Below are 144,179 nucleotides of genomic sequence, written 5' to 3' on the forward strand. Positions count from 1 at the left end.
AATATTGGAATTTGTATTCAAAGTACGACTAAAATTCAGCGGTTGGACCTAGATCTCTCAAGGCTAGGCCCACGATCCCAGCTCTCGTGCCTAGGTCCCTAGCGGCCGTGTCCAGATCCCTGACAAATATGCCCTGGTCCCTTGAGAAGTACTAGGGTCCGAAGAGGTCGAGCCTGGGTCCCCAACACCTTGACCCAATCTTCGATGCCCAAATATGACTTAGGGTTGTACTTTTTCTCCAACGTGTACTTGATATTTACTCGTAACAAAACAATTGGTATTAATATTATTTGCATAATATAATCGAACAAAGAAAAATATTTTTTTAAAAATATTTTTTTAAAGTATGTTCTTTTACAAATATTATTCAAAGAACTTCATTATTTTTCAAACGTGGATGTCATCATCATAATATGAGATTTTCTCACTACCCCATCATCCCTTATCCCCACTGCCTCTCTCTCGACCACACAAAGAAGCCCATCTCGCTCTCTCTCTCTCTAAATTTGTGGCTTCCAATAATATGCTTTAGTCTCTATTTTTATTCATGCTTCAACGAAAGCGAAAAAAGTCTTGCCAGAATTCGAAATATAATTCCAATCTCAACAAATTATGAAAATACCAAACGGGAATTTACGAACGGACATTTTTATATATTGTGAAAGTTCATATGTTTCGCGTTTTAAAAAATCAAAGTACATAAATTGAGTTATCTAAATTAAGCGAAAACTTGAAAATAATAGTCAATCCAAATACGTCAACAATATACGAAATGATTATATATTTTATGCGACACTCATCACATGGCGTATCGGTGCTAGTATCTTCAAACATTATTTCCATATTCGGGCTATTTTTACGGTCCCTTGAGGATTAATATCCCCATCATACCCGTCATAATCAAGATTTGTTTTGATGTAACTCTTACACAAAATATCATAAGACTCGAATACTTATAAACACCTGGCTTTGAAAATAACGAACATTTCCATGGGATCAAGATCTCCATCATACAAGTAACAATCAAGATTTGTTTTGATGTAAATTCTCGCATAAAATAATACTTACAAACACCTAGCTTTGAAAATAACGAACATTTTCATAGGATCGATATCCCCATCATACCCGTCATGAACAAGTTTTATTCTTTTCTTATCGTTTGTAAACTAAAATGACCTACTTAATCACGGGTTTAAGCTATTACATTATGCATTCGATCATACTAAATAGTATGCTTTATTGCCAAGATTCTTAGGCCTGGCTATAGTTCCAAGTTTCAATGCAACTCTCACATAAAATATCGTAACACTCAAGTACTTATAAACACCTTGCTTTGAAAATAATGAACGTTTACAGAGGAGTTGTGGCAAAATGAACTTTTATTGCAACGAGGTACGAATTTCACAAAGCATCTGTACATTAAGACATCGGGAGAATAATTTTTTTCTTTCGTCTTGTTTACGTTTTTAATCCTGCCGTGGCGGATGCGCTATTCAGTTTCAGTGTCTTTGTCTTTGCTTTGCCCTAAACCTCCCCAGACAAGTGGCATGTGATTCTCAGACACTTCGTTGATATTCCTTTTTTTATCTTTTTCCTTTTTTGATCCAATGATATTCCCCTTTTTTTTTTTTATCGAAAACCAATTTCACGTGTTAACGAGTGTATTAATTTAGGACACCAACTACATTTTATGCAAATTTTTTTACGAGAGGACAAATTACCAAAATAGTCTTAATTCTATTGCAATTGTGTTAATTCAGTTCTAAATCATAAATCTTTTGAATTTGTGTCAATTTAATCCATTTTTTTGCCATAAATTATTGACAATGACACTGACTATCGTATGTGGCGCGGCTGGTGTTGGCGTGAACATTTTTAAATAGCATTTTAATAATTTTTCGAGTTTTTTAATGTTTCTTTTCATTTTCTTTTTTTCTATTCTTTCTCTTTCTTTCTTTTTTTTTTGCCTTCTTCCTCTAGCCGATCGCCGGACCTCAGCGACTGGCCAAAAGTGAGCGCCAACAAGGGCGTGCCTCGCCTGCCCCTGGCAAGTTCAAGGCTTGCCCAATGACGACGAGACCAATCGTTGAGGTTCGGCAACCAGTTAGAGGAAGAAGGGAAGAAAAAAATCAAAATATTCAAAAAATATTAAAATATTATAAAAAATTATCCGCTTCAACACCAGCCGTGCCATGTAGGATGCCCGACGTCCATGCTAGTGATTTCCGGTCAAAATTGGTTGGATGGACTAAATTGGCACAAATGCAAAAGGTTTAGGATTCAATTGGTAAAAAAAGAGATTTATGACTGAATTTGCACAATTGCAATAGGCTTAGGGCTTTTTTGGTAATTTTTCCTTTTTCGAGAATATATACAATACGAAGAAGTAAATTTAATGTATCGATATACACACCAAGAATGTGATATAACTGTTCTTTTACTATATAAATTCGTAGTAGTTTGAGATTCCATGCACTCGACTTGAAATGAAACTAGCTCCGCAGTTTACCCTATGTACTTATTAATCTAATTATCAGGCTTTTTAGCTTTAAGCTCTCAGCTACGTTGAATTTTGTGTCTTAAATTCAAGGGTATTCTTGAGTTACATGTTGATTGTTGGTTCAACTACGCAAGAAATAATGACCCACGTTGAAAATTTCTGTTCATTAATTTTGACTAATCAACAACTCATATTGTTTCTTGTCAAATCATTATATGCTTTGAAAGATAATCACCTAGTAACGCGGTTACAGAAATATTTATGCTTTAAATAGTGAAAACACAAAAAATGGCGGCATTAATTTAATGTTACGCAAAAATTTAAAACCGCAGCACAATTAGGAGACAATAAAATAACTGCTGAAATAATATGTTATCATGAAAAAAGGTGGCTTTTGGTTGTGAAAAAGATAACTCTTGATTATGAAAAAAAAGTGATTCTTAATTATGAAAAGAAGTGATTGTTGACATGAAAAACGGTGAAGATTCATTGTGAAAAGGGGTGATGGTAAAGATAAAGTACCTCTTCATAATAGATGTGTTGATTGGTTATCTATAAATACCACCAAATCGTACATTATTCATCACAACTGTTCAAAATAACTTTTTCTTCGTAACACTCCATTCTTCTCTTTTCACACACACAACTTCGATAATAATTGGTTATCAAAAAAAAAAAACTTCGATAATAAGTTGAAGGAGAAATTCTAAGAGAGAAATTGAGTAATTGCTAAACTCGTTTCTCTGCGGCTTTGGTGTATATCCTGGAGGTATATTTGTTCTAAACCCGATGGTAACAATAGTTGGGGCAAATAATACATCAAGGACAGTGATTGTCATTACGCATCAAAACAATCAAATTTCCCCGACAATAACAAGTAATAAGCAAAATAGAATAAAAATAACTTATGCCGGATGGGCCCCGACAAGTCCCATTCTCGCGCTATGCTCTTCCTTGCGACGAGCCGGGCAAGGGCAATCGGGGCGGGGCAAAGGGAACCGGGTCTTCATGAGGCAGTGCAATATTGTCATCTCCATCCACTAATATTTGGAAAAAGTCCTTTTTCAAAATGGCACCTGTGCTTAGGTCCCCAGTGGCTGTGCCTAGTACCCTGGCGGACATGCCCCGGTCCCTCGAGAACATACTCGGGTCCCCCAAGACTGGGCTCAGTCCACGGCGCCCGGCTCAAGTCCTTGGTGCTTAAATTCAGGACTTGACATTGTACAAGAGACTTTACCTCAAATATGTGTTCTATAGTTTTCTTGTAACAAGCATAAAAAAATGACTTTCATATTATTTACAAAATACAACCAAACATAAGGACAATGAAACTCTCCTTGAAAATATGCTCTTATAAAAATATTTTCTAACAAAGTTCATTTTTTGCAAAACAAACCAGCCCAATGTAACGTGAAGGTCATTATCATAATACGTGAGACTTCCTCACTACCCCATTATCCCTCTATCCCCAATACACCTCTCTCAACCACACAAAGAAGCCCATCTCTCTCTCTCTCTCTCTCTAAATTTTTGGCCTCCCAATCCTTTTTATAATAGTTTCAGTAGACCTGTCAAATGGGTGGGTTGGATCGGGTTTGGATCGGGTCATAAATGGTTCGACCCAAATTGACCCATTAACCCATTTATGACCCATTTATGCGTAATGTAATTTTCTTGACCCATACCCGACCCGACCCATACCTGACCCATACCCAACCCATACCCGATCAGACTCATATTGCTAAAACACTGTCATATTTAATTAAATCTAGGAAAATTCATACCAAACTGAAATGAGAGTACGAAGTGAGTGAGTGCAAGATTGAGTGAGGGCGAGAGAGATGAGTTGAGTTTAAATCAGTTGTAAACTCATTTATGGCCCATTTACGACCCATTTAATACTAATATTAGACTTCTATCCATTTATGACCCATTTACTAAATATAACTAATCCATTTATTAATATATGGGTTAAGAAATGGGTTTATGACCCATTTTGACAGGTCTAAGTTTCAGTAACTATTCCTTATAATAGGGCGTGTTTGTTCACGCTTCGACGAAACTAAAAAAATCTTGCCAAAATATGATTTACAATTCGAATCTCAACAAATTATGAAAATAACACGTGTAAATTCATGTACCAACTCTTATATATTATGAAAGTTTAAACGTTCCGGATTTAAAACGTTAAACTACGTAAGTTGAAAGATCTAAATTAAGCAAAAAGTAAAAAATAAAAGTCAATCCAAATACGCCAATTGTAGTAACTGTATTTTTTGGGCACATGCATTATGTTGTATCAGTTCTAGTATTTTCAATTGTCATTTCCTTATTCGGTCTTCTTTATGGTCTCCTGATGATCATTTCATTATAACTCTTATACAAAAAGATCGGAACACTCAAATACTCACAAACACTCAACTTTGAAAATAATACACTTCATACAAGAGTTGTGACAGAATGAACTTTTATAATAGACACTTTGTTTACGTTTTTTAATCCTGGCATGGCGGATACGCTATTCAGTGTCTTGGCTTGGCTTGCCCTCAACCTCCCCAGACAAATGTCGTGTGATTCTTAGACTCGTCCTTGATATTCCTTTATTCCTCTCCTCGAAAACCACTCTCACGTGTTAACGAGGCTATTTAATTAAGGACGCAGACTAAATTCTGCACCATATGTTATGAAAATATACATAAATAAGTGCATTACATGTATTAATAGACACACCAAGAATGTTGAATAGCTGTTCTTTTACTATATGAATTCGTAGTAACATGAAATCAGTTCCTAAGTCTCATCCTTGACTTTCCGTTGCGCACTTCCTGATCAGTTCTTGGTTGTTCTCACGTGTCGACACATCATATTTAGGACATGCATATATCGAATCATTGTTTTCTTTCTAGTTAAAATTTTGCAAAATTCCCGTTTCGTTGGGTCATAGCGGAGCTTTGCTTTTTGCTTGCTTAGTGCATCCAGGTTCTTCAATCTTGGTCAAGTTATTTACTTATTGTTTTGATTATTGAGTGATACATAACTGTTTACACATTCACATAATCACCCCTCACATGTTAGTGATTTAAAATTAGACTCGTTTCTAATTTTAAACCACTAACATGTGAGGGATTATCATCTCTTTAATCACATGTTTATATTGAAATCTCAAGTTATGATTGATAAGGATTTAGGAGAGTCTGCACGACGCCGTTACCATCTCTTTAATGAGTATCCATTTGTGCCCGCCTAGTAATCCATTAACTTTCCCTTGGTGGTTCACCTTGAGGAAGGTCACGACATCACATGATATCAGTTGATCATTTTGCATGTGAGTGAGGAGGATAATTAATGTAACAATTAAATAAAAGTGTACCATAATAATTCTAGAAGCTTTTAAGGAGAAGTATCCAATCAATCATGAATTTATTATATGAATGCCAATTCAATACTAAACTTTTAAATTTTGTCAATTTAGTCTTAAACTTTATGCGAAATTCTAATATGGTCATTCCAGTCAATTAACGCAAGAAAACACTAACATGGTAACGTGCCATATAAGACGACCGATGATGATTGAAACGCCACGTCAACGATTTTCGGCGGAAATTGACTAGGACTGCTTTAAAATTTCGCGTAAAGATTTAAGACTAAATTGACAAATTTTAAAAGTTGACGACTGAATTGACATCCTTACGATAAGTTTAGGACTGACTGGGTAATTTTTCCAAATGCTTAAGTTTTCAATATTAGCAACACTCTGTGTAACACATTCCACATTTTTCTTTAGGAAGACAAAAAAAAAAATCTTGTACATCTTCTCTATATCGAAGCCAAAAATCCCTTTTACGTCTCATTTTTATGTTTCCCTTTTTACCGTCATATATGTTTATTTTCATATCATCAAAAATCCTAAACGGGTATACTTGTGACAAATTTACCCCAAACTAATTTTTTAATCACCAAAAACTCTAAACTGGTACATTTATGACAGATTTATTTTAAATTAATATTTTAACCACCAGAAACCCCAAACTGGTACATTTGTGACAAGTTTACCATCCATTAGTTTCCATTAAATTGGATTAATACCATAAAAAATCACAAACTGATACACCTATGATAAAAAGGAGGGTAAAACCCCAAACTAACACACCTGTCAACCGCCACGTATCATCTAGCTTAACAATTTGATGGTAAAATCTAGCGGAAACTAACAGAGGGTAATTTTGTCATAAGTGTACTAATTTGGGGTATGGCTGTTAAAAAAATAATTCGGGGTAAATTTGTCACAGGTGTACTAGTTTGAGATTTTTGGTAGTATTATTCCTTATTATAATGGTTAAGCTCTTATTGAAGTTGAAATTGGTGTTTAACTTCAACGGCATCCTTGAGTTACATTTTGATTATTGCTTCAGCATAATTACACGCAAGAAACGATGACCCACATTGAAAGTTTCTGTTCATTAGTTTTGACTGATCACAACTCATATTACGTATTGCAATGGTCATGTATTTGGATTTTGCTGAGGACCTAAAACGCGAATTATCACAATTATCTCAACTACTCATCCACTTTATAAAACTATTTATTCTTTTAACAATTACAGGTCTCATTTTTAATTTCCATATACTATCCACACTAAGCCAAATACACAATGTGGCCTCTACATTGAGCAAGTCGTCAGATTTTACTGGCGGTCACTTCATAGAATCAACTTTGATGAACAAAAAGTATTAATAATTTTTATTTATGAATAAAGATAATTATCGGGACCTCTTTGAGCACCCGATTAACGGGAAAAAAATTACTAAAGGATATTTGTGGAAGTCCATGGTGACATTTGATCAACAACAACCATTGACAAAAATTTTTATGTCATTAGTAGAAAGATGAATACTTAGGACCTTTTTGAACACCCAATTGACTTTTTAATTGGGCATGGTATACCTTTTTCTCCACCACGCATTGAATAATAACCAATCAAAATAGGTCCATACCACTCATTCACTTTTCCCTTTGTTTCTTCTGCCTATGTGCACCTTTTTTTTAAAAAATAAATCGGGAACGAAAGGAGACCAAGATCAAAAGTTCGTATCCAATGGTACAACTTGGGTGATCTTCTCATCCTCAATCCCAGTTCCAATTACTCTCCAAGATAGCGAACGCCGGTGTTGTCGAACTTGCATCGTCGAGATTAGGAATGTCGGGAAGAACTGGGCTAATGCCACCAGAGCCACAATAACGCTGGGAAACTTGCAAAGTGTTAGGCAATGATACCTACAAGTCTAATAATGCTGATGGAGGTCCACTGCAGTAGAAATTGTTACGGTGGAGCACTAAAAGTCGTTGGATTTAGGTTTGCTTCTTGGGTGGACCCATGAAACTAACGGGCGGCTCCTAATTTCAATTTTTTGGAATTGGTACTTAGTAGGCGATATCAATATTTCAAAACCGCTACCCGAACCATGCTCACACATGAATAGCATCGTGCTGATACAATCAAGTGAGCTGCGTCTTAAATTAAAGAGGACAGTTGTTTTAGGCGTGAACCACGAAGTTGCTCTTTTTTCTTGCTCCACTCGCTCGTGTTCATGAAAATTGAAATTAGCGCCGGCTCGGCCACGAACCCTTGCCGCTGTCGGGAGGCTACGAACGAAACCCCCCCACGCGCCGTCGCGGCGCGTGCCACGCACGGCCCAATCAGCGTGCGGGATTGACAGCATTACGTGGCACCTCCCGTCGTGGGAGAGGGGCCGTTGAGCTTTCCATAGCCGTTAACCTATTACAATTTTTTCAGAAATTTATCTTTTTTAAATAAAAGAGGAAGGAAAGAGAGGAGAAATCCAACTTTACAGCAAGAAGTGCTCACGCGCACACTCACGCACCCCCACTTTCCCACGAGCGCCACATTTCTTGCCACTCCTCCATCTTCATCAAATCCCTCCCTGCAATCTCTCTCTCTCTCTCTGACTTACGGAGAAGGAAAGCGTGTGCACAGTTCAGCCATGGAAGCTTCTTGGCTTCATTGAAGTCCCTTTCTTTTCTTTCTCTTTCTGTGGTTTCTTGCCTTTCCTTTCACACCCATCAAGGACTGGGAACCCCAGTGTGTGTTTATAACTGACCCACCAAGCAAAGAAGCGAGGCAAGAGTAACTGAGCCACCCAGAGAGAAAAAGAAGACATGGTCCAACGCCATTTGTGATTTTGCCACCACTCAGGGACAGGGTGAGGGAGGGAGAGAGAGAGAGAGTGAGGGGAGAGGGGAGTCGCACGCCGCGCCTGCCACCATGAACGTGCCGGGCTCCGAGCTCTGCCACAAGTTCAAGCGCCTGAGGCTCTTCGAGCCGTCGGTGGGAGTGCTGGGCTTCGTCCTCGTCGCCTTCTGCGTGGTCTGCGGCTTCTTTTACCTGGATTACAGGAGAGGGTACGGTAAGTTCTCCGGGAGATCAGAGAGGTTCGTGTGGTTGCAGTTGCACGGCGATAACGACGATCGGGGAGTCAAAAAGTTCGACTTTTTGGAGAGGAATGGCGATGATGGGTGCGATTTGTTCGAAGGGGATTGGGTTTGGGATGATAGCTATCCGTTGTACGAGTCCAGAGACTGCAGGTTTCTGGACCAGGGCTTCAGGTGCTCTGAGAATGGACGGCCCGATTCGTTCTACACCAAGTGGAGATGGCAACCCAGAAAGTGCAATTTGCCCAGGTTCTTGAAGATTTAGTTTTTTGATGTCTCTGTTTGCAGTTCTTGCTTGAGAAATTTTGGTTTTGGTCTGTTCTGTCGGAACGAACTTCTGAGGAATCAAACGGGGTTGTGTTTTTCAATTATGACGTGTTATGGTTATCAGGGGCTACTTGTCTGCCTTGTTTTTCTTTTGTGTAGTAATTAATCCGTGGGGCCTTTTGCCAAGGGGTCTTGATAAGATGTGGTTGAAATTGAATTTGAATTGAAGGCTCTTGCACGAAAGTGGCGAGTTTTGTTTGATTTTTTACGTACATTAATCGAAACATGCAATGGAATTTATTTCTTTTTGTCAGAATTTTTGTGCTAGCGTTGGTTGGTTGGTCAGAAAAGTCGATGAATTTTCGGTGGATATAACGAATTTACTTTTCACGTATTGTCACAGTATTTACACCTTGCATTTTGTTTGTTTCCTTCACGCTGATCTTGTTTGGAGGGTAGTTCCACATCACTAAGCCCCTCCCGTGACTTTTTTTTAAACTGACCTGAAGCTTTCAGGTGATCAAGACAAACTCTCTCTCTCTGCCCCAACCATCAATTTGTCCACTTTTTTTACCATGTTTGTTAGTTTACAGATTGACAGATTGGATTTTATCTAGAAACCATCGGGCTGAATGGTAGATTTCCTAGTTTAGTTTCATTTCTTTTCTTTATTTGTTCTTGTTTTATGCTAATGAAACATGGATGTGATGAAAATTACGGAAATTGAGTTACTCAGAACTTTAAATTGAACATACTTGGTCATAATGTGATCAGTCCACGGCACCAGAGAAGATACACTTGGATTCTGCATGTGATGTAGAAGCATGAAATGTTTGATGTAATGTTAGTTGGTGATGCAGTTCACGCTCTTGCTTTGATATTGACATTGCAAAACTTTGGCCTACGAACATTGATAATGTCTAGTAACACCAGATTTGATGCGAAATTGATGCTGGAGAAACTGCGAAACAAGCGGCTCGTTTTTGTGGGGGATTCTATCGGGAGAAACCAATGGGAGTCTCTCATGTGCATGCTCTCCTCTGCAGTTTCTGATCAGGACTCGATCTATGAAGTGAATGGTAGTCCGATCACAAAGCACAAAGGGTACTTGGTTTACAAATTTAAGGAGTTCAACTGTACTCTGGAGTACTATAGAGTTCCGTTTCTGGTGCTGCAAAGCCGGCCTCCACCGGGATCGCCTGATAAGATCAAAACGACCCTGAAATTAGATCAGATGGACTGGACCTGTTCCAAGTGGAGAGATGCAGATGTGCTGGTCTTTAACACTGGGCACTGGTGGAACTTCGAGAAAACCATAAGAGGGTAAATTTGATCTGCTCATGCAAATTCTCCCTTATTATCATCTATCTCTAATTTCAATACGATGAGTATATGTACACATGGATACATGCATAGTTCCTGTTGACATATCCATAAAACTACTGTTGCTAATTTTTGATTGGGAGCTTTTAGTTGGCCTTGATGAGACCTTATGTAATACCTGCTTGGTAGCAATCATTTACAGATATAAGCTGGTTGGAATAAGAATCACAGAGTTTCTTTCCTAGACTTAGACAAATGTGAGCATAAGGGTGGTTATAAATGACAAGTTTAATGCGCAAGTCGGGAACTCTTTCAAACTTTGGAATGGTCGATGAGGGTATGGTTTGCTACAGACTTAGCACCACCTGACTATGATGGAGGAGGGTTCTTGGAGGTTGGCTTCTAGAAATCTATTTTGCTGGGTTTGTGTAATATAGCTGCCCTTTATGTTATCTATCTCTTTCTTGATCAGCGAGACTGTAATGTTTTAGACAGTGCTGCAAAGCTCTTTGATTAGCTTATTAATGCACTCTCCAACTTGCTGTTGCAAACTCTGAACCAGTCTGGCCATCTAGTGAATTTTTTCATGGTTTGACTGACATGAACTTAATTTCGGGTTAGTATGGCGTCGGTTATTTTTGCGGTTTTGGCATGCAAGTTCTTTGAGTCATGGAAGAGCTAGTTGTTAGATAAAGCCTGCGGTAGATCATGATTTTGATCTTTCATGCCCCAGCAACTGTCTCATATTGAATTGCACTACCATCTGTCAGTGGTTGTTATTTCCAAGAAGGGTCGGAGGTGAAGCTGGAAATGGCAATAGAAGATGCGCATAAGCGAGCCATCGAGACTGTCCTGCAGTGGATCCGCAATGAGGTCAATACAAACAAGACACAGGTCGTTTTTCGCACTTTTGCACCGGTGCATTTCAGGTACATGCGCTTCCTTGATAAGTTACTATGCCTAGCTTATTCAGTTGCTCAAACTATGTGATCCAGACACCCAGAAAGCATCATTATATTAAAATATTAATAAATGGACCCCATTTTTATTTGCATCCAATTAAATGCATTTAGTTGACTTTCTACTTGGTGTAGTTCACAAGTTCTGACATGTCATTGTACTTTTTGTTCCTTCACCACACCGATCCTATAACCTTCTTGGGATGATATCATGTCTGTTTATTAAATCGACCGTGATCTAATGTCTAAGAGCAAATGCTATTCCTACGATACTTGTGCACCTGTTCAATGTTTAGCATTCTTTCCACGCCAGAGTTTAACTTGTGAAGCCATAGTCAGGGGACTGTTCCTAGGTTGCATTGGATCACTCTCTCTAAGTTCTTATACACGGGGGAACTAAATAGTACACGGCTCTCTTATATTAGAATTGGCTACTGCAATAAAAGGGCTTGATGTTTGGAGGAATAGAATACAGATTCTTTCTGCAAGAAATGACCAATTGGTGACAAATTTTACAGAGGGGGGGACTGGAGGAACGGAGGAAGCTGTCACTTGGAGACCCTGCCGGAGTTGGGCCCCTCATCAGCCACACCGGAAACATGGTCTCAATTCAAGGTTGTCTCTGACGTATTATCAGCTCACTCAAGTGCACCGATGGCAACCAATTTCGATGTGCTGAACATAACTCACATGACTTCTCGGAGGAAAGACGGCCATGCTTCTCTTTATTATCTGGGCTCTGATACTGGTCCTGCACCTGTTCATAGACAGGACTGTAGCCATTGGTGTCTGCCCGGAATCCCGGATTCGTGGAACGTGCTACTTTACACACTATTTCTTAAACATGAGGCTAATAAGGATCGATTATCGATGAAGTGAAGCGGCAATTTATGCACAGAACTTGACTTCAGTCAACCACAGGACCACTGCAATATATAACAGATGAAGTCACAGTGTCTAGTGAAGGAGATCGATATAAGGGATCGACAGACAGAAGTTGCATATCAAGCCAAGAGCAAACCAGATATTCTCTGTACATGTTGCACATACTGAATGATTGGCCAGCTGAATTGTGAAGACACTTCGGGACATTTGAGGAATAACCGAGTGTCTAGTTGTAGAGAAGCATTATAGTGATTGGCCAGATTCGCCATTGGATTAGGCGGAATTGATCTTTTCTCCTGCAGAATTTGTAAATCAGCAAAGCGGTTTTGGTTTATCCCGGTTTCGGCTTTACAGAAACCGAACCTTTTCAGTTCCGTTGTTGCTGGTGAAGAGCAAATACACATACCAGGGACGAGCATTTTACTCTTCTTTCTTGAATTCAATGCGTGTACTGTACATACTAATCAGTCGCTGATAACCAATACCTGTTAAGCATGTTATAGATTGTATATATATTTTTTGGTCGGAGCAGATTGGATATTCAAGAGCACAAGAATATCTAATATGAAATAACAAATAGGGATAAATGTAATGGAAGTTCTAAAACTTGTCAGAAAAGTGCAATTAAGTTGTAAAATTTTTAATTAAGTGCAATCAAGTCCTAAACTTGACTAGTTGGTGCAATCATGCCTCTTTGTTATCTCTGTCCAATTTAACAAACGGAAAATACTAACAGTTTTAGGACTTGATCGCACTAACTTGACAAATTTTAGGATTGAGTTACACTTTTTGAAAGTTTTAAGAATTAATTGCACTTTCTTGATAAGTTTTAGAATTTACAGTGCACTTATCTGTAATGTTAGAAACTTGATATTCGCCGATTCACATTCTCTCACGATAGATATCAAATCGTTTTTCTTTTATTTTCATCTTGCTGTTTTTTAATGCGACGCCTGTGTGAAGAAACTAATAAAAGAAACATGACTTAAACATTAATTGTACCATGAAAAAGTTACGTATATAAAGAAGGGAAAATACAACAAAAAATCTCAAACTATACCACTTATAATAAATTTACCCTGAACTTTTTTTTGTGATACGAAAAACCCCAAACTATGTCACTTGTGACAAATTTACCTTGAACTTTTCTTTGTGATACAAAAAATCCCAAACTATGCCACTTGTGACACATTTACCTTACAATACTTTGGCCCATGGGCATTTTTGTTTTTTCCTTTTTCTGTTTTTTTTTCCTTTTTTTTTCTTTTCCTCTTCGGCGAGGGCAGCCCTGGCCGGTGTTGGGCGAGGGCAACCCTCGCCGACGTCGGGTGAGGGCGACCCGGGCTGGCGTTGGGCGAGGGCTGCCCTCACCCGCCCAGGCGAGGGTCGCCCTTGCCCGATGCCGGCAAGGGTCGCCCTCGCCAGATCCGACATCGGGCGACTTCGCCCAGGGTTGCCCTCGCCCGCCCAAGCGAGGGCGACCCTCGCCGGCGTCGGGCGAGGGTTGCCTTCACCAGATTTGGCGAGGGCAACCTTCGCTGGCGTCGGGTGAGGCTGCCCTCACCCTCGCCCGACGCCGGCGAGGGACGCCCTCACCTGGGCCGACGAGGGTCGCCCTCGCCTGGTCGGGCGAGGGCAGCCCTCGCCGAAGAAGAAAAGAAAAAAAAAGGAAAAAAAAACATAAAAAAGAAAAAGACGAAAATGCTCATGAGTCAAAGTATTGTGGAGTAAATGTATCACAAGTGGCATAATTTGGAATTTTTCATGTCACAAAAAAAGGTTCAAGTAAATTTATCACAGGTAGCATAGTTTAAGGTTTTTCGTATCACAAATAAAAATTCAGGGTAAATTTGTCACAAGTGGCATAGTTTGGGATTTTTTGTGGTATTTTCTCTATAAAGAAGTAGAATTAATTAGAAAACCGGGGAAGATAGCTTTTATGATCGCAAAACATGCCAAAATCTTCCGGATTCTCATCTTTCATGTGAAGCAACATGATTGATGCATGTAAAGTTTATTGTGCTTATAAATGACTACTCGCTTGTAGATCAGGAAGATTTCAAAAACCATCCTTACTTTTAACTTTCATGTCAACATGCATCTTTTATTTTTAAAATCTGTCATTATGTCTTCAGAAAAATTCAAGTCATCTGCCCATGTTCCTCAGCCAAATCCAATCGGCTGCCGTCTCTGCAGCGACCACCATCGACCGACGAACCCACCACGCCGACCACCATCACCCTCCCCTGTTCTTTCTCACGCTTGAGCTCTAAACAGAGCTCGCCTGGGCTCCAGCTATGCACAGGCTGCTAGCTCCTCGTGGCCATGGCGAGCTCTATACCCCGCACAGGGCGTGAGGTCGTGGCGATGGCAAGCTCCAAGATGGCAAGCTCTATTTAGAGCTCACCATCACTGCAAGGTTGAGTCCCACACCCAAATCAAGGTCAGGCTGTCATGGAGGTCAGGACTGTCACCGACCTCCGGTCTGAGGTCAACGTGTCACAAGCCGACACTTGAGATCAGTGCCATACTTAGATTTCTTTTGACTCATTCACCCCTTACTAGAGTCGCCTAAGCTCAGCCTTCCTCTTGATCTATTGTTCGCTCTCTCACTTGGCCCACCTCGGATTGTAGAAAGAAACTCAAGAAAGAGGTGTGTTTTTGGGAGAGAATGCTCTATTGCTTGTGTTGATTTGTGGAATGTTACCATTGAGAAAAAGGGAGACAAATGTATGCATGAGCCCCTCAAATTGCAATGGTAGATCTCCCTATAATTTAATGATGGGATCCAATTTTTCCATCTGCAAGCTACCCTAATAATTACATGAATTCTCTCGAAAATGAGTATACAATTCTCACATATTGCCCTTAAATGGTATTTTAAAGAACTCATGAAATCCTTAGCCTCTTAGAAGCGCCCGGTAATTTTGGCCGCCCCTCAGCCTATTGTGCATTAAAAACCTCCAGTCTATTACATTTTCGCCCACCTACTTGAGCAACGCCTTGGGCGCTTTCAATTCGGAGTCCTACCCTTGCCAGATTGCATCCTTCCCATGGAATGGCTCACTCAGAGGTTAACAGGTTTTTCGTCTCTCATGTCATTTATTCTTTTCTTTCTTGACTCCACGGTGAGGATAATTGTCAAAAAAATCATAAATCTATTGTATGGAGGCCAATTCAGTCCTAAACCTTTTAATTGTGTCAATTTAGTTTTAAACTTTTTGAAAATTTACCAATTTAGTCTTAATACGTCCAGGCACGAAAAGAGTTAGATTCAACTACATATATTTCCAATTTTGTTAACATGATGCAAACAAGATGAATCTGACATAATAACATATTCGCAATCCAAAATCAAAATACGTCCAGGCATGAAAAGAGATAGAATCAACTAGAATTTTCATATTTGATATCAATTTACAGTATCAATTAATTCTGTAGCAATATTATGCAGAATAGGAGATTGCAATATAATCTGACTGACCAATTTGAATATGCTCGGAAACCAATGAAAAGTTCGACTGTAAGTTTAATACTTGATGTAATTATCCACAGTTTGTTACAAATAAGATGGTAAGGATGAAAATTAATAACAGAGAGAGAGAGAGTAGAATTGTAATATGAGAGATTAAGAAGAGAAGAAAAATGAGCAAAAGAAAATAGATAATACACATACATTTTATGAAAAACATAAAATCGAACTGAATATCGTCGCCCAAATAATGTTAGTAAAACCCAAATGGGTGAATGCTGCTAAAGTCTATTTGGTGGATGTTTTTTAGTAATCACCTTTTATCGTGAAAATAAGGACCATCTAAGCATGGAAGTGTATTTTTTTTTCTCAAGAGAGTCGTCATAGGTATGGTGTTCGCATCATAATGTTAACAAATCAATTATGTAACCAATGCATATAGAACTTTCTATTTTCACTAAAAGAATCTCTCTGTTCTAATGTGTATTGCATACGTATAAATGTAAATATGTGTGTTTGTGGAGTAGGAGTCCTCAACCTGCAACAGAAGGACTTATTCAATCACATAATTTGGATACAAGAATATGACGCCCTTTGGAATTTCTATTTAATTGTATCAATTAAGAGTGAGCGGTTTCAAGTTCGTACAAGTTCTACCTGAAACCTGTCCATGGGAACACATTCTTCATTTTTTGGAATGTAAAACCTACCCTACATACCTTGGAACCTGGAACTTACCATGTCACAGGTTCTAGGGTCTACCTAGATTCCATCCGTATTATTAATTGAACAATTGTAGTAAATCATCACCTTTAATGATTACCACTTGCTATTACGATTTATTGATTATAACTTATATTTAGAGACACAAAAAATATATAATATTAACAAGTCATAAAATGAAAGCTAAGACTAATGATTTCAGATTATACACTCATCACCTAACACCATGAAACATGACAGGATCATGTGAAAACATAGACCAAGAAAAAAATACGAAAAACTTATTTAAGGTTCCAGGTTCTAGGTGTAGAACCTGGAACTCACCCGTCAAAATAGATTTTCCCAATTTTTGGAAGCTGAAACTTGCAAGTTTCCACCAAGTACTAGGTTCTACCCTGAAATCATACTCACCTCTAGTATCAATAGCCCAATGAATTGAGATTTTTCTATTGGGTTAAGTCATTTCGGGGCAAGCAGATTATTTATGATGAAAAAGGGGAGCTTCAAGGGAATGAATCGGAGTTCTTGTAGAGTGAAACCATGTAGTACCAAACACGAAATAGATCTCCAAAGTACAAGACTTTTTTTGAATGAGATATGTTTGTAGTTACTAATTGCTCACGGCTCACACCTCACAGTGCCCCGATTAAAGCTGACTAATATCTCTAGGTTCATAACATAAACTCTAATACCAACTTTGTCATACTTAAATCTTTTCTAAGAATTTAGAGAATGATCGGCCAGCCTATAAAAGAAAAAACAAAGAAGGATGACTTCAGTCAAAACCGGCGATTTTGAAAAAAAAAAGTATTGACTAAGCGAAACCTTTTATTATATGATATTTATAACAAAATCCAATGAAGCAAGTTTTAACCAAAATTTGGAAATTCATTAACCACCTCCGAGTCTCTCTCGATGTGTATTTAGAGTAGAAGTTGAGGATTAATGCGATTTTTTAAAATTTGGTCCAGTCCATTGAATCAAGCTGAGTTGTGGAATGGTTTTCGAAACCGTTTCGGGGGTAAACATAAAGAAAAAGATTAACAAAAGGCCACCTTCTTCTAAAATGATTGACATTTGAGTAACAGCATATAAATTTGGAGAATTGATTGATATTGCATTTATCATGTGACTAGGAATTTCCAAAGTAGCGGCTACTTTTGCTGAGAAACCACATATAGTCCTTTTCTTGCAACGAGAAGAAGCCAATTCTAACAATCAACAATTCTAGGTGACAAGTAAGGAGGAAACAATTAGAGAAAATACTGTTATAATATATTAAAATAGGAATAAATAGGTATATCTTGAAAAATTAAATATAATGACCTTAAAGTAGCCACCCAAGGTGGTGACAGACTGCTGGGTAGGTGTTTACAAATGGATAGATAGCATCACAGTAGGCGATGTAGTGATGCTAGGTGTAAAACCTAAAGAAATTAATATCTTAAGGCAACAAGAGTTGCGGCTAAAGGCAGCCATATATTGTGTTTTTAATAATATTTTTGTACATCGTTAATGAAAGGTACATGTGCCTATTTATAGGCTTTAAAGGTTAACTATCTAAAGTAACAAATAACAAATATCAATTACAGCAAATCAAAATCAAGACAAAATCTCCTAAATATATATAGATCTCTAATACAGGAAATTAATCATGGAGGAAATCTCTGCTGAGCTGTAACCTTGCTGTCTAACATCCCCCCGCAAGCTAATGTGGCAGGAGTCACAGTAAGCTTGATCTGAAGAAGACGGAACCAAGGAGTGAAGAGGCCTTTAGTGAAGATGCCAGCTGGTTGATCATGAGTGGAGATGTACTGAACATGAAGCTGTCCTTTGGCCACACACTCGCGCACAAAGTGGTAGTCAATCTCTACATGTTTAGTGCGAGCATGGAAGATGGGATTGCCAGTAAGATAGATAGCAGAAAGATTATCACACCAAAGGACAGGAGGAGCAGGCAAACGAACATGAAGATTGCGTAGTAGAGCTTCTATCCAAATAAGTTCTGCAGTGGTATCAGCAAGACACTTAAACTCAGCTTCGATACTTGATCGGGCAACGGTCCGCTGTTTGCGGAAGCTCCATGAAATGAGATTTGAACCCAAGAAGATGCCAAACCCGCCAACAGAGCGATGAGTATCTGGAGCACTAGCCCATCCCCCATCGAAAAAAGCATGCAGCTGAAAAGAAGAGCCGGGAGTGAAGAGAATACCATGATGTTGAGTGCCTTTGATGAAATGAAGGATCCTTTTAACAAATTGCCAGTGGATCTCAGTGGGAGAGTGCATGAACTGACAAGCTGTGTTGACAGCATATGCGATATCTGGGCGAGTGAGCGTGAGATATTGTAGAGCCCCTACAATGCTGCGATATAGCGATGGATCGGAGAAGGGTGCACCAAGATGAGCAGACGGGGCACCAGCCGAAGTGGTACATGGCGTGGATCGGAGAAGGGTGCACCAAGATGAGCAGACGGGGCACCAGCCGAAGTGGTACATGGCGTGAAAACAGGACTAGCCTCGGTCATTTTGGCCCGCATAAGTAAATCTGCAACATATTTAGCCTAATGGAGAATAATGCCTCGGTCTGTCCGATCTATTTTAATGCCAAGAAAGTAATGAAGCTCTCCTAGATCTTTAATAGAAAATTCCTGCTGCAAAGATTTAATGAGAGCCGACAATGGTGCATTAGGTGACCCAGTGACAATAATGTCATCAACATAAACCAGGAGGAAAATACTATGCTGAGCTGTATGAAGAATAAAGAGTGATGAATCGGTAATTGAAGGAATGAAGCCCAGCTGAACCAGAAGAGCATTGAGGCGTTGATGCCAGGCTCAAGGAGCCTGTTTGAGACCATAAAGAGATCGATGTAATTTGCAGACATAGTGGGGATGAGCAGAATCAACAAAGCCAGGGGGCTGCTCCATGAAAATTTCTTCTGTTAGGTGACCATGAAGAAAGGCGTTCTTCACATCAAGCTGCCGGAGTTGCCACCCACGAGAAAAGACAACTGAGAGGATAGTGCGAACTGTCACATGCTTGACGACAGGGCTGAAAGTCTCATTGTAGTCGATGCCTTCTTGTTGATGGAATCCCTTTGCAACCAATCGGGCTTTATACCGCTCAAGAGAACCATCAGCACGGAGCTTAACCCGGAAGACCCATTTGCAGCCGATGGGTTTACAATTCGGAGGAGGGGACACTAATGTCATTTTTGATGAGGGTAGTGTATTCATCTGCCATAGCCGCACACCAATTTGCATCTTTCACAGCCTGACTAAAGTAAGAAGGTGTGACAAAATCTAACACAGAGGTGGCCAACGCATAAGTGTGATCACTACGAATGTGTCTGCGGGCTAAAGTGCCATCACGAAGGCGTGTCACCATAGGATGTGTCGGCTGAGCTAGTGAATTCGACGGAGAAGCTATTGTCAGGATTGGTGCAGCTGCGGACTGAGAGGGAGACCCATCAGTGGGTTCATGCAGTGAGATTTCGGACACACCTGAACTGCGCTGATTCTGCAGCAAGGAATTAGCAAACTACAAATCGCAATTAGAGGGAGAACAAGGCTCACGTGGTGGTTGCTGTGGCAGAGGAATTCTAGAAAACTCAGCAAAAATAAGCAGCTGAATGGTTGCGGCAGCCTCCGAAGATGATTGCGGAGTGTTTTGCGCATAAGGGAGATCTAATTCGTCAAACACGGCATCAGCAACAATGTAGAACCGTCGATGCTGAGGGGAATAACACCGGTATCCTTTGTATCCTGATGGGTAGCCCAAGAAAATGCACTGATGTGACCTTGGTTGCAGTTTATTCTTCGCATAGGGTTGAAGATTGGGATACACTGTGCAGCCAAAAACTCTTAGATGAGCAATAGATTGAACCATTTGAAATAAAATCTCCCATGGTAATTTATTCTGCAGAACCGATGTGGGCAGCCGATTGATAATGTGTACAGCTGCTTCAAAGGCAAAGTCCCAATAATGATAGGGGACAGAAGCATGATAGAGCATCACGAGTCCCATTTCAACTATGTGGCGATGTTTGCGCTCGACTGAGCCATTCTAAAGGGGTACGCATGGACAGGAGGTCCTATGAAAAATACCTTTTGCTTGCAATAATTGAACAAACGGTGCAGAGATAAACTCTCCCGCATGATCAGATTGAAAAGCTTTGACCTTAGTGTTAAGTTGATTTTCAACGAAGGTGAGGAAAACAGTGACAATGGATAAGAATTGGTCGCGAGAATGAAAAAGATAAAACCAAGAAAATTTAGAGTAATCATCCGTAAAGCAAACATAGTATTTATTATTTTGGGACGACGTGACAGGAGCAGGCCCCCATACATCAAAGTGAACTAGTTCTAGGGGAGCCTTGGACCTATTAGTGGTCGGTGGATGAGACTGTTTATGACTTTTGCTGGAAAGACAAGCTGAACAAACTGGAACAGGACTTAACGACTTATTGAAGATTCTTGAAATAGTAGGAAATGCGGCATGACCAAGACGACGATGCCAATGGGTGAGTGACTCCACTTGAGAAACGAAGCAGGTTGGAGACGTAGGTGACAATGATGAGAGTGCGTAAAGGCCTTGATTAATGTCCCCCCGGAGAAGGATCTTGCCCGTACGACGGCACTTCACAAAGAAACAGTTCGGTGAGAAAATAAAGTCACATGAATTTTCAGCAGAGAATTGACGAACAGAAATTAAGTTCTTAGTGATAGACGGAACGACCAGGATAGTAGACATGCGAAAATCACGGGTAATGAGGGTACCTATGTGAGTGATGGGAAGACTTGACCCATTACCTATGGTGACCTGTTGAGTGCCATGATATGGCTGAACTGAGGACAGCTGATGAGGATTGTTGGTAATATGATGTGTGGCACCCGAGTCGGGATACCAGGCATCGGGAGAAAGCACCGATGGTGGAGGAGGTATCTCAGCCAATTGAACTTGTGATGGAAGTGACTAATGCTGGTGCGTGTGGCCTCCAGAGAACCCAAATTGTTGGTTGAACCGATTGCGACAAGCAACGGCCTTATGTCCCGGGCGGTTGCAAATCTGGCATCTCACATTGCTACGTCTTTGATTTTTCTTGCCATTGAAATTTCGGTACTGAGAGTTGCCCGGATTATTGAAGCTGGGCTGCTATCCATGAGGATTAAGATTCCTCTGTTGCCCCGTATTTGAGTTGGGGCTATTGAAATTGGAAATAGGGCCACGCTGTGAATGGGAATTTTGGCCCAAGCTGGTGTTGTGCGCGACGAAGGCGGCTGGTTGGGTAGTTTGTGGTTCCTAGAGCTCCAATAGTGCTTCATGAGCCAAGAAAAGGCCATGAAAAGACTCCCTGGTCATTTGTTGATGCTGAGTGTGAACCGAAATTGCAACAGCCAAGCTTTGAAACTCAGCTCCTAGGCCTCGGAAGATATGCGTTCGGTACTCTTGTGGTGAGAAGATCTCACCAATGGAGGCCAATTGATCAGATATAAAAGTAGCATGTTGAAGAAATTCGGTCACTGTTTGATTACCTTTTCACATCGTCTGAAGTTGTAGCCGCAATTGGGTAGCTCGCGCACTATTTTGGGTAGCGAAAGATGCAGAGAAGAAATTCCACACAGCATGAGAGGTGCTCAGATTAGATAACTGACCCACAATTGAATCGGCTGTCTTGCTTAAGATCCACCCGAGAGCAATCTGGTCCCGTGTATACCAGTTATCGTATTCAAGATTGGGCACAATATTGGAAGAACCATCTGTATTGGTTTGAGTAATTTGTTGTGGAGGACATGGCAGCGTTCCATCGACGATCGAAATCAGTTTATTTGCTCGAAGGAAGGGGAGGATTCAAGCTTTCCACACCGCGTAGTTGTCCCCGGTGAATTTCACCCCAAGATTTGGACAACTAGATGACCCCATGAAATTTCCAAATGACGGAATGACGGGGCTAGTGAGAGACAAGATTGTTGAACTGGATGGCATTGAGATGCTAACAGCAGCGGATGTCGCGGGACTCGATTCTATTGAGGAACTTAGATCGGAACTCATGGCTATGATGCTTTCGCAATTGATAGCTATGATACCATGTAAAACCTCAAGAAATTAATATCTTAAGGCAACAAGAGTTGCAACTAAAGGCAGCCATATATTGTGTTTTTAATAATATTTTTGTACATCGCTAATGAAAGGTACATGTGCCTATTTATAGGCTTTAAAGGTTAACTATCTAAAGTAACAAATAACAAATATCAATTACAGCAAATCAAATCAAGACAAAATCTCCTAAATATATTTAGATCTCTAATACAGGAAAATAATCATGGAGGAAATCTCTGCTGAGCTGTAGCCTTGCTGTCTAACACTAGGAATGTAATTTGAGAATTCTGACAGATGTTAATATCGTTTGCCATTGGAGACGCAATTTCCTGCACAACTTGGTCCTATTTTCTCCTTCGCTTCTGGGCCTCGGAATCTGTCAGATGGAAAATAGGCTGCTAAATAAATATCTGTGTCACTTCAGCACCAGCACTTTCATTGCCCTTGCAAGCATGTTAGACGAGTAAAAACGCTAGAATCAAGTAATGTCTTGGACAAACCAATCGCGGACCTCCCACCCCACCTTCCACGTTGAAAATTAGGCTCGCATGCATTGATTAGAATTCCTATATTCAACAACTCTACTCGGTCAAAGAAGCTGAAAATTCAGTCTCATAAACTTGTTATACAGTTTTGAGATGTCTCTCGCCTTGGAACAATTGGAGTAATATCTACTGACACACACATACACACAGAGAACAAAAATGGCGGAAGCTGTCCTTGGGAGCATTGCTGGAGAGATCGTTGCTAATCTGGTTCCTAGAGCACTAGAAGACGTTCGAAATTTATGGGACGTCAAGCATGAACCGGAGGTGCTCAGGGACACTGTCTCCACGCTTCGGGCTGTGCTGGAGATGCAGAGGAGCAATACTACCGGAGTCGCCAAATCCAACTTTGGCTTGAGAAACTGAAGGACGCTTTCTATAATGCGCGGGACGTGCTTGAAGAATTCAATATAGAAGCCATGTGACGAGAACTGAGGGTCCACAATGAAATGAGCAAGGAGGTAAGGACATTTTTCTCAAGCTCTAATCAGCTTTCTTCTAAACTGAAGCTGTAGGGTTCCTCTAGTGCTAAAAACGTAGCGGAATCTATAAATCGAAACCCTAGATAGGATCTATGTGTATATTGAAATCTAAACAGAAGTTCGACTCGTACCTTTTGCAGATCGAAAGTAAATTGACAATCGATTGTGTTTGGATTAGCGCCCCAAGTGTTGCGCCTCTACCGGTATCCACACACACGAACGGAAGTCTCCAACGATCCAAGTGCTAGCTAAAGATCTTGGACTTCTTTTTCCTGATAGCCTTTGATCTTCGAGACTCTCTCAAAGATATCTGAATAGAGAACGATTCTCTTCGTATTCTCTTGGAGGCGTTTTTCTTTCTTAGGGTTTTTTTCACTCACACGCTATATATATCCTCATTATCTACGCGAATTAAAAGAAGTAGGGCCTGACGATTTGGGCCCGCTAAACTGTCCACTTTCAATCGTACGTTTAATCGTTATCTCATAATGTGCACGACCGCGTAGATAAGTTGAATAGAGAATAAATTAAAATCTACTTCTTATTGTAAGTACATCTCGGCGCACAGAAAATATTAACTCAGTTCGCTATTGTGTGCGACTCTGTAGGTTCACTAAACATTAGCAGTGTGCTCAAAACCCTTTTCGGCCCACAAGTCATAAGAGGTCTCTAGCAAGACATTATGACTACCTAAGTATAGTGAAGGTCGATTTTCCGACACAACCTAATCCACAACTAATATTAGAGTATCAACCTTGATTGATTCCTAGGGTAGATCACTAACAGAAGATGAGTTACAAAGTAAGAGCAGTGAGGGAGAGAATAGAAGCCATTAACTCTGGAATGAGATTCCACTTCGACGAGCGCCCTATGGGTTCGCAAATAGAGAGAGAGTGGAGGAAGAGAGAAGAGACGCGTTCGTTTATACGTGAGGGAGATATTACCGGAAGAGACGTCGATAAGAAGACGGTTTTGAAATTTTTATTGAATTCAAACTTGAACGAGCATGTTTCCATCCTTCCGATAGTTGGTATAGGTGGGCTTGGAAAAATGGCTCTTGCTCAATTTGTATATAATGATGAGATGGTCAGTAAACAATTTAACTTGAAAATGTGGGTTTGTGTCTCTAATTTGAAGTGAAAAAAATAGTGAAAAAGATCATAGCTTGTGCAAAGAAAAAAGAACCAACTGAAGTTGCGATGGAAGGGTTGCAAAGTGAACTAAGGGCATCAATTGATGGCTGAGCTTGAAAACTTTACTGGTCGGAGGTGCTAGAGGAAGCAAGATCCTTCTAACGACACGCCTTCCTTTGGCTGTGTAGACCACCGGCACTACACCGCCTCATCTTCTTAGCGGCTTATCTGAAAGTGCATCTCTTGATTTATTATTGCGAATGGCTTGTTGAAAAGAAGAGGAGATACAAGATCCTGACATGCTAGCTATTGACAAAGAGATAGTAAGAAAGTGCTCTAGGGTTCCATTAGTTGTTCGAACTGTTGGGAGTTTACTATTCTTTAAGAAAACTAAATCTGAAATGTTATATTTCAAAGATTATGAGCTCCCATAAGTGTCTCAAAGGGAAGACCGCATAGTATCTGTTCTTAGGCTAAGTTATGACCATCTTCCTTTACATTTGAAACACTGTTTCGTGTTGTGTTCATTGTTTCCCAAAGGTTATAGGATAAAGAAGCAGATTTTGGTCAATCTTTGGGTGGTAAAAGGATTTATCCAACCATCAAATAGAAGTCAATATTTAGAAGACATAGCTCATGGATATTTCAAGGATCCACTTTCGAGTAACTTCTTCCAAGATTACGAAAAAGACACATAAATTTGCAAAATGCATGATTTGATGCACAATCTAGCCTACTTAGTTGCAGGGATGGAATGTTGGGTGGCATGGGATGACACAAAATCCATACATGAAGAACTCGTCATATATCTCATGATTTAACTTTCAATTTGATGGGTGAACTTCCAATTTCATGCTTGAAAGCAAGTGCACAAAGAACATTTCTTTTTGTCGCACCTGAACCTACATATCGGGAATTGGATCAAAGAGAACCAGCAATTGAAGCAAATATATGCCAACTCATTCAAAGTTTCAAGAGGTTGCGCATCTTGAATCTGCATGCCACAAATGTCAAGAAGGTGCCAAGGTCCATTTGTGACTTGAAGCATCTCACGTATCTCGATCTCTCTCACAATAATGTACTCAAAAGGCTTCCAAACTCTATTACAAGATTGCAAAATTTGCAAACACGTCATCTCTACTGGTGTTCTGCCCTTGAAGAATTGCCAAGGGGTAAAAGGAAGTTGGTCAGCCTTCGAAATCTAGGCATAGATGATTGTAGGAAACTTAGTTGTGTGCCACGTGGACTAGGACAATTGAAGTATCTGCATCGGCTAACACGCTTCATTTTTCCCAAAAATAAAGCTCTTGCTTTGCAAACTTGGGGAGCTAAATGGGCTTGATAACATTCGGGGAAGCCTTAGCATTGAAAATTTGGGCCACGTAATAGAAGTAGCTGAATTCAAGGCTGCAAACTTGATAGGGAAGCATTCTCTGGAATCTTTGGAACTTCAATGGGGTTGTCTCGATACTGATGATGCAGTAATTGGGGACAAAGATGAAGCTCTAGTGGATGGACTGAGGCCCCCCTCAAATCTGCAAAGCTTGACGATCGATGGATATAAAGGTGAGAGCTTTCCACGGTGGACGATGGATAACCTTGTTTTTTCCTTGCCAAATTTAGTTGAGTTACGCCTAAAGGGATGTGGAAGATGTAAACATTTCCCTCAATTGGGCCTATTACCTCACCTTAAGTCTTTAGAGATTTGAGGCTTGACTGAATTGGAATACATCAATTCAGATCATTCATCCACTTTAACAACACCATTTTCTAGTCTATTGAGATTATGGATCGGTTATTGTGAAAACTTGAAACTCATGCCACTAGCTACACATCTTGAGGAGTTAACTCTGAGTAAGGTCAACCCAAAGTTGATAAATCAGATATTTGGCCTTAATAAGTTGAAGAGTCTATATATCTTGGAGATGGAGTTTCTAGAGTGTTTGCGAGAGGAGTGTTTGCAAAGTCTTACTTCACTTGAATTTCTTGGCAACTATCATTGTCCTCGGTTAGCTTGCCTCTCACTTAGTATGCAATATCTGTCGAACCTTGCGCATCTCTCTTTTCAGTACCGTGAGAAGCTCGATTTATCCAAAGACAAAAGTGACAACATCTTGGATTTACAAGGACTCGAGAGTCTCCTGTCAATGGACATCCTTGATGTTCCCAAACTAGCATCTCTCCCACAGTGGCTTCTACAGGTCAGGAATCTCGAGTGGCTTTCTATTAAAAAGTGTTTAAATTTGAAGGCTTTACCGGAGCAAATTGAGACCCTTCAATCACTCCAACCGCTTGAAATCATCCGGTGCCCCTCGTTGACATCATTACCAAAAGCAATGCGAAGGCTTACAATGCTTATTCACCTAAAGATCGCAGGTTGCCCAGATTTGGAGGAGAGGTGCAAGAAAGAAGCAGTCGAGGACTGGTACAAGATTGCTCATATTCCGCACATAACTCACAAGCTCGAATATTACTATGAACACTACTTATGACTCCAAATTCTCCGCTTTTCTCTCTGAAGGTATTTGCACCTTTTTTTTCTTAGAATTTACACGACTAAATAAAAAATGAAAGTAATTGAGTAATTTGAAATTTGTTAGGAAAGGATTGGTTTTTTTTTTGAACTTTTTGGTGTATTTTGTTACATGTATAAATAGAACACGACGAAAATAGACAGAGAGATTAAAAAAATTAAAAAATGGAATTGTTTGGCCAACTTTCCAATTGTATTTCGATACTTGATTCAATTGGGGGAGATGGACAGATCACCGAAAGGTCAGGACACATCCTGGTATGTAACATGAATGCAGGTATTTACAGGGTGTGGAAACATCGACATCGACGTTATTCCGTCCGAATGGCCCTCATGGGGATATCCCTCAACTAAGTGCTTGCTTTATTCCCAAAAAGTGCGAGAAAAAGAAGGAAAATTCATACTCCTCATCATCCAACTCCAACCTCATTAAAACTGGCTCGTGACTCATGGTGTAGATAGTGTAAAATCTACTTATTTGATTTCACAAGGATTAAAATGTCTGCACCGTTCGATGATCTTGGAAGCTAACTGTGGAAATTCTCATAGATGATGTGATTAAATGTTTCTTTGGAGAATGGCTTCTGGTTTGCTTCCCTTAAAAAAAAAGTATATCTCTCTTATCACGGCTTTAAGGAAATGAATGCTTGTTTGGTCGTTTGGCCGGCTTGAACTTGGTATAACTTCGACGAATACATTTGTTTTCTCATTGCCTTAGCTTCTCTTGGATTCTCTGTTTCCCTCCTTTTCACACCAACACAATTCCCCAGCAGATAATTACTATGTCAAGATATGCAGTAGAAAAAATCTACTCAGTGTAATATACCTACCCGAACGGGCATAAGCGACCGCGCAAAGCCTGTTGCCCCGTTGTCACTTATAAGCTTCCATTGGAAGTTGGCGACTGCTTTGTGAAGCTCGTCACTAGCTTTTCCGGGATGGCTAACCATGCGGTTATGAAAGCCTATCATTAGGAACAGCCGTCCTGTCCCTAGTAGTTTTTAGCGTATTCTGCTGCTGCGTACTGCCTTTTTTCGTGACCGTAATGACCGCCCCTGCAGCACAGCAATAGCGTCGGAGCTTGGCGGTCTTTAAAAGTGTGAATGAATTTGGGGCCAGCTTTGATCCATCTAAATTGGCCTTCCACTATGATTCCTCTATAATGGGCTGGGTATATTTTTTGTCCCATTCCAGATGTTGGTTAACAAATAAAAAAATTTCATGTATTATCCTGTGCACAAAAAGAATAATTTTAATTGGAAAAAATAACACAAATGATTCCCGAACTTTGGCCAAATGTGCAATGTGGTCCATAAACTTTTAATTTGTTCAATATGATTTTTAAACTTTATCCCAATGTGCAATGTGATCCCCATACTTTAGTTCCTAGATCATATAAAAATATAGTTAGATCTCATAGAGTTCAATTCCGGTTCTCAACTCATAACCAATATGAACTCGAAGTTTCCTTCGTAACTCCCGGAACTTCTTTGCAGTGGCTTCGTTCCATGCCTCATTTCATAGGGAACCTCAAAGTGGCTCTATGTCATTATATTCCATCCATATCACAATTCCTTTCATTGTTATTTCGAGATTTGACAATCATATCATCTACATAAACTTCCATCTCAAAGTAAACCATATCATGGAAGAGCAAGATCATGGCCCTTTGGTAGGTTGCCCCAGTAATCTTGAGTCCAAAGGGCATGACTCGATAGCAAAAGGTACCCAAGACTTGAATTAACTGAATGATAATATTAGATATTTTCATATAATCTAAGCACTAGAATTTGAACAAATTAATACATTTAGATAAAGTTCATGGACCAAATTGAACAAAATAAAAGTTTATGGATCACATTGCACATCGGGCCAAAATTCAGGGACTATCATGTAATTCTCTCTTTTAATTGGGATCAAGTCATAAAACACGGATTTTCAACATGAATCCATGTTCTACAGAATTCATTAGTATATTTTTTCTACAGACAATATGCAAATATAGTTAACCCGAGTAGGAGTATGATACGCACTGTCGAACTCCTATCTTGAGGTTTCAACTGCCTTCTATTACCAAAAAAGAACAATCCGATACCAAAACGTTTCTTGAAACATAGATTGCCTACAGACTAAAAGACTAGAGCTCGAACAGACTGCACTTCTAAGTAATCATTAAGGAAATCCAGTTCTTTTGGCCCGTCACTGCTAGAGTTAGCTAAACGTCATGCGATTGGACGCCGCAACTTTACCACTGATCCATCAAAACCATAAACACCAGTTCCCCCGACAAGATTCAGACATATCAAAAGATAGTTTACGTCGATGGCGTACCTGTTTTTTATAATTAAAGGTACGAGCATAGAGCTCGGCTATTTGGAGACTTGTGAAATACCATGAAATCCAATAAACTAGATAAATTCAGCCGTGGGTCTATCGAGTGGCGGAATAGTTGCATGCAATTAGTGCGATTTGAATAAGTAACAGGAGCTAATTTAAAATTTCCCTGACGTCGCAACCAATTGCCCAACTTGCCTTACCTTTTTCTCACTTGATTTTTCACAATGGTCTACCACTAATGGATGCGGCATCCCAAAGTTTGAGCGATGAAAAGAGAGTTCCTCTTGCTTGCGTCTTATTACGTGTAAAAAATAGAGCAATCAAGTTAAACCAACCAAAACAATTTACACAAGCATGACACAAAGAAAATCAAATATGTTCATCTTGCAACGGGGAAATTGTTAAATCAGTTTTAAACTTATTATACGGATACAAATTCAGTCATAAATTTTCAAAATTTGCCAATTTAGTCCTAAACTTTTATATAAAGTTCCGATATAGCCTTTCGGGCTAATTGTCTCAGAAATTGCTGATATAGCGATGTGCCACGTAGGATGGCCAACAATGAGATTTGCCAAGTCAGCTATTTTTGGAGAAAATATACCAGAATGACTACATTGGAATTTCACGTAAAGATTTAGGACTAAATTGACATAATTAAAAAGTTTGAGGCTACATTGACATCTTTATGATCGGTTTAGAACTAATCGGATAATTTTCTCATATCGCACAAGAATACCTAGGTACCTCGACCATTCTTGGTGGTTGTCTCTCATACTTTGGTTACTGTAAAATTGTACTTCATGCTTCTCTTCCCTTTGTTAATTCGCAACACGGATACATAAATTCATACCCTCTAATCTTTGGTGTTTATTTTTAACTAGTCGGTTCGTACAAATTGATACTCAAATCTGATAATTGCTCAAGTGTTTGAATGCCTTTGTGCAATTTGCTTGAGCAAACTTTCAGACGGTGAGCTGAGTCATATCGCGGCCCAACGAATGAGTCAGCTTATTTAGTGCAACAAACCTATCTCTTGTGTTGCGACTTCGTTCATGGGCCGTGAATTTCACTGCTAACAGTTCGTAAACTGTAAATCCTGTTGGTTGATATAGATGACCTACAAATTGCTCGCATGATACACTATTGGTAATTTACCAACAATGTAAGGAGTTTACCCGCGTCAAATCTAATAGTGAATCATGCGAAATTTACCAATATAAACAAAATCTCACTAGTGAAATTAGTAACTTACAAAGGGATTTAACAATTCGTAACCAGCTTATCAAGATTCATTTTGTGTTTACTGAGATTCGGTGGGAAAATTATTAAAAAAGTCTTAAACCTATTGCACTTTTGTCAATTCAGTCCTAAACTTTTTAATTTTGCCAATTCAGTCCTAAACATTTTCACTTCTTGCCAATTCAGTCCATCCGGCCAACGCTGACGTAGCAATTTTTTAATTTTTTTAATTTTTTTTTCCTTTCTTTTTTTTTTCTACCCTTCTTCCCTCTAGCGGTCTAGCGACCGGCCAGAGGCGCAGGCCAACGATGTCGACCTCACCCCCACTAGCCACTGGCAAGGGTAAGCCCCGCCTACCGCTGCTTGGGCAAGATCAAGGCTGAGGCGAGGCCAACCTCACCATCGCTGGGTTCCACCCCATCGTCGCTGGGTTTCACCTTGCCCAGCCATGGCAAGGCCAGCTAGCACCGTCTTCGGTCGGCCTCAGCTTGGTTGGGCGAAGCCAACCTCTGACGGTGTTGGGTTCCACCTCGCCCAATGACGGCAAGGTCGGCCTTGCCTTGGCTGGGTGAGGTCGGCCTTGATCTCACACAGGCAGCGGCGGGTGAGGCTCGCCCTCACCAGTGGCCCGCGCCTCTGGCCGGTCGCCGAACTGGCCAAAGGGAAGAAGGGCAGAAAAAAAAAGAAAGGAAAAAAAGGAAAAAAAATATTTAAAAATTGCTACGTCGGTGTTGGCCGGTAGCCACGTCAGCACCAACCGGCCAAATTTGGCCGAATGAATTGAATTGGCAAGAAGTGAAAAGGTTTAAGACAAAATTGATAAAATTAAAAGGTTTAGGTCTATATTGGCAAAAGTGCAATCGGTGTAGGACTTTTTTGACAATTTCCCCGAGATATGGCTATGATACCAAAATTGGCTTAGCTTTAAGGTAGTAAATTATCAACCAGGTTATAAATTAACCATTTAAAACAAAACTTTATTAGTCAAATTACTGACTGATCGAGGTTGGCTCTCATTTGCGGTGATAAGTTGCCAACAATGTAAGGAAATTACCAATGCAAAATGCAATAATAAGTTCTCAACCTATTTAGAAATTTGGCATTATACCAAAATCTTACATTGTTAACATCCTAAGAGATTTAGCAACTTGTATTCACTTACCAACATGCACTTCAAATTACTAAGGTTTGGCAAAGTAACCAATGTGGACCCGCTTTTAAGGTAGTTTGTTTGCATCGAGGAAAGGAATTTACCAAAGTTAAACTTTAAAGTAGATTATCAACTCATTCTCAGTACTTAAAACAAATTTTACCAATGAAGCTAATAAATTACTAACCATTGCCACTGTGTCTGCTGCCACCATGCGCCACCATCGCCTTGCCAGACACTTGCCCCTCTCTCTAGTGCGAGCTTGAGTGCAAGCTATTGCCCCTCGCTCGCACAGGTTCTAATACGAGAGCTGTCCAGAGCTCGGCCGTGCAAAATTGCAGCCAGGGCCTGGTCTGTACAAAACTTGAGGCTATGGCGAGCTCAAGCTCATTACAAAGCTTAACAGTGGGGAGCTCCACATCCGGATTGAGGTTGAGCCAACCTCGATTTGGATTGTCATGGAGGTTGTGTTAGGGCGAACACAATAAATCAGAAGGGCATGAAGAGGTTATTTTTTCAATTAATTTGAAGCTCTTTGCGGAATGCTTGCAAGAACACTTTAGTAGATGTAGAAACAGATAAACGAATAACAATGCTTCTACCAAACAATTCAATGAATGAGTTAAAGAGATAGAACACTTTGTATGTAGATGTATAGTGGTTTGGCTTATAACTAAGCCTACATTCATTCTCCTAGACTGACAGCCAAGAATTACCTTGGAATCCACTGGTAATCTCAGGAGGTTACGGATAGTAGCAGATGCTGCTTCTAAGTAAAGCTAGTAAATAACTCTACTAAAACGCAAGCACCACTTTCGCTCTTAACACTCTTTGATTATGTATTACAATACTCAAGAACCCTTTCAGAGAGAATTAATCAGAATACAAGCAGTAACACTTTTATGAGCACAAGAGGTTTCAAGACAATATAAAGTAGAAGCTTTCTCAATTCCGCCACTTTCCAAAGCAATCTTTGAATCCCTTTTATAGACGTCCAAGCCTTAAATTAGCCGTAGGAAATGTTGTGGCTAGTTATATAACTTAGAGGAGGGTGAATAAGTTATTTAACAAACTTGACAACTTTTTTGCGGAATTGAGTAGAAGCGAGTTTGTATGTGCAGTAACAAACCAAATATGAGCGGAAACTACGTGTGTGTTGCTTCTATCAAATAAATGAAATAACAAGTAGAATGAGATAGGAATAAATGCACGTAGATTTATAGTGGTTCACCTCGGAATAAGCCTACTTTGACTCTTCTAGACTAACACAGCCACCAACAAGGCTGGAATTTACTAGTAACTCTTGAGATGTTACGGATGTAGCTTACGCTACTTCTACCCAAAACTGGTAGATCATGCTACCACGAATACATGCACTACAACAGTACTTGTACACTTCTCAAAAGATTAATAGTCAGTGTATGACTCTCAATGAGCACAATCAATTGATCATAAAGTGTGTAATGTATTCTTGCAATTCTTGAAGTTCGTATGTCTTTATGTGTTATTACTTTGGCCTTTGTTGATCCTTTATATAGACGTCGGTCTTCAAGTTGACCGTTTGAATGATCCATGTAGTTGTTGTATATTCCAATAAAATCACCAGAGATTTGGTTGCCAATGCAATCAAATCTTCTAGCAATCTTGCCTCTTTCATGAATAGATTCTCCGAGTTAGGAAATGATCTTGTTCAAGGATTTATGAATAATAGATTGGATTTTCTTCAAAGCAAATAACTCCGTAATTTTATGCTTATGATTGGCAATCAGATTCCTTTGAATGCGCAATAACAATAGAAGGAAGTCTGGGTCTTCATAATGCCACTTGTCCGGAAGTGATCTTCTTGGTTTGATATAAGCCGTAGCTTCCATCAACTTTTCTTGCTTCTGCCCAGTGGTCTAGTTGAAAGTTGTTGTGTTTATCAAACACCATAGGTTATTCCTATGGCACGCATGTGAATTAGACTTCCTCATATTTGTTCACCTATTGGTTTCTCCAAGTCCTCACGAATTTCCCGTTCTCTTTGACTCGTTTACCCTTAAGGATCTTCCAGTCTTTCAAGTTCTTTTACTTAGCATTAAGGATAGTTTCAATGGTGTTGAGTCATCAATAGTTACTTGGAGGGAAACAATACTAGCATCTATCAAATTGCAAGAGAGAGTTCTGTCATTATTAAAATCCTCCAGAGTTTTCTCAACAGGAAGTCCTCTTCTTTGGTCAGAGATCCGTTGGTTACAACAGCTCCTACCGGCTGTAGGCTACACACTCAGTCCACTATCGTTGGGAAACAAGGAGGTCACCGAATTGGAGACTTCTACTGTCACGCCCCGAACCGCTAAATGTTCGCGACATCCCTCTTCGGTCGAATGATGCGATGTCCCAGGGTATCGCCGACCTCACTCATAATCATCAGATATTTAATTCAACAGCGGAAACCACAAATCACCCGGACAATTTGAAACTGGGGAAAAACAGGGAGAATATACATATTCATTTCCATTTACCAAAATTATATAATATTCATAATTTACAAACCATCATATACATGTGCACACCGTACTATAAAACCACCGATATTCAAAAAGGATCGATGACCTGGATATTCTATCGCCAAAATTGATACCCCTCAACAACCTTCTATTAACCCCTAAACCTAGCCCCTACGCCCCTTGCTTGGCGTCCACTCTGAGTCTGACTCCTTGTCCTCTGAATCCGAACTCTCTTGAACCGTCTGCTCCTCCGAGGACTCCGGCTCTGCCTCAATCTCGATCGGGTGGTTGATATCACCCGACTCAGCTGGAACTTCGTCCTGATCCTCCTCAGCCGGCTCCTCCAGAAAATCGTCCTCGGGCACGAAATTGGGATCCATCCACTGCTCATACGGAAGTATATACTCCGGTTCCTCCTCGGGCTCTGTGGACTCAGCAGGCTCATCCTCGGCTTCCGACTCAGGTTCCACCTCCTCTGGTTCTTCCTCGGGAATTGGCTCTAGATCTATATCCATTGGGTCGAACTCGGCTTGCGATCCTTCGGGCTCGGGTTCGTGCTCAGCCCCTGACGATCCTTGTGCCACATGCGCAAGATAGAGTCCAGACTGCGCTAAACTAGTTTCCGTACTAATCAATTCACCGTCGGGAGAGGCTACGGCAGTCGGGTTCCAGTCCCCAACTAAATCAAAAGGGACGTCAAAACCGCGGACGGGTCCAAACTCGTCTACCTCGTCCCTGAAGAACCAGGCGGTATACTTATGCTCTTCCCATAAGGGTACACCTACGTCTACAAAAACTGTAGTAGTTTGCTTAATCCAGGTCATATTATCAGCCATGGGAAACTCTAAGACTTCAAGTTAGGTATGCACCGGTACTCCAAAACGCTCAGGTGGTGGCGAGGGATTCATTGTTCCTGCCGGGGTTCTGAAATGTTGGGTTGAAACAACCGTGAGACTACATCTCAGTAAGTATACCCCTAAACCCCACATAGGCTATCACGTACCTCCAGACAACCATGCAAAACACAATCACACACATCCAATCATCACATAACAGGCACATCAATTGATCTTACCCGGGCCTATCATGCATGCTACCTGCACGTTAGTCATAATCACATCATAGCAAATCACATGCACGTTCATATCTCATTTTTCCCATTCGATCCGGTCTAAACATATCTTTTCCACCACTTTTGCCAGTGACCCGCGTTACGGTACACGCGTAAGGTCCACTGCGACCAACTTATCACAACATTCCAGGGCCAGCGTTACAGTACACGCCTCAGGCCATGTTTCTCGCCCGCGTTACAGTACACGCCTCAGGCTCAACATCTGCCACCTACTGCACAACCCGCTTTGAAGTACACGCCTCAGGTTGGCAGTCTTCCGGTAATACCGGGCATCATCCCGCGTTAAAGTACACGCCTCAGGACGGCAAAATTTTCACGATCGCACATGCCACACCACATTCACTCTCTTGCTCGTGCACATGCTCAACAGTTACTTGTCACTCAGTCGGCCAAGCACACGTGGTCCGTGCACGCATCAATTCACACACAATTCATGCTCGTTAAGCATTTGACATGGCCAATTAAACAATTAATTTAGTCTGGCCCAAGCGTGCACCCAATAGGCATATTTCAATCAATTAATTATACAACTACGCACCCAATTCTACCACCACGGTTCAATCACAGTATAAACTCATAACCAACACACAAATTGGCACTTTTCTATGCCCAAACCGCGCCAAATCAGTTCCGGCTCTTCACGACATTTTTACACCATTAACCGTCGGTTCTAAATATCCAATTTGCGCCCCGAACCAAACATCACAGCACCTAAATCAGCCAACTACAGCCCACTATTGAGCTCAAAATTTCCACCAAAATCTTCCAATTTAATTCCTAAGGCCCGCTAAATAATTCCGCCCTTAAATCATACAATTCCGCGCCTAAACAAACCCAATTTCACCCAAAAATTATCCGTCGATACCCGACGTCCTAGCCAAGGTTTAGGATATGACTTACCGAGCCATAGACTATCTCGGCTAGAGCGAAAAGCGGCGGCGAACGATGGTACGGCTTGGCGGTGACAGTACGGCATGCGACGGCGGCGCGGCTTGCTCAATCGAGACCCATGGCCTCACGGGCGGGAGAGAGAGAGAAGGAGAGGGACGGCGATGAGGGGGTGGTGGCGGTGGTACGGCGGCCGGCGTACGGACGGCAGCGTGGCGCAGCGGACGGCGCGGCGTGGCGCCGCGCGGCGCGGCGGCGCGGCGTGGCGCGGCGGCGCGGCACGGCGGGAGGGAGAGAGATGGCCGGAGAGGGTGGGTTCGGTGAGGGGGGTGTGCCGAATGGAAGGAGAGAGAGAGGAGAGAGAATGGGTCTTGGGGCCTTTAATAATCAAACCAATAATTCAATAGCCAAAATGATGATCTTGCCCTTTACTCACAAACCAAACCGACGGTCCAGATTCGATCTTATCTTGAAACCGACGGCCGAGATCGAATCTTACCCAAAATATCCAAGGACAATTTGGGAATTTCTCAAAAAGTCCAGGGTAAAATTGTCATTTTCCAAAACTAGGGCAAAATTACCAAAATACCCCTCCCTCATAAAACATGCCCTTCACAAATTCCCAAGGGCAAAATGGTCACTTTTCCATTTTCTTGCCGAAATTGAATTTTTCTAAAGGATTCTGGACATTCCAAATATTCACATTCAAGCTGCAACATCATCCTAATGCCCCGTTGTGACTTCCTAATTTTCCAGTGTCCGATTTGGGCTAAATTAAATAATTAAATTTTATTAAACGCAACTCGAACGTTTCTCAAACTAACGAGTGGCTGTTTGGGGAAATTCGCATATTCGACCCATGACTGATAATAAATCGAGTCACGTGCAAATTTATTCGGATCGTGACGACTTCGGTTGTCATTTAAATCGCGAGGATCGATCACTAGATCCGAGAGGTACGATCGTTCGGTATAGGTTCAGGATCATTCGTCAATTCATTTCGTGGTCCGTCGGTATCACCCGCGATCCACTACTATGACAGTGGCGAACTGATTCCTGACTATCCTTGGATCGGCCGACAGTGGCTCAAAATGTCACCTCGGCGATTTTATGGTCGAAAGTCAATTCACGATCGAATTTTCTCTTAGTCGTACGAATTTAATTCCCTGATTAGCCTTTCCCAAATGGTTAGTATCCCGGGAATGATCAGTTCCGGGCGAGAATTAACTGCGAGTACATTTATAAAACTCAGTATTTTACAAATCCCAAATGGACTAATTTTCAGGATGTCATAACTCTTCCCCCCTTACAAAAATTTCGTTCTCGAAATTTACAATTTCCACCACTATTACTCAAACAAATGGGGGTACTGACGTTGCATTATCTCTTCACTTTCCCATGTCGCGCCTTTTGTCCCGTGGTGCTCCCAAATAACCTTGACCATCGGGATCGTCTTGTTCCTGAGAACCCGTTCTTTCCGATCTTCGATCCTTACTGGTCTGTCGACATAAGACACCTTGTCATCAATTTCTATCTCCTCATAATTTAGCACATGAGTCGGGTCCGGTTCATATTTCCTCAACATCGATACATGGAACACATTATGCACTTGCGATAAATTCGGCGGAAGTGCAATTCGATACTCCAAATCCCCGATCCTTTCTAAAATTTCAAATGGTCCCACGTACCTCGAACTCAACTTGCCTTTCTTACCGAACCTAGATAGTCCTCTCATGGGCGATACCTTAAGGAATACGTGATCCCCTACTTGAAACTCCAAAGGTCTTCGCGCCTCCTGTCTGCATAATTCTTTTGACGGCTCTGCGCTGTCTTCAGCCTTTCTCGTATAATCTTAACCGCCTCAATCGATTGCTCAACTAGCTCTGGCCCGGTTATAGTCCTTTCTCTTACTTCGTCCCAACATACGGGCGTTATACAAACACGACCATATAGCGCTTCAAAGGGTGCCATTCCAATACTCTGCTGGAAACTATTATTATACGCGAATTCTACTAAGGGCAATTATTCTTCCCACTTACCCTGAAAGTCCAACATACAAGCCCGAAGCATATCCTCTAGGGTTTGAATCGTCCTCTCAGACTGGCCATCTGTCTGAGGATGGTAGGATGTATTAAACTGTAACTTGGATCCCAAAGCCGTCTGCAGACTTTTCCAAAAACTGGCAGTAAACCTAGGATTACGATCTGAAGTTATCGACACTGGTACCCCATGCAAATGAACTATTTGCTGCACATACAACTCTGCATACCGATCTAATGCGAAATCCTTTCGCATAGCCAAAAAGTGTGCCGACTTGGTCAATCTGTCGACAATCATCCAAATAGTATCATGACCTCTTTGGCTTCTCGGTAATCTCGACACGAAATCCATAGTTGTATGCTCCCAGTTCCATTCTGGGATTTCCAACGGTCGCAACAATCCTCCAGGCTTACAATGTTGTGCCTTCACCTGCTAGCACGTCAGACATTTGGCCACGTGCTTAGCGATATCTGTCTTCATACCGTTCCACCAGTAATATTGCTTCAAATTTCGATACATTTTTGTACTGCCTGGGTGAATACTATAACTGCTACGATGCGCTTCTGATAAAATTTCCTCCTTAAGTCCTGCATCGTCAGGTACGCATAATCGCCCACGGAATTTCAATATCCCGTCTTCGGATATCTGGAAGTCCGGTTTTCTCTTGGTCTCATCCATCTCCAAAATTCTTTGGATTTCCTGATCCGTAGACTGCAACATCTTAATTTTCGCCCGAATCTCCGGTTCAATCCTAAGCGTAGCCAGCAAGCTCGAGACTTGACTTACTTCAAATCTAAACTCCGAGTCTCACACTTTTTCCAACAATGTCCATTCCTTGACCATCAAATGAGCGATGCTCGACTTTCGACTCAAAGCATCTGCTACCCGGTTAGCCTTCCCAGGATGATATAGAATGTCACAGTCGTAATCTTTCAGCAACTCTATCCACCGACGCTGCCTCACATTTAATTCCTTTTGAGAAAATAAATATTTGAGGCTCTGATGGTCGGTATAGATCTTAAATTTCTCTCCGCATAAATAGTGTCGCCAAATTTTCAGGGCGAATACTATTGCGGCTAATTCTAGGTCATGCGTCGGATAATTCAACTCATGCGGCCTTAATTGTCTTGACGCATAGGCCACTACCTGTCCATGTTGCATGAGTACACATCCCAATCCTTTCAACGATGCATCGCTATAAATCTCGTACCCTCCGGGTCCTGATAGGATGGTCAACACCGGTGCCGTTGTCAATCTATGTTTTAACTCCTGAAAACTCCTTTCACATTTATCAGTCCATTCAAATTTCGTTTCCTTTTTCAACAAATGGGTCAACGGTGTTGCTATTGTCGAAAATCCTTCCACGAAACGACGATAATATCCCGCTAAACCCAGAAAACTTCGAACCTCTATTACCGTCGTTGGTCTTGGCCACTTCATTACTGCCTCAATCTTTGACGGATCTACTGATATTCCTTCTCCAGAGATCACATGCCCGAGAAATGCTACTCGATTGAGCCAGAATTCACACTTGCTAAACTTAGCATACAGTGCGTGTTCTCTTAATGTCTGCAACACCTTACTCAAATGAAATCCATGCTCCTCTAGGCTCTTTGAGTACACCAATATGTCATCAATAAAAACAATCACGAACTGATCTAAAAATTCCTTAAACGCCCGATTCATCAGATCCATAAAGGAAGCCGGGGTGTTCGTCAATCTAAACGGCATTACCGTAAATTCATAATGCCCATATCTCGTCCTAAATGCCGTCTTCGGTATATCTTCCTTTCTAATCCTCAACTGATGATATCCCGTTCTCAAATCAATTTTAGAGAACACCGAAGCCCCTTGTAACTGATCAAATAAATCATCAATCCTTGGTAAGGGATATTTATTTTTAATCATCACCTGATTCAATTGTCGATAGTCAATACACAATCTCAACGACCCATCTTTCTTCCTCACAAACAAAACCGGCGCTCCCCACGGGGACGCACTCAGACGAATAAATCCCTTGTCTAACAACTCTTGCATCTGCACCTTTAATTCTTTTAATTCCGACAGCGACATCCTATAGGGTGCCTTCGAGATTAGCTCAGTTCCAGGTGCCAACTCTATCACAAATTCTACTTCTCTTTCTGGTGGCAGTCCCGGCAATTCCTGAGGAAACACATCGGGATACTCGCACACTACAGCTATGTCCTCAAGCCTCGACTCCTCAGCCGTCGAATCAACTACAGCCGCTAGACTTCCTTGACACCCTTCACTCAACAGCCTCGTCATTTCTAACGACGAAATCCATGGAATCGAGGTCCTCCTCGACTTCCTACAAATATGAATTCCGGACGTCCAACAGGATTAAATTGGATCACCCTACTATTGCAATCCATCACGGCCCTCTGCTTAGACAGCCAGTCCATTCCTACTATCACATCGAAATCGTATATGTCTAGAACCGCTAAATTAATCTTTTCCTCCCTTTCCCCAATCACAATCTTACAGTCTGGACACCCCATTGATACTAACATCTTATCATTCAATGGAGTCATCACACATAATACAACATCAAGCAACTGCGGTTCTATTCCAATCAATTCAGCAAACTGTTTAGATATGAAAGAATGTGACGCCCCAGGGTCAAATAAAGCATACGCAGCATGGTTGCACAGAGAAATCGTACCTGTGACAACCCCTGGCGCGTTCTCAGCCTCTCTTCTGGCCATAGTATATACACGTCCTTACGCTTGAGGCCTATTCTGGTTTGTTGTCTGGGCCGCTCCAGTCTGATTCCCGTTCCGAGGTGGCGGCAACGCAGGCGATCTATTCTTCCTGGGATTAGGGCAAGTTCTTATGTGGTGATCAAATCCACCACACCCATAACATGCTCCACCCCTGGTTGGACAAGGTCCATTTCCATGCCGTCCTCCACATATCCTACATGGACCATTCTGATTTCGAGTCGGCTTCTCAATGTTCCTTCTAATAGGAGGAATAAAACGTCTATTATCCGTCATCGGCCTCTTCCCGAGATTACGATTATCCCTACCTGGGGTAAACCTCGACCCAGAAGCTGCGGTCCTACCCACTTGATCTCGCTTTAGAACTTGGGCCCTATCAAATATCTCCTCATACGTTCTCAGATTTACCAGTAATAACTGGCTGCGAATGTTAGCTTTCAATCCATCCCGAAACCTTCGCGCCTTGTCCTCGGGATGTTCCACCATTCTCGGCGCAAACTTAGACAGTCTCGCAAATTCCGCCTCATATTGATCTACCATCATCTGGCCTTGGCGGAGTCTCATAAACTCAGCTAGTTTTCTTTCTCTAGCACTGGCCGAGAAATACTTCTAATAAAAATTTTCAGTAAAAGTAGCCCAAGTTCGGGCAGTACCTTCCGGAAATATTCTATCCCTGGTGGCCTTCCATCAATCATTCGCGTTATCCTACAACTGGTATACCGCCAGAGTTACTTTCTCATTATCGGTACACTCTAGCACCTCAAAGGCTTTCTTAAGTTCTTCTACCCATCGAGGTGCGGCCTCAGGGTCACCTTTCCCAGAAAACTTAGGCGGTTTTAACTTCATAAACTGCTCTACCAGTTGGTGCATTGGCCTATTCACATTCATTTGCCCCTGCCCTTGGTTCTCATTATTATTATTAGCAGTGGCGGCCACAGCGGCCTCGGCAGCTCGGGCAATTGTAGCAGCTCGTTTCTGAGTCTGCTGTCCTATCAGATTTCCAATCTGTTCTAGAGTCCTCATAACTGCTTCCATTCTAGGGTCCTCAGCAGGTCTAGCATCAACTCTAGGGTCCACTGTAGCTTCAGCACCAACTCCAGGATTATCTATCGCTCTAACACCCATTCCGAGGTCCTCTACAGCTCTAGCTCGAGCACGACCTCCACCTCTTGTTCCTCTTCCTGCACCCCTTCTTGGAACTCTTCCTAAACCTCTTCCTTCACTGCTCATCTTCACAATTTTACCACTCTCCTACCTGCTGTAATTCCACTCAAGAATTAGTAACCTAAGTCAACTAGATCAATCTAGTCTTAGGTAGTGAATTAACGCATTAATTCACTCAGCAAGCAATCCATCACTACAACACAAAGCCACAATCAACAGGGTCTGAACACTTACGTTGGGTCCAGACGCACCTGCATTCAGTCATCGCAACAAACAACTCACTCAATCAATCACAACAAACAATCTGGAGGCACGTACAGCTTATTCTGCCCCATGGCTCACTAAAATCTCCCTGATTTTCTACCCCAAAATCTCTGCTCCTTGTCACTCCAAATTTCGACCAGTTTAGATCGAGCTGACCTTACTCTGATACCAATTCAAACAGAGAAGTCACGCTCCGAACTGCTAAATGTTCGCGACATCCCTCTTCGGTCGAATGATGCGATGTCCCAGGGTATCGCCGACCTCACTCATAATCATCGATATTTAATTCAACAATGAAACCACAAATCACCGGACAATTTGAAACCCAGGGAAAAACAGGAGAATATACATATTCATTTCCATTTACAAAAATTATATAATATTCATAATTTACAAACCATCATATACATGTGCACACCGTACTATAAAACCACCGATATTCAAAAAGGATCGATGACCTGGATATTCTATCGCCAAAATTGATACCCCTCAACAACCTTCTATTAACCCTTAAACCTAGCCCCTACGCCCCTTGCTCGGCGTCCACTCTGAGTCTGACTCCTCGTCCTCTGAATCCGAACTCTCTTGAACCGTCTACTCCTCCGAGGACTCTGGCTTTGCCTCAATCTCGATCGGGTGGTTGATATCACCCGACTCAGCTGGAACTTCGTCCTGATCCTCCTCAGCCGGCTCCTCCAGAAAATCGTCCTCGGGCACGAAATTGGGATCCATCCACTGCTCATACGGAAGTATATACTCCGGTTCCTCCTCAGGCTCTACGGACTCAGTAGACTCATCCTCGGGTTCCGCCTCAGGTTCTACCTCCTCTGGTTCTTCCTCGGGAATTGGCTCTAGATCTATATCCATTGGGTCGAACTCGGCTTGCGATCCTTCGGGCTCGGGTTCGTGCTCAGCCCCTGACGATCCTTGTGCCACATGCGCAAGATGCAGTCCAGACTGCGCTAAACTAGTTTTCGCACTAGTCAATTCACCGTCGGGAGGGGGTACGGCAGTCGGGTCCCAGTCCCCAACTAAATCAAAAGGGACGTCAAAACCGCGGACGGGTCCAAACTCGTCTACCCCGTCCCTGAAGAACCAGGCGGTATACTTATGCTCTTCCCATAAGGGTACACCTACGTCTACAAAAACTGTAGTAGTATGCTTAATCCAGGTCATATTATCAGCCATGGAAAACTCTAAGACTTCGAGTTCGGTGTGCACCGGTACTCCAAAACGCTCAGGTGGTGGCGGGGGATTCATTGTTCCTGCCGGGGGATTCATTGTTCCTGCCGGGGTTCTGAAATGTTGGGTTGAAACAACCGTGAGACTACATCTCAGTAAGTACACCCCTAAACCCCACCTAGGCTATCACGTACCTCCAGACAACCACGCAAAACACAATCACACACATCCAATCATCACATAGCAGGCACATCAATTGATCTTACCCGGGCCTATCATGCATGCTACCTGCACGTTAGTCACAATCACATCATAGCAAATCACAACGTTCATATCTCATTTTTCGCATTCGATCCGGTCTAAACATATCTTTTCCACCACTTTCGCCAGTGACCCGCGTTACGGTACACACCTCAGGTCCATTGCGACCAACTTATCACAACACTCCAGGGCCAGCGTTACAGTACACGCCTCAAGGCCATGTTTCTCGCCGCGTTACGGACACGCCTCGGGCTCAACATTCGCCACCTACTTGCACAACCCGCGTTGAAGTGCACGCCTCAGGTTGGCAGTCTTCCGGTAATACCGGGCATCGTCCCGCGTTGAAGTACACGCCTCAGGACGGCAAAATTTTCACGATCGCACATGCCACATCACATTCACTCTCTTGCTCGTGCACATGCTCAACAGTTACTTCTCACTCAGTCGGCCAAGCACACGTGGTCCGTGCACGCATCAATTCACACACAATTCATGCTCGTTAAGCATTTGACATGGCCAATTAAACAATTAATTTAGTCTGGCCCAAGCGTGCACTCAATAGGCATATTTCAATCAATTAATTATACAACCACGCACCCAATTCTACCACCACGGTTCAATCACAGTATAAATACATAACCAACACACAAATTGGCATTTTTCTATACCCAAACCGCGCCAAATCAGTTCCGGCTCTTCACGACATTTTTACACCATTAACCGTCGGTTCTAAATATCCAATTTGCGCCCCGAACCGAACATCACAGCACCTAAATCAGCCAACTACAGCCCACTATTGAGCTCAAAATTTCCACCAAAATCTTCCAATTTAATTCCTAAGGCCCGCTAAATAATTCCGCCCTTAAATCATACAATTCCGCGCCTAAACAAACCCGATTTCACCCAAAAATTATCCGTCGATACCCGACGTCCTAGCTAAGGTTTAGGATATGACTTACCGAGCCCTAGACTATCTCGGCTAGAGCGAAAAGCGGCGGCGGTTGACGGGGATGGCGGCGAACGATGGTACGGCTTGGCAGCGACAGTACGGCGTGCGACGGCGGCGCGGCTTGCTCAACCGAGACCCATGACCTCACGGGCAGGAGAGAGAGAGAAGGAGAGGGACGGCGATGAGGGGGTGGTGGCGGTGGTACGGCGGCCGGCGTACGGACGGCAGCGTGGCGCAGCGGACGGCGCGGCGTGGCGCGGCACGGCGGAAGGGAGAGAGATGGCCGGAGAGGGTGGGTTTGGTGAGGGGGTGTGCCGAATGGAAGGAGAGAGAGAGGAGAGAGAATGGGTCTTGGGGCCTTTAATAATCAAACCAATAATTCAATAGCCAAAATGACGATCTTGCCCTTTACTCACAAACCAAACCGACAGTCCAGATTCGATCTTATCTTGAAACCGACGGCCGAGATTGAATCTTACCCAAAATATCCAAGGGCAATTTGGGAATTTCTCAAAAAGTCCAAGGGTAAAATTATCATTTTCCAAAACTAGGGCAAAATTACCAAAATACCCCTCCCTCATAAAACATGCCCTTCACAAATTCCCAGGGGCAAAATGGTCACTTTTCCATTTTCTTGCCGAAATTGAATTTTTCTGAAGGATTCGGGACATTCCAAATATTCACGTTCAAGCTGCAACGTCGTCCTAACGCCCCGTTGTGACTTCCTAATTTTCCGGTGTCCGATTTGGGCTAAATTAAATAATTAAATTTTATTCAACGCAACTCGAACGCTTCTCAAACTAACGAGTGGCTGTTTGGGGAAATTCGCATATTCGACCCGTGACTGATAATAAATCGAGTCACATGCAAATTTATTCGGATCGTGACGACTTCGGTTGTCATTTAAATCGCGAGGATCGATCACTAGATCCAAGAGGTACGATCGTTCGGTATAGGTTCAGGATCATTCGTCAATTCATTTCGTGGTCCGTTGGTATCACCCGCGATCCACTACTATGACAGTGGCGAACTGATCCCTGACTATCCTTGGATCGGCCGATAGTGGCTCAAAATTTCACCTCGGCGATTTTATGGTCGAAAGTCAATTCACGATCGAATTTTCTCTTAGTCGTACGAATTTAATTCCCTGATTAGCCTTTCCCAAATGGTTAGTATCCCGGGAATGATCAGTTCCGGGCGAGAATTAACTGCGAGTACATTTATAAAACTCAGTATTTTACAAATCCCAAATTGACTAATTTTCAGGATGTCACATCTACTTTTGTTTAGAGTCTACCTCTTTGAATGCGTACATAGAAGGGGAAATACAGCTTTGATTTTTCTCTGATCTACTTTCTGTGGACTCCAGACCTTAAAACTGGTTACAACCTCTAATTTGAATTTTAAATCAATTCAAAAGAGATCCAGGTCTTTTTATCTAGGTAGTAGAAGCATGTCACACGTCTTCCATTTCATCGATAACGGGCTTCTACTAGCGGTCCTTCCAATTTTTTCACGCTTCTCACTGAAATATGATTGTTCACTAACTACCTCTGGTCCTTCTAGATATATTGACAATCCAGATTTTACTCAACTGTTCTCTTTTCCTTGGTCCGTCCAAGTCCTCACGAACTCTATGTTTTATGACTTGTTCACCTTCTAGTCCAGTCCATTCAACTTTCAGACACCATTTGCGACATGATCTGTCTATTATTTGTGCATCTATCAACAAGTTCTACATAAATAATATATGCATTAGTAGCCCTTGATCATTTTGTCATATTCAAAACATTATAGCGAGGTTTTCAATGGGGTGAAGATGGGGACGGTTGCATCAATCTCAAAGTGATGGGCTAAGTGCGTAGAGAGAGAGAGAGAGAGAGAGAGAGAGAGAGAGAGAGAGAGAGAGAGAGATGGGGGGGAAGGGGGTATTTTAGTATTGTAGCCGTTTTAGGTAGGTCGAGTAAGGACAGTTGAAAGGGCAATTTGTAAAGAAAATGAGAATCTGATAATTAAGTAGATAAGGTTATGATGGAAGATGCAACTCGGAATCTATTTACAAAGATTTCTGTGGATCTAAATTGGCCAAAAAAAAAATCTCTGTGAATCTAAAGATGCGGCCCCAACAACAAAGGAATGTGAGTGACTACCGACAATAGTCTCAGACTTATCGCAATACGGATTGTGAGAACAAATTTGAAATGATAAACATACATATCTTCGTGGGTCAAGATCAAGATGCTTTTCCGCGTTTAATTTTTCCTCTTGCAATTGGGACGGCACATTCTGCAGCAAGCTGTGGGTCATCTGGGGCTTAACAAAGCTTGAAGTACAGGTTGGTGATTTAACGTTTAAAGGATAAGTACATGCACCCGTGACCTTGCAAACCTCTCCTAGGGGCCACAAGTCCACTAGCTCCAATGGGTTTTAATCCTTTGATAGCTATATTATTAGGTTTAACTATAGTTGCCAAAAAGCTTTCCACAAGCACAATTGATTGTGCAATCCATGTGGAGTATAGATCTAGCTTTGATACTAATTGATGCAAAATAGATTTAATTATAATACCAATTGATGATGGCTCCGATACCAAATACGAGGCGGAAGTGTGTTGAAATTCTAATAGAATTTCTGAATTCCAATGTTTTCTGGCCCTTCAAACTCTTGGTGGGCTCAAAATCAGACACTTCATCTGGTCTGCTTGTCAAAATGCTCTCCCGACTAAGGAGAATCTATACAAAAGGAAAATGGTACCTGACCCTCTATGCCCAATCTGCCGAGTGCATGTGGAGACCCCGGAACACCTACTTCTGCTCTGTAAATGGGCGCGAGAAGTCTGGAAGGCACCGGTACTGAACATCCAGAACTCTAAATTCCAAATAACAAGAATAGATGAATGGCTGAGACACCATATCCACAGAAGCAACAGCTCACCTGGTGTAGAATTAATCTCGGTAGTCCTCTGGGAAATCTAGAAAGCTAGAAACAGCTTTGTCTTCAAAAGACACCTCCCAGACCCGGAGCTGCTGGTTGAAAGAGGACATAATTTGCTCAGGAATTTCTGCAGGTGGAATAATCTCGCCAACGAACGCCCAGCCCAGATCAGCGAAGACGACGAAGCCTGGATACCTCCAGCAAGGGGCGAAATGAAAATCAATATAGATGCAGCTCACCAACCTGGATCACTCGAAGGTTCAATCGCCTGTGTCTGCCGCGACGCAGATGGAACTCTGGTCGACGGATTTGCAAAGGACGTCCCTACCTCCTCAGCCGAGCAAGCCGAATGCCTAGCAATGGTGGAAACCCTCATATTTCTCTCCTCACGCGCGGATGAAAGACTGACTGTCCAGTCAGATTGTCTAAATCTGGTCAACGCATTGAAGACTACACAAGCTTTGCCGTGGGAACAGAGGGCAATTATTGCTGAAGCACGTGAACTGCTGACTTTATTTTCAAAGTTAGACCTGCAATACTGTAATAGAAACTCAAATAGTGTTGCGGACTGGGTAGCAAAGTCCCACCGGAACAAAACACTCACTGACGACTGGCTGATTTGTCCTCCGCAGGCCCTTAGAGACTTGCTCTGTTTTGAGACTCCCAAAAGGGGTTATGGTTCTACTAGATATCAATGAAAAATAGTTCAAAAAAAAAAAACTCTTGGTGGGCTCTATGTTATCTCAATCAGGATTTGGTAATTGTCACCGATAAATAAATGAATAAATAAATGGACCCACATCCAAGTGAGGCTAGCAAAGGATCCACTGTCCAGCAGATGAGTTTTGACTGACTTTTCAAATGCTTATAGACCCTGAATATATATATTGTACGAGAACCACTAGAATAGCCACCCGGCACGGTGCGTGAGATAAGGAGCCCTGGGACACTAGCTCTTTTCAGCCAATTATGGGTGGGACACTAGCTCTTTCAGCCAAGTATGTGTGTGGACTATGAATCATGAGCAAGTACTTCCTTCTGGTACTTTAATTGAAAATCTATATAAAAAATGAATGAAGAGAATATTTAATGCATTATATAGAAGGGATAATGTTATATATGACTACCTTATTTGATATGCCATGGCAACTCTATCCAATGAAACCTTATGACTATATTTAAAGCTATAGTGACTTCAAAGAGAGTCAATATATGCCTTGAAGACATATTAATACTCCTTTACATCAGATTCGACCTAAGCGTTAGACATCACAGTCTATCGAGTGGATTGAATCATGGCAACCTTGCCCTTGGCAATGTCCTAATATCATTGAACCGCGATGGGACTAATTGATATTCTCTTTGAAAACCTTTGCATGATGACGTTTGTCATTCTACCAAAATGCACCTATGGAATGAATAATTAACACATAAGTTGGGATGCACTCTTGATTATTATTTGCTTGAATGCTTTCCTCAAGCTCACTCCTCGAGTGTGCACGAGCATCGGGGTCTACGTATGCTTGTGTGTGCGGTTCAGAGAGAGAGAGAGAGATGCTAGCTCTCTCATCTCATCCATTCATGGATGACCCAGGCAGCATGAGAATTAGAGATTTGAATCTATCTTGGATGAGATATCTGGGAGTAGGATGTTTTTTTCCCACCTCAATCTCTCATATTTCCTCCTTTTCACTCTAATTGGATAATATCATTAACTTCACTAAGTGATTCTTGTGGGGCTGGGAATCTTGGGACAGATTGCCCAACTGTCACTCGTGACCCACCATCCCACAAGCCCATGGACTCAACTTCCTCACCCATTCCTTCCCTTTCCTATTTAAAAACACCCTTCAGATCCCACTCAACTGGAGAGGGAATGAAGAAAGGGCCAAGTGACTGAAAATTAGCAACACTTGTTCGGGTTTCATCCTCGTAGACAAACATAAGATAGAGAAGATGGCTATAGAGCCCAGAGAGTAGAGCCAGTGTGTCTTCAACGTCAAGCTTAGAGATTTCGGAAGAGAGATAAAAATGGAAGTAGCAACTCTGGATGTAGAAGATGATGTGTATTTTGCAGACTTGAGCAAGCAGATTTCTCTTCTGATCATGGATGAAGATGAACACTTGTCTGTTACTCAACAGCATTCTGCTCCTCTCCAGGTTCTTTTTTCAACTTCCCTTCACTGCTATATTGATGTTATCTGCCTCTTCCTAGCTCAAACAGCTATGTCAAATCACATTGAATAATTCAATGGGTCATTGCTCATAGTATTACCTTGGAACGTTTCTCATATTTAGATTTCATGTTAGTTCGATTCGCTATATCCTTCCCAGAAGAGTTTTGCTGCTAAAATTTGCAAAGTTTATTATGGAAGGAGGATTCATATGATTCGGCTGAATTGTTTTGTGCTGCATAGTTTTTTTTTTTTTTGGTAAGGTTTAAAAATAATTTTTTGGTAAGGGTTTTGTGCTGCATAGTTTCTTTTCAATTTTTGGTAGAATGTTTAAACCAACTCTTATGCAATCATTTTCAATACCCATCTGTGAACTTTGCTTGAACATTGCTCCACTTAATTTGCAAATTCTCCTTTAGTTGCTAAAGCTTAAAAATTTGGGGAACCTTGTGCCGTAGTAGTTGTATTGCTGATGATGCAAGTAATCTATCATTTTTCAGTGAAGTAATTGTAGCACAATAAATCAAGATGGTATTTGAAAATGTTGAAAAATCTCAATTCTGATTGATAATACTACGTGAAATACATGAATTTGTTAGATACTTCCTCCGAGCGGTTTAGAGCTCTGTCATTTACTATTTTCTCCATATATCTCAGGGTTTCTCAAGATTAGAAATCAACTCATCATCCACGCCATCTCCGTCATTGCACGAGCAGGTTTGCGCGAGGGAAAGCAAAGGGACTGGTGTCTTCATTCCCAAGTGTTCTCAACCGAGAAGAAGAAGCAGACATGGAAGATCTAGCTCCAGCTTCAACAACAGTGCAAGATCGTACAGGCAAATTGACAGCACAAAAAGGGTCTCTCAAGCTCCTCAGGCCAATTCTTTTAACCCCAAGACTAAATCCTAGGGCAATGGATTCATAGAAGATAATGGTAAAAACACGATAAAATCAAATGGTTGGTGCTGGGCAAATGGGTCCAGTTATTAGGGAAGAAGATGCTGATGTCATAATTCGGATATGCATGATGTTATGTACATGGTGGGTTCTCAATTTTTGGGTATCGTGAGGCCCATCAATCAAATGGTCTTGTGGGTCTCCTGATAAGATAATGGCACTTGTCTTCGATAGCTAGTTTTATTCATCGTTAGTAACCATATTGCATTTATTTATAAATTTATTTACTAATTTATTTCTACAGGCCTATTATATAATTTATAACGTGTAATCATGCATTAAAATGGACTTAAGCTTCGAAAGTAGAAGAATTACCGATAAGGTAGTGGCTTGGAGGGCAAACGACTTTGTTTTTCTTTTTGTGGTCTTGATTTCAAATTTTTGTGGGAATAGTTTAAAAGTAAAATCTTGAATGAACCAGGACAATATAGGGAAGCGTCTCATTAAGATTGCACGGTGAAATGCACTAGTTGAGTTGCGCAAAAATTGGCCTTGACACTACCTCACTGCTAAAACGGAAAAAAAATGCATAAAAGAATTACTCAAAGATATATTTATTTAGGCCAATGCCTAAAAAAATTACACAAACTTTTACCATTGTGAAAAATTTAACATGGCTTGTCAAGCGTACCAAAAAACTGTACACCTTTTTACAATCATGACAAACTTGACTCCTTTCTAATAAAAAATGCATAACATTCGGCCCATGTGACAAAGATAGCATTAGTTAGCGTTTCATCCATAACTGAAAGGTTTGAACCTTTTACTGAAAGGTCTTAGTCTGAAAAAAAAATTCAGTGCTTGTAAAAATTTTATCGGTGTTTGTTTAGAGCAGAATAATGTGATCTCAGTAACTATGAGAAATCATGAAATCGATATTAAGATGGAAGTGGACCGTAAACAATTTCAGTATTAACTTTATTTGTCTATATATTGCAATCACCTTACTATCATGATTATCTCCTCATATATTTTTTACCTAGAGATTAACCTTTTCACCCCCAAAAAAAGTAGTTGTCAATGCAACAATTAAAGCTCCAAACATCTGTCTAGCTAGTTGGTGATAATTGATGAACATGTCACTAGATTCACTTGGTGGGGGAATCAGTCGTGCCATAACTCATGTTACCCCCGAAATTTCTGCAACTTTATTTTTGGCATTGTCCCTACCAAGGGTTAAATAATTCTATGTACTTTGGATTGGATGGGTGACATAGAGAACAAAAGATTCCCCAGCTTGCAAAGCCAGCCTGAAAAGAAAAGGACTCTTTGATGATGTGAAAGATTGTTCTCTGCCATTATAGTTGGCTTCCATTAAGCGGCCAATTAATAAGCTCAAACTCAAAATATTAATAATGGAAATGATGATGATGATGATGATCACGATAATAACAATCTAAGTTATTATACTCTATTTGTTTTAAGAAAAATAAATAATTTAGAAAATATTTTTTAAAAATGATTATTAATATCATTTGAAATAATTAGTCAATGAAAAATATTTTCATTACCGATAACAATTTATGTTTAAATATTTTCATGAAAAATGAAAATATTTTTTGCTCATCTAATTTTTGTTAGTGATATTTATGAAAATATATTTTAAATTATTTATTTTTCGTAAAATAAACAAAGTCTTGATTGGGTCACTATTGAACCTTTCATAGAATCACGAGATTTGAGAATCTTACCAACAAGAAAGTTTGTCATTTATAGGCCGTCTTGATCACGGTCGAATGTCCATTCCACAATGTCACTGTCCAAACACTCGAAATGCTTGCAAGGGATGTCATATTTCAAGAGATGACTTCCAATAAGACAAAGATCAAATGATTACGGATGTAACCAAGTCAAGTAATTTGCAATATACACTCCAATTCGACTAATATCATTCAAAAGGTGAGTTTGAGTGGCTTCAACATTAAATTGAGCTGGATTTTGAGCTTACGATATAGACAAAAAATCAAACACTCCCGGTGCCAATAGTACACAATCTAGAAAAATAGATGGTTTTTTCACTAAATAAGGTGAGTAACGCAAGCTTAGATATGTCGAATGTCCCGTAGCTTAGTCTTTGAGCTTGAAACGTTGAGGTTAAGTCCTAGAAGCTAGAGAGTCTTCATAGTAATACAAGGCTCTAAGCAAGATAATCATCAATGGCAAAGCAATAGAGAGAGAGAGAGAGAGAGAGAGAGAGAGAGAGAGAGAGAGAGAGAGAGAGAGAGAGAGAGAGATTTAAATCTCAAATTAGAGGTGCCTTTTTCATTGTAGGAAAGCTGTTGCTAACTTCACACGTGCGAATCTCATGGGTTGCCTCAGTTTTCAGTCATCTTCAGCTTTCTCGCCCCGCCCAATGCAGACATTCCAGGATTTTATCTTCTTCTTCTTTTTTTCCAATTGCACCCTTCTTCTGAATTTTCCCAACTGTGGCAACCCTTGATTCAGATTTCAACTCGTGACATTCTTTTAAGTCGTTTGGACCATGTGTGAGAAGGGCCATCCTTGAATCTAACGTACTTTTACAAGCTTAAATAGATACAAAGTCTACATTACTCGTTGCATCGCTAAAACCAGGTTGGGTTTGCAATTTGCATAGCAAGATCTCATGCCATTCTATTTCTCATTCATTCAACAAAGAATGTCTGTTCTTCTGTTTGAAGGTCAAACTCAATTTTGGGGTTGCATGTAGGCGAACTTGGTTATGGTGTCTGTCGGTTTTTATGCTGATAGTAGTCCCTTTTCTTTATTCTTATCTTATCGATTGTAATGGGCATATAAAACTAGAGTCGGCAATGTGGATCAAGAAATCATATTTAATGGGCATTCGACTATTATGTAAAACAAAAAAATTGGGTCCCCAAAAGATAAAACCCAGCAAAACGGTCCAGGTTGGATTAATCCTAAAGCCGTAGGATAAAGGACCAACCCACATAGTGTCGGTTCTAGGGATTCCAAGACCAGGGATTGGCCCACTCCCTCTGGGAACTAGACCAAGACTAGCCCAACCCGGTAGGAGTAGGGTCAGTTCAGGGTTAACCCCGGATCGATCCTCACCCCTACCCATTCTTCATCTCCCCTATCTCGTGGAGGTTGTGCTTGTGATGAACTTTATGGCCTAGAAGGTCAAACGTGATCAAGCGAGCTATGTGCAAAGGTAGAGAGCGGCTTTAGTGATCAACCGCTTCAATGATCTGCACTAGTGAATCGATCTGCATCATTACAGTTACAGTGTAGACGTGCAGTGCTCTTTCAACTCGTCCTGAAAATTGTACTTTATCTTGAGATGAAGGATCTGATTATTTATCTCTATGTTTCATAGGGTATCCCAAAAGGGGTGAGCATCGGTTCAAGGCCAACCTTGGTTCTTGTTTTGGTCTTGGGGTTGCTAGAACTTTTATTGTGCAGATTGGTCATTGGTCCTAGGGTTTTAGGGTTGGTCCAGCTTGTAGTTACCTTTTGTTTTTGTCAAAACCCTAAGTATATAAATACAAGTGCCCCCCTCTTCTTCTGCCATTTTCCTCTCTCACTCTCAACCTCAATATCATATAATTGCTAAAATCATCCATTTCCATCTTTTTAGGGCAATCTCTTTGTCTTCTCTTTACTCATTTGAACTCAGTGATCGATTCTCTTCTCCTCCCTTTCACGATTCTCTACTTTTTATTATCTATTTTATTTTACATGTTCGTCTTCTATGGTTTGTTACTTTTAGGCTCCGTTCGTTTGGCGGAAAATATTCTCCTTTTGGAAAATATTTTCCCGGAAGTCATTTTCCTGGAAAATGTTTTTCCAGAACATAATTTTCCGGTGTTCGGCAACCAATATGAAAAAGTTTCGGAAAATATTTTTCATCGGCGACCAGCCGACCCGGCGGCGGGGCGGCGGTCGGCCGCGTCGGCGGGCTGTGGGCGGCGGCCGGCGACCGGGCGGTTCGACCGGCGACCGGCGGCGTTCGACCCGGCGGCCGCGGCGGTGACCAAGTGGCGTCGGGCGGCTGCGGTGGGCAAAGGGGGCAAGCGGCCGGCCGGCGCGGCGGCGGCGGCGGCGGCAGCGGCCGGCGGCCAACGGCAATGACCGGCGATCAACTTCTTTTCCCACGGAAAACATTTTCCCTCCCATGGGCAATTTTGCCTTCACTTTGGGGGAAAATGATTTCCTCTTTGTGAAAAAAGGAATTCATTTTCCTCAAAACAATGAAGGATTTGAGGGTGGGAAGGAAAATGTTTTCCCACGGAAAACAATTTCCGCCCCCGAACACCGGAAAACGCGGAAAATATTTTCCGGAAAAATATTTTTCCTCAAACGAACACAGCCTTAGTAAGTGAAGATTTTTGTTATTGCCTTATTATGGATTTCTGTTTGATTTGAACCGGTGTTTATCATTTGGTTGCTCAATGTCGTATTGTCAATGGATATCTAATTTTCAAAGAGTGTGTTTGTCCCCTCAAGGAATATAAAAAAATGAAACAAAAAAAAGAATCAATTGGTCCCTGGATTATGTACTGAACAGGCCCAACTCGAACCATGCTCACCCTCAAATCCTAGTGCAAATCTTTTCCATTTATAAATTAATAGAATTTTTCGTATCACAATATTTACGAAAATTTCACTAGGATTGACGTGGTAATGGAATAGAGGCAACGGCGGCGGCGGCTATGACATCCGAAACTTTCTTCGTAGTTTATGATATTTAAGAGGTTAAGTAGTGAGAGTTATTCAGATAATAAAATTAGTTTAGTGATTATCAACAGGGACCGATACGCTCCAAAATACATATCGAATGATTTTCAAACATTAAAATTTTATTGATTTAATGTGTCACTTTTGTTCTATACTTTTTATTAATGATTTTAGTGGTTTCAAAACAATTTTCTGATTTATCGGTATTTCAAACGAATACCGATTTCTCTGTTTATTTACCGCAATGTATAGAATCTACCCAAAATAACCTAATATCTCCAACTTTTCAATTAAAATATGCCATTTGTCACTATATTAGCATGGACAAATGTCTTAACTCTCACCTTGTCTTTGCCACATGCCTAAATTGAAATGCATTGAACCTAAGTCTATGACCTCATGCATGACATATTACATTTTTTAACTCTAATAACTTATTATCTAAATGTAACTCTAGTTTTTTGGTATTATTATTTTTAACCCAAGCCATTTAATGTGACCCCAAACTACTATTCATTGTGGCAAAATTATGGAAGACAATAGACTAAAAGCATCTCTTCTTCTTCTTGGGCGTGAACATCGCTTCCTTCCACTTCTTCAAGTTGCAAATTTTTCTTTTTTCCACTCTATTTCAACAAAAAAAAAAAATCAAAGTTCAAGCTCACTTTCATTCTAGTTTCTTGACAAGGTATATTTATAGACTTCCCTTTCATTTTTCTTTACCAAATAAATAAGCTTTGTTGTTTTCTAAAAAATAGGACTTGTTTATTTTTTTAGTATCTATTTTGATTTCAAGTTGGTTAGAGGCTTGCTTTGTGGAAGATTTTACTTTGGGTAAGTGAAAACTCTAAGGATTAAGCTAGAATGATTTTTTTAGTACTCTTGAGCTTGGTTGATTGTTGTTTGTTTATTTAGTTTGGATTTTACTCTATGTGTGAGCAAGTTTCAATAGTTGTATGTTAAGCTATGGTGATTGTTGAGCTTGAAGTAAAAAAAATTTCACATGCTTGGGTGGTCTTTGAGAGATTACTAAACGGTTTATTGCATTTTGAGTAGGAAAAGTGTGAAAATGGTAAAACTAGGCATAAAAAGGGTATTTTGGTAATTTTTCATGTCAAGGTAAGGGGCAATTTGGAAATTACAGAAATGAAAGGGGGCTGTGAGCAGGGTTATTTTATGATTTTTAATGTTAATTAGTGGGTTATTAAGTAATATTACTTGAAGGAAATCAAACCGGAAAAAAAAAAGAGTTTATAAGCTTTAGGGGCAAATTTGTAATTTCACCAAGTTGAGGGGCGAATCTGTAAAAACTGGAAGTTCTGGGGACTGTTCACCGCATGTGGAACATCATTTTGATAGGTGGTTAAGTTATTTTTTTAGAAATAATTGCTTAATTAGGACATATGTCTAGTTATGTAAAATTGGAGCAATTTGTAATAATTAATTATAAGTGGGCAGTTTTGAAAATTTTGTAAAATATGTGGTGTCTATAGTGTAAATAAAATGTTTGTGTGTTTTAAAGAACAAAAATAATATCCTTTAGTTTTTAATTTAATTATTACAGCTTGGTTGCTTGAAAATCATTAGTTAGGGTTAAAATTACAAAAATTTTACTAGGAAAATATTCTAATTCTAAGAATTTGGAATTGTAGAAATAATCTCTAATATATGTGGTAAAAGTGAACTTAATCAAAGGTCGTTTTAAAAAAAATGAAAATTAGATGAGTTACTCAATTATGAAGTAGCAGTGCTTAATGTTATAGAACTTGTAAAAGTTCTCTTCTAAATGATATTGGCTTGGTAAAAAGAAAAAGAAAGTTTTTATGTTGAAAGGTGCATAATTAATCAATTGGCTTATACATTATGTGAATTGCCAAAATATTAACGTGTAGTTGTTTGCATTCGTAATTATGAAAATATGTGGCATTTTATAGTGATATGATTAATTGTGTATATCTTTAATGCTACATGATTATGACCTTTGCCATAGCCTATTCGCCACCTAGCGAATTCCCTTATACGAGTATGTATATGAGATTCTGGAGTTAACCAGATATTATACCGTACAAGACGGTCCTCTCCAAGGTTGAGATAACATAAAATTATATGATGACATGACTTTTGCAGTCATGGTGTGACATGGCTTGTGTAGCCATGATATGATGCTAAGAAATTGCCAACATTATGCGGATCTACGGTAGTGTATTTATCCTCGCTAATGTAGAAGATACTCGGGATGGATAGGCTTAGAGGCGTGGCAAATGGGTATGTATGTTGTCGTCCCCCATGAGTTGGTGGTGACGATACCTCATTAATCGAGATGACTCGTAAATCGAGATGGTCATGGCCAGTGACGAATATGAACTCATATGTGAAAATCGATGAGATGTATGTGATATTTGTGATATATAATATGCCATCCGATTACACATGAGTAATTGATTTTATGCAATATTATTGTTGTTTCATTAACATGTCATGATTGGAAGGGTAGTACCTTTATTCATGTATTTTGTACTACCTTGAACTCACAATTATTGTTGATATTAGGTTGAGTGGTGAGTGAGTCTTTTCGTTAGACTTAGAGATTTCAATTACTAAACCTTGGCTCACTTCTTATTTTTCAGATATGTAGAATGAATTCCTCACCACCACCGCGTTTTGGAGCTCCCATGTTTTTCGATTATAGTTATGAAGATATAATTATACTTGGAGCACCAGTAGTTTATACTAAGTGTGCTTCTGTTATATGGTTCGATGTGGGGTTACCAGAGTATATCCTCTATCGTCATATCGCTTGGTATGTTAATATTGAGGGCGAGTTGCTTGGACCATTTAGAGGCTTTAATGGCCCTCCAGGTTTTGGCAATGATGGCTCGTCATTGGGTGAAGTTGTTGACCCTTAGTTGATGGTCCGACAGTGTACAGGTAAGCTTTGGGCGTAGAAGTATAATGTTATAGTTAGGTGATCCTGACCCTTCCTAGGAATTATGTATTTTGTATTTTTGTCTGAATGTTGTATTGTAAAACTTGTGATAATGTATATAAAAAGATGCATATGTATGATATTAAACTTGTATGGAATTTTGTGAATGATTTAATATGCTTCCGTGTGCTTTAATAATTATAAATAAAAAAAATTGGAAAAGACACGTATCGTGCATGACTGTCTGGGGCGTCACAGCAGCAATAGGGATAGAGTGGCAGTGGCAGTGGCAATGGTTTAATGAATGTACATAAAATGTGGGTTATTTGGGTAGATTTTATTATTGTCACGTTGGTATAGATCGATTATGGTATATCATATGTGAAGCATCTTGTTAACGATTGCTCATGGACACTTGTTAAGCATATTAAATAAGAAAAAATATTTTGATTTTCAATATATTGATCACACACATCACAAGAGAAATATTACATTAAAAATTATAGATCTTCCTTAGAGTGTGTGTTTAACAAATGCACCGGGGGCTCAAAATTCACAAAAGAATTATGGTTCAATATGGATTAAACATAGCGATAGGCAAGAGGCCGACCCAAAGAAGACGAATGGCCCGCCCCGCCCCAATTATATATTTTCCAAAAATATATATTCTCTGCATATTTAGTTAATCTCAGTCTTCTCTACCTCAATTCACCATTTCGTCCTCAGGATGCAATCGGTCATGGAAAAATATAGACGATAACTACAGATAATATATCCAATAGATTATCATAAATATTTTGTATATTCAGTTAAATAATAGAGATGGTAATTCAAAAAATAATTTTCAAATAGAGATTATCAATAGAACTAACGGTATCAAAAAATAATCCATTTAAAGTCACAACTTTTCATAATAAAGTATACTTAATTATATTATGCAAAATAAATTTCCGTTTAACTTTACGACATATAACGATAAAATAAACTACCACAGTTAAATTGATATATCTCTAACATAATTTTTTTAACTGTATTTATACTACTACTAAAAATTGGCAGGCCAAATAAAACAATCTTTCATTTTTTCTACGTCGCGAGTGGTCGATATTAAATTTAGACATTTGCAAGTCTTTTTTTTGTAATTTATTGCTTAAATATACGTCAGCATAGGGATATATTCACCAATTTCTTATAAGAGAATATTGCTGAAAATTTTCAACTACAGTTACGCAGGGCAGGGCCCTTTGGGGCAATATGCCAAATGCCCCGCCCCGTGCGGCATGGGGACGGGACGTGATCCCTAACCCCGCCACACCCCGCTGGCCCGGCCCGGCCCCGCCCCTAGTGCCCATCCCCTGTTAAATTAGGTCAATTTGGTCTAACCCAAATATGACCCAAATCCACATCCGAGTCGAGCCATCCACTTACCATCTCCATTCAGAACACACGTATCTCCAAACGGTCACCCTTCTAGGCCATATTAAGAAGTTCATCTGCAGTAGGCCATACAAGTTTCAATGGTAAACAGCAAATGCAAATCCACAAGACATTGAGAGCAATTGTCTTAGCGAAGTTGGTCACAGCATTGCTCAAAACATGGCTGACAAAACACAGTGAGTAGTATAGTCTGGCGCGATTTATCATTCAAACTTCATTCACAATGACATTCAGCCGCATGGCAAAAACAGTTTAAAGCATCTCAATTTGGCCCAAAAGAACATAAAATTCATCTATGAAGTAAACCCAAGCAGATTTGCGGGTTAGACGGTGTCGGCAAATTGCTCTTTATGCACATTGCACAGCTAAAGTAGTTCAACAGGATACCCACAAACTGAATCCTACGGCTCGACCATTGAAACCTGGATCCACTCGCCATCGACAGCTTCGTTCCACAGAGTGACATTGTTATTCCCATCTGCCACCGCCAAAATGTTACCGGTCAGGGACCACGAGACCCTCCAAACCGGGGTCCTAAAATCGTACAAAACCTTGCCCTGCCATTGATCCCCTTCCTTGGCCACGGTCCATATGATGACCCTCCCGTCCTGCGACGCACTCGCAATAGTTGATTTCGGAAGGCCCAAGTTGGGTGCCCAGGCAACGTCCCTCACCCAGTCAGTGTGCATCTGAAGCGCCGGAAAACAGTCCAACTTCCAGACCCCATTGTAGAGCTTCCACACCTTCACGGTGTTATCACAACCACCCGAGCACAGCTTCTGAACAGGTTCCATCATGCCAGATCCAACAAGTGCACCAGGGGCAGTCGATGGAGCCCACGACACGGAGGTGACCCCGACCGGATGAGCCTGGTCAATCCTTGAAGTATCCCAACCGCCATCCTGTCTAGCAGTGAACACCGAAATATTCCCATCGGACGAACCACAAGCCAGACAAAGGCCAAGCTCATGAGGAGCCCAAGCGACGGAATTGACCGATGATATGTGCTCTTCAAATACGTGCACCTGGGTCCACTCATTCGGATTACCTTCTCTCCATACGATGACCCGTCCATCATACGAGCACGAAGCAAGCAAAGACCCGAACTTCGGATGAGCCCAAGATATCTGCCAAACGGGTCCTCGATGGCCGGTCAGGGTGGCAAGATGCTGAGATCCCGAGTTGCTGACTCCAACAATGTTAATAGTGTGGTCCGACGACGCCGTGGCCAGTCTCTTACCATAGTAGTCCATCGCCAAATCATGGACCGTGTCTTTGTGCCCACTTTCGATCTTTTGCGGAGGCATCTTTCAAGTAATTCTGCGAAATTAAACAAGACGCACAACCAAATTATAGCTCCTGTTCACTTATCTCCCGCTAAAAGGGTCCAAAAATATCAGCTAAAGACTAGGGATCTGTCAACATTCGGTTAAGAGAATGATCAGCAGAATTACACCAACTTCTAGCCTTCAATTCGCGTTTCATCGGACAATCGAGCACGACATTTTTTTCAGACCCGAAGAAACCATCAACTAACAGTTCATCATTTACCCTTAAACCAGTATACCCAAATCCATACTCTTTGATGGAAATATTGGGATGACGGAAGGAATTCCAAAGAGAAAAACACAACCGTCCAACCGAGTGCATGACAAGATGGCGAACTGTAATGACTGAATCTGAGATCTAACGATCGTTAAAACTTAAAACCTCCAATAAAGCTTTCGCGAAACACCCACAACCCAAGCAAATCCGCAGCAGAAATTGCAACAAAAACAAAAAAAGAAAAAAATCCGAAACAAAACAACCCTCCGGCTAAATATGCGGATACCATACAGAGGTTGGAGATCGTGGACGTCGTCTTGCAGCTGCTCCCCTGGTCGCCGCTTTGCTCCGCCGGCGTCCACCCCCAGAGTCGCCGTGCCTTGCTGCAGAGAGAGAGAGATGCGGAGGGTTTAAGACTTGGACAACCTCGTAGCTTTGACTTTTGGGCTTTGGGGGAGAAATCGAGGGAGGACGGGAACGGACGAATTAAAGATATCGCTTAGTCTAGAGAGGGTTCATGTTTTCGGTTAATATCACGAAAATTATCAAATTAATTTTTTAATTATCAAAATTTTAAATTAGTATATTTATAATAAATTATTATTAAATTGCTGAAATGGATGATACTTAGTAGTTGACGAGTGTACTAATTTGAGATTTTACTCTCCGTTTATTATAAATGTACCAGTTTGTGGTATTAATTTAATTTAATGAAAACTACGGAGGGTAAATTTGTCAAAAATATATCAATTTAGATATTTTAGTGATCAAAAAATTAATTTGGGATAAATTTATCACAGATATATCAATTTGGGGTTTTTCATAGTATTAATCATTATCTTTATTTCTAAACTTTGGAGGTTATTATGTTTAGACCCGTCAAACGGGTGGGTCGGGTCAGGTTTGGGTCGGGTCGAATATGGGTCGACCCATATTCGACCCGACCCGTACCCGACCCGACCCATATTACTAGAACATATTAATAATTTAGGAAAACTCATATCCATCCATTTAATTCACTTTAACCTCTTCACATGTATATGTTATTAGAATAATGTGCCAATTCTACTCTAATCATAGTCATGATCGCTGCTTTTCTTCCAAAAGTGTGACCTCTGTAGTTTCTGAGCAATTTAAAAATTTGCAATTGTAGTTTGAAATCCACACATTATGTGTAGGAGAATGGGTCAGAAAGGAAGGACCTCTCTATTGCTATGTGACATACAAACATAAAGAATGAAGAGATTTGGAAGAAGAGCATGCATCGAAGAGTTCGTTCAGCTTCCTTTTGTGACAAAATGCACAAGTAAACTACATCAAAACCCTTCATTACGGCTACAAACTAAGGAATGATCACAATCTCAACAATGATGAGAAAACACCCAGCAGCAGACAAGCCATTCAAAATTTTCAGTTGTAGATATTAACAGGATGTTACAAGAGTTCCTCTTGCCAATGAGCCAAAAAAATCACTTGCCACCAAGAGATATAGGCAGTCCTATTAACATCATAATCTGATTATGTGATGATGACACGAGTTCCCCAAACAATGTTACAGTATGATAGCCAGGAGCAGCCAACAGTAAAGTTGGAAACTCTTAAAGCCAATTCGAAGGCTGCCGAGTCCACAATTAGGAGCATCACAACACCCAAACAAGTTGCACAAATTGACCAAGATCTTCAGGCTCAGATTACCAAAATGGGACTATGGGCTTTTACTATTATGTCTACCCCATTGCGAAAAAAAAAACCTTAATATTCAGCAAATCAACATTAATCAAGTAAATGATAACCATATCGTTTCATGTAATTCCATATCCCCAATCATTTCATTCCATTCCCTCTTCAAACACATCAACCCCAAACCACTCCACTCGCTGGAAACACAATTCTCGCAAATAACTATGCATTGGACATTTCATTCCATTCCTACCATCGCCACCACCACCAATAACATAGTGGACCTCAAAGAAAAGAGGGACCAAAAACATATTTGAAAAATTATTAAGACAATTCACTTTCTTTGGAAAGCAAAGTTCCAAAGAACGAAAAAACAAGGACCTTGAAGAAACTTCCCCTGCAAATGAATGGAGGTTAGCTTTTCAATTATCTTTTTCCAAGCTCCCGCATCGAAAACGGCACAATCCCAGAAGCAACCTCTCAAATCGCATGCATTGACAAAGCTAAAACAATCGTGGGTAAGCAAGTGAGCCATTTTACATGCCACTTAAATTCGTCTTCAACAGAACAGCATCATAATTTTCAAGAAAACAAAAAGAGCAAAAGAACTGCGATTCACCTCAGCGAGCTTGTCGCCTTGAGACTGAAACGATCGGGCCAATTGCTGGTGATCAGGCGACGATGACGGGCCGTCCTCGTCCAAAGCTGGGGCTTTTGACGCGGGTCGTTCTCGACTCCCCGAGACGCTGGCGCCTTCCCAGTCTTCGCCCGGTGGGTCGTCTTGTTCGTCGAAAGGGAGATTTGGGTACTTGGAAATAACAGGAACACTGACGAGCGGTGAAGGGCGGCGAGCGACGAGCGGCGAAGCGCGGCGAGCGATGAGCGGCGAAGCGCAGCGAGCGACGAGCGGCGAAGCACGGCGAGCGACGAGCGGCCAAGGCGACGAACGACGAGCGGCAAAGCGCGGCGAGTGGCGGCGAAGCGCGGCAAGCGGCCAAGGCGGCGAGCGACGAGCGGTGAAGGAAGCGCGGCGAGCGGCCAACAAGAAGCGTAGGTTGGAAGCGAAGCGTCGTTCGTGGATGGGCGCATGAGCACTGAGCAGGTAATTCGGGTGGTGGGTTTAGAAAATATGGGTTACAATATGGGTCAGCTGGTGACCCATATTTTAACCCATTTTTTGGGCATTATATATTCTCTAACCCATTTGAGCTTATTTTTTAGAAAAGTGAGTTACCCAAATAGATATGGGCTTCCTAAAAATGAGTTATAAAATGGGTACGTGACCCATTTTGCCGGCCCTAATTATGTTTGGACTTTTAAAAATTAAGATGTAAGTATTCTTACTCTTTTGGGAGAATTTAAAAATATTATTTAAGTTTATCAAAATAGGTTCATGTGAATCTAACTACGTGTCAACATTTAGATGCTTTGAAAGTTTGGGATGCTTGAAATCAAACAAAGTCACGGCGTTTGTGCCACGTGATTTGAAAAAAATAGAAAGTAAAAATAATCCAAAAACAAATTTATGCATGACTCTGGTATAATCCCTCAAATAAGCCAAAACAACTAAGGCGTGTCAATAATTCATTGAAGAAACTTAAAATTTTATATATATGGCCATAAAATTTAGGAATAAAAGTGAAAACCATCTCCAAGTTTTGCACTCATATGAATTTGATAATTCACTTTCCAAAATTAATTACTTGCAACTCCAGAATAAATCTCAACCTAAAAATAACAATTTATCCTTATGCAAAGACAAAACTAAATATCCCCCAGCCTCCCGACGATCGAGAAGCACTCACGGTGGCACGAGATTTGGATGACCGGTTAAGTTTAGGTCTTAGATTTGTGTAGGTGGCCTTGATCTAATACGTGAAAATCGAATATGTGACCTACAATTTTTTAATTGAAAATCCCATGACGTTCTAACCAACTATGCTAAGCTGGACATCAATTAATTATATAATTCAATATAAAAACATATCATTTAAAAATATATTTAAGAATGTTGAAAATAAACTATATTATTTAAAGACATTTTCATTTGTCCATTTTTTAAAATTTAGAATGAATTATCAAAGAGAAGTTTAATTAAATAATGGGATAAGTGCACTAGAAATCTTAAAACTTGTTATGAAAGTGCTATTGAGTCCTAAAACTTTCAAAAAGTGCAAATTAAATCATAAAACTTCTAAAATTGATGCAAGCAATTTCTTCCATTAACATTGTTAGTTTGACTAACGAAAAATATTGACATGGCATTTTTTTATTATTTTCTTTATAAAATATCACTTAAATTAAAAATATAAAAGGGTAAAATTTTAAAAAAACCAAACTAAAAATAAAAGAATGATAGGGCCCTTGCCCAAAGGGCGCCACCGCTGCCGCCCATTGCCTAGGGGAAATGGGCTACCTCGACCCACACCTAGGCAAGCCTCGCCGGCCCTTGCCTAGCACCAACGAGGCCTCACTTGGGGCTAGCGAGGGCCGGCATCACCCAATCGCCTAGATTTGGGCGAACCTCATCGGCCCTTGCCTGGGGCTATTGAGGCCTCGCCCTCTCCTAGGGTTGGGAGGGCCGATGACCTTCGCCTGCCCTCACTAGTTGTGGGCGACGATAATGCCCCTCTGACAAGGGCTTTGCTATTTTTTTTTTAGTTTGGTTTTTTTAAAATAAATTTTTAGCATTTTTTAGTTTATTAATCTAATTTAGATAAGATTTTGAGAAGAAAATAACAAAAAGCTACCACGCAGGAGAAAGAAAATAATAATAATAAATGACACGTCAATGTTTTCCGTAAGTCAAATTGACAATGTTAACAAAATAACTCGATTGCACAAATTTGATAAGTTTAAGGACTATTACACTTTTTGAAAGTTGTAGGACTTAATTGCACTTTTTTAACAAATTTTAGAACTTTAAGTGCATTTATCCCATTAAGGTCAAACGTGAGCCAAATAGCAAAATTATGCCATGTGGCAATCATTGAGTTAAACTAAAGTGCGACGTGATGACTGAACGACTATTTTCGCAGCTCCAACTTTAACTATATATAATTTATTTTCTGGACATGTTCCGAAAGCACTAGTTGATATGAAGTCTTTTATTATTTAGATATCAAATAAGGTATTTAGAATTTTAACAATTAAAATTGCAAATATCCGTTAATTTAAGCAGAATTCTAGTGCATGTTAAAAAGGATAAATCCATCACTGATACTTTTACTTTTGCACTAAATTCAAAATCGTCTCTAATTTTTTTTTTTCAAAATGGTCTCTTTAATTTTTAAAAGATCTATAGTTTATCCGTAGGTCATTCCGGCAACAAACCAACAGCTATAATTGATAAAAGATTTTAAAAAAAAATTTGATACATGGCTATAAATGAAAAATCATACAAAAGTTTTCGGCAAGCAATTGGATAATGCAATGGTAAGTCTTAGGAATATTTGCAAATACCATTTTAAGGTTTGGCACTCATTTGTATTTGCATCCTCACTTTCGAAAATAAACTAGTACCATTATGAACCAGAAATTTCAACCAAAAAAAAAAACCCAGAAAAGAAAGTAGAGGAATAATCTTGAATTTCAGTCAATTGTACAAGGATCACAAGGATCGCGAGTGACACTATCCCTTTTTATGTGCAACATAATTTCGCTTAAAATTGTACATTTTTGCATGTTTAATTGTTAAAATTTAAAATAATCCTATAAGATTTCTAAATGATAAAAGTACCATATTAATGCGTGCTTTAAAATCCTATAAAAGTGTATTAATTTATTAATTTATATATAATTATAGTCGAAATTGAGAGAATGTTAACTCCTATACTCACCACATCGCACTTCACTTTGGCTGAGTGATTGCCACATAGCGGGACACATGGCATAATTTTGCCACTTGGCTCACATATAACCAATAAGCATTAACTTATTAATTTGCTATGTCCAAACTTCATTTTGCCTATTTAGTCTAACTTGTCCAAAAAAGGTATAAAGGAAAATATCTTTAATTACGTATTCTTAAACGATATGATCCTATATCAAAATTATATAATCCATTTAATTTAGCAAAACTCATTTAATCTACTATCTATTCCATGGTTAAAGTCGTACCGAAGACATGAATTTCAATCTGTCTCTGCCACGTGATGAGATACATGACATAGATTTAGCTTGTCCGTGCGATTACATCCGACTTGTTCCGCAATTGGGGTGCATTAGGAACCCAATTTAACCCAATCTATTTACTATCTTGTCCCAATGGTGCGTGTCACAGACATGTTTGGGGAAAAAAGTATAGGGAAAGAAAATGAATGGAGGGAAGAAAAATGGAATGAAAGTGAGTGGGAAGGAAACTAACATAATGCTTAATAACATTCTTAATAAAACTTTTATGTGGTTACTAACTTTTAGTGTCCTTCTATGGACCTGTCTAAAAAACAAAATGAGACCACATCTCGTATGGAAATTTTTACTGAAACTTAGGATAGTTAAAAAAAAGGATTAATATCACGAAAAGTCTCGAACTTGTACATCCATGCCATATTTATTCCAAACAGCCTAATTTTCATCGAAATCAACCTGGTTGCTTGCTTCCATGAATATCTTCAGCACCTTCAGCACTTTTTATAATGTTTGATCTCCAACAAACAATATGTTGGTAAGGTCCAAAGATAATTGTTGGTAAATTGCAAAACAATTAGTAATTTAGAAATGATTAAATAAAAAGTTGGTAAGTGAATCAAATACTATTCACTAAGCTAAAACTAGTCGGTAACTTAATGGGAGATATGTTATAGTTAATAACTTTAACACATAGTTAATATCAAAAATTAAAAGTTGATAGGTTATTAAGACAATTAGCAACTTCTGAAGTACAAGTAAATGTTACCATTCAAAACCTGTTGCTAGCTTACAAATTAGTTCCAAGGTAAACAAGTTTCCGGTCAACGTGTTACACAGTTACCAACGCTTTCAAGAATTTACCAGCAAGGAACTGTCTTCTGTATTTTTGCCTCACGGAACACGAGCAATCTGCAAAATTAAGGCTTTCCAACGAAATCATGCTTCTGATAGTATTTTCTTGTGAGTTGCTAATTGTGCAGGCACCAAAGCCTCCCCCAGTTCCAGGTAACATTCTACCCTCTCTCCCAAGCTTTAGAACCAGTGTGGAAAAAATAATGTCATGGGAAGCAGTAGTGTGCAACCATAATACTAGATTTTTAGTAGCTATTGCAGAATGATCTAGCTGTTATGTATTGCAACATAAAAACCCAAAACATATGCAAGTCTACCATACGTCACATGAGCCCTGGGATTAGTTACTGTTCTAAGTAAGGATTACCTGTACGTTAAGAGATCGATTGCGACCTCCGAACGAACACATTTTGATCAAAATGCCTTAATAAAAAATCGCACTCACTCAGAAAGAGTCCGTATTTCTCATCTTCGACAATGATTAATGGGAATAGTTGGGTGGTCTGACAATGAATGACTGCGAGATTTGAAACATTTCATTTATACATCGGCACTCTAGGCAATGGCAAGGGGCTATATTCACCTCTCAAATGTGCTGGCTAGCATAATGCGGAAAACAAATTTGTTCTCAGGAAACTGCGGAAAATCCATCAGATAAGTAAGGAGAAAGCCCTCTAATGTTTAATGAGAATGAATGTTGCCCAATGCAAGTACTGTGAGAGTGATGGATCAAAGATTCATGCGATCAAAAACCAATGTCACAGAAGTTTGGTTGTGTCAAGTTAGCGATACTTATTCCTGCTTCAAGGAAAATCAATGTCCTCCAGTCAGTGAAGTGAGCACTGTGTCCGGAGATGTTGGCCTGAGTTCTTATGATGATCAACTTCTCTCAATAAGCTTAAATTAACTTATGACAGGAAGTACACTGTTAGGATGAAAAAGACGGCAAAAAAAATTCCCTACCCAGCTGACAAACACAGAAGCCTATTTTATTCAGTATCAAGCATGTCGAATTTTCATGCGCCACCCTGTCAGGCATCTCAAGGTCCGAGAAGCGAATCTTGTCAACATGTAACTTCTCACAATCACGTATGTGTAAAGACTTCAGTTTCTTGAAACTTGACGGATCAGGCACCTCAACCAAAGATTTGCACCCTTCTATGCACAAGTCTTCCAATGAATCCAGTATTCCTTGAACCTCCACGAGATTTTGACACTGTCCTAGATGTAGTTTTGTGAGCTTCTTCAAGTTCGATAAATCTGGCAATCTCTCAAGCAGAGGAAGTTCACCTAGCTTTAACATTATCAAATTCTCCAAATCCTCAAAGCTTGGAATTTCAGTTAGACCATGGCAGTCCCAAAGGTGAAGTTCAGTGAGCTTCTTCAAGTTTGAGAGATCAGGTAATCTCTCCAGCAATGGAATTGCTATAAGCTTCAAAGTTCTGAGATTCCCCAAGCCGCTAATACTTTGAACATCAATCAGATTATGACAGTATTCTAAATGCAGCTCACTGAGCTTCTTCAAGTTCGATATATCAGGTAATCTCTCAAGTGAATTGAGTGCTCTAAAGTTCAAAATTTTGAGATTCTCCAAATCATAAAGGCCTTGAATACCTGTTACTACTGAAGAATCAATCCTCAATTCTGATAGTTCCTTCAATTCTGATAGATCTATAGATGTTTCCATTGATTGAGATGATTTAACCACCAAGCATCTTAAATTTGACGGAAGGCTAGGGAGGAACTGTAAGTTAGAGCAAAGAAGTTCAAGTTTCTTAAGCTGAGAAAGAAGACCGATATCTTTATGGAGAGCAGTTATGGTGTCACATGACAACTTCAAAGACTCAAGATTGCATAACTGTCCAATCCACCATGGTGATGGATACTGTACAAGCTGAGATGATTCTACAAAAATAGAATCCTCTTTGGCCAATGGAACTTCTCGAATGTCTAAATCCAAATCTATTAAATTTATCAGGTTTGATAGATCAGGAAGTGTCGTCATAGATTGAGTGGAAATTTGTACACTGATCAGGCTTTCAGGTAGTCTTGGTACTTGATATATTCTAGTGCTTGAAAGTTTCAAGACCCTCAAAGACAATAACCTCCCAATACCATCAGGAATTGCCCCCTTCAAATGCCAACAGAACTCAGCATCTATCTCTTCCAGCTTCTCCAACATCCCAACTGAACTAGGTATGATTCTTATGGAGCTACCATACATCCTTAAAACTTTCAAATTCTTCAACTTCCCGAGTGAATCAGGCAGCTCCTCAACATGCGTGTAAGATAGATTTAGCAGGATTAGTGATTCCAAATTACCAATCGAGTCTGGAAGTCTCCTTAGCAACTTACACTTACTTAAAGACAAGTGCTCAAGCTTCACGAGCTCTCCAATTTCTGGAGGAAGTTGAGTAATTTCAACATTTTCCAAAGAAAGCCTCAATATCGACGTTAAGTTACCAATTGATCTGCAATTGTTTAGTGATAGACATTCACAAGCACTGAGAGTTTCCAGCGTTTTCATCCCTCTCCATTCTGGAATCTCTCTTATAGAAGTCCCGTCAATGAGAAGTTCTTTTAGAGATTCTAGGTTACATATCTCTTCTGGCAACTTGCGGAGTTTAATGCAAAACCTCAAGTTCAAAAAAACCAACTGCTTCAAATGCCCTATAGATATGTCAATTTGGACCAACCTTGCACAGTTTTCGAGGATTAAGTGCTCTAAGTTTACATTTGCCGAGAAGTCCGGAGTTCTATGCAAGTGTGCACAACCAGTCAAGTTCAAAACTTTCAAATTCCCTGCCATCTGTAAAAGAGCAATCATATAACTATGAAATCATGGATCAAATAAGAGGAGGCAGCCACAGAAACATTCTGTGTCTATCACATAATAATCTTACCTTGATGTGAGTCCAACCATCCCAACTTTCTGAAAATTTACTCCATGATAGATCGAGAATGACTATGTTCATCATGGAAAGGTTGATCAGTTTAATATCCAGAGGAAATTGATGCCATGAAAGCCATCTCAACTTGGAAAGCATAGGCGGACGCTTTTGTATGTTGGCTGCAAAATCATTTGAAGGCCAGTTTTCCGGGACGACCCTCATTTCAAGGTATTTTAGATTTGATAGCCTCTCAAATTCTTGGTTTGCATAATAGCATTGCAACTGATTGTCAAACTTAAGGGCAAGAGCCTCAATTTTTTTGGATCCCTGCTAGCAAGAAAACAAAAGGGAAAGCACATGATCTCTATTTAAATTCATTTATGAAAGAAGTATAATTTTCCCCAAAACTTGGAAAGAATATTTGAGCATCAGTCTAACAGTTGAATAAGCTATGACAGCAACGGAAAAGGCTTAAGAATAAATCCCCTTGGATATTAAGCACACAATTAAAGTGAAAAGCATGAACTTAGTCAGTTTGATGGGGACCAAATAATAGAAATTCAATGGTACCTTCTTTTTCATCAGAATGTCCAAAGCTTCCTCATGATCCCACAATCTGGTCTGTTTTTCCAATTCCATGTTACATTCTCGACGAACAATGTCTCTACCAAGGTCTCTTAGCTGATCGTGCATCCACAGCTTATTTTCTTCTCCAATTTTTATCAAAGACAACTGCTGAAGGACACGAAGGCCTTCACCTGGGAAGAGATTGGTTTCGTTCCACATGTGAATTACAATCCTTATATCAAATCCAACAAAGAGACAAGCAATATCCAGGAAGATATGTTTTTGCGAATCATCCAAAGCATCATAACTTATTTTCAGCTTTCTCTTGACTTCCTCATGGGGAACTTTTCTCAACTTCTTCAATGTAACATCCCAAACATCTTTGCTTTTGCCTGATAGCTGTGAACCTATTACCTCAAGAGCAAGAGGAAGACCTCCTGTAGTTTTGACTACTTCTGAGGAGAAAGCATCATATTCATCCGGAGGATAATCACTTCGAAAAGCATGATTGCAAAAAAGTTGAAGAGATTGATTGAAGTCCATGCTCACAAGCTCATAAGTACAAGCAACCTCAGGAACATCAACAATATCCTTGTTTCTGCTAGTTATAATAATCCTACTTCCTAAACCAAACCATGCGGGCTTTCCCATAAGTGAATTCAAATGAGTCCTTTTGTCAACATCATCGAGTAGAACAAGAACCTTTTTGCAAGACAACCTTTCTCTAATTGTCTTCATTCCTTCATCCACATTACTGATAGTAGTCCAGTTTCTTTTGAGGATATTGGAGATTAGCTGATTTTGCAAACATTCGATGCCCTTCAGCTCTGAAGTTTCCTTGATAGCAGAAAGAAAGCAACAATCTTCAAAACGATGGGATAGTTGGTTGTAGATGATTTTGGCAAGAGTAGTCTTCCCTACACCCCCCAAACCATAGATCCCAAGAATCCGTGTGTCCTCTGAATCTCCACACATCATTCTATTGATTTCTTTCACATGATTTTCAACTCCGACCAAGCAGTCGGTCACTAGCAAATAAGCCTTTTTCAACTCATCCACAACCTTATGGACAATCAGTTTTACGAGCTCTCCTTCGTGTCTTATGGTATCAAAGGGAAAAAGAAGAGGAATTAGAAAATCAAGGAAAAACTATAAAGAATGTTAAGCAATGACTGAAAGCTATACTAGCAACAAGCAAAATCAATTACCTATTGGTCGCCCGATCACTGTTCCATCCCTTTAGCTCGCCAGCCTCCTTGAGAGCAGCCTTCCACTTGCTAATAACCTTATTGTCAAATCGTTTCTCATGCGAAGCAAAGGCCTCTCCGTAAAACCCAGTTTGATGACGGACCTCAGATGGTGTAACATTGTAGAAAATGGGCATGATCTTCTGTCTCCTTGTTTTCCTACACTCCACCATTTGGACCAACTCATTCAGACACCATTTGCTAGAGGCATAGCCCTTGGAAAAGATGGGAATTGAAATTTGTGAATGGCAGATCGCTTTTTGTAACCCAGGACCAATCTCATCTCCTACTCTTAGTTCTTCATTGTCTCTATATGTGTGGATACCAGCAGCTAATAAGCTGGTATAGAGGAAATCAACAATGCCTGATCGAGTATCGGGCCCTCTAAAACTCAAGAAAACGTCGTAGTCATATCCAGATGACATGGAGGTTGATGATGGTGAGTCTTCCATCCGGAATGGTTCTTCCAGATGCAGCAACATTGTTTCTGGAACCTGTGCTGGGTTATGTGTAGTAGCAGTGGCTTCAACATTACTGTTGTTTCTGGGCAATAGGGATGCACAGCCACCAATAGAATTGACCTCAAATTCCTTTTCTGATACAGGTGCTATTCCTTCTTCCCCGTTTGGAAACTCTGTCTTCACACCTGTTTAATGTTTACCCAGCAAGACACAACAAAGACGATACAGTTCATTGAACCATACAAGATATCTCAATAGACCTCTGTTTTGTTTTGGAGTAAACTGATGAGAGCACCACTTGATTTAGTATGGAAAGGAAGAACTGACAAACACAAAAAACAACAATAACTGCAATAACAACCATTTAAAGAACAGGACAGTTAAAAAGAATTTTGTTTCCACATATCACCTATTTAGCATGGTTACTTTGTAAAATACACAAAAAATATGCGGGTAAATCCATCAACTTCAGTCGGACCATGTTAAGTAAGAAAATTGTGAAAGAAAAACTGAATAATGCAATGGAGGTCTAATGGTATAAGAAAAAAGGCTGTTAAGATTTTCTCATTTGTTGTACCCAGATTTGGCAGCAATTTACTCGCTCATCAGTATGTCATTTCAAAGGGGAAAAGTCATTAAACATGAGTTGATATTTATTGACATGGCAATTTAACTGAGAAACTAAATGACCTCATAGTGGAGTTTCCAGATCAATTTTATTAACCATTGTTTCGAAAATGCTCTACTCAATGATAATGCTATTACACATTTCTCACACAATTTAAGGAATTATCCAGTGATAACAATAACTAAATAAATAAACTCATCGAGACTGATCTGTTGGCTCCAAGTTTGTGTATTTTGCCCCTCACCAAATGGTAGAATTCTGTCAGATGATAGGTGGACCTAGTGGGCAGAACTTTGAATGCATAAATTTGTGACGAACTAATTAGATAGTTCTCTAAGTTCAGAATTCTTCAGAAAATGATCCACTCAACAACACAAATTGGATGCAGAAAATTTTAAAACTATGGAGAGTAAAATGTTATTTTGAATTTATTACCTGAGATGATATCTTGAGACATTGCCAAAGAAGTGGATAGTTGCTGTTTGACGGCCTGCAGTTTTGGTGGTTTAATGATCATTCTCGCGAAACTTGCATATTGATACTGTTGGAAAGAAGGCACCAATTGTTCCATCTGAGCCCCTGAAGCAGAAAAGACAACATAATCATTTGGTAGGTCGAGCACTTCTTCTTCATTTAGCAGAGTTGAAACAAGCGGGGTTGGAGAAGGGGCACTGGCTGGGGGATCAGACGAAATAGCATTTGATGATGATGCCCCAGAGGATTGAGGGAGAGGAGGAGGACGAGGAAGAGTAATTAATGATGACTGAAATTGTCCTGATGAAGACAACAAGGAACATGTGAGGTTGGACAATTTGGAGGACTGACCATTCCTGTCCAATGTGATGCCACATTGTGAATCGGAGTTTTGATTCAGTGAAGGGCATGCTGATTCTGAAGGTGTGCCAGAACTAGCCAAAGATCCATCCTCAGCTGAATGAACTGCTGCTTCTAACTTGGGAGGTGGCATTAGTGGCAGAATTGAGGTTGACCCAGTATTGGACTGTACAGGCAGTTCTTGAGCTTCGTTCTTTTTAATACTCATATTAGCATCTCTAGAAGGTATAATAGAGTAGGCTGCTTGGTCTCCGGCCTGCGGTTCTTGGAGTTCAATCTTCTTTGTTCTTTCTGCTATTTGATTCTCTTTTTCCTCCTCATCATTGGGAAAATCAACCGGAGCGGCAGAAGTAGCAGCATCCATTTGCAAGGAAGTAATCTACTCACAAATGAGAAAAAGATGAATGACCTCTCTAGCAATATAAACACCACAGATGCTTAGTATACCAATGAAACAATACCTCTGCCCCAAATTCCTTGCAGATCCCAAATAGCTCAGTTTCAAAGTCAAGCATCAGAATATTCGCCCACATGAATGCTTTGTCAGACACTGCATCCACATATACAAGTATAAATTGAGACATTGTTAACAGAAGGCATCTGTCAGCAAGAACTTTTTGCTTTTTGGCTTAGAAAAATTACTCATATGACCCCCTGAAATGCAGTACCCTTTAAGAAACAATGCCGTATCATGAGGTAAATTAATATAAACACAATATATGTGCAGAATCACGGCCTCTGACCTAGCAAATTTCAAAGTCAGTTAACAACCAAGTCAAAATACAAGTTCATAAACTTGCAGAAGATAAGTGAGTGAAAAAGGTCTTTTACACAGCTGCAGCATGATCCATACTTCCTGAAAGCTAATGAATCGACTAAGGAACATGATTCCCTGAGTTTGTAGGATAGACAAAAGCTCTAAGGATTTTCAAAATTAAATTCCTACAAATGTTTATATCCTTTTACTAACTTGTTAAAATCACAATGAAGAGAGAATTTATTCCAAGACAATTTATTGTGCCCATAAAATCCATTAGATCTAACAAGGAAACACCTAGGGAAGTGCTTCTAGAGAAAGACCTTCAACGAGGAGCAAGCAACCCCCGGCGAAGCAGGCATGCATGTCTGTTGGTCCCACCATGAGTTGGTCAAATTGATTATTTATGGGGTCAGAAGACAACCGAGGCTAAGCAGCAGCTGCTCAAGGTTTGTTATCTTATGCGGCCATGGACCTATTAAGTGAGTTTTCTTTCTGTATAGGTATATCTCTGTGCTAAGCTGCGGATCCTAAGACAGGAATTAAACATGGCAAGCAACATGATATTAGCTGGCTGATACTATTGGTGACTCACAGTTAGTAGTCGAAATTACTTGATAGTGACAGGCAATGGCCCATAAAATCATATTTTCAGGGTTGGAGGGGTTTGCCATTTGGCTTGCTAATCATGGTTCGTTGACAAGAGGCAGACAGTTTTTCACATGCACCTCCAATCACAAATCAGACTGCTGGGAAACAAAGTTGTTTCTTATCAGACTTTGAAATCTGCACTTGACCCTTGCAGGGCTAACCCACAAAACAGGAAAACACATGCTCTCCAAATTACTCTTGAGATTTATGCACTAACACTTCAAAGCATCATAATAAGGTTCAATATTTTATACTGAATCAGAGAGACTTTCTATTAATTCTCATTTTCTGGAAGTACTTTTTTTTATGTTTCGAAATACAAAACTAGCAGTCACTAGTACCAGCCAAGTGCAAACGAAAGTGTCAAGGATCCTTGACCTGCAATGATTCACTTGATATTAGCAAACCAGAAAATACTGAGCATATAAAAGCTTACCATAAGCATTTTCGGAAACACTCAAAGCTTCATCTGGCAGTTTCCTGTGAAAGAATCTCCCAAGTGAGGCGATAATGTACTACAGTGTACTAAGAATCTAAGATCATATCCTTCCAAACAAGCATCTCAAAATAGTTTATATACACATCTCTCTTCTTTTTTCAGGTTGCTTGCTAATTAGCTTACACCCATATCACCACTAGAGAAAAGAAATGAGAGAAACAATGAAAAAGGTCATCTGTCTTCAGTATATGCTTGACATGTCATGCAGTTTTTGATGGACTGATACACAATTATTACCTAGGGACAGCTCTTTATTCATTAATTTCCTGAGGGAGGCTTCTTTTTATTCATGAAGTATTATTAATAGGCAATTACCATTATTAGTACTTCTACTTTTTAGTGTCATCGATGGGCTTTGAAGCTGCTACTGTTCGAGAGTGCATAAAAGATGCAATCTGGCTCACTTCTCTTCATAGGTTTGATAGTGACACGTCTGTAACTGATTTGTCTGTGTTTATTCTAAAAGATTGGATTGATTTTATGTTTGCTAAATGTGATCCTTAGAAGCCAGATGAACCATTGTGAATATTGGCGACCGCTAAAACAACTTACCACGTGGACGTGTCATGGTTCAATTCATTGATTTGGTCAGGCTGCAAGTCCCAGTCACTCAGAACACTAGGAATAAACAACTCCTCAATCATCCTCCGCACTTCAGACATTGGAGGGAGCATACCAGGACATTGGGCTACACAAACCATTGCCAGCTGCAGCAGCCCTGTTAATTCCTCTACATGCTGGTATGATAGGAGCTCGGGATCGAAAACATCAATCGTCCCATCCAGCTCCTCTTGAATCGTGCTATGGACCCAGCTGGGAAGATTGCAACTATTAGTAGGTGCTTTCCCAAGCAGAAGCTCCAGAAGCAACACCCCAAAGCTATACACATCTGCCTTTTGGCAGTCAGCGACCTCTGATGCAGGGTGAATGGAAGGTGTCTTGAGTTGGTTCAGGCCATAATCTGAAACCTGTGCATCATATGTTGCCGTGAGGAGGACATTGGATGACTTGATGCTTCCATGGTAGACATTGGGACCTTGAGAATGTAGGTACTCTATTCCCCGGGCAGCTCCAAGTGCAATGGCACGCCTAATTTCCCAGCTTAGCGGGCTCATTCCTGTTTCTCTGAATCCATGTAGAAGTGCAGATAAACTTCCCATGGGCAAGTAATCATACAACAGTGACTTTCCCTGGTACCCCCTCAAAGGAATTATGTTCTCGTGATCCATTGCTCCAAGCATTTCCATCTGCTCCTTATATTGCTCTGTAGATGAAGCCAAATCCCTTAGCTTCTTCACCACCACCGTTGTCCCTTCCTTCAAAACTACCTTGTAAGATGTCCCGATGCTCCCTTCCCCAAGAACCTCCGCATTAGCATTCAAAAACTCCTCGAAACTAAACGACATCAGTGGATTGCCTAAGAAGACCAACTTATCATTTTGTGGATTAATCTCTTTTTTCTCATTAAGCAAAGTTGACTCCAGCAATGGTGGGACATTAAGAGGAGAAGGGGAACTAGGAGGGGAAGTGGAAGAATATTTCGGTGAATTTATGCCGAACAACGTTGCAGAAGTTGATGAAACCGCAGGAGGAGGAGGAGGAGGAGGAGGAGGAGGCAATAATGATGAATAGACTTGTCCAGGAAAAGAAGATGTGTGATCGGACAGTAGAGATGGCTGACCATACCCATCCAATGTGGGGCCATGTTGTGGATCAATGTTTGGACCCTGTGCAGAGGGGGCTGCAGATGATAATTACATCCCATAAGACACCTTGCAGAATTGTGATGGAAAATGAAGAACACATGAAAAATACGGGCAAAATCATGACAATGAGCTCGTACATTGTCCAGTTTATAAACATGCAAACCCTTAATCAATGTTCATGAACTTGCAGAAGAGTGACTTCAATTGCAGATCGCTTACAAGTTACATTGAGGTGCAAGGTGATTAGAGCTGATGAGTCAACTAAAGAACAGGATTCCCCGAGTTTTAGGGCAAATACGAGCTCATGAGGATCCTCAGCAAATGAACATTTTAAAGGCTTTCATACCACCATTTACTAGTTGGTTCCTTTTGAAATGAACAAATTACTATTCCATCGCAATTTCTTTTATTGTTATACCCTAACATCATTTAGATTTTAACAAAGTATCATTTACAGGAATTGTTTCTTATCTAGTAAGCTCCATAGAAGAGTAAGCAGTCTCACTACAAAGTGATAAAAGAACTAAAAATGGCCTGGGATACGGGTTCTAGATGAGGGATACTAGAAGTGGACTCACAATTGTACTTGGTAGGAATTCAAAGTTAAGTGAACCGGCAAGGGAACAACTAATTTTTGAGGAAGGTAATGTATGTGCCAATTGGCTAGATGGTCATAATTTGTTCACTAGAGGCAAGGGGTTTATTCGTAATAGGCCTCCATGAACGGTTATGCTACTTCTGCAGGAAAACAAACTTGTTTCTGTCCTAGACTTCTGAATCTGTACTTGATGTCAGCAGATCTAGAGTCCCACGTCATAGTCAAATTGAGAAGAAACAATATACCGAGACTGAATTTACGATATAATTTTACAGAGTAACATGGCAGAATCTTTAGGATTTTTTTAATACTGCGCACTTCTTGAAATACCAGTTATAGTTGAAGCATGCAAAAACATTATTAACAACATTGTTTCCTCACTATGTAAAAGAGGCTTTCCCATTAATTTCCTATTGTGGGTGTACTTCTATGTCCACAGAGGAAGTTGCAATGAAACACAAACATAGACAGCCCATGAACACAAGTTCAATGCATCTGGAACGGTAGAATAAATAATGGCGTTGCTAGAATCCTGGAACCTGTCCATATTTTAATTTCAAATGATCAGAACCCCCCAATATTAAAGATAAGAAATCTTACCATATCCTCTTTCAGAAACTTCCAACAGCTCATCTGGCTTATTCCTGTAAAATCATCTTAAGTTAGGCCACAGTGAACCGAGATGAAGCCTTACCCTTCAAATCAAGCATCTTGAAGTGCTAGAACTTCTCCATTATTGAAAGTAGGAAAAAATAATCTGGGTTCACCAGTGCAGGAAGTATCATGCACTTTTTTGTGGAGAAAAATGATGGGTGCAGGCCAAGAGAAAGTATATATCTTAGTTAAATCTATGCTAATTTAAATTTCGAAAAATCTGTTGCTACGTTAACACCTTTAGATGAATAGAATGGTTAGGCGATTTAGTCAAAACCCAATGATGTGAAGTCAGTGTTTAACATAGGCAACATCCCGAGTCAGCAAACTAATGGCTGCTTGAACGCAGTTTAAGGTGGAGAAACTAAAGGAAATGAAAAAAATGTGGGAATTTCTTAAATGATTGCAGAAGGTAAAAAGTAAATAGATTTAGAAAAAGTCAGGCATTCTCCTCTTCTTTTTCTTTTCCTATATGTGAATTTACCCTCAAACTTTTGTGTTCTCCTACCTTTCCCACTTCCCTTTGGTGTTTGGCATCAGTATCCTCTGTTTTCAACTAGAATTTAGTGGACATAGTAGAAGGTTAAATTGATTGCATACTGCTAAATGTGTTCGTAAAGCAGCCAGACATTTCAATAGTAGTTTTGGCATTCTGTAGACCAACTCACCTTGCAGCAGACATATGCTCGCTTACTTCATCGACCTGGTCGGGCTGCAGTTGTGGTCTTGACCGTGAGGCCCCATTCTTCCGTACGCCAGAAAAACGCAGGTCTTCAATCATCCTCCGTACATCAGACATCGGAGGGCGCATATCTGGATCCAGGGCTGCACATGACATTGCCACCTGGAACAGCACATCAGTCTCCTCCTTATCATCCTGGTACTTTAGGAGATCGTGATCAGAAACCTCAAACCTCCACTGCTCGTGAACACCAGACTGGAGGCGAAGATTGGCACTTTGAGGACCGGCAGGCACCCTATGATAACCTCCTTCTGGAATGCGCCCAGTTACAAGCTCTAGAAGCAAAATCCCGAAGCTATAGACATCTGCTTTCTGGGGGTCGGTTGCGGGGGAAGGGGTCAGGTAGTAATCAGAGACTAGCGCATCTAATTCACGTAAGGATGATGAGCTGAGGAGGATATTGGATGATTTGATGTTTCCATGGCAGACTTTGGGGCCTCGAGCATGTATATACTCTATGGCCCGGGCGGCTCCAAGGGCAATGCGGTACTTGATTTCCCATCTGTTTGCCGGATTTAGCTCCACGTCCAATTTTGCCCGATTTGGTTCTTTTACATGTAAAAATCCGCGCAAGCTTCCCGCAAGCATTAGATCATACACCAGAAGCATTTCTTCCCCAGATTCAGAGTAGTATGCCCTCAGAGGGAGTAGATTCTTGTGATCCATTGCGCCAATAGCTTCTATCCTCTCCTTGAGTTCGTCCCTGGCATCAACGTTCACATGCCCAAGACCAAGAGTCTTCACGACCACCCTGGACCCAGACTCCAGAACTAATTTGCGGGCCGTCCCTGACTTCCCTTTTCCCAGAGCCTCCGACTTCGTAATGGCCCTCAAGAAATCCTCCAATTCGAACGCCTTCTCGCCGAAAAACACCAACTTCCCAGCATCCCCTGCCGGTTCCTGGGCCTGAGCTTCTACTTCTCGCTGCTCGGGCATCGTACTCGTACTGTTACCAATCTCTCGCCTCCTAGAATTAGTTAACTTTCGTTTCAGCGCTTCCATTCTCGACGTCTGCGATTGCTGCACCATCAAATACAGCTCCTTTTTCTGCGACTGATTAGGCCGGAAGTGACTCTTCCTCGAAAGTCAAAGTCATGTAATTTGCCTTGCTTGAACCGGATCCGTTCTACATGCTCCTATCCTCTGTTTTCTCGAGTCCAAGAGTCGTGTTTCGAAATTTGTGTCATCATCCAGTTGGTCTGATCCTTCCTTCCGGTCGCCTATTCCTGTCCACAATTCCATCGGGCAACTTGCGCCACTCCTAAAATTCTTCGTCCCAGTTTTCTGGTAAACGCGACTATTCCACGATGATTAGTTGGCTACGGGTTGATTTCACACGGTCAAAAAGCCAATTATATGCTCATCAAAGGAATTGTTCCAAAAGCCAATCCTTGTCATAGTTTAGAGATCTAGAAAAGTTATTCCGATAGCGGCAAATAGACCTTATCGGTTATAATGAAAATTTGACAGAAAATTTAATCAGCAATATCTCCCTTCTCCAATGTTTTGCAACTTCTAGTTTCATGATATGTGAGTTGTGTTAGAAAATCTCACATCGTTGAATTAGTGTGGTGCGGAGTATATCCTAGTCATCGCTTTGCTCCGCTAGCATCCACCCCCGGAGTTGTCGTGCCTTGCTAGGGGAGAGTGTTTTTTTTTAATACATCTTATCTCTAATTCTCCTTACTCTCTGATTTTTTCTTTGCAACTTGCAGAGTGCGGGAGTCGAACCCCGGACCTGGATACTAGCGTCCCCATCCCCCAATCCCTTTACCAGCAGGACCGCATGTCTATTAGCAAAACACGAGGTTTTCCAAGTCTTAAAGATGAGGGTTTATCTTTATTTTTGAACTTGTATGTTTGGACTTCCCGAAAAATAATATGTAATTGTTTGGTTTTCCCATCGAAGTTAAAAATATTACTTAAATTTTAAAATATTATGAAAATAGGTTTATGTGAATATAATTACGTGTTAACATTTAATATACTCTGAAAGTTTTAGATCCTTGAGATTAAAATAAAGCCATAATACATGCGTCACATAATATAAAAAAAAAGTAAAAATCATTCCAAACAAGCTTTATGCATGACTCTCGTATAATTCCATGAATTAGCCAAAACATTAAATGTGCGTCAATAATTTATTAAAGAAACATATCATTTTAATATATGGCTACAAATTGGATAATCAAACAAATGTTTTCGGCAAGCGCTAGTTAAAAAATGCTATGATAAAATTCAAGAATAATTGAAAAAACTTACTTAGATTTTGCACTTATACGAATTTGAATTACTCACTTTCCAAAATAATCCACTTGCATTTCCAGACAAAAATCTCAACCTAAAAATACTCATTTACTCTGAGGTCGGGCAAATTCGGTTTGTTTCCTTTACGAGCAAAATGCAATTTTTCTTCATTAGAGATCTTTTTAAAAAAATTTGTTCATTAGGTTTCTTCTTCAATGTTGCTTCATCCGGCTGTTTTCTTCTTCAACATCTCATTCTTCTCCTACCAGTGATTTGAGTGCACAAATGAGAGAGAGAGAGTAAACATTGGCTTGCAAAAAGATGCAAACCCAGTGAACGGGTTAGTTTAGGCCTTTGACTTATACATATGGTCTTGACCAATTGGCGGGATTTGAACATGTGACCTCCACTTTCAAAACTGAAAATACCCTAATACCTCAACCAACTACGTTAACCCTAAGGATTAATTAATATTTTGTTAAATATAAGAACATTTAATTCAAGAATATTTTTAATAATGTTCGAAATAAAATATTTCGTTTAAGAGAAGTTTAGAGATGACAAATCAATAAATTACCATTTATCAGTAAACGTGAGCCAAGTGACAAAATTATGTCATATGTCCAGCCATGTGGCAATCATTGAGTCAAATTAAAGTGTCACGTGGCAAACATAGGAACTAACATTATTTCAAAATCCAGCTTTAATCATTACACACTAAATTCAAAATTGTCCACCAACTTCTTCTGTTTTTCAAAATGGTCTCTGTACTTTTTGAAAAGATGTATAGTTTATCCCTAGGTTGTCTTGGTAACTGAACAACATCTATAATTGATAAAAGAAAAATAAAATTGTAATGCATGGCTATAAAATGAAAAATCAAATAAAATTTTTTAGCAAGCAATTGAATTATGCTATGGTAAATTTTAGGAATAATTGCAAAAACATTCCAAGGTTTTCCACTAATATGAATTTGCATGGTCACTTTAAAAAAAAAACGACCGGTTTGAGAAAAAAAAAGTAGATAGAAAGATTTTGAATTTCAGGCAATTGTACACGGATCAGTACTCGTATTATACCTTGTAATATGCACTAAATGTTGCTTGAAATTGTGCATTTTTGCATGTTTTATTGGTAAAAAGTCAAATATCTTAAAAAATTTCTATATAATTATAGGATCAGACTAATGAGGACTTTCAGGACATGTTAAGCATATCTTTCTATTATATATAATTAAAGAAGCATATCTTTCTATTATATATAATTAAAGTCAAACTGAGAGAATGTATGGAAGTGAGTGGCAAAGAAAATTATGGCTTAATTCCCTAAAAAATTCCAAACTTTATGTCTAATCTCAACTCTGTCTCGAACTTTTTTGTTTAAAAAAGATTACAAATTTTCACTAAGGAAAATTGTCCAAAAAGTCCAAAACCTATTGCGCTATTGCCAATTTAGTCATAAACATTTCAATTTTATCAATTAAGTCATAAACGTTTTCACATTTTGAAAATTGAGTCCATCCAGCCAATTTTGGCCGAAATTCGCTAACGTAGACGTCGGTTGTCCTACATGGACAAATTTTATTAATTTTATTAGTATTTTTCGTATTTTTTAATTTTTTTTATATTTTTTTTTCCCTCTTCTTCCTTTGCCAGTCGCGCAACCTTAGCGATAGTCGGTGACCGGCCAGAGGCTATGGCCGACAAGGGTTGGCCTTGCTAGCCTCAAACAAGGGTCGGCCTCACCGGGCTCAAGCAAGGTCGCCCTTGTCGAAGGCCAGTGAGGGCGAGACTCAACCTCACTCGAAGCAAGCGAGGGGTGACCTCATCGACCGCAAACCTTGCCCAAGGCCGAACCTTGCCAGTCATAGCCTCTAGTCTTTGGGGTTTGGGATTTAGGGCTATAAGGTTTGGGTTTTGGGTTTAGGGTTTAAAGGTTAGGGTCTTGGGATTTAGGGTTAGGGTTTTAGAGTTTAGGGTTTGGGTTTAGGGTTTTGGGATTTTGGGTTTAGGGTTTTAGGGATTTGGGTTTTTGGGTTTATGGTTTATGAAATTGTTTCTCTAAAATAACATTGTTTCTCTTTTTGTTCCTGGGAACAAAACAATAGATTTTTTTTACTTCTTATATCTATTTCAAATCTATTTCATGATCACTATTTTATTTCGGGGGATAGAAAAATTAACTGACTTACACAAACGGATTTTCTTTGTGGCCGAATGTGTGTGTGTGTTTGCCGACGTTAATATAATCATGTGTTTTTTAAATCTTCTTAACGGGTGTCTTCGGAATACTTGTCAATTATACTTAATAAGAAAATGTTTACAATACACTAATTACACAAATAGCACGTAAAAGATAATGCATTGGAAATAATAATTTTCTTTATGCTTAACAAGGGTGTTCAATCCAATTATAATTAAGGGTGCGTTTGTTTCGCAGAAAACTCAATGATAAAGGAAAATGATTTCCCGGAAATATTTTCCAAGAATACGGTTAGTTTTCATTTGTTTAGAGATATATGATCGAAATCATTTTATGATGTTTGGATTTCATTGGAAAATGATTTCAATTTCATGACTTTATCTCAAGCAAAAAAAAAATCGATTTTTTTAATATTTTTTATTTTTTAAAAAATCAAATCATTAATTATTGGGAAAATTTCAAATCAGTACCCAAAGTGGGGTCATTTTCTCAAAAAATGATCTAAAGTGGACATAGTATCAAATAAGGGCCTGAAGTGCCCAATCAATCTCAAATAGGGGTCCGAAGTACCCAATTAGTCTCAAGTAAGGGCCTGGGTTCGTCGGCCGGTCAAATGCTCATCGGCCGGTGAGCACATTACTGTTCCGGCGACCGAAACAAGGGCAATTTTGTCTTTTTCTTTTTTTTCCTTTTTCTTTTTTTTATTTTCCTTTTCCTTTTTTTATTTTTTTCCTCTCTTCCCTCCACCTGCCATAGCCGGGGCCGGCGGAGGTTGCTGGCCTCAGGCGGGGGCTGCCCTCGCCGAATCTAGCGAGGGTCACCCTCGCCCTCGCTCGACGCCGGCAAGGGCGGCCCTCAACTGGGCGAGGGCAGCCTCCGCCGGCCCCGGCTGTGGCCGACGGAGAGAAGAGAGGAAAAAAAAAAACAGAAAAGGAAAAGGAAAAGGAAAAGGAAAAGAAAAATACAGAAAAAGGAAAAACAAAAAAGAAAAAACGAAACTGCCCTTGTTTCGATAGCCGGAACAGTAACGTGCTCTCCGGCCGGTGAGCATTTGACCGGCCGGTGAATCCAAGCCCTTACTTGAGACTAATTGGGTATTTCGGGTCCTTATTTGAGACTGATTGGACACTTCAGGCCCTTATTTGATACTATGTCTACTTAGGGTCCTTTTTTGAGAAAAAGACCTTACTTGGGGTTCTTAATTGGAATTTTCCCATTTTTTTTCTTTTTTCTCTTTTTTTTTTCTTTTTTTCTTTTCTTTTCTTTTTCCTCCTTCCTTCGTCGCGACCAATTGGTGATGGCAACAGCTCGCCAGCCTACGTCTTGGCAGGTCACCGAGCTGCCGGCCATTGCCGAGGAATGCGGCCGACAGAGGAAGAAGGAGGAAGAAAAAGGAAGAAAAAAAGAAAAGAAAAGAAAAAAATTTTAAAAAATAAAAAAATCGATTTTTAAAAAAAAATATTTTCATAAGAATAATTCCATTAACCAAGGACCCGAGCCTGAGCACTGAAGACCCATGCACGGTCTTTGTGGACTCAAGCCTAAGGGTTGGGGACTAGAGCTCGAGCGTCAGGGATCGAGCACAGCCTTTATGGACCTGAGTTTGAGTGTCGGAGCATCGGGTACGGGGCACTAGGGGTACGGGCTCGACCTTGATGGTCCCGGGTGTGGGCGTTGAGGGCCTAAGCCTAAGCACTGTGGTCCCATGCCTGACTTCAATGGATCCGGGCTCGACCGCCGAAGACCTGGTGTTGAACGTGGGGATCCGGGAATTAATGTTGGGATTTTCGAACCCAAGCGTAAAGTTTTAGACTCAAGCATCCATACGTTATTTTGGAAAACGTTTTCCAATTCTTTTAAAAATGAAATTATTTTTCTGAATTAAAATTTTTGTAGGAAAACTTTTTTCATTGACTAGGAAAACATTTTCCGATGGCTCATTTTCTTATCCGAACAAAATGCTGGAAAATGCTTTCCCTAAGTCAATTCTCCAACATCAAACGGGCAAAATATCACATGAAATATCTTTCCATTTTCTCTCCTCTTGTGCGGAGAGAGAGAGGGAATGAGAACAGTTGGATAGAAACCAAAAATGGCGGATCCCCCGCCTCAATTTCCACGCCCAGGTTCGTCCTCTTATACCATCTCACCGCGCCGAAACACCATAATCGATTGACTCCTCAAGTCAACGCTCTCGATCTCATCGAACGGTTGAAAAGCCCCAATCGATCCCCACCGCTCCGAACACATCACCACCGTCCGTCCCCTCCGCCGTCGCCTCCGCCCCCCCACCCCACCGTCGCCGACCTTCGAGCTCCCGAAGCACCTCCGGCGATGGCGGCGCTCTCCCTCCTGTCCCTCCTCCTTCTCCTCCTCCTCCCACTCTCCCTCCTCCTCCTCCTCTCCCTCATCGTCCGCCCCCGCACCGTCAAGATCCCCCTCAAGAACCGCCACGTCCTCGTCACCGGCGGCTCCAGCGGCATCGGCCTCGCCATCGCCCGCCGCGCCGCCGCGGAGGGCGCCCGCGTCTCGATCCTCGCCCGGTCCCAGGCCAAGCTGGAGGAGGCCAGGCAGGCGATCCGGCTCGCCACGGGGATCGACGCCGCGACCTTCTCCGCCGACGTCCGCGACTTCGACGCCGTGCGGCGGGCCGCGGAGGAGGCCGGGCCGGTGGACGTGCTGGTGGTGAACCAGGGGGTGTTCGTCCCCGAGGAGCTGGCGAAGCAGGAGCTGGACGAGGTGAGGTTCATGATAGACGTCAATCTGATCGGCAGCTTCAACATGATCAAGGCATTCTTGCCGGCGATGAAAGCTAGGACCGACCGGAGGCCGGCTTCAATTGCCCTCATGTCCTCTCAGGCTGGTCAGGTAATTACTGTTCTAGCACAACGCGAGAGCATTCTTTAGTTTTGCATTGTCTCTATGCTTTTGATGGAATTGGTGATTGATTGGGGATTGCTGTAGGTGGGGATCTACGGTTACACTGCTTACTGCGCAAGCAAATTCGGGCTCCGAGGATTAGCGGAAGCACTGCAACAAGAGATCATCACCGATGGCATTCATGTTTCGCTTGTTTTCCCACCGGATACCGATACTCCTGGATTAGCGGAAGGTATTTTGTTGTGAATTCGCCTCTTGCAGATTGCCCCTGTTTGTACTGCTTTGCAGTTGCGAGGATTAGATGCTTTACCATATATTGCTTGTGGAGTCTGTGTAGTTATCCGACCATAACGGAACAACATAGTGTGAATTGGTAACATTTAGATATATAAATGACACTTGATTCAGTAGGAACTCCCCTATATGATCGAAGGAGAAGCAAATCACTTGTTTTCCAAACCATAGAGTTGTTTCCTTTCTACAACTGAATTGCTCCTCTGCAATCCTTGGGCTTTCCCTTGCTAGTTTCATCAATCATGATTGGATAAGAAGAATATAGTTGTTTCTACAGCACAAAAGTGTAGAATAATCTAGTTAGCATCCATGATTCTGGATAATTTCGATGAAGCTGCATCTGCTTTGTTCCTATCTTATGATCTTTTACCTGCTCTTTATAGGTACTTCCTAAGTTAACCGCAGGAAAGCTTTGTCATCTATTGTTTTATTGGGCATCTTTGAATAGACATCATCTCTCGCTATCAAAGTTTGTTATTATATATCCCGCAGCTTCAATGACAACAGCTTGGGCCCATATATTAGTACCCTACAATGTATCTCTGTTTGTATGACTGGCCACCTTATGTCCATATGCTTCCATGCTCTGAGTGCTTTCAAGAATCAAACAGTGAGGATGTGCCAGTAATATGATTTTCTTTTTTTTTGCCTATGCTCTTTGGATTAGTCCATGCTTTTTCTTTTCTATGGGCAATTGTTGATACATCACTTCCTGACTGCAGAAAATAAGAGAAGACCTCCACTGACAAGCATAATAGCCGGTTCTTCTGGTGCAATGAAAGCAGATGAAGTTGCAGAGAAGACGTTAAGTGGAATTAAATCTGGCAGTTTTATTGTACCTTGCAACTTTGAGGGCCACTTGCTAGCAATTGCGACTGCTGGTTTGTCTCCTCAAAGATCGTACATCATGGCATTCGTGGAGGTGGTTGGTGTCGGTATTCTCCGTCTTGCTGGTCTGTTCTTCCAGTGGAACTGGTATAGCAGTATAGAAAAGTGGCATGCGCAAAGTAAGCAGTAACCTGTAAGTTTTCTGCAGCGGACCTCCTCAATGCCGGGTAGTTTTGTCATCTATTGCTGCTGTCGTTGCTTTGAGTTTTGTAACATGACACGATGACTTTATATGATGCCTTTGTTTGATCTCTGTATTCCCGGATATATCCTTGTCATTTTGGAATATGATGAGAATTTGTAAAAGGAAGATGATTTCATATGCTCGATTGTTTCAATTCGTATGTCTTGGATTGCTTGCTAAAGAGAAAGCTGCTATTTCTGTAGCAGGACGGCCAGATAATATGCTTTTTCATCCTAAAATAAATTGTCAAAGTTGATTTCTGAAGTTTTTGGCTGCCATTTGCTTAAGTCATGAAGCAAATCAGCCAGAAAATTTGTCTCAATCTCATCAGTCTGGTCCTCTTGTATTAAGTTCCCCCGAAAATTAGATGTCTCACTCGAGAGTTGAGACTTCTTGATGTGACCCTATCATGTGATGTCATCTAGAATTACTTATATTTTTCCTGGAAATTAGCTTGTCAATAGTCTATGCCGTCCTGATGTAGATCTTACAGGAAAGAGAACTATGGCTTGTATAGATCTGGATCGGTCAAGATGTTCGAAATTTGATAGTATCATGTTCGACTGATGATCATTCATATTTTGACTTGTAACATTCAGCATACGCAAAGTTCATCATGTTCATTACACTAGTAACAATTTCATAACACTTATGTTATGAATCATGATTATGAATTTGTTACTAATATCACATGAAAAGTTCATTATGTTCGTTACACCATTAGAATACGCCATGAGTCATCTATAAATCATGGCTGTTTACTTGGATGTAACATGGTCGAGTGATTTCATAACATGCACGTAAAAGGGCTAAAATAGTAATTTTGTACAAAATAAAGGCAAAAATATAAATTAACAGCATGTAAATCTTCTGTGAATAGTGGTTTTTATTAGTTAAAATGAATATTAGTTAGTGATTGAGATAGATTAATTAAAAGAAATAAAATCGGGTAAAAATTTAAGTATTGTGGAATTGGAGCTAATTTGTCATTTCAAAAAGTTTGAGGTCTCATTTTCTAAAACTGGAAATTTTTCGAGCTATTTACATGTTAAGGATGTTCATGATGACAGGTTCTTAATTAGCCTTACAATTAATTGCCTAATCTATACAATTTGTCCAACTAGTCAAAATGTGGACTTAATTGAATAAATATTTTGAAAAGATGGTTGTTTTGGTAATAATATAAAATAAGAGAGTTATATATAGTGTCAACAAGATAGTCATAAGGATCAAATAGAAAATGAATGGCCTTAGCTAATTGATTTGACTAGCAGAGCTAGATTAAGAGATAATTGAGATAAAGCTTGGAATTTTGATATGAGAAATTATGTCGGGTTAATCTTGTAATTTGATAAGCTGAAATTTTATAAAATTGATGTGAATATGATAATAAGAGTGAATATAGTCTTGATATATTGTTGGTGATCAAATTCTAAACATTTTCGGTGCAATATCAATGTAGTGTAAAAATGTCTTTTGTGTAAAGGATCTTGTAGCTCAATCTACATTTTAGTTTTAATGGTAACTTGAGAATAATCATAAACTCATGTGATGTAAGTATTTTGCGGGCTCTTGGATTTAATTACTTTATGCATAAGAGTTGGTATATTGTGAATGATAATAAATTGATGTTTGGTTTTCACTATTAATACAAGAAATGCCAAGAGATTAGTGTGATATTATTTGCACTATGATTACATGGCAATTGTTACGTAGTAATGATTTGCACGTGATGACATTGTATATCGAGTGACGAGTGTTTTATGAATAAGAGTTTGTGGGTTTACAAATGATGATAAATGGATATTTGATTTCCATTATTAAAAAAGAAACTGCCTAGATTGCATGTGGTTATTGAAATATACATGACAATTGTTATGTTACGATGATTTGCATGATGCCATGTTATGAAGACCTTTGCCATGGCCTATTTGCTAAAGAGCAAACTCCCTTTTAGCTTAGATGTTCTATCGTCTTGGACGGATCTCTGCAATGTTGAGAGGACATGAAGTCCGAATTATACATTAAGGTTATGTTTGGTAAAGTTTATGTTCTTGAAAACAATTTTTGTTCAAAAATAGGTTTTTTCTAATTCTATTCCCAGGAACAATTTCTGAGCAAAAAAATGCGTTTGGTAATTGCACAAAATTTCTATTCCCGAAAAAGAAAAAGAATAGAAATGCGTTTATTACGACCTTAAAAATTTACACTCTTAATTTTTTCATTTAATTATAAAATGTGAGGAAAGACTTAACAATTCTTCATGTTTGGTTAAAATCGGACTAGAAATAAAATCAGAATATATTATGATATAGAATTGGATGACTTTAATACAATCATAAAGGAAATTACTCCTTACAGACAAAGCAAATACGGGATGGTGATCGAGGAAATTGCAGTTTATGGTTTTGGGTTTTAGGTTTGAGTTTTAGGGTTTCGAATTTGAAGTTTTGGGATTTTAGGATTTGGGATTTAGGGTTTGGGGTTTACAGTTTTAGGATTTAGGTTTTAGGGTGTTTCGGGTTTTGAGTTTGGGGTTTTAGAGTTTAGGGATTCAAGGTTTTGGGTTTTAGAGATTCGGGTTTTGGGTTTAGGGTTTAGGGTTTGGGGTTCGGGGTTTTGCGGTTTAGGGTTTTAGGATTTAGGGCTTGGGATTTATGGTTTTAGGATTTAGGCTTGGCTTTTTGGGGTTTGGGGTTTAAGGGTAGGGTTTTAGGATTTGGGATTTTGGGTTTCGGGTTTCGGTATTGAGATTTAGGGTTTAGGATTATAGGGTTAATGTTTAGGGTTTCAGGGTTTCGGGTTTTGGGGTTTAGGGTTTAGCATGGGAATATCTTGTGAAAGAGAAAGCTAATCTCATTTCTCTATTGTTTCTCTTTTTGTTCTCGGAAACAAGAAGCATATTTTTTTTACTTCTTAATTTTGTTACAAATATATTCCCTGACCACTTTTTTGTTCTGGGGAACAAAAAATTGACTGACGTTACCAAACGGATTTATGTTCTTTTTTTGTTTCGGGGAACAAAAGAATTGAAAATCAAAGAATCTGGAGCATTACCAAAGAGGCCCTAAAGGATATGGCTTGAGTAGCCCGATATGGCTTGAGTGGCGTGTGAATGTCATTGAATAACCATCATCATCCGAATGTACACTGATGTATTCATCTTTGCTACGAAGAGGACACCCGTGATGAATGGGCTGAGAGGCCTTGCAAAGAGGTGCTTATGTTTCTGTCCTTTATGAGTTAGTGGTTACGATACCTCTTTAGTCGAGATGCCTCATGAGTCTAGATTGGTCCTCGCCAATGTCGAGTTGGAATATATATGCACACACACACACATATCAGTGAGCTACTATGTGGTATTTGTGCATCATGAGATTGATAAGTTCATCTGTGTACATTTGAGTGTTAAACTAAATGTTAGCTAATGGCATCTATTTTATTTGCCAACATGATTGTTGTCATAACGTATATATTGCATTATCTTGGGCATAAGGACACTAGAAGTGCCAAAAGTTTCGTATGGTGCTCATTTTGGTTGCAAAAGTTTTCGTCGAATCACTCAAGTGTCACTTTGTTTTTTAAAAAACGATCACTTAAGTGCCAACTCCGATTTGGGTTATCAGAAATTCAACGTGGCCCATATTTTATTAATTTATTTGACTAACGTGGCCCGTCAGTGTGCCAGTAAGCCTTGACATTGTCGTTGAATTATATACTTCCTGCTCCTCATAGAGACAATGACCATGGTGTGGATGGTTTGAAAATTTGTATTGTGACAAGGATTTAGACCCATCAACATGTCATGTACAATGAGTGTGTGACTTGAACTTAGAATTTGCGTTTGTTGCTGTTTGAGGAGAGAAAAACATATCGTATTACTCTAATCAAAGGGATTACAAAAATAGATATAAGTACTCCTCTAAACATAATATGACTATGCTACCCTCATTAGCTTATTTCCTAACACTCCCCCTCAAGTTGGGATATAAATATTGAATAATTCCAACTTGTTACGTAAAAAACTTACTCTATTCCCCCTTAGAGATTTAGTAAATATATCTGCAAGCTGATTTTCCATTCTTGTATGTCGAAGAATCATCTCCCATTTTTTGAACTCTCTCGTATAAAGTGACAATTAACCTCAATATGATTGATTTGCTCATGGAATACAAGATTATTTGTAATATGAATAGCTGATTGATTATCATAATATAGCATCAATGGTTCTGATGTTAACATGCCAATCTTTGACAATAGCATCCTCAACCAGAGCAATTCATTGTCACATGTGCCATAACTCTCTATTCCTCTTCAGCACTTGAACGAGAAATAACATGTTTCTTGCTCTTCCAGGCAATTAAATTAACTTCAAGGAACAAACAATAGCTCGACATAGATCTCCTACTAGTAGGACATCCAACCCAATATGCATAAGAGAAACATGTAGTTTTTAAATAGCCATAATTCTTGAAAAGTAGTCCTTTACTCGGCGCTCCCTCCAAGTACTTGATAATCCGAAGCACATCCCAATGAGTAGTACGAGGAAAACTCATGAATTGACTCACTACACTAACATCAAAAAATATATTACGTCTTGTGACGGTAAGATAATTCAACTTACCAACCAATCTCCAATACTTCACTAGATTATGTAATACTTCTCCATGTTCTACGTCAAGTTTCACATTCGGTTTCATAAGAGTATCAACTGACTTTGTTCCAAGAAATCCAACCTCATCAAGAATGTCAATTACACATTTTCGATGGGATAAATTGATACCTACATACAAGTAAGCTGCCTCCATACCTAGAAAATATTGCAGGCGTCCCAGATCCTTAATATTGAACTTAGTATGTAGAAACTGTTTAAGTCATTGAATACCATCTTAATCACTACCAGTAATGACATATCAGATTCTTCTCCTGAGCCATATACCCGGGTAGTTGCTCCATATATGCTTCCTCAGTCAAATCACCATGTAAGAAGGCATTTTTAACATCCAATTAATGAGCGCCTTCATTTCATCTTCCATGGCTTGTCACCATTTAGAATGAACAAAAGTTTCAGTAAAATTGCTAGGCACATAAACAAAGGACAAGGACGAGACAAAGGTAGAGAACATAGGAGATAAACGATCATATAATAAAAAGTTTGAAATAGGATGACGAGTACGAAAACAATTAGATAGACCAGAATAAGATGCATAACGATCCATAGGAGGACCAATACAAGAACATGTACCTTTTCGAGTAGCAATAGGTGGATTAGGACTAGGATTAGAAGATGGAGAAACAAATGATGAGGGAATAGATGAATCATGTGTCGGTGAAGGCTAGACTATTGTAGTGGGAGCTACACTACGCCGATGGTAAGTGCGGTCAGCATACTGAATTCTTGTAAACGATTCTGAAGGAAGCAAGAGTGATGGAAGTGACGGTAAGATACACCCGCCATTATTAGTAGTCGCTGTATGGTTCATCTGAGCATTATAATATGACTGGTCCTTAAAGAATGTCACATCCGTAGACACGCGCACACGATGAAGAGTAGGACTATAACATTTATAGCCTTTCTGAGTTCAAGAGTATCCCACAAAGACATTTTTCAGCACGAGGATCCAACTTATCATGACCTAGAATAAGAGAATGGACAAAACAAACACAACCAAAGATGCGTAGTGGTAATGGAAAGGGAAGACGATTTGGATGTAAAATGGTAAACAGTATCTCCCCCTGAAGAACAGGGGTTGTAAGTCGATTAATTAAGTAGCAGGCTGTAAGAACAGCATGGCCCCAAACAGTTTTAGGTAGATGCATGTGAAACATAAGACAACGGGCAATATCAAGAAGATGACAATTTTTGCGATTGGCTACACCATTTTGTTGTGGTGTGTATGAATAGAAAGTTTGATGAATAATACCATGAGAATCAAGAAAAGACTTAAAACTAGAAGTAGTAGCAAGATACTCTTTGGCATTATGAGATTGCAAAGCAATTAGGAATAACCAAGTCATTCAGGAAAAACAATCCACAAATGTAAAAAAAATATGAAACGAGAGATATCAACAACATGACATGGCAAAAAAACAACATGACATGGACCCCAGACATATGAGTGAACAAGCTCAAATGGACTAGATGCACGACTCTGAATGCGAGAAGGAAAAGAGACCTTATGGTGTTTACCAAAATAACAAGCTTCACACTGAAAAGAACTCAAACTCAGGAAGTAAATGCTGAAGAATGTTCGGTGGTGGATGACCAACACGACAATGCATTCGATAAACATCGAATGATGTGTGTTTCACAGCTGCAGCAGCTAGCATCTTCTTGTCAAGGTAGTACAAACCACTTGATTCATGGCCCCCATCAATCGTTTCTCCGGTCCATAGATCCAAAAGACACAACGAGAAGAGGAAAAGGTCATTGAATAATTTAGTTTTTTAGTTAACAAACTAACAGAAATCAAATTATATGGAGATTTGAGATGAAGGACATGATAGAGAAAGAGAGAGACTCAAATGAGCTACTCAAGTACCAGTGACCTGAGATTGTGAACCATCACCTAAAATAACATAATTCGACACCCTAGGTGATGTGGAATGAAACAAAGACAACAACTCAGAATTACCCGTCATGTGATGGGTATCTCCAGAGTCTATAACCCAGGAGTTGGATGTCGTAGAGTCAGAAAATAAATAGGATAAACTACCTTCTGAGTTGCCGTAGGAGTTGAAGAACCTATCACCTGTTGAGAGCGAACCAATGCATCATACTCAGCACGGGTCAATGTGACAGAATTTCCCATATTCTGCACAATAATAGAATCTAGTTGAGCAAGTGAGGAAGAGTCTTCCACCACTACATAGGCAACAAGTGTAGCAATAAGTTTCTGTATGTCCAGTCCTTTGGCAATGAGTACAATAGCGAGAGCGATTACCACCAATACCTCTACCATGGCTTCCACGACCTCCACTCAAAACAAAGCCACGTCCACGACCCCTGTGACCACAACCATGAGCTCCACATCCACTAAAACCATGAGAGATCATGGCACTTGTCTCCAGAGCCATGGTGGATACCTCTCTAGTAGATGTTGAACTGAGAGCTTGAGAAATACCTCATCAACTGTAATAAGGGAGCTCTAAGATGTAATTTGCTGTCGAAGAAAGGAATATTCAGGCCCTAATGCCTTGAGAAACGGTATCACTTGAAGATCCTCTTGACGTTTGACTACAACATTCGCATCGCTCGAAGCTGAAAGATAAGTATCTAATTGTCGACAAAGTGTCGTGAAGCGAGCATAATACTCTAATAAGGACTAATCTCCATGATGCAAATTAAATAGTGCTTCTCATGTATCGCGCACTCGTGTCATATTATTCTGTCCAGAATAAAGTAAGGCACACTTTTCCTAATCTTCTCTAGTTGAGTTACATTGAATGAAGTGAGGATTAATTTTAGAATCCATACTATTCCATAAAAGTGTACAGATCATCTCATCTCCAACAATCCAATTAGCTACCTTACTCTGATCTAAGGGGATCGGAGACATAAGATTATCATGTTGTTTGGTGGCGGTAAGATAGACTTTGACAGCTTTAGACCAAGATGGATAATTAGTTCCATCCAACTTGACAGAAGTTAATTGAAAATGTGGCAAACCAGCAAACAATCCAGCGACAGCCATTAGTGAACAAATAATACGATTGAACCCAAGAACAACGCCACAATAACCCAAGAACTTAACTCCACTAACACGATCAACCATAATATAATCACTACAAATGAGGGTTCAATCGATTCTCTACCACAATAATTTATCGAAAACTCATAAAATCATCGAATGAGTAACGAAATATTACCACGAACCATCCCATATTTCAAGGATGAATAGACTACAATTGGAAACCATGTGAGATTACAGGAGAGTATCCTTTGCTTGACAACATTTGTAACATCCTGAATTCAACCCACTTTCGTGATTAATGAAATGGATGATTATTTCTCATTTCATTTTAGTAAGTCTCGTTCGAAACTGATCAATCTTGGGATGTTGACCAATAGGGAATGGCTAACTAGGAAAACAGTACGTGGACCCAGGAACTCGACCGTGAATCGAGCTTCGATTCCGAAGGATGACGAGGAAATATTTTGGGCCAATGTGGTCCGATCCAAGGAGAGTGATGGAATTAGTTTGGCCAACGACGTACGATCGGACCGCGGGTGATTCCGCACGACCGAGAGTACGTGTGGCGAACAATCCTGAACTTATTCCGAACGATCGCGACCTCCGGAACTAGCGATAAATCCTTGCGTTTTCTCGAAAATCGAGACCATCACGATTCGAGTAAACCTAGGTTGATACGCGTAACCCCTAAACAGCCGCCCATTAATGAGAGACGCTAAAATCGCATTTGAGCGAAATTGATCGTGGAATTGAATCCGGACTTGGGTGTCAAATTTCACGAACGTACACGACTATTTTGCAAGGACAACATTGTATTAGTGTGGCCAATCATATTTGGGATCGGTATGGTCGAAAAATGGAATTTCGGACCGGAAATGGAAAATTACCGATTTGCCCTTGAGCCCTAAGTGCTAATTCCGAATTTTGGGGATTAATTTGAACTTAATCAGCCCCCAATAATGCCGAAAATCATGGACAATAATGCTCCCCATCACCTTTGTTATTTCCCAAATGGCCCTTGGATATTTTGATCAAGACTTTATCTTGGCCCTTGATTTTGGTGGGATGTAATTGGTGTTCAAATTGTGGCCCTTGAATCAATGTTTAGTGGGGTGGGTAAGATGGACAATTTTAGTGGGGTTAGCCACCAACCCCCACTCACCAAGTTTGCCAAAACCTCTTGCAATCTCTCTCTCCTCTCATTCCCTCCCCCAACCGGCCACTTCTCCTCTCTCTCTCGCCACTCTCTCTCTCTCTCCATTCTCCCCTTTCTCGTTCGTGAAGCCCGCCGGAGCAGCCCCCAAGTCGCCGCCGACCGTCGGTGCCACTTGTCGCCGCCGGCCGCGCGCCACCGTCCCGACTCATCACCACCACCTCAGCCATTTTTCCTCATCATTTCGCCACCTCATCCCCAGCACCATCACCCCATTTCGCCGCCCAGCTCAGCCGTCACCACCAGCCCGCCGTTTGCCACCGAACGCCGCCGTGAGGACTGCCAAAGCGCCGTCGTCCGGCCCCGTTCTCTCTTGTGATCAGCCTACATTTGGAGTTCAAAACCTAGTAAGTACAAACCCTAAACCCTAATTAGGATTATGTGCACTTTAGACAAGTTTTAGGGGTAATTAGGGTATTTTAGGGGTTGATTAAGTGGCCAATGAGTAGGGCTGACCTTGTGGCTATTTTGGTGGTTTAGTGTGACAATTTAATGGTGGTTTAATGGCTTAGAATGGGCTGAGTAATGGCTGTTCATTGTGGAGAATAATTGGACCTTGTTTGGCTAAGTTAGGGCTTAATTGTGGATTACCGTGGGTTTCTTGATTTGTCTGTGTAGTGGCCGAATGGTGCTTGGTTCGAGATTGATTGTATGATGCCATGTGGTGTGCTTGGTGTGGCCGAATGATGTGATGCTTGGTCGGCCATTGACATGTATAATTTCAATGACTAATGGCAAGATTTCGTGCACCGAATGGAGAGTCGTGGCTGATTTGGGGTTAATTGCTTGAGTGAGCTTGTTATGGCATTAATTGAGCATGTTGTGGCATTAATTGAACATGTGGCTATGTTGAAATTGAATGCTCAGTGTGAAATTTTACGAATGCTGAGTGTGGACGTTATGGCCATGAGTGTGCACATCGAGCATTGGCATGACATGTGCATTATGCGAGTGTGCACGAATGACATGAGCATGTGATCACCTAAATCGCCCATGCGTTTTATGTGGGGTTCAGATAAAAACTGGTGATATGTGTACATTTGATCACATAAAACCCTAATGCGTTTTACGCGGGGTATTGAACCCGTCCTGATGCATTTTATGAGGGACGATGCCCGGACTACCGGAAGATGGCCAACCTGATGCGTTTTACGCGGGTTGTGTCATGAGCCTGATGCGTTTTACGCGGGCCGGAGTTCGATCGAAATGTGATAGACCTGATGCGTTTAACGTGGGTCGGTGATAAATGGAAAGTGTGCAAGTATGAGCATAGCATTGACACGTGTGTGAAGGGTACATTCACGAGTGCAAGCATGTACATGTCATACGTAATGGCCAAGTGATATTGTGCATGCGTAATGATTGGGTTATGTGCCATTATTGTTATTATTATGTGCCTAACCTGCAGGGTCAGTTATATATAGTATTTGGGCCGAGGGCCTAAGTCATGTGATTGTTTGATTGCTTGGTTGGTTAATACTTGTCCGGAGGTGCATGTTAGCCTAGTTTAGGTTTAAGGGGCTTACTCGCTGAGATTTATTCTCACTATTATTTAAACCCCAACTTTTCAGACCCCCGACCTTGAGATGGCAGGGGTACCGATTCGTTCTGGGATCCCGCACCGCATAGATCGGTTGGTGATCGAGTACCATGTAGGGAACGAGGAGACTTATGTTAGACATTTCACTACCGTTTGGGTCGACGTGGGTGAGCCACAGTTCCAGGCTCATCAGTATTTGGGTTGGTGCTTTCGGGACCCGTTCGGGGTTTATGGACCCCTTAGGACCTTTGATGTCCCGATCGTCGGGGTAAGCCAATGGGACCTGCAGGATATCAATGGAGAGGTCGCCAGCCCTGAGGCCGTGTCCAAGGAGGATTCTGATCCCCGGCCGATCATCTTCGAGATGGATTCCGACCCCGAGGAGGAGCCGATGGAGTGGGAGTTAGATCCCAAGCCGGAACCGATGGAACTGGAGCCTGAGCCGGAGAACGAGTTCGAGGAGGAGCCAATGGAGGCTGAGTCCGAGCCGGATTCTATGGACTCCGAGTCTGAGTCGTCCGACGATTCGTTCGAGTCATCGGGATCCGACCCTTACTGGTTACCCTAGGGTTTACCCTTGACCATAGTTAGGTTGGGCCAACACTTTTTGGATAGGAGCCCTTCCTAGTTTTAGTACCCTGACCGCCCGAGCCACATACCCCTTTTTGACGTTAGTGGCTGCTGACCCGTTTTGATTTATATGTATAGTTCTGTTTGTAATGGATATTGTAAATCCCTGTTATTAATGCAAGTTATATTTATTGCTATCCTTGGTCACGTTGTTTTATTTATGTACGGGTGTGATGTTGCTTCTGCATGTGCATTGATCTCCGTTTTGGGTTTTGGGTCGGCGATGCGTCCTGGGATGTCGCACTAAATTCGACCTCAGTAGGGTTGTCGCATGCCGTGGGATTCGGGGTGTGACAATATTCTTCACTGCTTACTGGAAAACCTTAGATAGCATTATGCGCTACTTGCTAGAATTTTTTTTTTTTGAAAAACCTATCAATCGAATCCTAATTCGATTGAGTCTTCTTCAATCGAAATAGCAAGAATTCGAATGACCTTCAGTCAACTATTTGCACTGACCTTCAGCACACCAATGCTAGGCACTAATCCTTTAGTAGATCCCGATGACGGACAAGTGATGGTGGGGTCAGTGGCTATAGTGGTGGGACTGAGGAATTAGGGTTTTCTAATCTAGCTCTATGTTTGAGGAGAAAAAAATATATCATATTACTCTATTCAAAAGGATTATATATATATATATATATATATATATATATATATATATATAAGTTAGAAAGGAGTAGAAAGGAGGTTAAACAAAGGTGTTGATATATGTATATATAAGTAATCCTATAAACATAATATGACTATTCTACCCTCATTAACTTATTTCCTAATAGTTGCCATTTCAGTCCGTGTGAAAATAACAATTCTCTGATATGACTTGTTTCAAAAATCTATTCATTATATTGTTTTATACTAGAAATGTTGGTTTGCACTCTTTCTAATTAGAACTAAACCTCTAGGTACTTGAACTACCTTCCTGTCCCAGCTATCTACTTCTTACCAATAGTCATTCTCTTTCTAGGAGAACTTAAGGTCATTTGATGGGAGTCATCCGTAAATGATATTGGCTCTATGGTAGTGATATTAGAGTCATTGTTGGTGCTAAGATCAGTTGGTTGAGATTGGAACTGATGCTGGCTTATTTGTTGGTGGCTATTTTGGAGCTACCTCTCTTGTCTTTGGACTTGTCACTTGTGTCGTTTGTTTTGGAGTAGCATTTTTTTTGCTTCTTACTGGATTATGCTCCATTTGCCCTTTGTTGGTTTGTTTGGGCTTGTCTTTGGGTTCTTCGTTTGTGTGCATTCCTCGACTCTTGACTTGGGCCACCTTGAAAGATCAGCACCTCACAATTTCTCTTAGGCTACAACAATATATCCACATTGTCAATAAAATCAAATATCATAAATTAAATACATAAGATCTACAAAACTTAAATTCAAAATGGCCATTCCAATATTAAAGTCTGTAAAAATCCATAATCATATTGTGTTATCCTTCTGCCAATATCGCCACTTTTTGGTTGTGGTGCCTCACTTTCATAAACCTATTCAGATGGTCGCCTTCTCATCTGAGAAAGATATAACAAACTTAAACTTTGCTAACGTATGGACATAAAACAATAGCAACACAAACTGTATAATTTACTTGATTTTTTCTTTTCGTTTATGCAATAGTCGACTTAGGGATTGACCCTGCACCTAGCCCTACATTAGGCCCTTAGCTGGGCCTTCAACTAGCCCTATATCATAACCTTTAGTGCCCTTCACTTGGCCTATATCAGGCTCTGCAAATGGCTCTTCATTGCATTATGTGATCTATTGTTGTTACTGTTGCTTCTTCAATTTACAACTAGCTTTATTGTGTCTTTCCTTACCGCAATACGGGCATTTCATTTTTGTACCAGTCATGCTCATCTTTTTACTTGTGATCTCCCCAACCTGCATTTTCTGTTTCCTTTTTGGCCTTCCTACTTGCTTCTTTAATGGTAAAGGGTGAATGGATACATGATTTGTTGGGTCCCAGGATTTTTTACTTCTAACAGGTTATGATATGAATTGGTACGAAGCAAGATATGCGCTTCTCTTGTGTCAATCTTCTAGGTAATCCTTAGGATTTTGTTGCTTTAGCTAGATGGCATAAATGGCATGTGCATAGAGAATTCCGATTGGTTACCATGCTTGACATGAACACTTTCTTCTCTCCAGTTGAACTATATACTTATCGACATTGTTCATGATATGATATCCATCATCTCCACTCCAAATTGGATGATAGAACATATAGGCAACCACATTGTCGTCCAATCTCTTGGCAATCCTAGGTCTACACTGTCTAGTCCACTTTGCAACCTTATGTCTTTGTCTTTGCAACTTACTCATGACTATAACTTGTATATCTTCAAGCATGCTGATGATTGGTTTACACCTGACCTCTATGATTCTGCCATTGAATGCTTCACTGACGTTATTGTCAATGATATTGCACTTGAATAGTTCACCAAATAAGGCTCTTCACCAATGCTTAGGTTCAATATAGAATAGTGCTTCAAAACCTTTCTCTGTCAATTCAAACAACCCCTATTTGTGAGTTCTAAAATTTGCAATGTTTGTGCTCTTTGCTACGAGCCAAAATTGATTTTGTAGTATATCCGCTTTATGATCTTTGCGCAATTTGCATATATGTGCTCCGCACACGTACTTGTAAGCTATAATATGTGAATAATATTAGAAAGACAACAATTGACAATACCATTTGCTGGTTACTCATGAATGTCCAACCTCCCCCATTAGTTATGTTAATGTTAGCCAATACATTTTTAAGGAACTAGGACCAAGTGTCCTTATTCTCCACCTTCACAAGAGCCCAAGCTATTGGGAACATCTACTTATTTACATCTCTCCCAACTGTTTAAAAAAAAAACATCCATCTAACCATATCACTCTTTTACTGCTAGCCAAAAATCCCTATCTTCATGCATCAAAGCAAATATAAATCCTATCAATATTAGTCTTACAATCAAACAATGGCCTCTCCACAATCTCTTTGTATACTCTACTTGATGGGTTTCGAAGCCTACATTCGACAATACAATCCCAAGTTTATGCATATTCTTCCTTATGCCTACCCATAAGTGACTCATCACCTTTTGCTTGACTCTTTTGCATTAATTCCTAGACATATTAACCCTTATCAACGCCTTCACTAACTATTTCAATTGAAGACTCTTGATCTCAAGCATAGCCTTGATAGTGTTGAAGAAGTGCTTCGACAATTACACACTAGTTACCCTTTTATTGTCAAATACAATGGAATAAGTATGTTCCTACTACAATGATCTTAACTGGAATGGGCCGCTCTTCTTACACAATGCGCCATTTATCTTCCATGAGCAATTTGGTTGTGAACACTTTGCTCTTACAAATTCTTTGATATTTCTAATAAATTCAACACTGCTTTGTTGAGCAATTTAGTACTTAATAGTAGTTTCTATCAGCTACTTGGCATTATCAAATTTCATATCTACGCATAGCACAAGACATGCAACAGTCAGATCATAAGAAGGATACTTACATTTCTTTCTACGTACAACTACTTCATCATCTTTGTTCTCATTCTCTAAAATATCACTCTCATCATCACTGCCACTTTCTTCATATTTAGTTTCATTACCGTCAAACACTAGAGCTCCTTTGTCCCCATTTATTGGTTCAGATTCATGCAATTCTCCGAGTGTTGTAAATTTATTTTTCTGAAATTTCCTGTGCTTTTGCCTTGACTGTGCAAGTTCTTTATCGTCATCATCATTTGGGCAATTTGCATTTGGCAAAGCTTCATCATCTGATTCACTAGATAGAGCAACTTCCCAATTTAATCTAGTCAATTCCTCATCACCTATATCTCCAATAGAGACCTTGGGACATGTCCCCGTTTGCTAAACTCTCTCTAACACGTGAGTTGTATGCCTTGCCTCTCTCTCCTATTCTCCTTCAAATAAAATAGATCCCTCCCCAACCTAAGTACTCCATTCAATACCATCTCCCCCTTAAGTGTTCTCATCATGTTCATCATATTTATCATATAATACTCAACATACACTTGAACTTCCTCACCATAAAGATAATGGTATTAAGGGATTTTGTTAACCATTATCATCATGGAAGTATCTCAAACCGTCCATCAAGTTCTTCCCAGGAACTCTAAAATTTTTATATTTTGCATCATCACTATTGCACTATATCCCTCACGAAACAAATATATGACAGTCTACTTATATGAACAAGGATAGTATCAACATTTCTACTAACATATTGTCACGCCCCGTACCCCACGAAGCGCGAGCATCCCATCTCCGGTCGTTTGTGATGCAACGCTCCCATGATGCGTCGCCGACCCAACGCCCAGTAAGAGATAAGTCACATGCGAAAACAATGTATATAAATATATATATATATACACCCGTACAAAACAACACACGTGAGACCAAGGTAGAACAGCCATCAAACAAGAATATACACTTGTACTGTTATAGTAAAACCTTTTTACACTATCCATTTGTACAACTCCAAAAACCTCAACATCAGTATTTAACTGCCACTATATCAAAAAGGGTAAGTGGCACAGGTGGTTAGGCTAACTAGGATATGAATGCTATTCAAAAAGAGACGGTCTTCGCTTCCCAGGGTACCGGCCTGCTCTAGGGCTCCCAGTCAGGGTCGAACAACTCGGTAGAATCATCTGGCAACTCCTCGGAGGCATCTTTACGGCTGGGGGTCTGAAAAGTTTCGGTTTACACAACCATGAGACGAATCTCAGTGAGTTCAACCCCTAAACCTAGGCTAGGCTAGCATGCAATCTCCTGACCGGAAATAAATATTTAAATCACAATACAACGACAATCAAATAATTCTCTGACTCTACATGTTAGACAGATCAACATATAATAGTCACGGCACGTACGCGGCACACATTATCACACGTACACCAATCACATGCTCATGCACCGAGTCTCGCACACTCGCATGCCAGTCCATGCATGTTCATGCCTGCAAATGTCATCGACATGTCACGCGCATTTCCCGGCCCACTGGCCCACACTGGCAGTCGCCCAATTTATTATTTATTACGACAACTCGAGTCAACAACATTCACGGCCCGGTGCGTCTAGCCTGCTTCAAAGTGCATGAGGCGCAAGCAACCGATCTCGGCCCAGTGTCTCTAGCCTCGCTTCAAAGTGCATGAGGCGCAACACCGATCTCCTTACGAACCGCAGCCCGCTTCAAAGTGCATGAGGATGGTCGTCTTCCGGACGTACCGGGCATCGTCCTGCTTCAAAGTGCATGAGGACGGTATCGACCCGAAGGTCATGACCCAAAGGTCCTTAGGTGATCCCACAACTCATTATTATCTGAACCCAGCGTATGACGCTTCGGGGTATTTTAGGTGATCACACACTCATGGCAGGCACGCATTCTCGCACAATTCCACCACATGCCTCACTCTAGGCATACATAATGCGTGTCCATGTTATGCGATGCAATGCACCATGAGCACCAATGAAATTCAATCACTCAATATCACAACACGTGCTCAATTGGCCCAATTAATACCGTGTGGCCCAACGTGCGATTCACAATTCAATAATTAATTTCAAACCAATCATTGGCTAATCGTACTCCACATAATTTAGCCACACGACATGCGATATGGTAGTACGAAATCAATCCCAATTAAGCACAAATCATGTACAACCAGTCAACCCGGACATACCCGGTAATTTTCCAATGGGCTCCTAAATTGGTCATTTAATCAAATTAACCTCTCCAAATAATTCTCATTAATCCACTAAATTTTCCCAATAATAATTTCTATCAATTAGTCCTCATCCCAGTCTGAAATATACACTGATACTACCTAAGCCAGTCCAAAATGCACCGATAATACCTAAACCAGTCCAGAAAAATGCACTATCAGTCCTAATCCGGGTTTAGGAATTTTACTCACTTAATTTCTGGACCACGGCGACGGGAAACGGCGGTCAATCACTGATGAACAGTGAAACCGACGGCGGAATTCCCGGGCGCGTACTGTTCACGCGGTACTGACGCACTGTTCACGGACGGTACGGACCTGTACGGACGGCGGAAACAGGTGACCGGCGAGACGGCGGTGACGGCCACGGCCGGCCATACGGACAGCGGCGCACGATCAGCATAAAGGCCGATCAGACGGGACACCGTACGGCCGCCGATGAACAGCGACGCACGAGCTGGGCTAGATACCTGGGTGGCGACGGAACGACGATCGGAGCTCCGGCGAAGCTCCGGCGGCCCTTTTTGCCGGACGGGAAAGAGAGAAAAAGAGGAAGAAAGAGAGAGAAATAGAGAGAGAAAGGGGCCGGACAAGGGTGAGGCTGAGGCTGGGGGCAGAGGTGGTCGGCGAGGCACGGCGGCCGGCGGCGGTGTTCGGTGGACGGCGGCGAGCTCCTAGAAGCTGCCGAGAGAGAAAAATGAGAGAAAAAGAGGGAGAAGCTGCTGGTGGGGGCTGATTTGTGGTGCTTCTGCCGAATGAGGGGGAGAGGAGAGAGAAAGAGTGGTCAGCTGGTCAAATAAGTCAGCCCACAAGTGCCACGTGTCGCCAATCCAACGGTTCGGACCAAAATGCCCCTAATCTAACGGTTCTAAACAAATCCTATCCAATAATTGAGGGGCAAAATGGTCTTTTGGTCCAATAATGCAGCTGATAAGCACTCTTAAATATCCCAAATAATTTCCCAAAAATTCGGACCCGAACATAGCCCAGAGGCAAAATGGTCATTTTTCCGGTCCCGGGGCGAAATTCCAATTTTCGCCCGTACCAACCCTCTACGTGCGTGGCCAACATAATATGGCGTCGGAATCGCGAAATTCACTTTCTAAGCCCTCGAAAATCGACTGCGAAGTTCCGGGAATAAAATAATATTATTTTTCCAATTTTTGTCGAAATTCCAATTTTTGGCCATAACGACTCCTGGTATGCGTGGCCACCCAAAAATGGCGTCGGCCTCGAAAAATAACCTCATTTGGCCTCGAAAAGCAACGCTGGCGTCCCGAGGGGCAAAATCATAATTTTTCACCCCCGGACCGAAATTCCATTTTTCAACTGTATTAACTCAAAATATGCGTGGCCAGCATAATATGACGTCAGATTTCCAAGAATAGTCTCTTAAGCCATCGAAATTCGACATCGAAATCCGGGCCCAATTTCGTGATCAAAACTCGCTCGATTTCCAATTTCAGGGTCTCTCACTAACGGGCGGCTGTCTAGAGGTTACGCGTATCGACCTAGGGTTATCCGAGTCATGACGGTCCTGATCATTGAGAGAATGAGAAATTATCACTAGTTCCAGAGGTCACGATCGTCCGATTTAAGTTCAGGACTGGTTGACCACGTGTACTCTCGATCGTGCAGAATCACCTGCGATCCGATTGTACATCGTTGGCCTTGGCCAAACCAAGTCCGTTACCTTTCCTAAGATCGATCCACATTGGTTCATAATATTCTCTCATCATTTCTCGTGATCGGTGTCCGCTTCGCGATTGGGTCCTTGGTCCACGTACCGCTTTCTAATTAGCCATACCCTATTGGTTAGTATCCCGAAAGTGATCAGCTCTGGACGAGACTTACTAAAATGAAATGCGAAATATTGTCAATTTTATTGATCCCGGAATTACATCGAAATTCAGGCTGTTACACATATTCCCACTTATCGATGCCAATAACAAATTCCCCACCACAGCAAATAGTGATGGGTGCAGTAGTGTCCCCCATGCCGAACCAAATTGAATAAACAATGACTCGGCAATTGTTGTTTAGTGGACAGAAAACGACAACGCATCTCACCAAACAAAATAAATCACTCACATTTAACATGTTGCGAGATTCCTCCTCTAGTACCGACGTCCCAACAATCACACCAATAACCAAGCCCTAATTTTTCGCTTTGAGCCTCAATTTTTCCCTTTTGAGCCCTAATTTTTTCGGCAAATTGAGCGAGTAAGAGAGGATGACAAACCTCGGGTGAGTGACTGAATGAGAGCGAGAGAGATGGCATGCGAGCGAGCAAGCAACAGCAACCGAGCAACGTCGACCATGACTTTAAACTATCAACGATGGTGAGAGGGAGAGAGGACAAAATGCAAGTGTTAAACGAAGCTTCGCAAATTGAGAGAAGCTTCGTGCGACGTCGTTTGGGCTGGGCTTCATGTAATGCCATTTTGGCAAGTCACCTCGAAAGTCCACGTTGGACTCGTTTTAAATATTAAAATGCCATATCAAATTAAACATTTCATTATAAAAGTAACGTAACATTTTTTATCAAAATTTATCGCCGATGGCACTTAAGTGATCATTTTTTTTTTCCGATTTGGCACTTAAATGAGTCTACAAAAGCTTTTGACACTAAAGCGAGTGCCGCACAAAACTTTTGGCACTTTCTAGTGTCCTTATGCCCATTATCTTGAACAAACTTAAATAATGTGTTTTGAAAGTGTTTCGCCAGAATTTGCGTCCATGACGAAATACTTTTCACCGAAAGTCATTCTTTAGTTTTTTATAAGAGGAGACAGGTTTTGTGGTGACTCTAAATAGGAAATATCACAGGTACATAAGGAGACAAATGATTTCACTTCAAAAAGAACCGAAAATACAAAAGCTTTGTTGGAATTTAATCAACTACTAAGTCAGAGAATATAAAGATGTAACGTCGGAATTTATTCAACGGCGAGGATCTGAAAACTATAGCTATGACTTCAATACTTGAATTGAAATATTATTGAAAGATAAGAGGATTTGTTTGTTTGTGTGAGGGGATTTACAAAGAGTACGATGTGGCTATTTAAAGCCAACAATTGATGGTTACCAACGGAGATTACAAACAGATGTTACTAACATAAGTTAAAATAACCAACCAGTGAGTGTCCTCTAGTTGACTGCTTGTTGTCGATGTCAATGACTTCGTCGATCAACTTCAAGTTCTCATCGATAACTTCGCTGACGAGTTGTCGATTATCTTTAAGTTATCAATAATTCTATTCATAAATGACCAAATTCTGCTCTTATCGAATAAGTTTATCACATCAAAAGTTGATCATTTTTTGATATAAACAAATGCCCATTTTAAAAGAATTGAATAATTCATTGATCAATCGATTATTTTAAATTAGATAATCAAGAGTCATCATGTGCCCCTTGTCCTCGACAAATTTGATTTTTCCTTGCCAAATTTTATCTCGGCCGAATTCATTATCTGGCTTATATTTTTCCACGAAAGGCACATTTTATGTGAAGTCTTCATGTGGCCCTCTATCTTTGTCCTTAAGTAGTTGCTCATACTTAGACATTATCATTGCCAATTGGACTAAATCCATAAAATTTGGTGTTCGAATTTTCTATATGATTGAATTTCAATCCGCCAAAAGGCAAATTTGTGAATTCTTTCTCTAAGAGTAAAGTAAGGTATTTATTTCTAGCCATCTTGAATCGAACAACAAACGGATCAACTGACTCATAATCGTATTGATATATTCTAGCCAAAATCAACGTTCTATAAAGTTAAGAATGGAATTGTCTTTCTATCTCAGCTCAAACATAGACTGAGTGAGGAGATAAATTTACATACCAAGTAAATGCAGTTTTTATAAAGCAAATGGAATAACCTAAGTCTCAGGAATTCATTCGTTACTGCCACTCCACATTGGGAAATGAATCAACCAAAGTTTTGAATTCTCTTGGGTAAGACATAGTGTCAACCGAATCACGATGTGGCTTTCTATATATTGGCTTGACCATTTCTCTATCTACACCTAATTCTTGTAATACGAGTTCGGCCACTTGATTAGGATTCGCAAGTTGATAAATTTTCCCTTCCTGCCCCTAGGTTCAAGGTAAATGGGATTTTGAGGACTTTGTAAAATGCTGACTGGTGGTGGGATTACTTGGCATAAATTATTACACCGTTCAATTGACTAAAAATTCGAAGAACATACCTAGAAATTGCTACGTAGGATTGGATTGGTATGAACTTATTCGATGTCTCGGGCTTGATCACATTAGAGAGGTGTCTTGCTATGTGATTCGCCATCTTATTCTGTTGTTCCTAGAATAGCCTCTTCATGGTAGCCTCCAAAGTGGGGTTTGGTGCTAACACCCTCAACTGCTCCTTCATAAAGTGCAGCAGGATTTCAACATTGCGCCCCCTTGGCTTGGCTCTGCTGGTGTAGAGGTTGAGGTCTTGGATGTATAGCCATATCACTGGGGTTGTTACCACAGCATGATCAGGCTCTACATGATTCATTGTTCTAGACATTGTACTTCCTCAAATTGACCATATCGGTCCCATCAGGTATGCCAAAAAGATGTTTCGCTAGAATTTGCATCCACAATGAAATAACTTTTATCCAAAGTCGTTCTTTCATTTTTTATGAGAGGAGATAGGCCGTGATGACTCTGGACTGGAAATATCACAGATGTAAAAGGAAATCGATAATTTCTCTTCAAATGGAACAGAAAGTACACAAACTATACCGGAATTTAATCAACACAAAGTCAAAGGACATAAAGATACAGCACCAAAATTTAATCGACAGAGAGGATTTGAAAACTACAGCTATAACTATGATGCGGGAATTGAAAGATAATTGAAAGATAGCAAGATTTGTTTGTTTGTGCAGGGGATTTTGAAGAGTACGATGTGGCTTTTTAAATCCTACAATCGGCGGTTACCAGTGGAGGTTACAAACATAGGTTACAAACAGTTATTGAGAAAGAAATAACTTCTTAGTGGTTACGAAAAGTTACAACAATCCTAAAATTGCAGCAAAATAACTAACCAGCAGTTATCCTCTTGTCGATTGCTTAACATCCATGTCAATGATTTTGTCTATCAACTTTAAGGTTCTCGTCGATATCTTCACGTTGTGTGTCATCGATAACTTCACAAATGAGCTGTCGATTCCCTTCAAATTATTGATAATTATATTTATAAATGATCAAACTCTGCTCTCGTCGACTAAGTCTTTCACATGTCTATAATAACGAAAAGTTGGTTATTTTTTTGTGTAAACAGAAAGTGTATGTGAACACTCGTTGTTTTGAATATGTTCATCTCCTTACTACTGTAGTAGGAAAGTGTTGAAGGAAAATTGACATGGTTGGTTGGTGCCTGCAATTGCCTTTGTGAGTATGTGGATTCTTGATGTGCCTGTGAATCTAAATCATGATGCGTGCTTACAATAGGCGAATTAGTTATCACATTAGATTGGGATTAGATTACAAAGTACTTAAATTATGTAGAATATATGTTATGTTCCTTGAGTGATTTTACTATTCTATTATGAATATGTAAATAAGTAAGATATACCTTGAATAAATGACCGATTGGTAGTTTCTAAATTATAATGACTCGGAATGATATATGATTGTTAATTGCTAGTATGATTGTGCTTTATGGTCTTGTGGTGAGTAGATCTCATACTTTGAACCTAGAGCTTTGATTTACTAAGGTTAGGGTCACTCCAAAATAACTTAGATTGATCGAGTGTGGAGCTCACAAGCATTTAAATTACCGCTTCCGAAGGTCTCTTTTGAGAAATGAATCAAAGTATGCAGCAAAAGTAGAGACGTATTTCTATACAAAAGATTTTGGTGTACATGAGTCGAGGTTAAATTATCAGTACAATTAAGGATAAATTAGTTATTCATCGAAAAAGTGGAAATAAATTATTTATTCGTTGGAGGTAGACTGTCGCATTATATTTGATAAGGAAATGCTGTTATTTTCAATATACTAGTTACACACGTTATGGAAGATAAACCGGTGGGTGAGTCCGCATGCCTCGATTTCCCCTCCCGAATTGATCCTCTCCTCCGAACTTGTCGCACAAAAAGTCTCGAATTGGTTGATTACCCCGGCAACGCTCTCAATGGCCGCGCTCTCCCTCCTCTCCCTCCTCCTCCTCATCCTCCTCCTCCCCCTCTCCCTCCTTCTCCTCCTCTCCATCATCGTCCGGCCCCGCCACGTCAAGATACCCCTCAAGAACTGCCACGTCTTCATCACCGGCGGCTCCAGCGGCATCGGCCTTGCCCTCGCCCACCGTGTTGCGGCCGAGGGCGCCCGCGTCTTGATCCTCGCCCGGTCCCAGGCCAAGCTGGAGGAGGCCAAGCAGGCGATCCTGCTCGCCACGGGGATCGACATCGCGACCTTCTCCGCGGACGTCCGCGACTTCGACGCCGTGAGGCGCGCCACGGAGGGGGCCGGGCCGGTCGACGTGCTGGTGGTGAACCAGGGGGTGTACGTCCCTGGGGAACTGGACAAGCAGGAGTTGGACGAGGTCAGGCTCATGATAGACGTCAATCTGATCGGCAGCTTCAACATGATCAAGGCATTTTTGCCGGCGATGAAAGCTAGGACCGATCGTAGGCCGACTTCAATTGCCCTCATGTCCTCTCAGGCCGGTCAGGTAGTTACTGTTATGGCTCAACGTGAGAGCACTCTAGTTTTGCATTGTCTCTACGCTTTTTTGATGGAATTGGCGATTGGCGATTTCTGTAGGTGGGGATCTACGGTTACACTGCTTACTGCGCAAGCAAATTCGGGCTCCGAGGATTAGCGGAAGCACTGCAACAAGAGATCATCGCCGATGACATTCATGTTTCGCTTGTTTTCCCACCGGATACCGATACTCCTGGATTAGCGGAAGGTATATCGTTGTGAATTCGCCTCTAGCAGATTGCCCGGGTAGAGTTTATAGTTGTACTGCTTTGCGATTGTGAAGATCAAATGCTTTACTATATATTGCTTTTGGAATCTGTGTAGTTATCCGACTCTAACGGAATAAGATAATCTGAATTGGGTAAAATTTAGATGTGTAATGACACTTGATTCAGTAGGAACTTGCATAAAGGATCGAAGGGAGAAGCAAATCACTTGCTTTCCAATCTTTAGAGTTCTTTTATTTCTTCACATTAATTGCTCCTCTGCAATCCCGGGCTTTCTGCTGGTTTCATCAATCATGATTGGATGATAACAAGAGTTTGTGCCGCACAAGATTGCTATGTAGCACCTACACCGACACCGAAACCGATACGCGACACGACACGGCACGTCATTTCTTAAAAAAGTAGAGAATTCCGACACGTTAGGACATGTTGTATATTAAATATATATTTTTATATATACATGATAAATTATCATTTTTACGATTATTTCAATCAAATTAATTTGATTCAAATCTACAAATAAATAAAATAATCAAATTAATTTGATAAATTATTCATGATATATTTTATTATGCCATGTGATATAGTAAAGTTCCTTTGGCCATATATATTTTTCTCTTGATCATGCCATGTGATGTAGTAAAGTTCCTTTGGCCATATATATTTTTCTCTTGACCATTTTCGTTTTTTTCCCACAAAAGATTACAAATATATGTCTTAACCTTGTCAATCTAATGCACTCGTTTCATTACCTTTCCTTCCCCGCGTCCCGCCCGCCCGGCCCCCCTAAGTTTGACGAAACCCTTCCCCGAAATCGTAAATTTCCTCCTCAATCCCAAACCCTAGATTTCCAAATCCTCGCTCCCCCGGCAAATTCTCTCCCCCGATTCCCAGATCCCCCACCTCCCCGTTCCCCGTTCCTCCGCTAGAATTCGTTGAGGCTTCTTCGTCTTCTCCCTCCTCCTCGTCGACGTCGATTACAGACACCATCAATGGCTCCCACCGCTTCCAGATCAACGGGTACTCGCTGTCGAAAGGGATCGGGATTGGCAAGTACAAGGCGTCCAACACGTTCACCATAGGGGGAGCGTCGAGGACAATGCGGCGTATGTGTCCTTGTGCATGGCTTTGGCGAGCGAGGGATCTAACCTGAGGAAGCTTTTCTTTCTTCTTTCTCCCTATTGCTTTTCTTTTTCTTTTCTTTTTTTTTTCCGTGCGTGCCGGAATTGCATGTCGGATTCCAGACTCGCATGTCGCCGGCGTGTCCGGCACGTTGACGGCGTGTCCGAGCATGTCGGGTTCCGACACCGACACAGTGGCCTCTGGAACGTGTCGGTGCTACATAGCAAGATTGTAGAATAATCGAGTTAGCATGCATGATTCCAGCTAACTTCGATTAGGCTGCATCTACTTTGTTCCTAGCTCATGATCTCTTTACCAGCTCTTCAAATATGCTGTCTAACTTAACTGCAGGAATGCATTGTCATCTATTGTTTATTTGGGCATCTTTGAATAGACATCATCTCTCGCTATCACAGTTTGTTATAATGTATCCCGCAGCTTCAATGACAACAGCTCCGACCCATATATTAGTACCCTACAATGTATCTCTGTTTGTATGACTGACCAACTTATGTCCATATGCTTCAGTGCTATGAGTGCTTTCAAGACGTAAATGCTGAGGACATGCCAGCAAATTGATCTTTTTCTTGCTTATGCTCTTTGGATTAGTCCATGCTTTTTCTTGTTTATGGGCAATTATTGATACATCACTTCCTGACTGCAGAAAATAAGAGAAGACCTCAGCTATCAAGCATAATAGCTGGTTCTTCTGGTCGAATGAAAGCGGATGAAGTTGCAGAGAAGACGTTAAATGGAATTAAATCTGGCAGTTTTATTGTACCTTTCAATTTTGAGGGCTACTTGCTAGCAATTGCAACTGCTGGGTTGTCTCCTCAAAGATCGTACATCATGGCATTCGTGGAGGTGTTTGGTGCCGGTATTCTCCATCTTGCTGGTCTGTTCTTTCAGTGGAACTGGTATAGCAGTATAGAAAAGTGGCATGCGCAAAGTAAGCAGTGACCTGTAAGTTTTCTGCAGCGGACTTCCTCAATGCCAGGTTGTTTTGTCATCTATTGTTGCTGTCGTTGCTTTGAGTTTTGTTACATGACACGATGACTTTATATATGATGCTTTTATTTGATCTCTGTATTGCCTGAGATACCCTTGTCATTTTGGAACATAATGAGAACTTGTAAAAAGAAGATGATTTCATATGCTCGGTTGTTTCAATTCGTATGCCTTGGATTTCTTGCTAGAGAGAAAGCTGCCATTTCTGTAGCGGGATGGCTAGATAATATGCTTTTTCATCCTAAAATAAATTGTCAAAGTTGTTTTCTGAAGTTTTTGGCTGCCATTTGCTTAAGTCATGAAGCAAATCAGCCAGAAAATTTGTCTCAATCTCATCAGTTTGGTCCTCTTGTATTAAGTTCCCTCGAACATTAGATATCTTACTTGAGAGCTGAGACTTCTTGATGTGCCTGAAAAGCCGAAATCCTAGTAACCCTATCATGTGATGTCATCTAGAATTAATTATATTTTTCCTGGAAATTAGCTTGTCAATAGTCCATGCCATCCTGATGTAGATCTTACAAGAGAGAGAACTATGGTTTTTATAGATTTGGATCAGTCAAGATGTTTGAAATTTGATAGTATCATGTTCGACTAATGACCATTCATATTTCGATTTGTAACATTTGGTATAGTCAAAGTTCATTATGTATTACACTTGTAACAAATTTAAAACTCTCATGTTATGAATTTGTTACTAACATCACATGAAAAGTTCATTATGTTTGTTACGCCATTAGAATATGCTATGAGTCATCTATAAATCATGGCTAGTTTTCATCGATAAAAACACGGTGGAGCGATTTCAAGGGGATTTTGAATGATTTTGATGAGCAAAAGTGTTAGAGAGAAGAAACTATGCACGTAAAAGGGCTAAAATAGTAATTTTGTGTAATACAAAGGCAAAAATAGAAATTCACAGCATGTAAATCTTCTGTGAACAGTGTTTTAACTAATTAAAATAAGTATTAGTTAGTGATTGAAATAGATTAATTAAAACAAATGAAATCAGGTCAAAAATTTAAGTATTGTGGAATTGGAGCTCTAATTTGTAATTTAAAAAAGTTTGAGATCTCATTTTCCAAAACTGGAAAATTTTCAGGCTATATACATGTTAAGGATGTTCATCATGATGGGATCTTAATTAGCTTTACCATTAATTGCCTAATCAATATAATTTGTCCAACTAGTCAAACTTTGGACTTAATTGAATAAATATTTTGAAAAGATGGTTGTCTTGGTATAATACAAAATATGAGAGTTATATACAGTGTCAACAAGATAGTCATAAGGATCAAATAGAAAATGAATGGCCTTAGCTAATTGATTTGACTAGTAGAGCTCGATTAAGAGATAATTGAGATAAAGGGTGAAATTTTGAATTGAGAAATTCGGTTGAGTTGATTTTGTAATTTGATAAGCTGAAATTTTATAAAATTGATGTGAATGTGATGATAAGAGTGAATATAGTCTTGATATATTATTGGTGATCAAATTCTAAACGTTTTAGGTGCAATATCAATTGAGTGTGAAAATGTTTTTGTGTATTGGATCTTGTAGCTTGACATACATTTTACTTTTACTGGCAACTTCAGAATAATTATAAACTCATCTGATGTAAATATGTTGTGGGCTCTTGGGTTGAATTACTTTATGAATAAGAGTTGGCAGATTGCAAATGATAGTAAATTGATGCTTGGTTTTCACTATTAATATAAGAAATGCCAAGAGATTAGTGTGATATTATTTGCACTATAATTAAAAGGCAATTGTTACGTAGTATTGATTTACACGTGATGACATTGTATACCGAGTGACAAGTGTTTTATATATAAAAGTTTGTGGGTTTGCAAATGATGATAAATGAATATTTGATTTCTGTTATTGAACGAAAATTGCTTAGAGGTCAGCATGATGTTATTTGCATATGTGGTTATTGAAATATACATGGCAATTGTTATGTTATGATAATTTGCATGTGAATGATGTTATATTATGAAGACCTTTGTCACGGCTTATTTGCTAGAGAGTGAACTCCCCTTTTATAAATATATGCAAAAGACTCCGGAATTTGCTAGATATTTTACCGTTTGAGTAGGCTGATATGGCTTGAGTAGCGTATGAATAATTATGGAATAACCATCATCATCTGAATGTACAATAGTGTATTTATCTTTTTTATGTAAAGGACAACTGTGATAAATGGGCTGAGAGGCATGGTAAAGAGGTGTTTATGTTTTCGTCCTCCATGAGTTGGCGGTGACGATTCCTTTTTGGTCGATATGCCTCATGAGTCTAGATGGGCCATGGTGAGTGATGAGTTGGGAATAAATACTCATATGTGTATATCAGTGAGCTACCATATGGAATTTGTGCATCATGAGATTGATAAGTTCATCTGTGTATATTTGAGTGTACTAAATGTTACTTCATGGCATCTATTTATTCATTGCACACATAATTGTTGTCATAACGTATGTATTACATTATCTTGCGCATAAGAACATTAAAAGTGTCAAAAGTTTCATATGGTACTCGCTTTTATGCCAAAAGTTTTCATCGAATCACTCAAGTGACATTAAAATTACTTTAGTGTCAACGCCAGTTTGGATTACCGAAAAATCGACGTGGCCATAATTTGTTAATTTCTCTAACCAACATAGCTTGCCGGTGTGCTAGTCATCATATATATCCCTAAACGAAGTCATCTACATGTTTTTCCCCAAATATAAGCCCTAACTCGAACATTGAAGCATTTTCCCAAATTTAAACCCTAAATCGATTTTTTCCCAAAATTAAGAGCTCAATCTTGCCATGGAGAGCAGGAGCATGATGAGCGGCTCAAATTCATTTCAATGAAATACATAAGGAGCTGAATATTACTATTATTATGGGCTTAGGAGTCCAAGAACATCTTGGACTCGGTTGAATTTCAAGAGAAGATTCCATGGATACGCCAAACATAGAAAAGGCTTAGTGCAAATATTTCAAATGAGTCGATGCGTAATTTTCAAGTCAAGCGACATAGGTGATCTTGGATCTACTTGAATGACGAAATCAATCTCCACCTACATCAATGGACAAGTGGAACAATGTCGACTCAATGCAAGCATAAATGAATGCTTTAGTATCTTTGGCCAACCATTTGAAAAATGGAGTTTCAAGGTTGAAAAGTAAAAGAAAGTATTATCAAATGTTGATTGCATTGTTGTTTTGTTTGGTCTATTTTATGCTCAAATGTAAAGTAAGTGATGAGAAGAAATTTCTAAGTCTACCATAGTTGAAGATAAGTGGAATATGTAATTATATTGGGGTAATGCCTAAGTTTACATTGAATTATATACTTCCTGCTCCCTGTGGAGACAATAGCCATGGTGTGGATGGTTTGAAAATCTGTATTGTGACAAGGAGTTAGACTCATAAACATGTCATGTCAAATGAGTGTATGACTTCAACTTAGTATTTGCACTTGTTGCCATTTCAATCCTTGTGAAAATAACAATTCTCTTATATGACCTATTTTAGAATGCTAGTTATTGTTTTGTTTTGTACTAGAAATGTTGGTTTACTGCAATATCTAGTCAAGTTCATGAGTGATAACAAGTTCACGAGTTATTATTTGAGGGAAAAGTGTCACAAAAGTCATAAACCTATTGCATTTATGCCAATTTATTCTTAAACCTTCCCTTGGTGCCAATTCAATAATAAACCTTTTATTTTTGTGCCAATTCATTCTTTTCAGCTAATTTTAGCCTGATATTGCTGACATGGATGCCAGTTAGCCTATGTGGCACTGCAAACGCTGACGTGGATAATTTTGAATAATATTTTTATATTTTTGAATTTTTTGTTTTTTTTTAATTTTCTTTGTTTTTTTTCTTTTCTTTCTTTTTCGTTTTCTTTTTTTCCTTCCCTTTCTTCTTCCTCTAGTTGGTCACCGGACCGGCTATTGGCTTGGGGCCAAAGCTAGCGAGGCTCGCCCTTGTTAACAACGGCGAACTCAAGCCTCGTCATGGCTGGGCGAGGCACGACCTCGCTGGATTTGACAAGGTCGAGCCTCACCCATGACCGCGAGGCTTGACTCTCGCTGGTCTAATGCAAGGCCACCTTCGCAACTGTCCAGCGAGGTCGAAGGCCACGACCTCTTGGCCTATGGCGAGGGCTTGAGCCTCGCTAGCGGCTCGGCTAGGCACAACCTCGCAATGGCGAGGCTTGAGCCCTCGCCGAATTTGGTGAGGTCGGGCCTCACCCATGGCCAGCAAGGCTTGACGCTCGCCAGCAAGTGCAACGTCGCCCTCGCCACCATCCTGTAAGGCCGATGGTCGCGACCTCGCCGGATCTGGCTTTCAACCTCGCTGGATCTGGCGAGGTGGAGCCTAGCCTAGCCATGGTGAGCCTCACCAACCCCGGCCTCTGGCCGATTGCTGGCTAGAAGAAGAAAAAGGGGAAAAAAATAAATAAAATAATTCGAAAAATATTAAAATATTATTAAAATGTGCCATGTAAGACGGACAGTGTCCACGTTAGCAATATTCGACCAAATGCAATAAGTTTAGGACTTTTATGAGTGCCAAACATCATAAAATGGGATCACTTGAGTGCCAATTTTTGTTAAAAGTGATCACTTCCGTACCAATTATTGTTATAAAGTGATCACTTGTGTTGTTCAACTTTTAAAAAAGTGATATGTTAGTTTCACTTTCTAAAACACTCCCCCATAGCATGAGGACCACTTGCTTGCATATACACATTACATACACATGTCGAAACACATAAAAAGCAACATTGCACCACTATGGACCAATCTCAACTAGGTTTTGTACTTGCATTAGCTACGCTAATAAGTGTCGGTGCAAGCACAATACTATACCAGGTAGCTACACAAACAAGTGCTAAGCACCCACAGCACAAACAAAAGTTGTCACAGTCTTGTGCTTGTATCAGTTGCACAAACAAGTGCTAGTGCAATCTTGTGTTTCACAAGCAGCACAAGACCAAGCAAAATTTAGATAAAACATAAAAACCACATGGAGCACTAGCTAAAAGCAAAGACAAATTGGAACCGCAAAAAGTATAGATAAAAACATTGTTGCCTTCACATTCTAGTGCTTCTTTACATAAATTTATCTTTGAATATGACAAAAACATCTCAAAACCAACCAAGCAAAACCATGTGCGGCAACCCCAATAGTCAATATCAACCCCCATCAGTCAAGTTTCCCATCCCCTCAATCAAAACCATGAGCAACAACCCCAACAAAAAAAATCATATCATGCACCCCTCCTATCAGTAAATATAATAACCCCACATTTCATTTTCCTTTTAATAAACTTTTGGTTTGATTCATAATCTTTACACTCTTTCTAACTAAAAGTGGACCTCCAAGTACTGGAATTGTCCTTCCTCTCCCATGTATCTTCTTAGCATTAATCATTCTCTTTATGGGAGAACGTAAGGTCATTTGATGGGAGTTATCTGTAAATGATATTGGCTCTATGGTAGTGACATTAGAATCATTGTTTGTGCCATGATCAATTGGTTGAGATAAAACCAGTGTCGGGTTATTTGTTGGTGGTTGGTTTGGAGCTACACCCGGTGTCATCTTCTTTGGAGCCACCTCTCTTGTCTTTGGACTTGCTGCTCGTGTCATATGTTTTGGAGCTTCATTTGATTGCTTCTTACTCGATTGTGCTCCACTTGCCCTTGGTTTGTTTGTTTGGGCTTGTCTTGCTTTTGGGTGCAACCCTTCACTTTTGACTTGGGCCACATTGAGAGATCAGCATCTCCCAACTTCTCTTAGGCTACAGCAACATAACCACATTGTCAACAGAATCAAATATCATAAATTAAATACACAAGATTTACAAAACGTACATTCAAAATGGTCATTCCAATATTAAAGTCTCTAAACAATCCATAACCATATTGTGTTATCCTTTTGCCAATAGTCCCTCTTGTTGGTTGTGATGCCTCACTTTTAGAAACCTGTTCAGATGGTCTTTTTCTCACCTGAGAAAGACATAACAAATTTAGACTTTTCTAACATATGGACATAAAACAACACTAACACAAATTGTACAATTTACTTGATTTTTTCTTTTCGTCTGTGCAATAGTCGACTCGAGGGTTGGCCCTGCACCTGGCCCTACATTAGGCCCTAAGTTGGGCCCTCAATTGTCCCTATATCAGAACCTTTAGCAGCCAACCTTACACCTGGCCTATATCAAGCTTTGCAAATAGCTCTTCATTGCATTTTGTGGTCTATTATTGTTGCTGTTGCTTCTTCAATTACAACTAGCTTTATTTTTCCCTTCCTTATAGCAACGCAAGTATTTCATTTTTTGCCTCAGTCATGCTTATACTCTTACTTGTGATCTCCCCATCCTGTATCCTATCTTTCCTTTTTGTCCTTCCTAGTTGCTTCTTTAATGGCAAATGATGAATGGCTTCATGATTTGTTGGTCCGAAATTTACTATTTCTAATAGGCTACAACATGTATTGCTATGTAGCAAGATACGTGCTTCTCTTGTATCAATCTTCTAGGTAATTCTCAAGATTTTGTTTCTTCGGCTAGATGGCACAGATGACATGTGCACAGAGAATTCCGGTTAGTTGCCAGACTCGACATTAAGACTTTCTCCTCTCCAATTGAACGACACATTTATCAGCATTGTTCGTGATCTCATATCCATTATTTCCATCCCAAATTAGATGACAAAACATACTAGCAACCATATTGTCATCCAATCTCTTGGCAATCTTAGGACTACACTATCTAGCCCACTTTGCAGTCTCATCTCTCTGTATTTGCAGCTTAATCATGACCATAACTCGTATATCTTCAAGTATGTTGATGATTGGTTTACACTTGGCCACTATGATTCTGCCATTGAATGCTTCACTGAAGTTATTGTCAATGCTATCGTACTTAAATTATTCACTGAAGAAGGTTCTACACCAATGCTTAAGTTCAGTGTGTAATAGTGCTTCAAAACCTTTCCATGTCAACTCAAACAGCCCCTATTGTGAATTCTGAAATTTGCCAACTCCTTGCTATGAGCTAAAATTGCTTCTTCAATTTATCCCCTTTATAAATCTTTACATATAGGTGCTCCATACACATTCTATGTTTAGCATGTGACATCCATTCAGCTAATGTAAAAACAAGTTGCTACAATAATTCAAACTGACAAATACCTGTAAGCTATAATATGTGATTAATATTGAAAAGACAACAGTTGACAATGGCACTACCTTTTGTTGGTTACTCATGAATGTCCAACCGCCCCTATTAGTTATGTCAAGGTCAGCCATTGCATTTTTAAGGAACCAAGACCAAGTGTCATTGTTCTCTACCTTCACAACAACCCAAGAAATTGGAAACATCTAGTTATTTGCATATCTCCCCACAGCAACCAACAACTCTCTTCAAAAAAATCTGTCTAATCCTATCACTCTTCTACAGCTAGCCAAAAATTCCCTTCCACATGCATTAAATCAAACATAAATCCTATCAAAACTTAGTCACACATTTAGGCAATCGTCTCTCCACAACCTCTTCATATACTCTACTGGATGGATTCTGAAACCTACATTCGACAACACAATCCCAAATCTGTGCATATTCTTTCTTCTACCTACTTATCAGTGTACTCATCACCTTCTACTTGGCTCTTTTGCATTGATTTTTAGACACATTAATTTCTACCTGCGCCTTCACTAACTGTTTCAATTGACGACTCTTGATTTCAAGTATGGCCTTGATAGTGTTGTAGAAGTGCTTTGTCAATCATACACTACTTCCCCTTTTATTGTCAAATACAATGGAACAAGTATGTTTCTCCTGCAATGATAAGACTGAGCCGTTCTTCTTACTCTGTGCACCATATATCTTCCATGAACAATTTGGTCGTGAACACTTTCCTCTCACAAATTTTTTGATATTTTTTAATGAATTCAACACTCGTTTGTTGAGTAATTGAGTAACTTGACAACGGTTTTTTTCAACTGCTTGGTATCATCAAATTTCATACCTACACACAACACTAAACATGCAAAAGTCAAATCATAAGAACAATGCTTACTTTTTCTTCTATGCATAGCTACTTCATCATCTTTATTCTCATTCTCCAAAATATCACTCTCATCATCATCGTCACTTTCTTCATGTTCAGTTTCTTTACCATCAGCCACTGGAGCTCCTTTGTCCCTATATACTAGTTTAGATTCATGTGATTCTCCAAGTTCTGTAAATTATTTTTTTGAAACTTTCCTCTACTTTTACCTTGATTGTGCAAGTTTCAGACCTAAAGAAGAAGAGATAAAGGGAGATGTGAGTTGGCAGTCACGTGATGCTAAAGAGCTCTTTTATAGTTTCCATCGAGACGAGGTTCCCGCAAATTTTGTGATGCACAAGTGTGTGGCACACTACGTTCCAACTGACAAGCAACTCCCTCATCGAAAACAAAATCCTGGTTTCGTAGTGCAAAAGGTTTATGACACTTTTAAAAAGAAATTATGGAAGTTGACTGACAAGGATTATAAAGACAATAAACAACATGAGATAGATCTTGTCCTTCAGAAAACCTTTCAATGCTTGGGAGATCTCCCAAATATTGATACAGAGGATGCTCATGCTAATTAGGAAGATAAGTTGAATCATGTGTTCAAGTATGAAGTGACCCTGATTCAAAGGTTACCAAAGATCTAAGATCGGATTGGTTGGATACGTCGTCACCAGCAGACACTACTGAGAAATGGAAGATGTAGAGAGAGAGAGAGAGAGAGAGAGAGAGAGAGAGAGAGAGAGAGAGAGAGAGAGAGAGAGAGAGTACCTGAAGAATCAGGTTCGGTCAAGATTCAATTCAGCGACTAATCGTGATGCTTTGAGAAACTTTAAAGAGCACTTAATAATGATTTCTACTTTTTTTGTTTTTCGATTTTTTTTTAATAATACTATCCGTGAGATGATTTCTATTTAACATGAGCTTCATGATGTCGTTTAAAATATAGCCACAAAGATGCACACTTATTGCGTTTATCCAAGAAATAGACATTCCAAAATTACGTAAAATCACCCTTGTTAAGAAATATTTGAATCAAAGAAATTGATAATAACACATAATCAGTTGAAATTGTACACATTTATATATATATATATATAGAGAGAGAGAGAGAGAGAGAGAGAGAGAGAGAGAGAGAGAGAGAGAGAGAGTGTGACAATTGTTTTGAGATTCGAAATTGTTTCAATATGTTTTTATAATGAAGAAATCATAGAATTTGGCAAAGCTTCATCATCTAATTCTCATTCTCCAAAATATCACTCTCATCAACATCGTCACTTTTTTCATATTCTGTTTCATCACCATCAGCCTCTGGAGCTCCTTTTATCCCTATACTAGTTTAGATTCATGCAATTCTCCAAGTGCTGTAAATTTATTTTTTTGAAAATTTCCTCTACTTTTATCTTGATTGTGCAAGTTTCAGACCTGAAGAGGCAGAAAAAAAGGGAGGTAGGAGTTGGCAGTCGCATGACACTAGAGAGCTCTTTTATAGTTTCCATCAAGACGAGGTTCTCGCAAATTTTGTGATGCACAAGTGTGTGGTACACAACGTTCCAACTAACAAGCAACTCCCTCATCGAAAACAAAATCCTGGTTTCGTAGTGCAAAAGGTTTATGACACTTCTAAAAAGAAGTTATGAAAATTGACTAACAAGGATTATAAAGACAACAAACAACATGAGATAGATCTTCTCCTTGAGAAAACCTTTCAATGCTTGGGAGGTCTCCCAGATATCGATATAGAGGATGCTCATGCTGATTAGGAACATTAGTTAAATCGTGTGTTCAAGTATGAAGTGACCTCGATTCAAAATTTGCCAAAGATTTAAGATTGGATTGGTTGGATACTTCATCACAAGCAGACACTATTGAGAATTGGAAGATGCAGAGAGAGAGAGAGTGAGAGGGAGAGAGTACCTGAAGAATCGAGTTCGGTCAAGATTCAATTCAGCAGCTGATCGCGATGCTTTGAGAAACTTCAAAGAGCACTTAATAATGATTTCTACTTTTTTGTTTTACGATTTTTTTTTAATAATACTATCCGTGAGATGATTTCTATTTAACCTGAGCTTCCTGATGTCTTTTAAAATATAGCCAAAAAGATGCACACTTATTGCATTTATCCAAGAAATAGACATTCCAAAATTACGTAAAATCACCCTTGTTAAGATATATTTGAATCAAAGAAATTGATAATAACACATAATGATTAGTTGAAATTGTACACACATATATAGAGAGAGAAAAAGTGAAAATCATTTTGAGATTCGAAATTTTTTCAGTATGTTTTTATAATGAAGAAATTATAGAATTTGGCAAAGCTTCATTATCTTATTCTTATTCTCCAAAATATCACTCTCATCATCATTGTCACTTTCTTCATGTTCAATTTCATTACCATCAGCCACTGGAGTTCTTTTGTCCGTATTTACTAGTTTAGACTCGTGCGATTCTCCAAGTACCGTAAATTTATTTTTTTGAAATTTTCCTCTACTTTTGTCTTGATTGTCCAAGTTTTAGACCTAAAGAGGAACAGAAAAAGAGAGGTGGAAGTTGGCAGTCACGTAACGCTAGAGAGCTCTTTTATAGTTTCCATCGAGATGAGGTTCCCGCAAATTTTGTGATGCACAAGTGTGTGGTACACTACATTCCAACTGACAAGCAACTCCCTCATCAAAAACAAAATTCCAGTTTTGTAGTGCAAAAGGTTTATGACACTTTTAAAAAGAAGTTATGAAAGTTGACCGATAAGGATTATAAGGACAACAAACAAAATGAGATAGATCTTGTCCTTCAGAAAACCTTTCATTGCTTGGGAGATCTCCCAGATATCAATACAGAGGATGCTCATGCTGATTAAGAAGATCATTTGAATCGTGTGTTCAAGTATGAAGTGACCCCGATTTAGAGTTTACCAAAGATCTAAGATTGGATTGGTTGGATACTTCGTCACCAACAGACACTACTGAGAAATGGAAGATGCAAAGAGAGAGAGAGAGAGAGAGAGAGAGAGAGAGAGAGAAAGAGAGAGAGAGAGAGAGAGAGAGAGAGAGAGAGAGAGAGAGAGAGAGAGTACCTGAAGAATCGGGTTCGGTCAAGATTCAATTCAACGACTGATCACGACGCTTTGAGAAACTTTAAAGAGCACTTAATAATGACTTATACTTTTTTTTCAATTTTTTTTAATAATACTATCCGTGAGATGATTTATATTTAATATGAGTTTCCTGATGTCTTTTAAAATATATCCACAAAGATGCACACTTATTGCGTTTATCCAAGAAATAGACATTCCAACATTACATAAAATCACCCTTGTTAAGAAATATTTGAATCAAAGAAATTGATAATAACTCATAATGATGAGTTGAAATTGTATATAGAGAGAGAGAGAGAGAAAGTGAAAATTGTTTTGAGATTCGAAATTTTTTCAGTTTGTTTTTATAATGAAGAAATTATAGAATTTGGCAAAGCTTCATCATCTGATTCACTGGATAGAACGATTTCCGAATTTATATGCCTTGCCTCCCTCATTTGTTCTCCTTCATCTAAAATTGATCCATCCCTAACGTGAGTACTAATACCATCTCCTACTTGAGTGCTCTGATCATCTTCATCAACACCATAATGTTCAACATACACTTGAACTTCCTCACCAGAAGATAATGGTAAACTATATTCCTAATACCATTATCATCATGGAAGTATCTCATACCATCCTTCAAGCTCTTCTTGGGAACTCTAATTTTTTATTTTATTTTGCATCATAACTGTAGCACTAACATATATGACGGTCTACTTACATCAATAATGATAGAACCAACATTTCTACTAACATATTCTTACTTACAGCCACCAACAACAAATTCCTCACCATAACAAATAGTGATGGATACAGTAGTGTCCCCCATGATATATATATATATATATATATATATATATATATATATATATAATTAGTTTTCCAGTCTGGAGTCACCATAAAACCTATCTCCTCTCATAAAAAACCAAAGAATGACTTTTGGTGAAAGGTGAACGCAAATTCTGGCAAAACACAAGGAGACTAATAATTTCTCTTCAAAAAGAACTGTAAGTACAAAAACTTGGTCGGAATTTAATGAACGACTAAGTCAGAGGATATAAAGATATAATGCCAGAATTTAATCGATGGCGAGGATTTGGAAACTCTACAATTATGACTACAATACAGGAATTGAAAGATAACAAGATTTGTTTGTTTGTGCAAGGGGATTTCCGAAGAGTACGATGTGGCTATATAAAGCCTACAAATGACAGTTACCAACAGAGGTTACATATAGATGTTACAAACATAGGTTACAAAGAGTTTTCGAAAAAGAAATAACTTCCTACTGGTTACGAGAAGTTACAACAATCCTAAAATAGTGGCAAAATAACCAACCGACGATTATCCTATAGTCAATTGCTTGTTGTCACTGCCAATGACTTCGTCGATCAACTTCATTGATCTCGTCGACAACTTCACTAACGATTTGTCAATTCTTTTCAAGCTACCGATAATTCTATTTATAAATGACCAAATTCTGCTCTCATCAACTAAGTCTATCACTTGTCGATAATAATCAATAGTTGATCAATTTTTGGTGTAAACAAAGTGCCCATTTAAAATAATTAAATAATTTATCAATCATTCGATTCTTTTAAATTAAATAATCATGAGTCATCATGTGCACCTTTGTCACTACCAAATTTGATTTTTCCTTTGTCACCGTCCCATTTTATTTTGGTCAGATTCATTATCTGACTCATATTTTCTACGAAATGCATGTTTTGTGCAAAGTCTTCATGTGGCCCTTTATCTTTTTTCTTAAGTAGTTTCTTATACTTACACACTCTCATTGCCAATTGGGATAAATTTGGCAAAATTTTGGCCTTCGAATTTTTTTCGAGGATTGAATTTCAATCCACCAAAAAGGCAAATTTGTCAATTCTTTCTCTAAGAGTGAAGTATGACATCTATTTCTAGCCCTCTTGAATCAAGCAACAAATTGATCAACTGACTCATTATTGTATTGATATATTATAGCAAAATCAGCAATCAATACGTCAAATACCATTTTATAATATTGAGAATGCAACTATCTATCCGTCTTAGTCCAAGTATGCACTGAGTTAAGAGAAAAATTTGTATACCAAGTAAAGGCAATTTTTTATAAAAGCAAATGGAACAATCTAAGTCTCAGGTCATTCATTTGTTCCTGCCTCTTCACATTGGACAATGAATTGACCAACATGTTCAACAGTCGATTGATCATCTTCGCTAGTGAAAACAGTGACGTTAGGAGTTTCGAATTCTCTTAGGTAAGGTATAATGTCAACCTAATCACAATGTGGCTTCTTATATATTGGCTTGACCATTTCTCTATTGACACCTAATTCTTGTAATAAGAGTTCAGCCACTTGATTAGAGTTTGCAAGTTGATAAATTTTCCCTTCCTGCCCCCTAGGTTCAGGGTAGATAGACTGATAACTTGACCTTCCACCCCTTAGGTTCAGGGTAAATGGGATTTTAAGGACTTTGTAAAATCCTCATGGGAGGTGGGATTACCTGGCGTAAATTATTTCCAGCATTCAATTGACTAAGAGTTGGAGGAACATACCGGAAACCGCCGTATTGGGTTGGATTGGTATAGACTGATCCGATGTCCCGGGCCTAATGATATCATAGATATAGCCATCTTATTTTGTTGTTCCTCGAACAGACTCTTCATAGTAGCATCCAAAGTCGAGTTTGATGCTACTTCCTTCGCTTACTCCTCCGTAAAGTGCGGTGGGATTTCAACATTGCCCCCTTGGCTTGGCTCTTCTGCTATAGAGGTTGAAGTCTTGTACTGGATAACCATATCACCAGGGTTGTTACCACAGCATGATCGAGCTCTGGATGATTCTTTATTCTCAGCATTGCACTTCCTCAAATTGCCAAAAAGATGTTTCGCTAAAATTTGCATCCACAACGAAATACCTTTCATCAAAAGTCATTCTTCGGTTTTTTATGAGAGGAGACAGGCTATGGTGACTCCGGACAAGAAATATCACAGATACACAAGGAAATCAATAATTTCACTTTAAACGGAACCGAAAGTCCATAAACTGTATCGAAATTTAATCGACGACAAAGTCAAAAGACATAAAGATGCAACATCGGTATTTAATCAACAACGAGGATCTGAAAACTATAACTATGACTATGATACATGAATTGAATGATAATTGAAAGATAACGAGATTTGTTTGTTTGTTCAAGGAGTTTCCAAAGAGTACGATATAGCTATTTAAAGCCTACAATCGACAGTTATCAACGAAGATTACGAATAGAAGTTATAAACATAGGTTACAAATGGTTACTAAAAAAGAAATAACTTCCTAATGTTTACAATAAGTTACAACAATCCTAAAATAGTGGCAAAATAACCAACCAGCAGTTATCCTCTTGTCGATTGCTTGTTATTGATGTCAATGATTTCGTCGATCAACTTTAAGGTTCTCATCAATAGCTTTACGTTGTGTATCATCGATAACTTCATTGACAACCCGTCAATTCTTTTCAAGTTACTGATAATTCCATTCATAAATGATCAAACTACGTGCTCGTAAGTCTTTCACATGTCGGTAATAACTAAAAGTTTGTCATTTTTTGGTGTAAAGAGAAAGTGTATGTGAACACTCCTCGTTTTGAATATGTTGATCTCCTTACTACTGTAGTGGGCAAGTGTTGAACAAAAATTGACATGGTTGTTTGGCACCTGCATTTGCTTTTGTGAGTAGGGGTGAGTAAGACGGACAACCCGAACCGGGAACCGCTCAGTTTGGTCCAGTTCCCGGCTGGTTTGGTCCAGCTCCCGATTCCTAAAAGTGGAACCAATTTATGGGTGGTTCGGTTCCCGGTTCCAGGGTGGGAACCGAATCAACCGGACTAGACCGAATATTTTGAAGAAAGTAGAAACCCTAATATGATTAATCTGCCTTTCCAGTTTCCCCAATTCTCCCTCGTCTTTCACTCTCGTCTAATCCCTCGCTCGCTCGAACGCCTTTCCCTCTCGTGGTCTCGCCCCACGCCTCACTCGACATCGACGCCTTTCCCTCTCACCTCACGCCTCGCTCAATGTCGACAGTGCTTAGCTCTCGCTTGACGCTCAATCTCAAACGGATAGCCCTTTCTTGATTTCCTATAATCAGTAAGTTTTTCTCGCTCAACTTTCTTTTGGAGTGAGGATTTGAGTGTAGTTTCTCTTGTGATCGAGTTGTGGCATTCTTCTTTGAGATTTGCTCACTTGAAATCTACGAATGTGATTGGATTTGTTTGATTATATGGAAAAGGGAAGTCTCGTGAATTATTTGGTCAATTTGCTTTTGCTCTGTGTCGCCTTGCTGATGGAAAAATGTTGTTGGCGAGCACAATTGATTGATTTTGGGAATTTTTAGATGAAAACATGGCATCTCTAGCGACATCAAAGATGTCAATGCTTCATTTTTGTCGTTAAGATGTAGATCAATGTTTTGGCTTCTGGCTTGCATTGTTCTGGTTCCATCCTTCTATTGCGCCTCTCTTAATCTTCACATTGCCTTCTTACCTGAGCAATGACAGGGTTTACTTAATATTATATAATCATTTGCCTAATGAAAGTGAAATATAGAAACCAAGTCGTTATATCTGGAAGAGAAAAGTTCAATTACAATAAAGATGTGTTGATATTTACAGATATGCTATAGACAAAATATGTATGTTTCTTGATGCCAATCATAATGGTATAATTATTACTAAATTTGGTGGATTTTCCATTTTGATGGCTCCAATCTATGTTTTGCTTGATTCAAGTGAACTATTTAAATGTCAAGGGAAGTGGACAAATCCAGCAATGCTATGAATCCAGTAATTGACTCACTAGAAGATGAAGGTGAAGAAGATCTCGAAGAGGGATCCGCCATAAACAAGGTATCTAATACTTGTCCTTCTGGTAAACGAAAATCAGTAGAATGGTTTCATTTTTGTAAAGGAAATATTAAAAATAGGAAAATTGAGATGTTTTGCAATTATTGTGGGGCCAATTATACGTACTATGTTGATAACGGTACTTCTGCTATGTTGAAGCACTTGAAAAGGTGTAAAAAGTATCATCACAATATAGAAAACAAGCAAATTTGTTTGTTGCACGTAGAGTAGATGGGACTCAAATGAGAAGGGGGCATACCAGTACCGGTAATGCCAATGTCTTATCGACATAGACATTTGATTAGGACCGGTTTAGGCAAATGCTTGTTCAGATAATCATAATGGATCAACAACCTTCTTCGATGGTTGAGCGTGTCGGATTCTGTGATTTTATTAATCAGTTACAACCTTTCTTCAATCACATCTCACGATTTACAGTGGCTTGAGATTGCATGAAATTGTATCTTTGTGAAAAAACAAGTTTGAAGACTTACTTTCGCAAGCTTAAGTCTAGGGTCGCACTCACGACCGATATATGGAGTTCCATTCAGAAGTTGAACTATCTATATCTCACTGTATATTTTATTGATGATGATTGGAAATTGCACAAAAGAATCATTAATTTTGTGGTGATGCCTAGTCACAAGGGCAAGGATTTGGGAAAATGGTTCCACAATGCATCTATGAGTGAGGAACAAAGAAAAAAGTGGGGGTAAGAACAGCATTGGTGCCAAAACTTGTGTACGGAGGCCACTTTGGTGCCAAAAGTTTCAATCGGATCACTTAAGTGCTAAAAGTTGTGAAAAACGATCACTTAAGTGCCACTTCGCCAAAAATCCGACGTGGCATTTTTTTATTAATTTCTCAAGCTGATGTGGCTCGTCAGAGGCTGATGTGGCTCGCCGAAGGCTGATGTGGCATTTCTTTTCTTTTTTTTTTTTCCTTTTCTTTCTTTTTTCCTTTCTTTTCTTTTTTTTCTTTTCTTTCTTCTTATTTCCGATGGCCGGCGTCCGGCCACCGGCCATGGCCGGCCTCGCCGGGCGTCGCCTTCGTCTGGGCGAGGCCCGACGAGGCAGCCGTGGCCTCGGCGAGGAGCCGGCATCGCCGGATCTGGCGAGGCGAGCCCTCGCCCGGATCTGGTGAGGCGAGCCCTCGCCCGGGGCTCGCACGCCCGGGCGACCTCGACCCTCGCACTGGGCAAGGCGAACCCCGGCGAGGGCTCGCCTCGCCAGATCCGGAGAGGCCGAGCCTCGCCCGGAGGAAGGCGACGCCCGGCGAGGCCGGCCATGGCCGGTGGCTGGCCTTCGGCCACCAACCATGGTAGAAGAAGAAGAAGACAGAAATGAAAAAAGAAAAGAAAGAAAAAAATCAGAAAAAAATATTTAAAAAATTGAATTATACACATGGAAATGCCATGTGTCATTAAAATTTAAAAATAAAAGCCACGTATTAAATTTGGTCGGAATTTCTCGCCGTTGGCACTTAAGTGATTGTTTTTTCTCCGATTTGGCACTTCAGTGATCGCCGACGTAAACTTTTGGCACTTAAGTGATCCAAATGAAACTTTTGGCACCAAAGTGGCCTCCGTACACAAGTTTTGGCACCAATGCTGTTCTTCCCCCGAAAAAAGTGTCCTCAATCACTATAGATAATGCTAATTCAAATGATATTGCCATTGATTTTTTGAAAGAAAAATTATCAAGAGATAGGTTATTGATCCTAGATGGCGATGTTTTACACATGAGGTAGATGGCTCATATATTAAATTTGATTGTGAGGGATAAATTGACCAAAGTACGTGATTTTATTGCATTATTCAAAACGTGGTTAGGTATGTGAGGGGTTCTCCCATGAGAGCTAAAATGTTCTGAGATTAGATTTAGAGTGTAAGGATCACTTATAACAGTTGAGTTTGTCTTGATGTCACAACTAGGTGGAATTCCACTTACCACATGTTAGACACTGCCTTAGAGTTAAGAAAAGCTTTTGAAAGAAAGGAAGAGGATGATTATTCTTTCTTAACTAAGCTTGACTATGAAACTCCTAAACATGAAGATTGGAAAAATGTCAAAATTCTTTTCATATTTTTGAAGAAGTTTTGTGATGCCATCAAGAAAATGTCTGGGACTCCGTATATCACTTCGAATGATTATTTCAATGTGATAGCTACTTTATATAAAACTCTGAAACAAGCGGAGAAGCTTTAAATCCTAGGATGAAAGCTATGGGTGCGAAGATGAGGGATAAGTTTGACTAATATTATGTGAGTTTCGAAAAGGTAAATATGATGTTGTTGATTGCGATAATATTGGATCGAAGAAAAAAAGATGAATTATGTGCAGTATTGTTTTAGACTAATCTATGATGATAGTATGAAAGTTAATGAGGTGTCCGATAAGGTGAGGATTGTCTTGGAATGTTTGTTTCATTTTTATGAGAAATCTTTTCTTGGTTCTAGCAACAGAAATTTGGGCGGTCAACTTAGTTGCTGGATCCTGATACAAGGATGAGCTTGATTTGGTTGTGGATTTTGATTCAGAAAAGGCGTACTAATTCTTTCTGCACAAGAAGAAAAAAAATGTCTACAAACAACTTATCTGAGCTCAATAATTATCTTAAAGCCGAACGTGAAAAAGGTCGTTATCTTGACCTTTTGATGTGGTGGAAAACTGCTGGCCAAAAGTTTAAAATCCTCTCTTTAATGGCTCGGGATATTTTTTCTATTCCTGTAACAACCATTGCTTCGGAGTCGACTTTCAGTACATATGGTCATGTGCTCGATGGCTTTCGAAGTTCTTTGACTCTTAGAGTGGTAGAAGCTTTGATTTGCACTCAAGATTGGTTGAGAGTGGTTACCATACCAATTAATGTTTAAGAGTGCATCGAGAATGCGAAAAGGTTTGAGTGGGGTAAGTCATGAATATATCTTTTTATATTGTAATTCTTTCGTATACATAACAAGTGAATGCTTTATTTAATATTTTATTTTTTTTAAATATGGACGATGTTCACTCGGAGCTTACTGGTAAATAGAGTTTGCAAGTTGAAGTGGAAGAAATATACGTGGTGAGATTTTCCATTAATTAGTTGAGTTCGATTTTTAATAATTCTAGTTTTAAACTGATGTTTAGTGATCACATATACTTATTGCAAATTTATCCATGGTTTGTGGGCTTTCGGCTTTGGTCATATTCTGCTTACTTGATCAAAGAATATGTTCTTCCAAGGGTACGCAACACTGAGTGATTCAGTGAGATGTGTGGAGTTTGGCTGTTTAATGTTGAATAATGTCTTTCTCTTGCTCTGATTGTTGAATTTGATTTCATTTTTTACTGCTCAGAGAGTTTGTTCCGGATTAGTTATGACCATTTTTTTTTTATTGTTTGTACTAGTTCTTTATCGGTGTGCTTTTGCAAGAACTGCGGTAATATGGTGATTGAACTAATGCTTTTAGGGTGACTGTAGTTTGTAATGTTGGACATGAAGAGGGAACTTTTGTCATAGATGTTGAAGATTTCTAAATGTTGAAGATATTTATAAATCTTCTAGGAATATTTAGGATATTTCCTATGATTTTCTATATCTATTTTCAATATGTCAAAATATATACAATTTCTCACATTTCTCTCTTCCGTAATTCTTATATTTAACTTGGTATCATAGCCTCTTTTCTTGAGGCAACTTAGTGCACCGGGTGCATTTCGCACCCGATGCACCTCATGCATCCCAGAAATTTCTCCAATCCTATTTTTTCGCTTTACATTTATCATGGTATCAGAGTCTGGTGGTGGTTTTGGCTTCTTGAAACAATGCGTGAAAGGTCGAGAATCAGAGGGGAAACAGCAAGCGGTCGATACGGCTGGCTTGCGAAATAGTAACTAAGCGACGCAACCTATACGGCTAGCGTCGTAACATCAAGCGGCCTATACGGCTGGTTTGGAAAAGAGTTACTGGGATGCAGCATGTGCGGCTAGCATCGAAAGAAAGCCACCTCCATGAAAAAGGCTCGATCGGTGACGTGATCAGTGCGATTAGCATCGAAACACTATGCGGACTTGATTAAGTACTTCCTCATATGAAACTTGTGGGCACCAAGTGAACACTATTGAACAACAATGATGGGGATAGATTTATTCTGCACTGAGAATGATAAAGCGGAAAAATAGGATTGGGGAAATTTCTGAGGTGCATGAGGTGCACCCGGTGCACTAAGTTGCCTCAGGAAAAGAGGCTCTAATACCAAGTTAAATATAAGAATTGCGGAAGAGAGAAATATGAAAAATTGTATATATTTCGATATATTGAAAAGAATACATAGAGAGCCTATTTATAGGCTTAGATAGAGGAAATATCTTAAATATTCCTAGAAGATTTCTAAATATCTTCAACAATAGACATGGAACTTAATGAGAAATTATTTGGCCGTTCATCTATGGCCGGAGTGAGTGTTGAAGTTCAACACTCAAACGTAATGTCTGACTTCCATTGGACCATTTTGGGGGTCTTGGTTGAAGAAACCCGACACGAGGCAATATCTCGACTAGGGGAAAAGTGTCGAATGTGGTCATGGGGATGCCTAGACTAGAATTTTTTATAAAGCGGGACCAATAATCTTCTAAGAGCAAAAAAGTGTCCCGGTTTGTGACTAGACAAAAGTGACAATAAACTAGATTCCTGTATGAAGAAATTGAAACTAATTCAAGATCCTCAATGATTTTCAGTTCATTCCAATAACATGATCAGGGAAGCAACAATTGAGGCCCTTTCAAATGGGGACATACAAAAAGGCACGAAGAAAAACGAAATTGTCAACATTCTAGCGACCCAAAATAGAAACATGCGACCTCTTTCTAAATTATGACAAACATAAACTTTTCCAAATTAAAAAAGGGAAGAGATATTTTTCCCAAAGATAAAAAAGGGTAGGAAGATGACTGAACGAAGAGACGTTGGGAACGTCACCTTGAAGCTCCATTTCCTCTATTTCCTAGTGACATTCTCTTTTGTTTAGTCACAAATTGGAATGTTTAAGGGTTGAACTTTTTTACTCCAAATTTTTTTTTTGTTCAATGTAATGATATTAAGTGATTTGTTCCATTGAAACTGCACCGGTGGTTCGGTCTAGTTCCTTGTTCCTGGGTGGGACCGAATCGGACCGAAAATCGGTCACCCCTATTTGTGAGTATGTGGATTCTTGATATGCTTGTGAATCTAAATCATGATTGGTGCTTGCAATAGGTGAATTAGTTATCACAGTAGATTGTGATAATATTACAAGCACTTAAAATATGTATAATATATTCTGTGTTCCTCGAGTGATTGAACTATTCTATTATGAATATGTAAATAACTAAGATATACCTTGAATAAATGAGTGATTGGTAGTTTTCAAATTAGAGTGACCTGAAACGAAATGTGATGTTATTTGTTAATTGTTACGATGATATTGTGCTTTATGGTCAAGTGGTAAGTATATCTCCTACTTTAGACCTAGAACTTTGATTTACTAATATTAGACTCACCTCAAAATAACTTAGATCGATCGAGTTTGAAGCTCAAGGCATTTGAATTAACCCTTCCAAAGACCTATTTTAAGGATTGAATCAGAGTGCGCAACAAAAATAGAGATGTATTTCTATCAGAAGATTTTGATGTATATTAATTGATATCATATTATATGTACAATTAAGGATAAATTAGTTATTCATCGAAGAAGTGAAGTTATATTATTTATCTGTTCGAGGTTAAAATTGTATAAAAAATTTTAGGTCGTGACACCGATTAACTATATTTGATAAAGAAATGCTCTCATTTTCAATACATTAATTACATATTACATGAGAAAGAACGGGTAATATCACATCGACATCATGAATAGTTCGATAGAAACCAAGACGGTGGGTCCCCATGCTTCGATTTCCCCTCCCGAATTGTCCTCTCCTGCGAACCTGTTGCACAAAAATTCTGAATTGGTTGGCTCTTCGGTCAAGGCTCTCCATGGCGGCACTCTCTCTTCTCTCCCTCCTCCTCCTCCTCCTCCTCCCTCTCTCCCTCCTCCTCCTTCTCTCCCTCATCGTCCGCCCCCGCCCCGTCAAGATCCCCATCAAGGACCGCCACGTCTTCATCACCGGCGGCTCCAGCGGCATCGGCCTCGCAATCGCCCACCATGCCGCCGCCGAGGGCGCCCGCGTCTCGATCCTCGCCCGGTCCCAGTCCAAGCTGGAGGAGGCCAAGCAGGCAATCCAGCTCGCCACGGGGATCGACGTCGCGACCTTCTCCGCCGACGTCCGCGACTTTGATGCTGTGAGGCGCGCAGCGAAGGAGGCCGGGCCGGTGGACGTGCTGGTGGTGAACCAGGGGGTGTTCCTCCCCGAGGAACTGGCCAAACAGGAGTTGGACGAGGTCAGGTTAATGATAGATGTCAATCTGATCGGCAGCTTCAACATGATCAAGGCATTGTTGCCGGCGATGAAAGCTAGGACTGATCGTAGGCCGGCTTCAATTGCTCTCATGTCCTCTCAGGCCGGACAGGTAATTACTGTTATAGCTCAACGTGCGAGCATTCTTAGTTTTGCCTCGTCTCTATGCTTTTGATGGAATTGGTGATTGGTGATTGCTGTAGGGGGGGGTCTACGGCTACACTGCTTACTGCGCAAGCAAATTTGGGCTCCGAGGATTGGCCGAAGCACTGCAACAAGAGATTATTGCCGATGACATTCACGTTTCGCTCGTTCTCCCACCGGATACCGATACTCCTGGACTAGTGGAAGGTATATCTAGACCTGTCAAAACAGATTATAAATCCATTTCTTAACCCATATATAGACCTATCAAAATAAGTCATAAACTCATATCTTAACCTATATTTGATAAATTGAGTTGTTACATGGATTAGTTATATTAAATAAATGGATTCATAAATGGGTTTAGACTCAACTCTATGGGTTATAAATGAGTTTAATATGAATGTTAAATGGGTTCACAACTTATTTAAACTCAACCCACCTCTATGATTCTCTCTCACCCTCACTCAATCTCACGCTCGCTTACCGTGTTTTCACCTTAATTTGGATATGAGTTTTTCTAAATTTAATTAAATATATAAGTGTTTTAGCAATATGAATCGGGTATGAGTCGGGTCGGCTATAGGTCGTTAGACTTGTATTGTATGAAAATGAGTCAATTTGGGTCAAACCATTTTCAACATGACCGTAACCCAACCCACTTGTTTAACAGATCTACCCATATATGATTGATTTAGTTGTTATATGGGTTAATTATACTTAGTAAATGAGTCATAAATGAGTTTCACCATAATATGGGTATTAAATGGGTCGTAAATGGGTTTATAACTTACTTAAATTAACCCATCTCTATAACACTTTCTCTGTTCTCTCTCGCCCTCATTCAATCTCGCGCTCATTTTCACTTTAGTTTGGTTATGATTTTTCATAGATATGATTAAATATGGAAGTGTTTTATTAATATGGATCGGGTCGGATCGGGTATGAGTCACTAGATATGCATTACATGAAAATGGGTCAAGACGGATTAAACGGATCTATTTGGGTGAGATCATTTTCGATCCGATCCACCCATTTGATGGGTCTAGGTATATTCATTGTGAATTCGCCTCTTGCAGATTGCCCCTGCTTAATGTTTTTAGTTGTACTTCTTCGCTGTTTCGAGGATTCAATGCTCAGCCATATATTGCTTGTGAAATCTGTGCAGTTAGACGACTGTAATGGAACAAGATAATCTGAATTTTGGTAGAATATCGAAAAGTAAATGACAGTTCATTCTCTAGGAACTTCCCTACATGATCGAAGGAGAAGCAGATCACTTTTTATTCCAACCCATAGCGTTCTTTTATTAGTTCACAATAATTGCTACTCGGCAATCCCGGGGTTTTCTGCCGGTAGTTTCATCAATCATGCAGCACATAGTTGTTTCTACGGCACATAGTTAGCATTCATGATTCCCGCTAGTTTCGCTCAAGCTGCATCTTCTTTGTTCCTAGCTTATGATCTCTTTCCTGCTCTTTATAGATGCTTTCTAAGTTAGTTGCAGGAATGCACTGTCATCTATTGTTTTATCGGGCATCTTTAAATAGACATCATCTCTCGCTATCAAAGTATCCCGCAGCTTCAACGACAACAGCTCCGGCCCATATATTAGTGCTCTACAATGTATCACTGTTCGTATGACTGGCCGCCTTATGTCCATATGCTTCCGTACTCTGAGTACTTTCAAGAATCAAGTGCTGAGGACATGCCAGCAAATTGTTATTTTTCTTGCCAATGCTCTTTGAATTAGTACATCACTTCCTGACTGCAGAAACTAAGAGACGACATCCGATATCAAGCATCATAGCTGCTTCTTCTGCTGCAATGACAGCGGATCAAGTTGCTGAGAAGACATTAAACGGGATCAAATCTGGCAGCTTTATTGTGCCTTGCAACTTTGTGGGCTACTTGCTAGCAATTGCTACTGCTGGTTTGTCTCCTCAAAGATCATACACCATGGCATTCGTGGAGGTGGTTGGTGCTGGTATTTGCCGTCTTGCCGGTCTCTTCTTCCAGTGGAACTGGTATGGCAGTATAGAAAAGTGGCATGCGCAAAGTAAGCAGTGACCCGTGAGTGTTCCGCAGTGGACCTCCTTAATGCCGGTTTGTTTTGTCGTCTGTTGCTGCTGTCGTTGCTTTGAGTTTTGTTATGTGACACGATGACTTTATATATGATGCTTTTATTTGATCTTTGTATAGCCTGAGATACCGTTGGCATTTTGGAGTATGATGACAATTTGTAAAAAGAAGATGATTTCAGATGCTCGATTGTTTCCAGTAGTATGTCTTGGATTGCTAGCTAAAAAGAAAGCTGCCATTTCTGTAGCAAGATGACCATAGGAAAAATTCCCAAAAAAGTCTTAACCAATTAAGTCAATCCAGTCAATTTTTTTCGGAAATTGCTAATGTAAACACCAGCCGTCCTACGTGGCACGGCCGGTACTAATGTGGATATTTTTAATAATATATTGAAAATATTGGATTTTTTTATGATTTTTTTCTTTTTCTTTTTCTTTTTCTTTTCTTTACCTTTTTTCCAGTTTTTGGAGTGAGGGCTAGCGACCCTCGCCAACCACAGGCGAGGGCATCGCGGCCCTCACTTTGACCAATGAGGGCCGCACGTGAACCCTCGCCTAGGCCCTCAACAGCCACAGCGAAGGCGTCGCGGTCCTCGCTATGGCTTGCGAGGGCATTGGGCAAGGGCCGCCAAGTCCTCATCGACCACCCTCCCCTAGTTGCCGGCAAGGGCGTCGCAGCCCTTGCCTAGCCTCACTCCAAAAATCTGAAAAAAAAAAAAGACAAAGAAAAAAGAAAAAACCAAAAAAAATCAAAATTCAAAATTCAAAATATTATTAAAATACTATTAACACTACATAAAAACAAGTTTTTTGCGACGGATTTTGCGACGAAAAAATCGCAAAAATCCGTCGCAAATCATTTTTGCGACGAATTTAGCGACGGAAAAAATTCCGTCGCTACTAGGTCGTCGCAAATTTTTGCGACGGAAAATTTCAATTTTCGTCGCAAATTTGCGACGAAAAAAAAATTCGTCGCAAAAATCGTCGCAAATTAGCCACGAACACTATCCGTCGCAAAGTTCGTCGCAAATATTTCGTCGCAAAATTCGTCGCAAATTAGCCACGAACACTATCCGTCGCAAAGTTCGTCGCAAATATTTTGTCGCAAAATTCGTCGCAAATTAGCCACGAACACTATCCGTCACAAAGTTCGTCGCAAATATTTCATCGCAAAATTCGTCGCAAAAATCGTCGCAAAATCCGTCGCAAAATCCGTCGCAAAAATCATCGCAAAATTCGTCGCAAAAGTCATCGCAAAATTTGTCACTAATTTTTCGTCACAAATTTTCATCGTAAAATTCATCGCTAATTTTTCGTCGCAAAATTCGTCGCTAATTTTTCTTCGCAAAATTCGTCGCTAATTTTTCGTCGCAAAATTCGTCGCTAATTTTTCGTCGCTAATATTTCGTCGCAAAATTTGTTGCTAATTTGCCACGAAATTCTTTTTTTTTTTGTTAATAATTTGCGACAAACTGATTCGTGGCAAAATTTGTTGCTATTTTGCTACGAACATTGTTCGGGAACGAATTTAGCGACGAATTTTTATTAATTCGTCGCAAATTAGCAACGAATTATAAAAATAGTTGCAAATGTGCAGCAAAAATTTATTACAGGTTGGCCTCCTCACAACTGGCACAATGCAAATTGTATCTAATCCACGGCTGAAACCTGGTATATCTACCACAAACTCAACCTTGCAGAGTTCCTTCTAACCTCTGATATCAAGTACATGAATATTAGCAACAATAGTACATGCTTTAATATAAATTCTCGGTACTGTAGCGAGCTCTCGAGGAACCCCGAGCTTCATATCCTCGGCGGCCCACCACACCCTCCTCGAGATCTCCCGCCACCCCTTGTACACCCGCACCACCGCGAGCAGCTCCGCCGGCGGCAACCTCCTCAGGACCTCCCACAAGCACCTGGCGGGCAACCCGCCGGCGTCCGCATCCCCGTCCACGAAATCCCGATCCCGCTCGTCGAGATCCGGCTCCACCTCGTCGAAGTCCTCCTCCTCGTCGGCGCGGACGTCGAAGGAGAGCACGCAGTGGATGAGAGCGAGGACGGCGTGAGGTCGACAGCGGACGCGGAGGAGGCGGCGGCAGCGGCGGCGTTGACGAGCATGGAGGAAGCCGCAACAGCGGCGGCGGAGGAGGAGGAGTCGGCGGCGGGGGAGTGGGAGGAGCCGGCATGGCAGGAGCGGCCCTTCTTGGAGAGGCCGCAGTGGCCGCAGTTGTAGCTGCCGCGCTTCTTGCTGCGCTTGGCGGTGGCGTCGTCGGAGGAGGAAGCGGCGGGGGAGTCGGAGGGGGGGAGGTGGGGCTGGTGGAGGCGGCGGATCATGGCGGAGAAGCGGCAGAGGAGGCTAGAGAGAGAGAAAGAGGGAGAGAAGTTAGAGAGAGAGAGAGGGGGAACGCTGTGGTGGTGGGGGAATAAAAAGAGCGAGCGAAGGGGAGACGATGGCGCGAGGGGGGATAGCGCGTGGGTTCCTGAAAATTTTCCACGCGGGTTCCTGAAAATTTTCGATCCGACGCAAATTTGCGACGGAAAAAAAAATCCGTTGCAAATTTGCGACGGAAAAAAAAATCCGTCGCAAATTTGCGACGGAAAAAAAAATCCGTCGCAAATTTGCCCCGGAAAAAAATCCGACGCAAATTTGCGACGGAAATAAAAATTCGTCGCAAATTTGCGATGGGAAAAAAATCCGTCGCAAATTTGGGACGGAAATAAAAATCCGTCGCAAATTTGCTACGGAAAAAAAAATCCGTCGCAAATTTGCCCCAAAAATAAAATCCGTCGCAAAATTTGCGACGGAAATAAAAATCCGTAGCAAATTTGCGATGGAAAATAAAAATTGCGGCGGAAAAAAAATCCATCGCAAATTTGCCCCAAAAATAAAATCCGACGAAAATTTGCGACGGAAAAAAAATAAGGGAAAAAAAATCCGTCGCAAATTTTGCGACGGAAAATAAATCATTCGCAAATTTGCGACTGGAAAAAAAATCCGTCGCAAATTTGGGACGGAAAATAAAAATCCGTCGCAAATTTGCGACGGAAAATAAAAATCCGTCGCAAATTTGCCCCAAAAATAAAATCCGACGCAAATTTGCGACGGATAATTTTCGTCGCTAATTTGCGACAAAAAAAAATTCGTCGCAAATTAGCGACGAAAAATTCTCCGTCGCAAATTTCCGTGGCAAAATCCATGTTTTTTTGTAGTGTAATTTGCGACGAACCTTATGTTCGTCGCAAATTTTTGCGACTGATTTTGTTTCCATCGCAAATTTGCGACGAATTTTTTTTTCCGTCGCAAATTTTTGTAACAGATTTTTTTTTTGTGATGGTTTTTTTTTTCGTCGCAAAAATTTGCGACGGATTTTTTTTTTCCGTCGCAAAAATTTGCGACGGATTTGTTTTACGTCGCAAAAATTTGCGACGGATTTTTTTTTCCGTCGTGAATTTGCGACGGATTTTTTTTTCCGTCACAAATTTTTGCAACTGCTTTTTTTTTCCGTCACAAAATTTGAGATGGATTTTTTTTTCCATCGCAGATTTTGTTTCCGTTGCAAATTTGCAACGGAATTAGTGATGGAAATGTTTATACCGACCAATTTTTCAAATCCATCGCTAATTCCGTCGAAACCTTGAGTAGATATGCTTCTACACTTTTACATAAAATGTGACTAGCATTACGAACACTGTGGAGAAACATGATTGATGTGGATATCATTGTTACAAACAGACTCGATTGACGCTTTCTCAAATAACAATAGGGCTCTGATACCAAGTCAAGAATGTGATAAAAAAAATTAAGAGCAAAAAATATATATATCATTGTCAAATGAAGAGTACACGAACCTATTTATCGGTTTTATAGGATGACTATCTAAAAGGGAAAATATCAATTACAATCAATTAAAGGAAATATAGGGAATCTTCTAAATATTTCTCTAATAGAATGCATGCCCTCTATTCACTTATCATTCGGATGTAACCCTTTAGGAGTAATTCATCTAATTGGTTAGATCAAATTGGTTAGGTCTAAATAAGAATATCTCTTTTATAAGATCTCCTATAGATATCCCTATATAGATACATTGACTTTACATTTCATACATTCACCCGATTCCGATCTATTT

General features: G+C 40.1%; 8 protein-coding genes and 1 long non-coding RNA gene across 13 annotated transcripts; 6 read left to right on the plus strand and 3 right to left on the minus strand.

Annotated features, from left to right (window-relative positions):
* The first annotated feature begins 8,364 nt into the window (after positions 1–8,364).
* LOC115662438 (protein trichome birefringence-like 10) lies at positions 8,365–12,823 on the plus strand. Of its 2 annotated transcripts, none has more exons than XM_056319401.1 (4): positions 8,365–9,200; positions 10,152–10,541; positions 11,312–11,470; positions 11,836–11,968. In XM_056319401.1, exons 1-4 carry the CDS (start codon positions 8,785–8,787, stop codon positions 11,951–11,953), a joined length of 1,083 nt encoding a protein of 360 aa, XP_056175376.1. In that variant the 5' UTR covers positions 8,365–8,784; the 3' UTR covers positions 11,954–11,968. The 2 variants fall into 2 exon arrangements, with proteins under 2 accessions (XP_056175376.1, XP_030440443.1); XM_030584583.2 differs by lacking the exon at positions 11,836–11,968 and adding an exon at positions 12,019–12,823 and having other exon boundaries at positions 8,376–9,200.
* Positions 12,824–23,385: 10,562 nt separating this feature from the next.
* LOC115662436 (putative disease resistance protein RGA3) lies at positions 23,386–27,333 on the plus strand. The gene is made up of 3 exons (XM_056319273.1): positions 23,386–23,508; positions 26,146–26,407; positions 26,582–27,333. The coding sequence occupies exons 1-3, from the start codon at positions 23,386–23,388 to the stop codon at positions 27,331–27,333; spliced, it is 1,137 nt and encodes a 378-aa protein (XP_056175248.1).
* Positions 27,334–47,889: 20,556 nt separating this feature from the next.
* On the minus strand, positions 47,890–48,845 carry LOC130140287 (uncharacterized). 2 transcript variants are annotated; one of them, XR_008818307.1, is made up of 3 exons: positions 48,735–48,845; positions 48,391–48,650; positions 47,890–48,236 (listed from the first exon to the last, which is right to left on the minus strand). It is a non-coding gene; the product is annotated as an uncharacterized LOC130140287 (long non-coding RNA). The 2 variants fall into 2 exon arrangements; XR_008818308.1 differs by having other exon boundaries at positions 48,752–48,835.
* Positions 48,846–49,757: 912 nt separating this feature from the next.
* LOC115663484 (uncharacterized) lies at positions 49,758–51,465 on the plus strand. The gene is made up of 2 exons (XM_056319301.1): positions 49,758–50,307; positions 50,979–51,465. The coding sequence occupies exons 1-2, from the start codon at positions 50,179–50,181 to the stop codon at positions 51,228–51,230; spliced, it is 381 nt and encodes a 126-aa protein (XP_056175276.1). The 5' UTR covers positions 49,758–50,178; the 3' UTR covers positions 51,231–51,465.
* A 9,097-nt stretch (positions 51,466–60,562) lies between these two features.
* LOC115663483 (protein transport protein SEC13 homolog B-like) lies at positions 60,563–62,301 on the minus strand. 2 transcript variants are annotated; one of them, XM_030585481.2, is made up of 2 exons: positions 62,153–62,301; positions 60,563–61,641 (listed from the first exon to the last, which is right to left on the minus strand). In XM_030585481.2, the coding sequence occupies exon 2, from the start codon at positions 61,626–61,628 to the stop codon at positions 60,723–60,725; it is 906 nt and encodes a 301-aa protein (XP_030441341.1). In that variant the 5' UTR covers positions 61,629–61,641; positions 62,153–62,301; the 3' UTR covers positions 60,563–60,722. The 2 variants fall into 2 exon arrangements, with proteins under 2 accessions (XP_030441341.1, XP_030441342.1); XM_030585482.2 differs by having other exon boundaries at positions 62,158–62,291.
* Positions 62,302–69,392: 7,091 nt separating this feature from the next.
* On the minus strand, positions 69,393–81,948 carry LOC115664540 (uncharacterized). Its single transcript, XM_056319219.1, has 10 exons — positions 80,691–81,948; positions 79,969–80,012; positions 77,617–78,805; positions 77,002–77,045; positions 75,619–75,707; positions 74,759–75,536; positions 73,196–73,880; positions 71,991–73,086; positions 71,433–71,747; positions 69,393–71,338 (listed from the first exon to the last, which is right to left on the minus strand). Exons 1-10 carry the CDS (start codon positions 81,791–81,793, stop codon positions 69,458–69,460), a joined length of 7,224 nt encoding a protein of 2,407 aa, XP_056175194.1. The 5' UTR covers positions 81,794–81,948; the 3' UTR covers positions 69,393–69,457.
* Positions 81,949–87,351: 5,403 nt separating this feature from the next.
* Positions 87,352–89,597, plus strand: LOC115661846 (3-dehydrosphinganine reductase TSC10A-like). Its single transcript, XM_030584043.2, has 3 exons — positions 87,352–88,081; positions 88,178–88,325; positions 89,110–89,597. The coding sequence occupies exons 1-3, from the start codon at positions 87,548–87,550 to the stop codon at positions 89,403–89,405; spliced, it is 978 nt and encodes a 325-aa protein (XP_030439903.2). The 5' UTR covers positions 87,352–87,547; the 3' UTR covers positions 89,406–89,597.
* Positions 89,598–112,393: 22,796 nt separating this feature from the next.
* On the plus strand, positions 112,394–115,511 carry LOC115661847 (3-dehydrosphinganine reductase TSC10A-like). The gene is made up of 3 exons (XM_030584044.2): positions 112,394–112,976; positions 113,069–113,216; positions 115,022–115,511. The coding sequence occupies exons 1-3, from the start codon at positions 112,440–112,442 to the stop codon at positions 115,315–115,317; spliced, it is 981 nt and encodes a 326-aa protein (XP_030439904.1). The 5' UTR covers positions 112,394–112,439; the 3' UTR covers positions 115,318–115,511.
* Positions 115,512–137,361: 21,850 nt separating this feature from the next.
* On the plus strand, positions 137,362–140,242 carry LOC115661845 (3-dehydrosphinganine reductase TSC10A-like). 2 transcript variants are annotated; one of them, XM_056319311.1, is made up of 3 exons: positions 137,362–137,930; positions 138,022–138,169; positions 139,737–140,242. In XM_056319311.1, exons 1-3 carry the CDS (start codon positions 137,397–137,399, stop codon positions 140,030–140,032), a joined length of 978 nt encoding a protein of 325 aa, XP_056175286.1. In that variant the 5' UTR covers positions 137,362–137,396; the 3' UTR covers positions 140,033–140,242. The 2 variants fall into 2 exon arrangements, with proteins under 2 accessions (XP_056175286.1, XP_056175287.1); XM_056319312.1 differs by having other exon boundaries at positions 139,797–140,242.
* Positions 140,243–144,179: the final 3,937 nt, after the last annotated feature.

The sequence above is a fragment of the Syzygium oleosum genome, unplaced genomic scaffold, assembly GCF_021117445.2.
Source record: "Syzygium oleosum isolate NSW1041296 unplaced genomic scaffold, Sole_v2.1 Sole_v2.17, whole genome shotgun sequence".
NCBI lineage: Eukaryota > Viridiplantae > Streptophyta > Magnoliopsida > Myrtales > Myrtaceae > Syzygium > Syzygium oleosum.

Bases quoted from the DNA above. Each gene is read 5' to 3' on its own strand.
- LOC115662438 (XM_030584583.2), top strand. From the start codon at position 8,785: ATGAACGTGCCGGGCTCCGAGCTCTGCCACAAGTTCAAGCGCCTGAGG. The intron at 10,542-11,311 runs GTAAATTTGATC...ACCATCTGTCAG, and splicing joins TTCGAGAAAACCATAAGAGG to TGGTTGTTATTTCCAAGAAG. The intron at 11,471-12,018 runs GTACATGCGCTT...CAAATTTTACAG, and splicing joins TTTGCACCGGTGCATTTCAG to AGGGGGGGACTGGAGGAACG.
- LOC115662436 (XM_056319273.1), top strand. From the start codon at position 23,386: ATGGCGGAAGCTGTCCTTGGGAGCATTGCTGGAGAGATCGTTGCTAAT. The intron at 23,509-26,145 runs GTCTCCACGCTT...CCAAAAATAAAG, and splicing joins CGGAGGTGCTCAGGGACACT to CTCTTGCTTTGCAAACTTGG. The intron at 26,408-26,581 runs GTGAGAGCTTTC...ACATCAATTCAG, and splicing joins GACGATCGATGGATATAAAG to ATCATTCATCCACTTTAACA.
- LOC115663484 (XM_056319301.1), top strand. From the start codon at position 50,179: ATGGAAGTAGCAACTCTGGATGTAGAAGATGATGTGTATTTTGCAGAC. The intron at 50,308-50,978 runs GTTCTTTTTTCA...CATATATCTCAG, and splicing joins AGCATTCTGCTCCTCTCCAG to GGTTTCTCAAGATTAGAAAT.
- LOC115663483 (XM_030585481.2), bottom strand. From the start codon at position 61,628: ATGCCTCCGCAAAAGATCGAAAGTGGGCACAAAGACACGGTCCATGAT.
- LOC115664540 (XM_056319219.1), bottom strand. From the start codon at position 81,793: ATGGTGCAGCAATCGCAGACGTCGAGAATGGAAGCGCTGAAACGAAAG. The intron at 80,013-80,690 runs GTGAGTTGGTCT...ATGATTTTACAG, and splicing joins GAGCATATGTCTGCTGCAAG to GAATAAGCCAGATGAGCTGT. The intron at 75,708-77,001 runs GTAAGCTTTTAT...ATGTGGATGCAG, and splicing joins TGTTTCCGAAAATGCTTATG to TGTCTGACAAAGCATTCATG.
- LOC115661846 (XM_030584043.2), top strand. From the start codon at position 87,548: ATGGCGGCGCTCTCCCTCCTGTCCCTCCTCCTTCTCCTCCTCCTCCCA. The intron at 88,082-88,177 runs GTAATTACTGTT...GGATTGCTGTAG, and splicing joins TGTCCTCTCAGGCTGGTCAG to GTGGGGATCTACGGTTACAC. The intron at 88,326-89,109 runs GTATTTTGTTGT...TCCTGACTGCAG, and splicing joins TACTCCTGGATTAGCGGAAG to AAAATAAGAGAAGACCTCCA.
- LOC115661847 (XM_030584044.2), top strand. From the start codon at position 112,440: ATGGCCGCGCTCTCCCTCCTCTCCCTCCTCCTCCTCATCCTCCTCCTC. The intron at 112,977-113,068 runs GTAGTTACTGTT...CGATTTCTGTAG, and splicing joins TGTCCTCTCAGGCCGGTCAG to GTGGGGATCTACGGTTACAC. The intron at 113,217-115,021 runs GTATATCGTTGT...TCCTGACTGCAG, and splicing joins TACTCCTGGATTAGCGGAAG to AAAATAAGAGAAGACCTCAG.
- LOC115661845 (XM_056319311.1), top strand. From the start codon at position 137,397: ATGGCGGCACTCTCTCTTCTCTCCCTCCTCCTCCTCCTCCTCCTCCCT. The intron at 137,931-138,021 runs GTAATTACTGTT...TGATTGCTGTAG, and splicing joins TGTCCTCTCAGGCCGGACAG to GGGGGGGTCTACGGCTACAC. The intron at 138,170-139,736 runs GTATATCTAGAC...TCCTGACTGCAG, and splicing joins TACTCCTGGACTAGTGGAAG to AAACTAAGAGACGACATCCG.